At 41.8% G+C, this 106441-nt stretch overlaps 8 protein-coding genes and 1 long non-coding RNA gene across 13 annotated transcripts in view; 7 read left to right on the plus strand and 2 right to left on the minus strand.

The window, feature by feature from the left end:
- Positions 1 to 1344, plus strand: part of pax10 (paired box 10) — a 10591-nt gene extending 9247 nt beyond the window's left edge. The window contains exons 6-7 of the mRNA XM_066642214.1: positions 181 to 325; positions 1244 to 1344. Of these exons, the coding sequence (XP_066498311.1) occupies positions 181 to 325; positions 1244 to 1344 (246 nt within the window). The remainder of the gene's footprint in view (positions 1 to 180; positions 326 to 1243) is intronic.
- Positions 1345 to 9828: 8484 nt separating this feature from the next.
- On the plus strand, positions 9829 to 26958 carry bcl2l12 (BCL2 like 12). Of its 3 annotated transcripts, none has more exons than XM_066642306.1 (8): positions 9829 to 9981; positions 18910 to 19077; positions 20271 to 20517; positions 20753 to 20948; positions 22337 to 22444; positions 22575 to 22648; positions 24231 to 24491; positions 25225 to 26958. In XM_066642306.1, the coding sequence occupies exons 2-8, from the start codon at positions 18911 to 18913 to the stop codon at positions 25261 to 25263; spliced, it is 1092 nt and encodes a 363-aa protein (XP_066498403.1). In that variant the 5' UTR covers positions 9829 to 9981; position 18910; the 3' UTR covers positions 25264 to 26958. The 3 variants fall into 3 exon arrangements, with proteins under 3 accessions (XP_066498403.1, XP_066498404.1, XP_066498402.1); XM_066642307.1 differs by having other exon boundaries at positions 9837 to 9966; XM_066642305.1 differs by lacking the exon at positions 9829 to 9981 and adding an exon at positions 13527 to 13803.
- A 5895-nt stretch (positions 26959 to 32853) lies between these two features.
- On the minus strand, positions 32854 to 43119 carry tspan4b (tetraspanin 4b). Its single transcript, XM_066642215.1, has 8 exons — positions 42582 to 43119; positions 40643 to 40712; positions 38767 to 38958; positions 37841 to 37915; positions 37368 to 37463; positions 37171 to 37287; positions 36174 to 36257; positions 32854 to 34429 (listed from the first exon to the last, which is right to left on the minus strand). Exons 2-8 carry the CDS (start codon positions 40709 to 40711, stop codon positions 34361 to 34363), a joined length of 702 nt encoding a protein of 233 aa, XP_066498312.1. The 5' UTR covers position 40712; positions 42582 to 43119; the 3' UTR covers positions 32854 to 34360.
- Positions 39002 to 44911, plus strand: LOC136664803 (uncharacterized). The gene is made up of 3 exons (XR_010795182.1): positions 39002 to 39814; positions 40575 to 40672; positions 44797 to 44911. It is a non-coding gene; the product is annotated as an uncharacterized lncRNA (long non-coding RNA).
- On the minus strand, positions 43191 to 49608 carry si:ch73-248e21.7 (leukosialin). The gene is made up of 2 exons (XM_066642211.1): positions 49276 to 49608; positions 43191 to 47744 (listed from the first exon to the last, which is right to left on the minus strand). The coding sequence occupies exon 2, from the start codon at positions 47361 to 47363 to the stop codon at positions 46077 to 46079; it is 1287 nt and encodes a 428-aa protein (XP_066498308.1). The 5' UTR covers positions 47364 to 47744; positions 49276 to 49608; the 3' UTR covers positions 43191 to 46076.
- An 8164-nt stretch (positions 49609 to 57772) lies between these two features.
- unc119c (unc-119 lipid binding chaperone c) lies at positions 57773 to 67355 on the plus strand. Of its 3 annotated transcripts, none has more exons than XR_010795179.1 (6): positions 57773 to 58067; positions 59078 to 59191; positions 59346 to 59436; positions 59676 to 59848; positions 65886 to 66068; positions 66226 to 67355. XR_010795179.1 is itself a non-coding variant. In XM_066642213.1 (5 exons), exons 1-5 carry the CDS (start codon positions 57773 to 57775, stop codon positions 66005 to 66007), a joined length of 795 nt encoding a protein of 264 aa, XP_066498310.1. In that variant the 3' UTR covers positions 66008 to 67355. The 3 variants fall into 3 exon arrangements, 1 of the variants encoding a protein (XP_066498310.1); XR_010795180.1 differs by having other exon boundaries at positions 66673 to 67355; XM_066642213.1 differs by having other exon boundaries at positions 65886 to 67355.
- Positions 67139 to 77718, plus strand: mmp25a (matrix metallopeptidase 25a). Its single transcript, XM_066642212.1, has 11 exons — positions 67139 to 67152; positions 69045 to 69135; positions 70156 to 70288; positions 70531 to 70678; positions 71511 to 71803; positions 72513 to 72692; positions 72790 to 72865; positions 72975 to 73057; positions 73186 to 73335; positions 75139 to 75417; positions 77038 to 77718. Exons 2-11 carry the CDS (start codon positions 69055 to 69057, stop codon positions 77358 to 77360), a joined length of 1746 nt encoding a protein of 581 aa, XP_066498309.1. The 5' UTR covers positions 67139 to 67152; positions 69045 to 69054; the 3' UTR covers positions 77361 to 77718.
- A 1024-nt stretch (positions 77719 to 78742) lies between these two features.
- Positions 78743 to 93172, plus strand: srrm2 (serine/arginine repetitive matrix 2). The gene is made up of 14 exons (XM_066641963.1): positions 78743 to 78928; positions 80800 to 81051; positions 81328 to 81423; positions 81966 to 82151; positions 83810 to 83899; positions 84098 to 84163; positions 84494 to 84523; positions 84615 to 84725; positions 85216 to 85351; positions 86503 to 88463; positions 89581 to 90321; positions 90653 to 90730; positions 91028 to 91141; positions 91976 to 93172. The coding sequence occupies exons 2-14, from the start codon at positions 80807 to 80809 to the stop codon at positions 92517 to 92519; spliced, it is 4398 nt and encodes a 1465-aa protein (XP_066498060.1). The 5' UTR covers positions 78743 to 78928; positions 80800 to 80806; the 3' UTR covers positions 92520 to 93172.
- Positions 93173 to 94410: 1238 nt separating this feature from the next.
- On the plus strand, positions 94411 to 105675 carry thoc6 (THO complex 6). Its single transcript, XM_066642560.1, has 13 exons — positions 94411 to 94555; positions 95672 to 95763; positions 96387 to 96451; positions 97365 to 97468; positions 98226 to 98263; positions 98412 to 98460; positions 98616 to 98687; positions 100149 to 100251; positions 100842 to 100891; positions 101019 to 101081; positions 102170 to 102280; positions 104501 to 104629; positions 105049 to 105675. The coding sequence occupies exons 1-13, from the start codon at positions 94460 to 94462 to the stop codon at positions 105127 to 105129; spliced, it is 1053 nt and encodes a 350-aa protein (XP_066498657.1). The 5' UTR covers positions 94411 to 94459; the 3' UTR covers positions 105130 to 105675.
- Positions 105676 to 106441: the final 766 nt, after the last annotated feature.

Raw genomic sequence — 106441 nt, forward strand, 5'->3', positions numbered from 1 at the left:
CTTATTCCATTAACCTACAGTCAGTGTTCAAAATGGTTTTGTTTTCTTCTGCTGAAAAGATACCGATATGGAGATACAAGGTTTTTGTTCAACAGCATCGACATACTGGTAATAATGTTAAAATACGTACTTCAACATTTCTCTTCTTTTTTCTCTTTCCCTTCTTCCTGTTCCCCCCAGTCTTTGCCCCATCAGTCCACCCCCTCCTACTCCAGTATGTTGCCACCTTCCCCTTCTGCTCCTCCTCCTCTTCCTCGCAAGTTTGACACCACCTCCTACTCCTCCTCCCACCTCCCTCCGCCTCCCGCAGCCAGCACAAACACAGGTGAGTGGATGGGACTAACCCTGATAGGGTCAATAAAGAGACATTGTTTATGACAGTCATGATAATGTGGACAAATAGTCCAACCCACTCAGGAACACATTAGACTTTTTACAGTGGAATGACTGTGAAAGATTTGAAAATGAAATTGTTGTGCTACTTAAATATTGCTCCATGTTTTTAAAGAGATAAAGTGGGTATCAGCTGCAGCAATATTCTGCTGGTTATTTATTATTCCACATTATTTATTAAATTATTACTGACGGAAACAGTGTAATACCATTATGTGATGGAGACAACATGCAGTGTTTGGTTTAAACAGCAACTAAGTTTTACCACAAGAAAGTGGCAAATAATTTCTGAAAATTTCATTATTTATTATTTTAAAGTGCAGCTCACATGAGATGAAGCATTCAACCTTGGGTGACCATGTTTAGCACAGAATTAGTGATAAATCCAGGCAGGCGGAGGCAATTAATTACTCTTCGACCACCCCGCGGACCCCACACCCTCTTTGCTGGCAACTTTTTTGCGGAACCAGAACAGTGAAATTTAACAGTGCACCTCAAATAAGTTGTTCTCTGAAGAAACAGATGGTGGCAGTAATACACTCAGCTTGAATTTCAACCACCAACACAATCACATTATGTGGGTCTTCATGATGTAATTCTACATGGCACTAAATGCCTGTGTCAGTAAATTAGTAAGGGATCAAGAAACACTGCTACATCCACAGCAGCTCCTCCCCTGTGAAAACTGTCTGGCTCTGCCACTGCACCCAGGCCACCAGGTGTCAGTATAATGGCTGTTTCATAAGATGAAAGAGAATAACTGCAGCAAAATACCATTTTGTTTGACATGTTATTGTGCATTTTTACCTAAAAACCACACACAGTGATTTTTTTTCTTGCTTTTTTGCAGGATTTCTCCCTGGAGTGTCAGTGGCGGGGCCAGTAGCTGTGCAGGCTGCTGACCAGGACATGGGTCAGGGTCTGAGTCAGTATTGGACTCGGCTTCAGTGAGAAAGAGAGCAAGAGAGAGAGAGAGAGAGAGAGAGAGAGAGAGAGAGAGAGAGAGAGGCAAAGCTGTGAAGACGAGAAATACCAGCACAACTAAACACGCAATCAAGTCTGAAACGCCTAAGAATCACCGCAGCGGCAACTTCAACCCCATAATGACCAAGTCCACCTCTTCCACCTGATTAACACAACTGATAACTCATAGTACCAACCCATGACTCCTAACTTCTGCCAAAGCAGAGGAATCAGGGAAGCCGTTATTAGCCACATTCAACCACACGCTGATCAGTCAAAAACAAAGTGGACCGATATGACCCAGAATGGAACACACAAACCAGCACAAAGAGGGAGAAGTGTACCACTGTGTCAGTTTAACACTGTAGATTTGACCAGATATGGTCACAAATAATATCCAGCATAACTCACCATCCCACTGTAACTATGCCCACTTTTAGCAATGGAAACATCAGGGAAAATCTCAGTCCTCAGTCTCCACTGACGTTAAACAGTACCTCTTTAATATGTGATTCTGTACAAAAGTCAGAGACCACCCTTCAGTCTCATTTTCACCCCAAAGAGCCATTGGGTAAAAGTTAACACTCCCTTGTGAATAAAGAGAGTGAACTTAAAGTGAACTATTCTGGAATCACTACTGTGTACTAAGTCATTACTAATGTGTCATTTAATGACATTAAGTTACACTGAATACACACTGAGTGAAATGGTCGTATGTTATTTCTGCAGCTCTGTAACTACACTATAAATATATTTATATGGTAGTGTTGTATAAGTCAAATTCTTATCATTTACAGTGTTGTAATGTGTAATATATATCGGTATATTTTGTTCTACTGCATCGTTTTTATTGGTGATTATTATTTTGACACGGTCTGATTGTTTATTTATATGAGTGACTTTTATTTTATATTTCATTAATATTTTAAGCTCATTTTAATGTGTTTTAGAACTGAGGCGGCAGCTCAAAGAAATATATTTCAGTTTTATTAGAAGAGGGACAGACATAACATATGACCATTTCACTCAGTGTGTATTCAGTGTAACTTAATGTAATTTAAATTTCAAATTAGTAATGATTTAGTACACAGTAGTGGTTCAAAATGAACAAAACTAAGTAAAATTTGTGATATTTGCTCCTGCTGTAATTACTTTTTACAGAACTGTACTGAAATCAATGGGGAGGAAGATGGAGCTGATATGGTTACCTGCCCTTCTACAAAAATTACATAGTGCTGTTTCTGCAGTGCTGAGCCCAGAGTAGTGACGACAGAGCCTCTGTTGTGTTTACTACAGGTCAGTGAAGAATCACAATGATTTTGAAGCTGTAATTATATGGTAAAAATATTATATAGTGTTCCTTTAATTATACTTTCTTTTTTGACAAGGGTTTCAGGAGATATTCCTGAGCTCAGATATAAGTTTAACTTAATAAAGAAGGTTTTTCCAAATCGAGCATCAAAATGGTCCCCATATGATTAGCAGCACTTTAAAGGAGAAAATCAAACTTCAGTGGTGCTTCAGATCTGAAATATACCCACAGCTGTTTGTGTCCATCCTTCCACTGAGAGATGGCATTTTAGTGCTCTGGGTCTGTAAGGATGTGGAGCAATCAGGAAGCCCTCACTGAGAAAAGGAATTGGACAAAAGAAGCAAAACATCTGCAAATCAAAAAAGAGGGCGCTAGTGTTCTCAGAACAAGGAGCAGGCTGCAGCCCAGATCTCAGCGTCGCTGAATGGGTTTGGTTTGTTGTGGATTGTGAGAAGCAGAAAACACAAAAGATTTTTTCAAACTTAACACAGAGGGAGCTGTTTATCCCTGCAGCTCGAAAGGCAGTCTCTGACTTTTGCACCATAGTGTACACGAGCAACAGACAATCAACATGCCGGGTCTCAAGTGAGCCGTAGTAAATTTATATCTGTGAAGATACACAGAAATTCAGTATAAGCTCAACCAGTGACAATCATGCGTGGACAACAAGCAGCTACCAACTACAGACCGGCACAAATGTGAAGTGATAATGAAGCATGAAGAAAACTCAGCCAATAGGAGCACAGACATCACACAACCCATAATACTCCAGCATGGACATAAAGCAACCAGTTACAATCAAGCCTGGACACTTGTCATCCAGAGACAAACCATGGACTTCAAGTAATCGATCATTATTCAGCTGTTACATAAAGCCAGTGGTGTCCAACCAAACCAGAGCACAAGCCACCTACCAGCCTGTGGACTGGGGAGGAAACCCACGCAGACACAAGGAGAATACATCGCACTCCTCACAGACAGTGACCCTGGAGCGGTGTGGAAACAACATTTTGGAAACAGCTAAATGATGTATTCAATATTCTGTCATCACTGCTGCAACAAAAGCTTTTATCTCCTTCATTTTCCCCCTTTTTTCCTGCATAACTTTAAAAATCCTGCTGCCCTTTGAATTGTGTCAGAATTTTATGATGAACAGACCAACAGAAAAGGCCCCAAATTTACAGGAAAAAGAAAAAATCCAATTGCATTAAAGGATCAGTCTTTCATTTTCACTGTGCTGAATGAAACAGCCAATATACTGACACCTAGTGGTCTGTCAGATTGTGGGGGACCCTCTCTGTGGAGTGTAAACTTGTTCATTCATTCAGGGAAGAAAAACCAGCTGGGTTCTTCAGCTCACATGAATTGCGCGTTAAAGGGCACATCTACGATTTTGGCTAAGCACAGTTCTCAGGTTGGTTACATTCTGACACTAAGCATCTTTTAAGGTGGAATGGTGTGATATAGGAGAATAATGACTGGTGTTTATACGTGGCTGGTGTTTGGTATATTTAGTTTTTATTCACTCTTTGAATTCCCAAATAAACTCATGTATAACTCGAGTTGTTTAGTTTTGTAGCACTGTTGCTAATGCCATTAGTTGTCTCCTGAGTTTGGAGACACTTCCACCTTAAGTGATCTGAAACAGCAAAAAAAAGCCAGTGTTACCCCCCCCCCCCCCCCCCCATGGAGCAGGAATAGAGTAACATCCTCATCTTGGTTGGTGCTTTTCTAAAAACCTCCAGATGGTGTTTCTCTGCCATGAGAATAGCATGGCATAGAAAGCCTAGCATACTGGACCCAGACACTTTGTTTTTTAACCATTTACAGACACTGGGGCTTCGTAAACACATTAGAGTTTCCAGCGCAAACCGACTGCAGAGTAGCACATGGAGAGGAGACACACTCACAGCTTTATACACAGTAAAGTACACCTTTAAGAGGAAACGCAAAATAATAATAAATGATCACTTCTGTAAATATTGTTCATTTGGTAAAACGTCAGACAGCTCTTTTAATGTTTTTAAAAGTTAGGAAAAGGTCTTCGTCTGTATGGTTATGATTTTGGAGATACATGCTTTTGTTGCAGCAGTGACAAAGTGGAACCTGGATAAAGACTGAACGAGGACTAATTACTAAAAACAACACAGGCATATTTATATACAAAAATAACATGTGGATGAAGTTTATGGATCAATGTATTGGAGAAGAGATCCGGAGCCGATCTAAACGAGCCATAACGTTTTTTAAAGGGACGGACGTTAGAGTAGACACCGCCCAGTCTCTGTGGCCGTGTGTGTGTGTGTGTGTAAACTGTCTGGAATGGACTCATTAAGGAGGTGATGGTAGACGAGATGTTCAGGGTGGAGCGCGCACTGATGGGACGTTTTCCTGCCTTCAGGCACTGGGCTCAGCCAGTTGGTGTGATTTGGGTATTCTTTGCTTTATCTTTATTTATTTGTTTTACTTAGGGTCACTTTAATGGCCACACCCTGAAAAAAGTAATGTGTTTAATTTTACTTGCTTTACAAGTCTAGATACAGATCAAGGAAACTCTGAGAGCAGAACTGTGTGAGTTGTTTGGACCTGGGGCTGGGTGACAGTACATGTCCACAGCTTTATAGACACTCACAGAGAATAAATGTTCAGTTTTGCTCACACTGCCTCTACAATCTCCACAGGCACATGTTAACCAATAGAAGAGCACACTCTGGAGCAGTCACATCTGCATCTAAATTCACCATGCCCAGTGCAGAGTTCAACGCTGGACTGTGGAGCATGGTGCTTTATCCAATATATTTGGAATGTGCTGGTGTTGGTTTTGTGATCAGCACATGACCTTACTAACGCTTGTGTGGTTGACTTCAATCAAATCCTCACTGAAATGTCCTAATATTTGGAATAAAGCCTTCCCAGGAGAGCAGAAGATGCTACTGGATGATTGCAGTAAGAAATGTTGGATGTGATCAGCCATACACAGAACATAAACATACATTAAGAACAATCGCATTCGGAGAGGTGGGATTTTACAGTGATATTCAGTGATACAGAAATGCACTATTCTTTACTCACAACAACAAAGCTGCTTGAAATGTGTGGATGCAGTGGATTGGTTGTTCTGCAGTTGCTGAATATCTGAAATGGAACAGGCCTCAGGCTTGTGACAGAACTGTGAAAGAATCTGACAATCAGTGTTGTGTGGATAGGGTTACATTATTAATCAATGTGAACTGATAAAGGTTTATTCATTGTGCTTTTATTTGTCCCTCTCCTTCACCACTTCAGCGTTTTGTTTTCTGTAAAAACCCATGATGATTATCACTTTAAATTCGGTGTGTGTGTGTGTGTGTGTGGCATACCATTTGAAAAAAAAATGCATTTAATGTTCCTGATTTAAAGGTGAATCTAAAAAAATAAGACAACATTGTATTAATATATCAAAGGGAATTTCCACCAAAATTTCTAATTTGTTTGATGTGCAGTGGTTCAAGAGAGACACTCATTACTACCTCAGATGTCTTTACAATGGTTGTGATAGGAAGCAGGCGTCCCTGTACCTACAACAAAATTCTTAATTACTTATCAGTTAATCATTTAATTATTTAATTACTGTCCTCAACCTCCAGTGATTATAGGTGTAGTAAAAGCTTTCTCTTTGATGTTACTGGTTAAACAGTGTTAAAAAATATATTTAAGGCTAAAATCTAAAATAAAAAAGGTACCATATAAAAAAAATTTGACCTAATTGGATTATTTTCCTAACCATTTAATGTAAAGCTTTTATTGATTTTAAATTCTCCAGACATCTGGTTTCATTTTTTTCCACCACCAAAGTGAAAAAGTCTGTAAATTTCTCTGTAACAAAACATTTTGTGTCAGACCACTCAAAAACACATTGTTATCCATTTAAAATAGTCACTTACCTGAACATTCTGCACAATTAATACATTTTGCTTAAATACACACTCATATACACATTTAACTCAAGTACATTCAATGCCTTTGTGTGTGTGTGTGAGTGTGTGTGTGTGTGTGTATGGGTAACTGTGTGTTATTGTGTTTGACATTAGAATAGTGGACATTTTTAATGTAAACCCTTTTGTGAATCTATTAAAAACTGAAATGTGAACTGTGGCTATGGACTGATCTCTGGCTTTAGGGCCAAAAATCATCAGATTATTATCTCTGTATTATTTCATTAATGTCACTGAAGATTCTCTGAAATATATCTGTAGTCTCCACTTAGTCTCTCCTCAATATCTCAGTAAAGCTGATGTGAACTCCATCATTTCCCATCAGCGCTCAGAAGACTCATGCCCTTTATTTGTCTGATGCTGTCTTCTGAAGGGCTTTAGGAGAATTGTCATCAAGCTTACAATAACATCGGCTTCTGGAAATGTGTGATTCTCTGTAATCGCATTGCTGCAGTCTCTCTCTCTCTCTCTCTCTCTCTCTCTCTCTCACTCTCTCTATGCTCTGTTGGCCTCTGTTTACATCTTGCTGATAGTGAACAGTAGCATTTCCTGCCTATGTGCCTGTGGATTTCCTGTTTTTGTTGCTTGTGTTACCACACCCCCTGAAAATAAGGCAAAGCTGTTCTCACAGTGAGAGAGAGAGAGAGAGAGAGAGAGAGAGAGAGAGAGAGAGATTCCACTATATCAGCTATCTTGTGAATATTTTGCATATATTGACATTTTCCCTTAAAGCACTGTCTGTGCACAAATCTCATTTACCTTCCATTACATCAATGTTCAGGCCGTTTATCTCCTTTAAACTGTGGCTAAAAATAAGCTTTAATATGTTTCTACAGAAAAAGATCTAAGTACATGTTGACTTCCAGCATCAGCATCAGAGCTAAACCTTATAGAGGCTAGCATTGTGAAGTTAGCATTGTGCTAACTGCAGCAACCTAAATCACCACCGGTTTGATGATGTGGTTTCTGATGTTTTACTATACTATACTGATATTTATAAACATGACCAAACTTCAAGATAGCTAGTGCTACTGTTTGTGCTAGGCACATTTATCAACTTTGTGTGGTGATACAGGCCTTGCACAATGCTGATTATTAATGCTAAAGATTTCCAAATGCCTTCATGGAGAATTATGTTATTTTTGCTACCTTCTGTAATGTCTCTAGCTTCTGATTAATATTTCTGAAGTGTGTTTTCTCCTCAGTTTCTCATGAATATATCTGTAGTGTATTATTTCCTTACTCTTTGTTTTTCCTCAATATGTGTGTAGTGTCTCTTTGACAGCTGAGCTTGTATGTCCTGCTGCTCAGCTGTTTCTCCTGAGAAAAGGAGCACAGGAATATCCCCTGTTTGTTCAGTTGAATTTTAGTGGAGATCTTGTGGAGTAATATCTCATACTGGGCTCTGAGTTTCTGACATAAGACTAAATTAAAAACATAAATCTCTTATAAACTACAGGTTTCTCAGTTTCAGTGTTGCACCTGAGAAATTTCAAGAGAATCACATTTAAGTCTCCTGAGAAACTTTGAGTAATAATGTTTTCCACTGGGACTAAAGGTACATGGGCTCTTAGACTACATTTGGGTAGAAAGATGAAAACGTTGATTATTTTTTTCTCATATTATTGCCTCAAATTACACAATGGTTTTTATCAGGGCCTGGATCTATGCAGTGGACCGAGTGAACCATGGCCCTATCTGAGGTTTACTCTGAGAGTTTCCGGTTCTCTGGATTCAGAGTCTGAGATGTTAACAAGCCTTGGATCACGCAAACGGCCCCCTCTGTTACTGACAACCGCAGTGGTCACGTCTCCTTGATCCCCCTCGAGCCTACAGCGGGACGCTCTTATCTAGTCTGTTTGAACAAGGACCGGACCGCTCCCTTCACCCGCTCTCTTCATCTCTCCATCTTTGCCCCTCCCTCTATCTGTTCATCTCTGACCCTCTCTACCCAAATTCACCCAACCCTCTTTTTCTCAACCTGACCAGACCAGCCCTGGCCTCCCTCGCATTACTCTAACTCTCAATACACACGTGCTATGAGTCTCAGCGTTTATCGACACCTCTTTTAAAGAGTAAATGCACAGTTTGTATAATCGCTGTGTTCAAGAGCTTTCACACATGACCTTAGTCACCACCAAAGAGCCCCAGCACTGGGTTGTGTAGCAGTGATAATGTGCTGTCTTAAGTGGTGGAGCTCCATCCTTTGGGGCTGAGCTAGAGTGGTGTTTTTAATATAAATGTGATGTCTGCAATCTGTTGGTGCCTTAAGTTTCTTTATTTTTTATTTTTTTGCACTAAAGCAATAAGGTTACTAAGTAATTGAAGCTTACCATGTCCAATTATTCAATCATTCAATCATTGTCTGTAACAGCATCCCTAGAAACACACCCTGAAGAGGGCACCAGTCCTTCACAGGGCGACACACACTCACACATTCACTCACACACTCACACCTATGGACACTTTTGAGTCTCCAATCCACCTACCAACGTGTGTTTTTGGAGCGTGGCAGGAAACCGGAGCACCCGGAGAAAACCCACGTGGAGAACACACCACACTCTTCACAGACAGTCACCCGGAGCGAGACTCAAACCCACAACCGACACTACTTGCTGCTCCACTATCCTGCCCTCACCATGTCCAATTAGCATCATACTAATTATCGTACTAATTACAAAGACTGTATATTATATATCTTCTCTTTCTGTGTTTTTTTCCTCTCTCTCCCCTTCCTGTCTCTCTCGCTATATACACGCATGCTTGTGTTTCTCTCTTCCATCTATTTTTCTCTATTATTTTCATATATCTCCCTTAGAGTATGTATGTGGGTACACGTCTTATATACGTTTCTAAATTTCTTTCTGTTTCTTACTCTTTCCTACGGTTTGTGTTGTGCTTTATCACTCTTTTCTCTCTCCCCTCTCCCCTTCTAGATCTATAACAAACCCTCTCTCTCTCTCTCTCTCTCTCTCTCTCTCTGTTTTTTCTGTATGTTTCCTGTCACAGGGGAAGTGCCTCACCCAGCGGCAGTGTGTTGATGGTTGATGTCCAGAACTGCGTTCTCGAGGGGGTAGTGATTTGGGGGCAGATAGAAGGAGAGATAGAGGGATACAGAGGAGGTATAGTGTGTGTGTGTGTGTGTGAGAGAGAGTGAGGTTAAATAAAGCCGGCGCAGATGAAGAAGGTGCAGATCAAACTCTGCTGAAGAGGAAATAACGCACCCAACGAGAGGAGAACGAAGAGAATGACAGAAGAGCTTGCGTTAAAAAGTTCAGCAGAGGAATTAAGAGCGGACACGACGTAATGACAGCCTCCGGAAAGGTCTGTCCACTTCTGGTAACTATAACTCTTATATGGAACTTATTAATCTGGGCCACTTTTAGACTGATCTGACCTTCATAATGTAAGGGCTTTTCTGTGACATGTCTGGTGGTGGGGGGTAGGTCTATAGTTGGTGTTATATATAAGTCAGTCATTTCTGTGACTAAACGCTATGCATTATTCCAAAACTACTATTGACATTCTCAGCAACCGCTATGAATTATTCAGCAACTGGTCTAATTTCTTCCGTAACAGCTATGAATTATTCAGTATGTACTATGGATAATTCAGGGATGTTTATTAATTACACAGGATCCAGTATGAATTTCTGCTGTGATGAGAATTGGTTACTATTAATGAATTCATTATGAGTTATGAGTCTATTTGGTTTTAAAGGGTTAAGAGAATGTGACACAAACTCTCTATATTTTCTTCACGTTAAAAAAACGAAAAAAACATTAAATCAGAAAGTTCAGAAAACGTTTGCTGGAAAACATCTTTTCTTCATCTTTCTTTTCACTGTTGATCTGTTCTGACTCTCAGTACTAACTTTGAGTGGTGTTTTTCATGAACGTTGACCTTTTTAGTTTTTTTTCAGGTGACGGATGTTGGTTCCAAATGTGTGTGTATGTGTGTGTGTGTGTGTGCGTGTGTGGGGGCAGGGGGGTTACATTTCTCTCTTCTGTATTTTCTCACGATCAGGGTCAGTGTTTCCTCTCTTCCTCCCTCTGCTGTTACAAGAGTGCTGTGTTCCTACAGTCTGAATTTGAAGTGTGAATATGACGTGAATAGTTTAGTGTTTACTCTGATTTATGCAGAAAATACAATCATTTGTTCAGCAGCTGCTCTTCCGTATTGAGTAACCTCTACAAATTACTCAGTAACCACTCAGATTTATCCAGCAATCACTGTCTGAAGTGTTTAGTACCTACTCTAATCTTACGGTAGCCACTGTGAAGTCATCAGTCACCACTAGGATTTATTTGGTGACCACACTGTAACGGCTCTGATTTGTTCAGTTACCACTAGAGATAGTTCACCAGTGACCGACTGTGAATAAATGACTCATGAAATGACATGAATTATGCAACTACTTTTAGTTTGTGAATAACTAGTATTAATGAATGAATGAATAATGAGTATGTAATGAATATCTCTGGTGGACTGTTGTACGACTGTTAAACATCAGGGCTAGTGTTGTGTGTGGGAGTGTTGTATGTTACAAACACACTGCGATGTTTAAGGGCATGAAAGGTGTCTGTGTTCTGTGGGTGGAGGTGAGGGAGTGCATGGGGAGGATTCTGTTTTACAGAAAGTGAAATATAAAACCAAAAATTCTTCTGATGTGATGACTCCAAATCAGAAGACGACTTTTTTCACTTTCAATTATTATTTTTTGGACAAAAGCAAGCTGATACCTTGCAGCCTCCTCATACAGAGCCTTGTTTATATGTTTATGCTGCATTAAATATGTTTATATTGCTGTCAGTGTGAGATATGACTATCGTATTCTTCCTATCATCTGATTTATTACCCACACACCATCTCTCCAGTCCTTTTCCCTCTCTCTTTCTCTCCCAATCCTTGTACCAGTGTCTGGCATTAACGCGACGCTGGACGGGGTTTGGGGGGGGCAGAGTGTGGACCATAATCGAGACCATGTACAGAGCTGTGTTCACTGTTAATGTAAACATTAAATCCTTCTGTGCATTAAACAGTATTAGTGTTTATACTATCTGCCTGCCTCTTCCTTCTGCATCGTAAAATACAGCCATGTTTATAACATTCTAATTATGTGTGGATTCAGATTCTTTAGATGTCAAATATCCACACATTGGCTAAAGGTGTAAAAAGCCCCCGGCATTGCACCATGGAGCAGTGAAATCTTTTACCTGGGAGTGCCCCTGTTTTGTAGATGAACCCCTCAATTCTGACACGTGTCTTTTGTTTCCAGACACCACTGGAAATTATTTAAAATGATTGTAATCCACATAAAACTGCAGTGCCTTTTTGAACAAAACTAATGTGAAAAATCATAGTGGGATTATTGCCATCTCCTAAACTTTCTTTGATTGGTTCATACAAAGGAGATAGAAATGTTTCTCAAACATTACATCACTAAAATTTATGAAGGTCCCATTGATTTCTGTTACTTGTTTTCATGTCCATTGTCATTTCTGTTCAAATTTGTTTATAAACAGAGTCACTGGTTATAAATTGTTTATTTAGAGTCATTTTACTTCTTGTTTTCCAGTTTTGATTTTGCAGTACATAAAACAAACCATAAAATATCTCTTTGTGATTTTGAGAGGGTGTGTTCAATAAAAAATACCAAAAACTACTGACTTCCATTTTTCTTTGGTTATTTTATTTTATTATTTTTTATTTTATTATTGCCATTTCCCTTGCTTTCCCCCAACTTTGGTAAGCACTGATTTATTGTATCTGTTAAGGCTGCTACTGCAACAATGAACACACTTCATTTCTGAATAAATATTGGCTGAGAAGGTGTCTACACACACTGTGGATATCTACAGAAAATCACAACGAGAGCACTAATTTAGCACAAGACGACACATAAATATTTATAAATACTTTCAAATCAGCTTATTAATCGTTTTTAATTGTGTCGTTAGTACATTGAAAGTCATTAATAAGCAGTTATAACACAGACACAAAGGCAAACAGTGATCTGGTGTTTGTCAAATAGTAAACCCACATCCATCTACAGTTAACCCTCAGATCTCACCGAATACTGACCTCACTGTGTCGCCTCCATCAGTCGAAATTAACCATATCAGCTCCAGCACACATTTATTAATGAGTTTAACCCTTTAATAAATTAACAACAGAGAGTCTGTTTAGGCGCTAGTGATAATATGGTGCGGACATTAACTTACTTCTTTACATTGACATTTTCAGTCTGACACTAAGTATCAGACAAAAAAGAGGACACTGTCGCACTTCCCATCACTCAACTCACACACTCACACCTATGGACACTTTGAGTCTCCAATAATCCTACCAACGTGTGTTTTTTGGGAGAGGGAGCGCCCGGAGGAAACTCACGCAGACACAGGGAGAACAATGCCCTAGGTTTAGTTCCTTAATTAGGTTTATGATGTAAGAAACCCTAGCTGCCTGGATCCATGTTTCTGGGACTGTCTTTGGAATGCTAGAAGTGTAAAGCGGAAATGCTCAGCCGTGGTGTTGACTGTTTATTTTGCTCAGTATACACCCAACAAATCCTGGACTTTCCCTAGAGGTTTAGTGCCATACTGAGTGCACTATGTCAGGAGTAGGGAGCCATTTGAGTTGAGCAGGTCTTGTTTACCACAGTGAAATATTTCACGAAGAAGCATTCTGTTCACAAAGGATTTTCCTCCAAACGACGTGGAAATTTAATTTACTGTTTATGAAATATTTATTATTAGCACCTATTGCTACCTGCTACTGACCAATCAGAGCGAGGGGGGGCGGGGTCTAAAAACAATGCCACTGGCGTCACAGAAACTAGGAGGGCGTCCTCACACCAGCAAAAAACAACAGAGTTCAGCAGGAATAATCCAAAAACTGTGCTCCACAGACCGATGAAAGACACAGAAGCAAGGGGCTCTGTCTGAGAGGAAAAAGAGCAAGAAAACAGGCTTTAAATCTGTTTTAATTCAACTTGAGTTCAAAAAGTGCAGCCGTCCATTGAGTGAAGACTACCCTTGAACTTTGTCGGCTCTGAGGACTTTTGTCTTCGTTTTGTCCGCGATATCCGCGGACATAAGTCTTTGCAGCTGCTGTATGGACACTCCACAGTACTTCTGGAGCTGATTCCGACAATTACAGGTGAGATACCCAATGTCTACTGCTGTTATACGTGCTTTTTTCAGTTGGTTTAAATTTCCTTTTCCACTAAAGTCTCAGGGCAGCAGCAGAGCACACATGTAACTCCATTCTTAAAGGGGAACTACACTGAATTTTCAAAATACCTGCAGAAGTAAGTGGTTAAGGTGTGAAAAAAGTCTCCCAGATTTTTTAAATGTTAAGTGCTCAGATGCAGAGGAACAGAACGAGTCAGGATCATATATAAATATATAGATCGGGAAATATAGATTCTAATACAGTATTATACCTTGGATATTCTTTTGTGTTATTTTATCAGCTAAAATCATATTTTTAAAGCTAATTAATTGAGGGAAGTTTTCTGCAGGAACTTTAAGGCAAAATATTCTCCAAAGACATTTCCCCCACCTCCTGTTCCCCACCCCCTCAGTGTAAAGGAATCTGAGTCAGCAAGTTTATCTAGTCTGAATGACTACAGCAAATGTTTAGTGTAAAAGAGACATGCAAAATGCAAACTAGACCCCAACAGAACACAACTACCACAAAATAGAACAGTATAACAGAATACAAATATAAAACATTAAATAAAAAAATTATAGTACAATATAACAATACATATGTAAAACCACATCAGACAACAATAGACAGTCCAACAAAATATGCCTTGATATTTAATACTCCACTATTTCTATGTACAGCCTCAACAAGTGCAAACATGCCATAAAAGCCTTAATTTACTACAACAGCACAGACGTACATGTTTAAACAAATTACACTTCACTCAGGTATTCCCACATTTTCTGGTAAAAAATATCTTAAATTAGAGGAGACAGTTAGGTATTTATTATTAGTTTCATCACTGTTATTACTAGTGATTGTGGTGGTAGTGATAGTAATAGTGCTGTTATTAACAGTACTGTGTTCCTGTTACTGTCGATAATAATAATACTTCTTCTTGGTTTTGTTATGATCTGCTGAAATCCCTGACTCATAGCTAATCTCACCTGTGGGATTTCCCCGTTTTATCAACAACTCTTTACTCTGAAATGGAGATGTTCTCGTCTAATGGATTCTTTCTTAACCCATAAGAGCCCGTGGTGGATATGAGTCACAAACCCTTTACTAGATCCTAAAAGTTCCCTACACAGCTTTATAGTTTAAATCCTGACATCCCTCAGTGACTTTTACTGAATGTCCTGGATGCAGTCACATAACAGTGTGTGAGATTGTGAAATAACTGCATTAACAGAATGATGGTGTGCGTGGTGAGGACATCAAGACCAGAGAAACGCTTATTTTAAAAGTATATTTTTATATATTTATTTTCTAAAAGGTGTGTTCCAACACTTTTAACATTTCAGATGCTTTAGTCACAGTTCCTGTGTCACACACAACCCTCTCTGATCTCATTTAAAGAACAAAGAATATATTTTTGTCACTTTGGGGTTTTAACCCAAAAATAATTACAGAATACAGCAAGAAAAAACTTAACCTGAGTGACATACACCTTGTGGCCAAAAGATTGTAGACACCAGAACGTCCACCATTTCTCCTGAATCAAAGTGTATTAATAGAGAGTGTTTTTCCTTTGCCCAAGTAGCAGCCTCTACCCTGAGACAGCTTTACCACAGCTGTGGGAACATTTCTGTGAGAGCAATTGAAAAATATTCTCTATATACATCAGCATCAACCCAAAACTCTTTAATCTGTGCGTCCTTATGTTGAATTTGAAGAGGAATGTTTTGCTGCTACCATCCCATTTACGCAAAGGTCTGTGTTGGGAAATTCCAAATTTGGTTTGGAAATTCTTTCGAAAATCAGTTCAGGAGCAACTTAAAGCAGTGCTAAGGGTGATCCACCACTGTGGGGGTCTTCACCATTGAAGAACGGGTGGGTGACAAAAAGATCACAGGACTTTAGAGTGCCATTAAATAGTCAGTGGAGCTGAAAAGTGTAGAAACAAGGAGGCCACTCTAATGTTGTGGCTGATGTGTGTATGGGTTATAACTGTTAGAGAAACATACAGTCGCACTATAAACAGCCACGAGGCTTGAAAATCCACCACTTGTGTTTGTAGTTGATGGTATTTTTCAATCAATCAACCTTTATTTTCACTCGAAGGTACACCGAGGGAACCCCTCATTTACGATGTCGCTGAGCATTACAACTTTACCACAAAGGACCTGAAAACAGAAAGAAAAAAAATGTAAACAAATTTTATTATTGGAATTTAAAAATGTAAAGGAATAATGTAAACAAATTGACAATAAAATCAAGTCAAATAAATCGTAAAAGAGAACAAAGCACTTTTAAACTTAGAATAAGACAAAAATATATAAAATAAATAAGGTATAAATATAGATGTTAAACTCTGAATCTGCAAAGTTCAAGAATCTGAAACAAAAATCATAAATGAATAAATAAGAGTGGAACATTAAAACCTAAGACAAACAGGAAGTAATAACTAAAAATAGTAAAGGAAATAATAATAATAATAATAATAATAATAATAATAAAGCACTGTGGTGCAGCAGGTAGTGTCTCTGTCACAGCTTCAGGATCCTAGAGGTTGTGGGTTTGAGTCTTGCTCCGGGGTGACTGTCTGTGAGGAGTTGGTGTGTTCTCCCCGTGTCCTTGTGGGTTTCCTCCGGGTGCTCCGGTTTCCTCCCACGCTCCAAAAACACACGTTGGTAGGTGGATTGGAGACTCAAAAGTGTCCGTAGGTGTGAGTGAATGTGTGTGTGTCGCCCGATGAAGGACTGGCGCTCCCTCCAGGGTGTGTTCCCACCTTGCACCCAGTGATTTTCTCTCATTTTGAAAGCTCTCTGGGGCATAAACAATGTGGTTCAGGGACCACAGAGCTATGTGAGTCTTCATAACCTGTGAACACTGTAAGGTGATAAGCCACTTTGAGAATTTTGCTGCTTTGTGGTAGTAAAAATGAAGTAGTATCTGAGCTGCTACTTTTGTGCATCTATTCAAGCAGTCTTTATTTTATTATTTATTGATTTATTTACTTACGTACCCACACAACAAGGAATACTCTTACTTGAGTATGCGTATGTAATACTCTGGATGTAAGAGAAATCAGCTGTGTGATTTTTTTTCTGCCCTGTGTTGACTGTTGTCACTGAAAGTGTTCCTGAAGATGGAGTTGTTGCTTTGCTCCACGTCACACTCAGCCGCATCATGACTGAGGTAATCTGAGCAGGATCATGTGCTAAAACACTGAAATGTGAACATGCTGGAACTTCCAGGTTTCCCTCAGAGAGAGAGAGAGAGAGAGAGAGAGAGAGAGAGAAAGAGAGAGAGAGAGTGCGTGTGTGTGTGTGTGATACAAAAGTCGACAACAGCACTTTTACTTTCACTTCTCCCTCATTGCCCTGGAGCAGTGATGTTGATAACTCTCAGTTTCACAGATAAGATTACGCTGTATTTGTTTCTTTTTATGTAATCCCTCACTTCTCAGGAGAATGGAATGTAAATTGCTGTTATGTTTATTTAGCTTTAAGCATCAAATCACATGTATCTTCAATGTTATCAGTGAATTACAACAAATGTAAATTTTCATTAAGATTTATTCCAGTGTGTGAGTAAATGTGTGAGTGGCACCCCCTCCAGGGTGTGTTCCTGCTTTGTGTCCACCCTGTCACTCACACAAACTCACCCAGTCACTCACACACTCTCACCTGTAGACAGTTTTACACACTCACACCGTCACTCACACACTCACACCTGTGGAAAGTTTCACACACTCACCCAGTCACTCACACACTGACCCTGTCACTCACACACTCACCCTGTCACTCACACACTCACCCAGTCTCACCCAGTCACTCACACACTCACCCAGTCTCACACACTCACCCTGTCACTCACACACTCACCCAGTCTCACACACTCACCCTGTCACTCACACACTCACCCAGTCTCACACACTCACCCTGTCACTCACACACTCACCCAGTCACTCACACACTCTCTCACAGTGCATTATTTTCATTGACACTGCGAGGTGTGGAGATGATGCTGCAGCGGGAGGAAGAGGAAGTGGAATGAATGGTCTATAAGGAAGATGGCAGTGGAAGCCCTGAGGAAACGCAGACGCTGCAGTTGGGGCAGTCCAGCCACATTAATAAATACTAACACATTCCAGTATTGCACCCACAGCAGGAGGGAAGTGTGCTGTCCACTTCAGTGGAATGTTCTTTTAGGGGGAAGCCCAAGCTTGGTTTTGCTGGGGGAGGTTGTGTTTGTGAAATAAATAATGTTTTCACACGCTATAAACTAGTATGATTGTTTAGAGGGATCATTTGCATATTCCTGTGTTGTTGGCCAATCGTTCTCAGTGCTGGTGGTGGTGTGTTAGTGAGGGGTGAGTGGATCGGACACAGCAGTGCTCTGATATTATACTTAACTCTATTTAAAAAGGGACAAATCATAAACAAATCCCTTGTTCAGTGCATGCGCACATTAATGTGTGTGTCTGAAGCCCACCAACACGCATACAGTGACACAAGGCCCCCTGTCAGCTCTTTAGGGCTGGCTCTGAGTGTTCAGGTATTCCGATATTCCTACGTTGGGTAGATGTTCAGGTTTTAATTTTGAGATCCCACCCCACAGTCAGACCGGTTGATATTAAAGTCCTCAACAATCTATTTACAGTCAAATGTGGCAACACTTTTTGAAAAATTAGACCACCTCCATGAATCTTGAAGTGGTGTTCTCTTAGTGACAATGTGTGTTTTGGACGGTCACTGGCTTATTCAAAGCCCTGGATTATCCCTCAGATCTCAGCACTGTGTCATGGTTTTGGTGTGTGTGTTTGTGTGTGTGTGTGTGTGTGTGTGTTATAATGTCATTGTGCTAATACCATGAAGCAGAAGTGTGTGTGTTGTGGCGATGATGTGTTTCTATAGGATCTTACGCAACGCTGCATGAGAGTGATTCATCATGACGTGAAGATAATGAGAGCTTGCTAAAAGTGTGTGTCTATGTGTTTGTTTGAGTTTTCTCTGGAGCTGGGAAGGAGCCAAACCTCCAATGTTTTTATAGTTGTTTTCTCTCTCTCTCTCTCTCTCTCTCTCTCTCTCTCTCTCTCTCTCTCAGGATGTCTTTAGATGTAGCTGGACCTCCCTCGCCCACTCCCTCTCTCATTGAGGTGAAAACAGAGACTCGTTTGGTTCTTAAGAGTTTTTTACGGAAAGCCCTGTCACTAGCCCCTGAAGATCGTCCTGGGAGAATCGGGGGCGCATATCATGACCCCAACAAATTCAGGTAACACACACACACACACATTTTGAGAGTTCAAGCTGTTACTGAACTAAAAGCTTCTGATATGAACATGTTTTCATTTGAGTCAGAGGAATATTGTGGTGTGGTGTAGATATTGGTCGTGTGATGATTAAATGCAGATGGTTTCCTGCCCAAATTCACAAGCTGCAAATGGTCAATTTAAAAAAATATATATGTATATATATATTTTAATGTTTTAATGTAGCAGTGCTGTCAATATATCAGCTTCTTGCCATAGACATGGGCTATTAGAATGAATACTGGGGAATTGGAAAAAATAAGTTCTAGAGCTACATGTTAAAAACAGTTCAGGCTGAAATATATAACGCACATTGTTAAGTTCAGACTGTAATCAGATTGGAATATGTTTTCGGACGTGCTGGTTGTTTGAAATGAATGATACGTTTGCTTTTCAACAGGAACGGCATAACCTTTAATCATCCTCTTACATCATCAACTCCTTTAACATGGCTAGAAACTGTCTGTATGAACAAGAAAGGGGTGTTTTTGTCCTTCAGCAAAGCAACCTGTGAAGCAATGTCAAAGCATGTCAAATTCAACCTTTCCAAGTCAGATTTGAGTCACGTTCATATGTGATTGTACGCATCAGATTTGCAGACATGCGTCATGAAAGTGAACAGTCCAAACAGATCTCACACGTCTTTTTGCCTGTACTCATTCGCTAAGTGCTGTGGTCATCAGCCAGCACCGGCAGAGACCGCAGGCCGTCTTTCTAAGTGATCCATGCTTCCTAAATAGCGTACAGTGCGGGTGATGAAACCACAGCATCTCCACCAATGCGTGCAGATAAGAGCTGAATATAAATGGATTTGTTTTAGAGGAACTGTGATGTGCTTGGGTGTAGAAGCCGTTATTTAAAGATTTAAATGGTGCGCTACTCAGGATCTAGGGGCCCATTTGGGATGGTGCCATGTAAGCCATACCAGTGTGTGCTTGTGTGCCATTTCAGGTACAGATTTGTTCACATTACAGACAGAATAATGTCACTTACATTTATTAATGTGAACCGCAACTGTAACTAAATTCAGTCTGATTCAAAAACCTGAATTGATTATTGAGGCTTGTTATGTGAACCTAGGGTCCCTCATTGGCCTGACGGAGGTGTAGTCAAAGGTCTTCATGCCCCATTTTGCCTCTTTCTCTGTATTCAACAGTGCGTCAGTGAAGGAGAAGCAGAGGAAGGAAGAGAGTGGCTGGGACTCTCTGGATGAACAGATAAGTGCAGCAGAGGAGAAGAAGCATGGGATTAAAAACCTGATTAAAAGGCGACTGAGACCACATTCAGCAATACGGAATTCGAAGAAAGAGGGCAGCACAGACCAACCGCAGAATGGCACTCTGGAGAGACAGACGGAGAAGGGGCTTCCATCCAAACACGCCACGATCCGGTCGCTCCAAGAGGTGCAGGACGTGTTGCTGCTGTTGTTGTTGTTAGCTAATTTAGGGTTTGTTTTGTGAATTTACGATGGCGGGAGGCTGTGAGAGATTTGTTCTGTTTAAGTGAAGTGTATCTGTATTCATCAAACGTAGCCCTTCATAATTATACCGTTTAAATATTGAGAAATTGTAGTAAAATCAGATGACAAACATATTTTCAAAACAGCACTGTTTTTCTTGTTTTTCTGATCTCCTGCAGGATGAGAGATCCTCTGCGTCTGAAGAGGAGGGCGAGCGGAAATCGAATGAGAAAAAGAAAAAAAAGAACAAATTAAAATTATCACAAATTTTTAAGAAGAAGAGCATAAAGAAAGAAGACGAGCGTCCGGTGAGGCCAGTAAACCTTCCAATTGCTGCTGTGGATGATGAGACTGTTAAACCTGCCCTGTCTCCATGTAAGTTACACACACACACACACAGAGCAGGTTAAATGACTGAAAAATATTTTCCTCAACGTCATTGCAGGAGCCGTTCTATAAAACCCCTGAAAACTGATCTGGAGTCGTTCAGAATTTATTACTGAAACAGGCTGAAAAATGATTAAACACATTCACTCAAACACACTCTGTCCTTCACCCTCTCACTCACTCTCCTGCACTAATCAGCACCGCTCTAGAAACCATTTCTGCGCCTTCACTAAACCTTTGATAAAGTTTAAATAAACTATGCCTAATAAACTTAAATATAAAATTAAAAAGTACATGTACAAAAAAAAAGAAATGTACAAAAACTGAAGAGAAGGACTGTCCTATGAGCGCCCACGATGAAAAGATTTTGTTTTGTTTTAATTAAGGTGAAATTGAGAAGATAAAATGATCTGTTATCAATATTGGTGCATCCCTAATATATATATGAAGCATTACACTACCCATGACCTACACATGTCTTTTTGAGCTTTATGTGGAATATTGATCATAGATAAATAGTGGTAAATCTGGAAATATATCTAGAATATAATTTGTTTGTAACAAAATGTTCAAATAAATTGGGAGTCATTCTCTTGATCAGTACAAACAAACACCAACAAAGTGCCCTGAGTCAGAGAGCAAACTTGAGATTCACCCTCAAGGGACATCATCTTATCAATATAATGTGCAATTATTCGTCATTGTACAGTGTACAACGAATTGTGTCTTCCACATTTAATCCGTCTGTGGCAGTGAACACACACACTAGTGCGCTAAGGGCTGTGAACACACACCCAGACCGGGGGGCAGCCATCCCTGGTGCCCTGGGAACAGTTGTGGTGTCGGTGCCTTGCTCAAGGCCCCCTCAACCGTGCACTGAGGAGGAGGACAGCGCTGTTCCTTCACTCCCACTGCCCAATTTTCCTGCCGCTTGTGGGAATCCAGTCAGCAACCTTTCAGTCCCAAGCCCTCTTCTGTAACCATTAGTCCATGGTTGCCCACAATGCCCATCTTAGTGCACACTGAATGTTAATATGTTACAATGGAAAGTGAAAGATGTGTTTTAGACCAAAACATAAAGTTAGGTGTAATTTTCCTTATGAAGGAGCATTGATCCAGTTTTAGAGTTGTGATTTAAGACTAGACTGTGTTTGTATGCGGTAAGTGTTTGAACAAAGTTGTCCACAATGTCAGCTTTACAAGAGAAAGGTTCTGAGTGTTCGAAAGGGAGTTCAGGGTCCACAGTGTAACAACATTAAAATCAGTTCATAATTTCAGACTTCAGACAGAAATGGCGATAAAAGCTTTTGCAGCAATATGTAAAACACTGTTACAGATATGTGTATGTAGAAATATATCCACCTGATTATCTGCAGCCCACCCTCCTGAGTTCTACGATGGAGTGGCTAACACCTTGGACAGAATTGCTCAGCACAGCGTCAAGAGGCTTTCTCCTGTTAAACCTGAGCCCGTCGAGCCCAAAGGTAACTCAGCTCTGCTTTAAATCAAAGCCCAAACCTGTTTGTCTCTCTCTCCCTGAGTTGCCTTCCCTCTGGTCTCCACTGAGTGGAGCTGCTTCTCTCTTCTCACTCCACCTTCTTTTTCCCCCTGCAGCACACGACAAAGAGGCAGTAATTCAGGCGCTGGTTCAGGTGCTGATCACTGAGGGGGATGCCATCAATGAGAAGGTGATTACAAACTCTCTAATAGTCTCCAGTCTGGGTTAGGTGACATAGAAATAGCTGCTAATTCCAGTTTCAGTTCTGAGAATTTAATTTTCCATCTGAGAAACAGCATCCTATGTAGTCGTCCCCATTACCCTGAAAGAGAATCAATTTACGTTGCTGTTATGGTTTGTAGGGGACAATTTAATGCTGCATTTCAAATATATTTTTTACAACTTAAGAACAATGGTGGTGCAGCAGGTAGTGTCTCTGTCACAGATCCAGGGTCCTGGAGGTTGTGGGTTTGAGTCCCGCTCCGGGTGACTGTCTGTGAGGAGTGTGGTGTGTTCTCCCTGTGTCTGTGTGGGTTTCCTCCAGGTGCTCTGGTTTCCTCCCATGCTCCAAAAACACACACTGGTAGGTGGATTGGAGACTCAAAAGTGACCGTAGGTGTGAGTGTTTGAGTGAATGTGTGAGGAAAGCTGATACAGTAAAGTGAGGGTTTAAAAAGGCACAGAAGGAGTAGTTTAGGATCATTTTTCCTGCAGCCGCTTCTAATCCAGTCGGTCGTACGTGTCGTGATCATGACGCATGAATCAAAAGCGGCAGTGTGAAGCCAGGGCTGGACGATACGGCCAAAATATATATCACTGTCACACTCACGTCTCGTCTCGTCTCGTGTTTTCCTGTTCTCAGCACATGGCTTTGTTTTGTTGTTGTTCATAGCTCCGCCCTGGTTCCCCCCTAGCCCCACCTTAGTCCTGCCTCTGTCTCGTTATTGTCTTCAGCTGTTTCTCGTTTGTTATTGTATTTAAGTCCCCTTCCCTCACTTCCTGGTGTCGTTCATTGTTCCTAGTTTCTTGTACCTTGCTCCTTGTTTCGCGTTCGTTGTTCTTTGGATTGTTCTTTGTATGTTCGCCTTGTTCTTAGTGTCTCTTGCTCGTTTCCCTTGCCCGTTTCATGCCCCAGTCGTGTTGTGTTTGTTTCGTTTAGTTTTGTTAAATAAAGTCTGTGTTCTTAGCGTTTGCGTCCGCCCTCCGTCAGTCCGCACCCCGCACCCCTTACAGTCACAATATATTTCTTAGTTTCTGTCGATACGATATAATTCTGACATCGATATGAGCAGTATAAAATCCACTGGAAAACTTCCAAGAACAAACCAGAAACATGACATCATCATCAAACAACCACCTCTTGGCTTTGTCAATATTAATATTTTTAAACTAACTTTAAAACTGAGTGCTGAACAGATGACAGCGCCCTCTAATGACCGTCAGTCAGTGACAGATGCAGTAAATGTGTACTGAAATAATGAAAATCATTTAAAATTGCGATATATATTGACGTTGAATTTTTGTCCAGCCCTGTGTGAAGCCCCACTATGAGACGAAGAACAAGGCCTGAGGTTTGAAATTTTGCTGAGAGAAAGTTTTAACAACGGGACCTTACTGAGTTTTACTGAACGCCCCTGAAATAAACTAATCTGTTCTAATGCCAACGACAGGGCTGTTAAGTTGCTACTAGTACTCTGGTGCATTTTTAGAACAGCGAGAACGTTGTCTGGTGAACATCCTGATTGATTCCTGTGTGTGTGTGTGTGTTACAGATAAACTCCAACCCGTTGCTTCGTGCCTCTCTGAATCGCATGTCATACCCATCTTTCGCAAAGCTGCTGGACTCATGTGCGAGTGAAACTGTGGACCCGCCCCTACCAGCTCCGGTCAGCCCAACGCTGCACCGTGTCGCCATCTCCATGGAGATGAGTCGCCGTATTGTCACGGCAACTGGGGTTCGGCAACGAGCTGAGGGTTACGCTGAGAGATACATGGAGACATTCGCACCGTGGGTCAAGAACCACGGAGGATGGGTGAGCAGCACTCTATCTCTCTTGTGTTTTATTGTTTGTGTCTCTCCCTCTCTCTCTCTGTGTGTCACTCCTACCTGCTTAGGTGCTTATGAATCATAAAAGCCAGTACAACTCATTCTTAATATACTAGCTGCTCCACAGCCCAGTGCTGGGAGGCTTCACACACCTCTTGCCCACACTATAGTCACTGTGACCTGAGACTCATCACATGCTGTTAGTACTTTCTGTGGTGATTTATACAGTGTTTGTGTTTAGTCGAACACCTGCCAGCAGTGGGTGCAACTTATGTCCGGTTCAGACTAAACAAATTTAGCCCGATTTTGTTGTTTCTGACAAATACCCAGTGCCTGAACTGAATGTGAGTGTTGGACGAGGAGCGGTCGTGTAGCGCGACATAATCAAAGATCAGCAATGTGTGACACCCCACAACTCCCCGAGGAAAAGTGGAGTGTTACAATTGTTTAAATCTTTTGTTTGACATCTAAACCCAAGCAACAGCATGAATGAAGAGTTGTTCGTGTCAAACGTGTAATGCGCCCAGTCTCTCGCCCGAGACACGGCATGAACCTGGTGAAAGACAGAAATCGTGTATCGTGTAGTCTGATCCCAGCATTCAAGTGTCTCAGTGCACTAGTCTCTGCTTCATGTGCAGTGTCTGATACCACCACAATGTGGCAGCACTGAGTAAGTGGCCACATTCAGTTTCATTTTCCATGTTTCTTTTTATCCACAGGAAAGTATTCTCCAGATGGAGCCGCTAGACTACGACTGAACGCAGAGTAACACAACATCAAGAATGAAGTGCTTTACCTCATCTGAACGTGAACTTTACTGTGACCTCTGAGGAGGCGATCAGCATGAACAATAACTGGTGTTGGGTTTCTATAGATATATTTATGTTTTTTAAAGTACTGGTACAGTTTTAATGTACCCTTTTATACCAGAATATAAGTTATATAATAGAAATGCTACCAGCGTGTTTGTGTTTATTATTGGATGGCAGCAGTGCCTTAGAAGTTAGTGAAGTGGGCTTGGGACCGGAAAGAAAAATGGGGGCGGGAGTGAAGAACCTGTGGCTGCCTGCTGTTTTAGGTGTGTGTCTACACTCTGCCACAGATGGGTTAAATGCAGACATCAAAATTTGTGGTTTTGATGTAAAGTGACTGTAATGTAAAAGGATTTTGGGGGTATTTTTACATTTATATGTTAAAAAAGACAGAAAACACTGACAATAAAAATAAGCAATCGTTTAATTTATTTAATAATAGTTTATAGAAAGAAGCAGCAAATATCAAAACAGGAAAGTGTTCCAGAGAAATTGATGAAAAGAAGTGTTATGGCGCAATATTATGATGACTGCTGCACTCTGTTTATGTAAAGCTCAAATGTAGGGTCTTGTATGGCACATAAACAAGTGACAAAGGAAATGTTTTGGGCCACCATATGCATCCTGAACAGCTTCTTAACACTTCTGCATCAGAACTACTGTCTGCACCTGTACAGTACTAAATGATCACCATTTTCCAAAACACACTCCATCTGTTGGTGTTTTGATAGTAGAGAATCAAATTTCCTGTGCATGTTAAACTGAGTTAGCATTTGGTGACTATGAAGGCCACTGTATAGTTCATTAAATCATTCAGTGACTCTTCATGGCCCTGGGAGTGAAAAAAGTATCATCCTGGCATCAGGAAAAAATAATTCTTTTTAGAATAAAGCTCATAAATACTACATCCAATCCTGTAATACACACTGATCAACCATAACATTATCAGCATCTGCTTGTTTCTACACATACTGTCTATTCTCTCAGCTCCACTGATAATACAGAAGAACTCTGTAGCTCCAAAGTCACAGAGTTTAGTCCATTTGCATAGATTGTTCTCTCATTTCCCCCTGTTCTTCAGTGCTCAGGACCCCCTCAGAGCAGGTCTGATGTGGTGGTGGATCATTCTCAGTGCTGCTGTGACACTGACATGGTGGTGGTGTGTTAGTGTGTGTTGTGCTGGTGCAAGTGGATCAGACACAGCAGTGCTGCTGGAGTGTTTAAACTCCTCAGTGTCACTGCTGGACTGAGAATAGTCCACCGACCAAAAACATCCAGCTGACAGCGTCCTGTGTCACTGATGAAGGATTAGAGGACGACCGACACACACTGTACAGCAACAGATGAGCTACTGTCTCTGACTTTACAAGGTGGACCAACGATGGAGGAGTGTCTCACAGAGTGGACAGTGTGTGGACACAGGGTTTAAAAACTCCAGCAGCACAACACACCACCACTGGGTGGAGGAAAGTAACGAAGTAAATGTAATTCATTAAAATATTTATGTAATGTGATACGTGAATTTAATACTTAAGTACTTTGTTTGTGTATGTACTTTACTGAATTAGTTTTATTTTGCTTTTTTACTTTAACTCCACTACATTTACAAGTCAAATAAGCTTTTTGCTCCACTACATTATAAAAATCTTCCCTTCCTTTTGGTTTGTGTGTGAATAAAACTGTAACGTGTCTGAACAAATCGCCCTGCTGTTGCCAGGAGACGGATGGATACAGTCGGATCACTAAGACAATCGAACCTCAAGTTTCTCCACATAAAACAAAGTAATAAGAAAGGCAGACTTTTTATTTTAACTGCTGTGTGTATTTGAGACTAAGTAATAACTTATTTCTGTTCTTAGAACCATTATGGATTAGAATTAATTGAGTCAGACTATTATTCATTCATTTGACATGGTTTACAGATCTGTAAATGTCATTAATCACTCCAAACCAAGGGTGAGGATCGGTTGCACGTTTCTTTAACAATGTACAGTATAAATTAACACAAAACCAGAAATATTCCAAAACTTGAAAATCAGTACAGAGAGATAAACAAGTCCAAAAGCAAGTCCAAAAAACAAAATTGAAACATATTTAAGAAACGGACGTCTCAGAATTGCAGAAATAGCTCAAAGAATTGGCCTATGTTGTAACTATGAAGACAAATCAGAGCTTAAAGGAACTCCTTTGTTTTTACCTTAAAATAACAGCTTTAAAATGATTGTGATGCTTCACTGAGCTGTAATATAGAGAATAGAGCCTCTGTCAATGCTAATTTTGGCTCAGCACTACAGAAACTGCACTTTTGGAGTGGGTTGGCACATTTTTCTGTATTTTTTGTTTCTTTAACATTTAAAAGTTGTTTTCTGTTCACATTTTTGAGTTCATTACAACTGGAAAGTTATACAAAGGAATTATATTGCAGTGTAAATCGTCATGTGTGAGACATGGAGCTTGTGAACATAAACAAAACTGAGAAAACAGCTACAGTCATAGATACCCTTTAAAGTCCAGCAGCTTTGTGAAGGATGGGTATTGCAGACGATTCAGAGAGGTACGAAGCACTGGATTAGAGTTTATCTGAAACACACACACACACACACACAGGAATCAATCTGAATGTTCACCAGACAATGTTCTCGCTGTTCTAAAAATGCACCAGAGCCCTGTTGTTGAAATGTTAGAAAAGCTTTGTTTAGTAAAAGAGAGTTCAGTTTAAATTCAGTCCAGTTGTTAAAATTTCTAACCACGCTGTCCTCACTCGGTCTCTCTCTGTCGTAAATTGACCATGCTGTCCTCACTCTGTCTCTCTCTCTAGTGAACTGACCACGCTGTCCTCTCTCTGTCTCTCCCTATAGTGAACTGACCATGCTGTCCTCACTCTGTCTCTTTCTATAGTGAACTGACCACGCTGTTCCTCTCTGTCTCTCCCTATAGTGAACTGACCATGCTGTCCTCACTCTGTCTCTCTCTAGTGAACTGACCACGCTGTCCTCACTCTGTCTCTCTATAGTGAACTGACCACGCTGTCCTCTCTCTGTCTCTCCCTATAGTGAACTGACCACGCTGTCCTCTCTCTGTCTCTCCCTATAGTGAACTGACCACGCTGTCCTCTCTCTGTCTCTCCCTATAGTGAACTGACCATGCTGTCCTCACTCTGTCTCTCTCTAGTGAACTGACCACGCTGTCCTCACTCTGTCTCTCTCTAGTGAACTGACCACGATGTCCTCACTCTGTCTCTCTCTAGTGAACTGACCACGCTGTCCTCACTCTGTCTCTCTATAGTGAACTGACCACGCTGTCCTCTCTCTGTCTCTCCCTATAGTGAACTGACCACGCTGTCCTCTCTCTGTCTCTCCCTATAGTGAACTGACCACGCTGTCCTCTCTCTGTCTCTCCCTATAGTGAACTGACCACGCTGTCCTCACTCTGTCTCTCTCTAGTGAACTGACCACGATGTCCTCACTCTGTCTCTCTCTAGTAAACTGACCACGCTGTCCTCACTCTGTCTCGCTCTCTAGTGAACTGACCACACTGTCCTCATTCTCTGTCTCTCTCTCTAGAGAACCGACCACGCTGTCCTCACTCTCTGTCTCTCTCTCTAGTGAACTGACCATACTGTCCTCACTGTCTCTCTCTAGTGAACTGACCACACTGTCCTCACTCGCTCTGTCTCTCTCTAGTGAACTGACCACGCTGTCCTCACTCTGTCTCTCTCTAGTGAACTGACCACGCTGTCCTCATTCTTTGTCTCTCTGTCTACTGAACTGACCACACTGTCCTCTGTCTCTTTCTATAGTGAACTGATCACACTGTCCTCACTCTGTCTCTCTCTCTAGTGAACTGACCTCGCTGTCCTCACTCTGTCTCTCTCTCTAGTGAACTGACCTCGCTGTCCTCACTCTGTCTCTCTTTATAGTGAACTGACCACGCTGTCCTCACTCTGTCTCTCCCTATAGTGAACTGACCACACTGTCCTAATTCTCTGTTTCTCTCTATAGTGAACTGACCATGCTGTCTTCTCTCTGTCTCTTTCTATAGTGAACTGACCACACTGTCCTCACTCTGTCACTCTCTATAGTGAACTGACCGCACTGTCCTCACTCTCTGTCTCTCTCTATAGTGAACTGACCACGCTGTCCTCACTCTGTCTCTCTCTCTAGTGAACTGACCACACTGTCCTCACTGTGTCTCTCTATAGTGAACTGACCTCACTGTCCTCACTCTCTGTCTCTCTCTCGAAAGTGAACTGACCACGCTGTCCTCACTCTGTCTCTCTCTATAGTGAACTGACCACACTGTCCTCACTCTGTCTCTCTCTATAGTCAACTGACCACACTGTCCTCACTCTGTCTCTCTCTATAGTGAACTGAACACACTGTCCTCACTCTCTGTCTCTCTCTATAGTGAACTGACCACACTGTTCTCACTCTGTCTCTCTCTTTAATGAACTGCCCACACTGTCCTCACTCTGTCTCTCTCTATAGTGAATTGACCACGCTGTTCTCACTCTGTCTCTCTCTTTAGTGAACTGCCCACACTGTCCTCACTCTGTCTCTCTCTATAGTGAACCGACCACACTGTCCTCACTCTCTGTCTCTCTCTCCAGTGAACTGACCACACTGTCCTCACTCTCTGTCTCTCTCTATAGTGAACCGACCACACTGTCCTCACTCTCTGTCTCTCTCTCTAGTGAACTGACCACACTGTCCTCACTCTCTGTCTCTCTCTCTAGTGAACCGACCACACTGTCCTCACTCTCTGTCTCTCTCTATAGTGAACCGACCACACTGTCCTCACTCTCTGTCTCTCTCTCTAGTGAACCGACCACACTGTCCTCACTCTCTGTCTCTCTCTATAGTGAACCGACCACACTGTCCTCACTCTCTGTCTCTCTCTATAGTGAACCGACCACACTGTCCTCACTCTCTGTCTCTCTCTCTAGTGAACTGACCACACTGTCCTCACTCTCTGTCTCTCTCTCTAGTGAACCGACCACACTGTCCTCACTCTCTGTCTCTCTCTATAGTGAACCGACCACACTGTCCTCACTCTCTGTCTCTCTCTCTAGTGAACTGAACATGCTGTTCTCACTCTCTGTCTCTCTCTATAGTGAAGTGAACATGCTGTTCTCACTCTCTGTCTCTCTCTTTAGTGAACTGCCCACACTGTCCTCACTCTGTCTCTCTCTATAGTGAACTGACCATACTGTCCTCACTCTGTCTCTTTCTATAGTGAACAGACCACACTGTCCTCACTCTGTCTCTCTCTATAGTGAACTGACCACACTGTTCTCACTCTCTGTCTCTCTCTATAGTGAATTGACCACACTGTCCTCACTCTGTCACTCTCTCTAGTGAACTGACCACGCTGTCCTCACTCTCTCTCTCTCTCTCTAGTGAACTGACCATGCTGTTGTATTAACTGAATTAACTGTGCCTGTGTCAATTACAACAACTATCTGAAAAAATGCTTATTGCACATTATCATTTATTCACAATTTTTTACAAACTGGTCACAAATCCATAAAGAACTGACATTCTGTGCAGACTCCTTTGCAGGTCCAGACTAAAGTCCAGTTTTTGATTAAATGTTTCCTTTGTTCCCAAAATTAAACATTAAAATTATTTTCATACTCAAAATCGTATATGGTTTTTATGTGGAGCTGCTGTTCACACCTGCCCAAGAGCACAGCAGTGGGGATTGAGGAGCAGATTTTGCCCTTTTTCAGTGCATGTACACATTAATTTGGAGATCTGGAGCCTACAAACCTTCAGACTGTGAAACAATAATTTTCTGTGGGCTTCTGTGGACCCGCGTTGTCATGGCTTGTCATTAAAAACAGTGGTTCCTGGAGTGGGTACATCAAGGTAAATAAATACATACATAACGCATGACACTTGTAACATTCATTCATTGTCTGTAACCCTTATCCAGGTCAGGGCGGCGGTGGGTCCGGAGCCTACCCGGAATCACTGGGCACAAGGCAGGAACACACCCAGGACAGGGCACTAGTCCTTCACAGGGCGACACTAACTCACACACTCACACCTACGGACACTTTTGAGTCTCCAATCCACCTCCCAACGTGTTTTTGGAGTGTGGGAGGAAACCGGAGCACTCTGAGGAAATTCACGCAGACACAGGGAGAACACACCACACTCCTCACTGACAGTCACCCGGAGCGGGACTCAAACCCACAACCTCCAGGACCCTGGAACTGTGACTGGCAACTTGTGTTTGGGACCTGCTTTGTTTTTTCTCTCCATGTTCACCTTTCTATTAAAACTAAATCACATTTGCATTTACAAACACTGTAATTCATACAAAACTGCAACTTTATATTGAAAAGAGTGATAAATCACTGGTGCAGCAGGTAGTGTGTAACAGGAACGGATTAAAACAGAACTGTTTTTGTGACATTATTACAGCTCACAAGAAAATATGAGGGAAAACAGGAGTCAGAAAACAAGCAGTGGGTAGAAAACCACAAACAAGAACAGAGCATGACAGCACCTAAGTAAAATGGTCAAAGGAATGGTCAAAGGTTATGGCTGCACTGGGCTGAAGGAACAGTGAGTGTGCCCCCTAAAGGAGACGAGGAGTTATTGCAGGGGGGGCGTGTCAAGGCACATGAATGAGATACATGATGCATGTAGTTTGTAATCATTCCAGTGTAAAGGAATGCAAAAAGAATAGTTTTTTCCAGTTAGAAATAGCAGTTTATATTAATTGTAGCATTCAAAAGTTTGGGGACAACTGACCTAAACCATCTTGTCTGACCCCACAGAAGAGCTACAGTAGCACATATGGCTCAAAGAGTTAACACTGGCTCTGAGGGAACACTGCTTTATCTCCCCTTTCCTTATCTGTAAGACTTGGCACACAGGTCCCTGTGGGCATTCCACTGTTTTTTCTCAGAATTCTGACTTCATTATCGGAATCTTAGTATTTTTTTTTTTTCTGATGCCATGGCCCTAAAACCCTGTCGTAGGTGTCAGCGGCAATGCCGAATGATTTTTCCCCCCTATCTATTTGGCGCCAAGGGACATGCGCACAAACAAACTCCTCTGATTGGTCAGAAGGGTTCATCTCCGAACAGTGCACTTACCTTTATGTACCCTTGTATGTTAATGTATGTCAATGTACCATTATATACCAGAATATAAGTTATAACTAACCCTAGTTATATAATAGAAATGCTACCAGCGTGTTTGTCTTTATTATTAGATGACAGCAGTGCCTTAGAGGTTAGTGAAGTGGGCTTGAAGAACCAGTGCTTCCTCCTCCCTCAGCATCCATGGATAAAGTACCCTGAAGTGCCTGCCTGCCAGGAATTTGTGTTCTGTGGCTGTGTGTCCACAAATGTGTTAATTACGATGGTCAAATTTCATGGAATTGCTGTATGATCACGATAAAGCATGCCTCGTGTTTTCAAGACAACACACACACAGACAAAGCTGTGTAGAAATAAGCAATATTTTATTCATTCATAGAAAGGAGCAGCAAACATCAGAACAGGAAAGTGTTTCATTTCTGTTGTGAAGCTGACAACATTTAAATCTCAAATGAATTCTGATTTCTCTTAAAAGAAGCAAACAACACATTACAGTCTAAATTACAGCACAACAATTAAAGAAGACATGAGCTACAGGTTCAGAAAACTCAGAAGAGGAATTGATGCATAGTATATAGGTGCAAAATTATCATGATCGCTACACTCCGTTTATACAACTCAGCGTGAAGTGTAGGGGTCACGTGTATCACAAGTGACAAAGTAAAGGAAACATTTTGGGTGATCACAGGACTCCAGAACAGCTTCTCCATACTGGCATCAGATCTACTATCTCTGCAATGATGCTGTGTGGATGGAACAACAATCTGTTGCTTTTTTGATGATGGTAGAGGGTAAAATCTCCTGTGTGTGTCCAGTTGAGTAATCAGTTGGTGACTATGGCACTGTATATGACTTATAGGATAATTTTGTGTTGATAATCACACTCGACCACTTGTGAAGAAGGTGAAGGGTTCCCTGACTGGTCTTGTTCATTTTTCCACATCTCTGTAGATCAGACTCTATGGGGTTCGCATCTGTTTTTTCAGATGTCTTTATAATGAGTGTTATTACACACTGATACACTGCTATAATATCTCTGTAGTTTCATTGTAGTATCTCCTACACGAAGCTGTGGAAGGGCTGTTCTCACAGAGGAACAACTGCTTTTACATGCCACACTTAGGCTCATATACTCATGTTTTCTCTCATAGATCTTAGTGCAAATCTCACTACAGTCCCTGTTCTTATTCATTCATTCACTGTCTGTAACCCTTATCCAGTTCAGGGCTGGTCCAGAGCCTACCCGGAATCACTGGGCGCAAGGTGGGAACACACCCTGGAGGGAGCGCCAGTTTCACAGGGCGAAACACACTCACACATTCACTCACACACTCACACCTATGGACACTTTTGAGTTGCCAATCCATCTACCAACGTGTGATTTGGAGTGTAGGAGGAAACTGGAGCACCCGTAGGAAACCCACACGGACACGGAACACACCACACTCCTCACAGACAGTCACCCGGAGTGGGACTCGAACCCACAACCTCCAGGACCCTGGAGCTGTGACAGAGACACACTGCCGACCCCTGTTCTTATTGACACCAGATTTGTGACTGAAAGTCCATCTGAAACACAATAATAAACCCTCATTCAGATCTTTTTTAAGCTTGTCATTTTCTTCCAGAGTCAAGCTCAGCTTGAGCTGCTTTGTATTGTTGCGTATGCCACAGAGCCCATGAAATTGTAACATTCAGTCATTTATTATTTTTCCTTTAATTTGTCACCTCTATGTATCTGGACCCAATGTAAAGAACATCATTTACTGCGGGTGAGAACGTCCGTGTAGAAATGTGTTGCTTCACTGGTCTTGATTTATGAAGTTCAAGTCTGGTAGAGTCCTAAAAGAGAAAATCCTCTCCTTGTTATTACAACCTTCCTCTGCCATACTCCAGGTCCAAGGCAGTGCTGGGCCAGGCGCCAGGTTAGTCCATGTATTTTTCCGCACGCAGGATTTGGCAGTACATCAGCATGGAGAAGGCCAGGGCTAGAATCTGCAGAAAGAAAAGGAAAAATGCAACGTGTGCAGTTTTACTTGCTTTTCAATGTGTGTTTAAACATGCGCATGATTTATTTCTACCCAAGAGCTCACAGATACAGATGCATGGGACCTACTTACTGAATATAAACATTAAGCATTACTTATAGGGCCCTTTTAATTATAGTAATATAATCATAAGGTGCCAAGCACAGTAAAGTAAGTTCAGCATTGGAGCGATTAAAGAGCATGGTCTAAATCGGGCAATTCTTTAAAATTCATTAAGGTCCAGTTAGAAAAAGGGTCTGGAACATAATGTATAACCTACATATGATCAGTGCCATTTCCTGTACATTAAGGTGGCCTTATACAGTAGTTATAGCAACATTTTATGTCGTTAACAACTGAACTTCAAATCAAATTACATTTCAACATGTTTCAACAAGAGTTAGAAATAATTATAAATAACAAATACTCTAAATGTCCTTTTCTAATTTCAAGTAAAATTTACAAATAAAACAATGATTAAAAAAAAACACATATTTTAAATAAAGTCCCTAATGCAGTTGACTTTACTGCTTTTCCATAACCAGCAATCTGACTGGCTCTTATTGCTGGAGGGTGGGACTTCATCTATAAACATAATCCATGTTCATCTTTATTCATTCATTCATTATCTGTAACCGCTTATCCAATTCAGGGTCGCGGTGGGTCCAGAGCCTACCTGGAATCATTGGGCGCAAGGCGGGAATACACCCTGGAGGGGGCACCAGTCCTTCACAGGGCAACACAGACACACACACACACACACACAGACACACACCTACGGACACTTTTGAGTCGCCAATCCACCTGCAACGTGTGTTTTTGGACTGTGGGAGGAAACCCGGATGAAACCCACGCCGACACGGGGAGAACAAACCAACTTCTCACAGACAGTCACCCGGAGCGGTAATCGAACCCACAACATCCAGGTCCCTGGAGCTGTGTGACTGCGACACTACCTGCTGCGCCACCGTGCTGTTCCATGTTCATCTTTATGAGAATTACAATTCGTAATCGTTCCCTTATTTTTAAAGTTACTGGTTTTAACTCACATAGCACTGTCATCCCGAAAATGTCCCAAAAGTGCTTTTATCACGTCCCTTGGGTTGTTTTTGCTGGCCCCAGGACAGCGGCGTCTGGAGCCCTGCCCTGTGTGTGTCACTCATTGGAGTCACAGCGCTCATCATAATGCACAGATCTGATTGGCTGAGTAGCCTCACGTGTGATAATGCAGAAACACATGTGATTAGTCTGTGAGTTTCCTGGAGCACTAAACCTGAACCATAGCGACTAGTAGAGTCACAACGCTTCAAACATACACTCTGTTCAAATTAAAAAGCTCTACATGGTTTATCAGGTCCAGCTCCGGATGAAACAGGGTCTGGGTCCGGACCGGGACCGCACTCTGCCTGTTCCTGACCCCTGGTCTAACTGAAAGAACAGAATAATTACTCATTCATTAATTCATTCATAGATAAGGTTTCTAAGAGGACAGATCAGATTTGGGCAGACAGTGTTCTCCCCCAACTCTGTTGAGCTCCAATAACATTATGTAAGTGGCAATGCTAAAATAAACTGGTAGTCTTACAGTGTAATGTGGTATGGGTCTGGATACTTTTGGACATAGACTCAGTCAATGTACTAGTGCACTCACATTGGAAAAGAAACAATGTCTACATTTTGGGGAAAGAGAGAAAAAGTGTTAATCAGAATACCTGGACGATGCCGAGGCAGACACCAAACACCAGCACTGACGTGATGTTACTGAGGAGGAAGTTCTTGGCCTTCTCGTAGCATGGCTGAGTCAGAGAGGAAGGAGATACGTCACAACAAACAAGGACCACATCACATACAAAAGACAATGAGGCACCTAACACCACACACAACACTGTGTCAAATTATGGGCCAGTCTTGGTGTTTAAAACAACACCTCTTGACAATAAACACAGTGATATGATGCAAAAAAACGCAAACACTTTGACACCCCAGCTCTTCTATGGATGTGGGAAATAGGCTCCAAATTAAAGCAGTCAGAACAGAAACACGTATGTCCAAATCTGTCATAAAAACATCAGCCTTTATTTACAATGTCTCCAGATTTCACAACAAACCTTACCATTAGCCAAGGTCTGAAAAAACTGAACAAAGTCTTGTCACATTAACTTTCACTGTTACCTTTTCCATTATCATTACTTTTTATGAGATGAGCAGCTTTTTTTTGGACAATGACAATATTTCTAAGATATTAATTACATTAAAGGTAAAATGAAGGAATTCTCCTGGCACATTTTTCCAATTAATGTCCTATATCCATTACATTATACCTTTAAAAAATAAAGGTGCTATGAAACATTATGGCAATGCCATAGAAGAACCACTTTTGGTTTCACAAAGAACCATTTTGTTTAAGAAATGCGAGTGTAAAGAACCTTTTAAAGGTTTAAAAATCCACTCGGTTTTAAGGTTCTTTACCCATTTAAACACATCAGCAAAAATGGTTCTTTATGGAACCAAAAGTAGTTCTTCTATGGCATTGCTCAATGAACATTTTGTAGCACATTTATTTTTAAGAGTGTGTTTGTGTTTTTCTGATCATATCAGTCCTGTAAATTGTTACTGCCCAGAAACAGACCACAGTATAAAGTCAGTGTGTAATATAGGAATGTGTGGTATGCCTATCTGGTGACCCCTGGATTTTAAAACTGTTTTGACCTCTTCCCATTTGTAGCAGGGGTTAGTGCCAGGTCTGCAGCAGGAATCCGGGAGCTGATGTGCTGCTCCAGTGCTGTTGTTCCAGTCTGTGTGGTTGCTCACTCCACAGCACTTAAACTACAGGAGACAAGACATTAAACGTGAGAGTGAATATTTCTTCCCTGGGAACATGACTAGTTCCCTGTTTAAAACCTTACGATTCTCTGCATGTTGTCCCAGGAATTCTTCAGGTCGTTGTTTTTGTTGTAGTCCTTCATTCCCTTTATCAAATCATCCTTTGCTTTCTCATCCAGCTGGAAAAGAGAAAAACAAAAATCTGGATGATGTAGGCATAAAAAAGTTAATCTAGCTGAATACTCTACCAAACCAACTGGCATTTTGCTAACTGCAGCCTAAATCATCACACACAGTCTCCTCGGATATATAAAGTATTTCTTTTGTGATGTCTAATAGACATAATCCAAAGGACTGTGACACACTGCTGTCCTTCAGCATGGCTACAACTATCAGTAATTTTCCAGTTTTCTTCACATTTTGTCCATATTTTGCTGACTGATTTCATCTGTGTCAATATGTACTATGTAATTGTTTATTTTAAAAAGCAGCGATTGACAGTCAATTAACTGTAGAGTAAAAGTGTATTTTTCAGAAGTGTAGCGTAGGAACCCACCTCTTTGTGGTAGATGCTCAGAATTAGAATCAATATCACTTCAGTGAGGAACAGAAACAGAAGGATCACAAAAAACTGAGAAAAGAAGAAGCAGTGCTGTCAGTGGGGTAATCTGAGCTAAAAAGACATAGTAAACTCAACAGAATGAACAAACTAGGCCTCATTTATGAATCACCAAACAAACCCATTCAAAAATACATATTAACGTACTTCATTCATTTTATTATACTCAGAGGCGTCTGTTTCTTTAGGAGAGATGATTAAAACCAGAAGAAGCTTCTAGCTCAGACTAATATCTGTGACCTTTATCCAGTTCAGGGCGGCGGTGGGTCCGGAGCCTACACAGAATCACTGGGCACAAGGCAGGAACACACCCTGGAGTGGGTGCCAGTCCTTCACAGGGCAACACACACTCACACATTCACTCAAACACTCACACCTACGGACAATTTTGAGTCACCAATCCACCTACCAACGTGTGTTTTTGGAGTGTGTTTTTGGAGCATGGGGAGAACACACCACACTTCTCACTGACAGTCCCCCGGAGCGGGACTCGAACCCACAACCTCCAGGTCCCTGGAGCTGTGACAGAGACACTACCTAGTGCAAGTAAGTAGACTTATTTAAGCATTTTCTTTGGGTAAACCTCTCAAGTTGGTTAATCATAATTTGAGCAGCTAGGTTTATTCATATGGGCATGATAAAATGAGTGGTGCCAAGGTGAATAAATATATACACATATTTTTAAGTTTGCTGAGGTCTAATTTGATTACATTCTGGTACATTTCCATAATTATTTTCAGATTTCTTAAATAAATGTTATTGTAATTGTTATACAACTGGTGCAAATCCAGGGGGGAAGTTGTTGAAATCATAGAAAGTGTTTTAGTGTGACAGCAGTAAAACAGAGATGTTCAGTGTCTCACCGTCATCAGCAAACAGCGCTGCTCCTTTAGAGCCCCCAAACATCCCAGAAACCCAGTCACCATGGTAACGCCACCAGCCACTAGCAGCAGGTTGGCAGCAGAAAGTGAAGGGAAAGACAGTGGGAGCGAAGAAAACTGTGATTGGGTGAAAGAAAGCCACACCCCCACACCAAATAGGCCACACCCACCCAGCTGTTGAGAAACAGGTAAATTAAATACAGTAAATTAAAGACAGTTAAAAGAAATACAACTCACAGTGAGTTGATTGTGATACTTTCAGAGATTATTTAGTGTTTTATGGACTGGCATAGGATATTTTAAAGCTTATACTGTGTATAATTATTATTATTTTTGTTATTATCATTATTATGAAATCTTACAATTTACTACAACTAATTTCAATTTTAAGAAAATTCTGAATACGTCTATGCAGTAATACTTCATCAATAAACTGCATTCCTTAATTTCACTGTGGTTGTGTGTGCCACATTATACGTGCAGCGAAATATTCTGAATTATTCCGACTTTATTCTCAGAGTCTTTTTTTTTATGCCGTGGCCCTAAAACTCCGTTTTTTGCACTGCGTTAAAAATGTCGAATTCAGAGGGTGTTCACGTGGTTCCTCAACTCACTTTTCCGATAAAACCGACACCACTTGAATGCGGCATAACGCAATTCAAAGTCCGTGGATATTGGATCAGGGCGAGCTCCGTGTAACGGTCATCTGAAGGGCTTAGTTTTCAAGTCTTTGTCAGTCTAGTCTTCGTTAATTCGAAAAATGAATGTATTAAAACCTACTATCTATAAAGACAGCTAACTGGCAGGCTAACTAGCATTATTCCTTAATGAAGCAGGTTAATAATGGCGGTTATTGCACCTTTGTGTGCTTGTTTGGCCCTAACTAAACGTTAGCTATTAGCTATAGATTTAGCTAGTGTTGAGTGATTAGTGCAGGTGAAGTTAGCCTGCGCAGACCTTCACGCATGTAGCTTATAGCAGCAGAGAGACCGTTTTCGAAAGCAGAGAGAAGCTTTATCATGAAGACTGGGTAAATCTAAACACACATAAACATGAGCTTGCCTTTCCTCGCTGTCCTTTACAGTTTTAAACAACTGGAGCACCGGCAAAATATGTTTATTTACAACCGAAGCTCTCCGGGCAGCGGCGCAAGGCGCAATTCTGGTAGTAAACCATTCTGCTGTGTTGTGTACTATTTATTTCTGCTGTGGTGTTATAGAATTTGAACATGTCTGTAATGTTTCCATTAAATTAGGAACATGCAACGTAAATTTTAAACTGTAGCGCTCAACACAAGGTATATATATAGCTATATATATATATATATATAATTTCACAAAAAAAAACAGCAAAAACCTCAAGATGAGGTTTGATACTGTATTCTGTGTTTCTTTTCATTCATATTTAACAACTGTAGTCCAGAATATAACACATTCTGAATGACTGTGTGCTCTGTAGCTAACACACTCCTCATTTATTTTGTTGCTGTCCTCAGCAGTTTTCAATACAAAGTGATGCTCAGTGCACAGGCTCTTATTTCTTATTTTTTCACAGCACTAAACAGTCCAAGATGGAAAAGAAAGTTAAGACACCAGAAAAAATGGTGACATACATTTTTGATTGTCTATTTTAGATGTTGTGTGGATGCTCAATTGAATTTTAGTTACAGGTTTCACCATATACTTTGTTAATAATTTTGGGCATTTTAAGTTCATCTTAATGGGCCCATCAAAGAAAGTGGGACCTGATGTATTTCTAGAAATTTGTTTGGTGTGCCCCAAATCCTACAGGTCCCTGGTAAAAGATCTCTACATTACCGTGAGCCGTTGACAAATGAACTCAGCTCTTTTTGACTCACCCAGAAAATGAGGTTGAAGATAAACATGAGGTACTTCACACAACACAAGCAACCCCGCGACACAGCCATCCTGAGAGAAACAGGAAAGAGGAGAACGGTCAAAGCTACAACTAAAAGGCCACAAAAACATGTTGCTGTATGTGTGGAAACTGACTTGATCATACGACAGTGTGTGTGTGTGTGTTTATTGAAGCTGTACATTAGCCTAAATAATGTATTGCTCACGACGGGTATTCTGCTTATTGTACTATTGGTCTGCACTGCTGATATCTGTGCAAACACAAGCACAATCACAAAGTTATGTTTTATGTGTTGTAAAAATGGATGTTAGGATTTCACTTTTTTCAGCCCAGATAGCCTCAGTTATAATTGGTATCGTCAGATGATTAATTCTGGATTAAAGAAACAACTGGAGCTCCGTCACATCAGAAAACTTAGTTCCACTGCTCCACAAGCAAATGCCGCAGACATTGAACAATGTGAACCATGAGCATCCTGTTTAAATGTAATAAGTAGAAAAGATTATATTCCCAAAAGCACCTTTATGTTTTTAAAGTCTCCTTCGTTTTGATCCGTGTCTGTTTGGGTGCCCGTGTGTCAGCTTTCACACTCACTCCAATGGAATCCAGTGAGCCGCCAGCGGAGGGAAGTGTCCTTTCCTGGCAGGAAGGAACCACCCTGGCCTGCATCGCTGATAGCACTTATTTCACAAACACTTTTCTATACAAGCCAAGAACAAAACCTGGACCTCTCCTAAAGCCTAAACATGCAGAGGCACCACCAAACTAAGCTGAATGTTTAAACAAATAAAAATCTCCCTTTTTCTGCAAACTTCCCAAACGTCTTAAGCTTTGGCCTTATCTGAACGTCCTATATTCATTGTCCCCAGAGGCAACCGGACTGTAGCAATAGGAGCAAATACAATAGTTCATACAACAGTAGAAAAGAGTAGAAATAAAAAAATAATTTAAAGTGGAAACACATGTGTCTGTGAAACTAAATCACATCCTTCAGGTATGAGATCACACACAGAGACCCAATCTTCCCGGCCCTCGTTAAAGATTGGTCCTATTTTTATTTTACGTGTGAAACAAATTAACAGTTCAAAATGCTTTGAAAATTATGTTATCATATGTTCATCAGTTTCTGAAACAGACTTAAGTATTGAAGGGAGAGTCCCAGCCCTGGATTCGATATTTAGAGGGATTTTAGCCAGTCTCTCGTCAAAACAATATTTATACCAATCTGAAATGTTCACTAGCTCTGATCTCTAACCCCAACAGTAGATATTATGTAGTTATTTAAAACACAAAATGCCTTGAACGATAGCAAATTGGAATATATTGTATGTAGGTTTCTATATATATGAAACAATGTGTGAAGCAATGTGTGTTAAATGTTGCAAATGAAAAGATTTGTTTTATTACATGCTCTTTTATGCATTTGTTATTTACAACAGAGGAGTGTTTTTTATATCTATATAGACTTTATGAATTTCCGTTGTCCTTAATATATAAATTAACCAGATTTTATTCCTCTGCTTCTCAGATCAACACAAAATAGATTTAAAAACCCTGTGCCGACCGTGGCCTTCAGGCCCCTCAGGTTAGCAGGACTGGTGGCTTGTTGCCATCTAACACTGAGTCTGCATTCTTCCTAAGATCAGTTATATGGATGTAGTTAAAAGGATTTAGAGTCTGTGCTTTAACCCGTCATCTTTATTTCCAGAATATTCTAAATAGTAGGTCAGTATTTTGACTGTAATAACAGTGCATTTTAATTGGAATCGGACACTCTTGTGTGGTCTCAGTGGTCAGTTATATATGTGTTTACATGAGGATAAAAGACTTTTAATCTATCACACAGCAGCAGCTGGTGTCCATTCTCTGTGTCTGTAATCAGTAGCAACAAACATTAAGGGTAAGTATGTTTAATTTACCTGCTGGTGGGAAGAGTGTAGGAGCGTATCTGAGGAGTCTGAAGCTCTGCAGCGCGGTTTCTGGAACTTTGAGGAATGTTAGGATTTATTTGGCTGCGTTTCCCTCTCGTTGATGGAAACAGGTTTGTGCCGAACCCCACAGTTCTCTCTGGGACCTGCTTTTGGTGCTGCTCCCTCTTTGATCCCACTGGAGCTGAGATGAGCTCTCTTCTTCTTGTGTGGAATGGTCCCTTCGTGCTGAGGGATGCTGAATCCTTCACTTGCTGTTTCTAATTTTTGCTGGTTCTTCCCTCAGGTTTGTTTTGTTCCTTGTAAAAGGGATTCTTTGCTTGAGGATTATATGCTTTCAGCCTAAAAGAGCAAACACTTCTCCATGGTCACTTTGTTAAAGTCTCCGCATTCCCAGCTGTTGATATTTTACTCTTCTGTCCGCTGTTCCCTCGTTCTCTTTGCCTTGTTCCCAATAAGTTCCAGATGTGGTTACCAGCCCTCCCCTCATACTCCTCTCTCTCTCTCTCTCTCTCTCTCTCTCCTCCCCCTTTCCATTTGTCCCAAGAGGACCCATATTTTACAAGGCCCTCCTCCTCTTATTAAGTCTCTCTCTCTCTCTCTCTCTCTCTCTCTCTCTCTCTCTCTCTCTCTCTCTCACTCCTACTCCTCCTCCTTTGCTCATGTCTAAACTGTCTTGATGGATTGTGTTTGTTCTCAGCTAGGGGTTGTCATTCGTTAGAGTCTTCACAGTCCCCACTTTAGTTCAGTTCTTTATAAGTTTTCCACATTCTTAAGAGGTTCCTCAAACTCACAGATATACAGCACACACGTATGTGCTGACACATGTTTAGACAAAAGTGGAAAGTAAAGCCCACATAGAAATACAGGTATGTCACAGTTTGTCTTTAACAAAAGGACATAGCCCTCCCTTCTCCGCACGCTTCCTGCCAGAGTGATGATGGGTAATGAAGTCAGTAGCGCCATCTGGTGGTGTTTAGTGGCCACACATTTCTCAGTAAGTGTAATAGAAAAGAACAAATTTGTGCTTCAGACTGAAATCGATTTTATTTCGAAAATTCAATGTAACCTCTATTAGTTTAAGTTAAGCAGCTGTATGTGTTTATCAGTTTAATAATCTGCTGTTAAACTCATGATTGTCAGCATCCAGTGATCACACTCCTTAAACTCTGAAACTAAACTTTGGGTGGCACGACGGCTCTGTGGTGAGCACGTTCTCTCAACACTTGGATCTTGGGTTCGAGTCTCATCTGGGTGGAGTTTTCATGTTCTCCCTGTGTCTGCGTGAGTTTCCTCCAGGGTCTTCTGGGGCAGTGGGAGTGAAGGAACAGCACTGTCTTCCTCCTCAATCCACACCTAACCCACAACTGCTCCCTGGGTGCCAGGGATGTCTGCCCCCTGCTCTGGGTGTGTGTTCACAGCCCAAGTGCACTAGTATGTGTGTTTGTGTGTGTGTTCACTGCCACTGATAACGTGGAAGAGGTTTTGTTGTACGTTGTACAATGACAAATATTTGCACACACAAATTTTCTAATAAAAATGTGCTGTCTGACTTTTCACCGTCATACCATATCAGACTTTAAGAGAGTGGCCCAGTGTTTTCAAAGAGTTGAAAAAGATCCACTTTCTCAGCTGGCAGAAGAATAATGTTTTTATCAGAAATGTAATTCATCCTTTCATTGTCTGTAACCCTTATCCAGTTCAAGGTGGCGGTGGGTCCGGAGCCCACCTGGAATCACTGGGCACAAGGCAGGAACACACCCTGGAGGGGGCGCCAGTCCTTCACAGGGCAACACAGACACACTTTTGAGTCGCCAATCCACCTACCAGCTTGTGTTTTTGGACCGTGGGAGCACTCAGAGGAAACCCACACGGACACGGGGAGAACACACCAACTCCTCACAGACAGTCACCCGGAGTGGGAATCGAACCCACAACCTCCATGCCCTTGAGCTGTGTGACTGCGACACTACCTGCTGCACCACCGTGCCGCTCACACACCTTTGCTCCAATATTAAAATAAGAATCTATATTAACATTGAGTGCAAGGCTCTTTTTCCAGACGTATGATGTCCACAAGCATTTGAGTGAATCAGCACTTAAGTTTCATTCAAATTAAAATATACAAAATAATTAACTTTTCTTTTAGATTTTTTTTCTTTTTTCTTTTAGAATAAAATTCTTTTATTACATTTGATCTTTACAGATCTACAAATGAGTCGGCGACTGCAGAAATGTTAGACCACGCAGAAGGCTGCACAGAGCTTTAGACGACTCCTTACTGACCGGGAAAATTAAAATGAGACTAACATTCAGAAGGTGATGTGTTTGCATGTGGTCATTAGATCTCAGGCAGATAATCTGAATGTCAAGGAGCGTTATACAGAATTACAATATGTTTTCAGACTTTAAATATGTTATGGTGTTCCCCAAAACCAAGAAATTAAATAGAATATCTTGTAAGTTCTGGAATGCCAGCATTTAATAATATGACACATGATTTTTGAATGTTTTTTTTTTTTGTATATAACATACATCACAAGCTGGTCCAGCTTTGATTTTCTCCCAAAAATTTAGAATTGTCATTAACTAGACCTTACAAACACAGAACTGTATGTGATCCAGAGCAAACAAAATGTCAATTTCCTGATTTAGAGGAAACATGGCAAGAGTTTGAACATCGTAATTGTAATCGAAACTTAATAGTGTAATTGTATCACATTTATAAATTTGCCACTTAATAACATGCCTGAACATTGCATAAAGGCAAATCAATGAAATTAATTATCCCTTATAAACATGTGCACTTAAAAGCCATTTTTACAAACTCCATTTCCGTTAGAGTTGGGGGCGCTGTGCAAAATGTAAATAAAAATGGAATACAACGATGTGCAAATCATTAAGTTCATTCATTCAGTGTCTGTAACCCTTATCCAGGTCAGGGCAGCGGTGGGTCCAGAGCCTACCCGGAATCACTGGGCGCAAGGCTGGAACACACCCTGGAGGGGGTGCCAGTCCTTCACGGGGTGACACAAACTCAATGACACACTCACACCTACGGACACCTTTAAATCAACAATCCACCTACCAACGTGTGTTTTTGGAGCATGGGAGGAAACTGGAGCACCCGGAGGAAACCCACGCAGACACAGGGAGAACACACCGCACTCCTCACAGACAGTCACCCGGAGCAAGGCTCGAACCCACAACCTCCAGGACCCAAATTTCTCAGCTTCAACATTTGAATTTTTGTACTTTTTGATTTGCACATCATTGCATTTTGCTTTTCTTTTAAGTCTAGATCTTTTGTGGGAATATTTATTTGTTTGCTTTTTAAAAATTTATTTGCAATTTAGACAGTCTTTTTAAACTACGGCTATGAATTGACACCCTTACCATAAGAGTCTGCTGTGTATCCTGGTGCAGTGGATGGTAATAAACTAAAATGGACTATGGCATTAAAAAGTCAATGAGAATCAGTTCATTTCACACAGCAGTGGTTAGGCAGAATGCCTCGCCTCCATTCACACTGGGCTCCGTCGCTTCTGTCTTTTCCTTATTGTCTTTGTCCTTTTGCTCTGTTTCCTTGGCTTTCTCAGCTTCTTCCTTTGGCTTCTCCTTTACCTCACCCTTCTTGTCCTCGTCGATATAAAGCAGTGGTTCCTGCTCTTCCCATTTCTGAGCCTCCATTGATCCAGGACGCCCAACTCCAGGGTTTCCATCCAGAGCTGCGAAAGTGCTGAGCACCTCGTCTGTCCCGTCTGCTTTTTTATCATCTCCTTGTCCTCCATCCTCTGGGTCCTCACACATGCCCTTTTCATCCAGATTCACAGGCCCTGCCCATGCATCATCCTCTCCTTTCTTTTTCTTGGACCTCCGTCCGTTCATGTATCCTGTGCCAAAGCGTTGTGTACCTCTTTTCTTCCTGCGTTTGACAAAGACGACGACGCAGGGGATTGTGACTATAACGATTACCACTGCAGCTATGACCAAAATTATCAACCAGTTGGAATCTGAGGATTCAGCATCAGTTCCAATGCTTTCAACGATGCTTTCAGTCCCCATAACAGTTGGTGAAAGTAGCATGGTTGTGTCTTGTGTTTGGAAAGCAGTACTGAGGTCTTCATCACCCTCTGTGGTGAGGATGATGCTGTGGTGTGTGGTTGCCCTTGCGCTGGTTGTAGTTTCCGCAGGTTTCACAGTATTGGAAGTTGGCACTGGAATGAACATGCTTGTTATTACAGTTGTCGGAAGAGGTGTTGGAGCTACAGGAGGTGGTGTCTGTGGCCTCTCTGCCATAGTAGTAATCTCTTTGTGAACCTGAGTGGTTTTCTGCAGCTCTTCTGTGGACGCTGTAGTCTCAGAATCAGCAGATTTTGTGGTCACTTCGTTCATGGCTGTGCTGATCTCAGGGACTCCTGCAGAGGTTGTTTCATGCACTGTGGTCGTCATGACCGTTAGTAGCTGTGTGGTGGTGGAAGGTTCCTGACTGGTCGTGGTCTCGGGGTCAGTGCTTGTTGTCAGCACTCTGGGTGTGGTCACAGCCTGTGATGGTTCTGTGGCGCTGTGGGTAACATTCGTAGCTTCTGCCTCATTATTGATAGTTTTGCCGTCATCAATTGGGTCTACAGGTGACTTAGAGTATGTGCTTAAACCTGTTGACTCTGGAGGTGTTGAGGAAGTTTGATCTCCCTGAGCATGGAGAAGCATAACATGTGGTCCAAGGGTGAGCGAGAAAAACGTGACACTTAAAAGAAAACGTAGGCCGCACATCCTGTTTCAGAGATACAAAATCACTGTAGCACTTCGCTGCAAGCTGCCTCACACACACTCTGAGGTTTAGGCAGGTTCTGTGAAAGAGGAGCTTGTGTATCGCAGGAGCCTGGCAGTGGCCCTGGTGTCCAGACTTTGTCTAATGCTGATGTTAAATGTGTAATATCAATTTGTTCCTCTGTGTTGAGCACATATTAAGTCATCACTTCTCTTGTTCTCAGGCTGTCTGCATTAGGTTCCTTCTTCTGTTTTCTATTGCACTGCTGTTCTGCTGGGTTAATCTCGCATTAATCTAGGCCGGAAAGACACAACCCTTCTCTTCCTCTTTCTCCTGTCTCTCACTCTTTCTCTCGCTCTTTCTCTCACTCACACTCAGTGCAGCTGGGGTGGAGTAGAGAAGAAAACAGGCAAAAGAAATGAAATGAGTGAGGAGTTAAACAATCAGATATTAAGAAGTATTTAAAGGAACACAATACAATCTAGTGTGTAGTTTCATTTGCCCAGGATCAAGCAAAATATTTATTGTGGTTACTACTGGATGGAATGTTTTCTGGTGTTTTTCAATGAGTTAGTGTAGTAGATTGTGCCCTACAGGCTTAAGAATATGGATATCTCCAGCACTTAGTTCTGTTTAACCGGGTTCACTTATGAAAAATGCTCTGTTTGCCACTGCTTTTTTATCTGATCCAACATTTCAGACATAATAATAATAAAAATAATGATATATTAATTAAATAATAATAATAAAAAAAATAATAATAATGTCTTTTCCAGTTCTGATATTGAAACCTTGAGTACAGATCTATAGTTAAAGAATATTTTTGGATGGTATTATTAATGTCATGAGTCTAAATTAGTTCACTTCCGTTTTTATTAATGACTTTAAGCTTAGTTCCTTTAGGTTCATGTTAATGTCCTAAATTTAATGAAATTTACTTCAGTTCGGTTCAGTTTGTTATGATGCAGATCAGTTATTTATGTGTTATTAAAATGTCACTCTCTGCCTCCATAAGTGTAACTTTACAGGAGATAAACACATCAAAAGAAAGGCTTTTTTAACTGGTCCTTAATCATGACATTAGCACAAGATGCAGAGAACATTAGGCATCATTAAACCTTTTTTAAATTAGGAGGCTTTGTTCTGGCTCTAATTAAACTGTTTTAAGGTAATCTCAAGGACATTGGCTTACAGCCTGTTTGAGCCTTGTCCTGGATATCAATCAGACAAAGAGTAATAACTCGTAGGGTTTATACTTGAGCAAGTTTTCAGTGGCATAATATAGTAAACCTCTAAATGTGGCCGTGAAAACAACCATAAATACATTACTCTCCTTTCAGCGTTCAGAAATAAAGCCAGAGCTGGTCAGATCTTGCCACGCATGGACTTTAATTTATAGAAAACAATGTGATTTTGTGGTCGCAGTCGAGGTATGGGTCGAGAAACTGCAATTGTGTTATTTATTTTTCAAATTCAATATCATTCTGCCCTAGTTATAGAGGTCCACAAGTGGACACATCCGAGAACAGATGGTCTCTGAATCTCAGAGATAAATATCATGTAAACTTTAGTCTTTACTCACACTGTATAAAGAGGTTTCTGACAGCCCTGTACACGGTGTTCCTGCTAAACACGAGACGGAAAAACTCTGTTCTGAAATGGCACAAAAGCTTAGGTCTGTCACTGAAACTCAGAGGAGATGGACTGGGGTCAGTGTTCACGCTCTACACACATTATTCTTATGTTCCTCTGTTATAGAAGCTGCTGATATACTTTTGTTTGACTATAGGTTATTTCCATCCCAGTTACTGACCAGTGATCAGTGAACTTTAAAAATACTTTTAAATTAAGGTTTTCACCTCCTCAAAACTACCACAGTTACCCTCAGCAAACACACTCCAGACTGGCTCTTACCTTCATGTGTGTGGCGGTGTTTGTTGGTTCATCGCTGCTTCATCAGCCTCCAAATCCAATCTGCATGTGTCATACTAGTGTCGCGCGCATTTAGCTATGACCTCTATCCTCTTACCTCTCTCTCTTCCTCTTTCTCACTCCTACATTCACTCTCTCTGTCTCTCTCTATCTCTGTGTCTAATATTCCTCTAATATTCAGCGTGTATCACTCACTACTGCTGTTAATATCAGACAAATATGAAGTGTTTTAGTGACTTCATTCTGTTTGGTTAAATTTTGAAGCTGGTGTAAAAGGGGAACCTCGAGGGGAAGCTGTACACAGGGTGTGATGAAACCTGCGAGGCTGTCAGTATGTTTGTGTGGTTTTTGAAATGGAACACACCTAACTGCTGTGTGTGTGTGTGTGTGTGGGTACAGGGTGGAGTAGTTTAACACTGAAACATTTCACCAAAGTTAAGAAAGCTGTAAATGACAGGAACTTAGAGGAAGATGCCTCATCATGCATTCTCACATCTTTTCTGTTCCTTCTCCATTTTGAAAACGCGTGAAGGGGCCTCCTTTAAATGTTGGGCATGAGATGACACGAGGCACTCAGTTTCACTCTAAGACACAGTGTCGTTAAAGGAACAATACGTTATATTTTTTATCTTAAAATTACAGCCTCAGAATCATTGTGATGCTCCACTGAGCTGTGATCAGGAGACTGGAGCGTCTTTTGTCGCTACTTTGGGCTCTGCAGAAACTGCACCATGTAATTTTGGAGGAGGGCAGGAAAACACCAGCCTCCCTCCCCCTCCACATTGAGTGCTGTAAAAATGAATTACACTAGGGGGAGCACCAGGAGCAAAAAATCTAAATTTTACTTAGTGTTCCTTTAAATGATCGACAACATCATCCTCAACCAGTGGAACATATGTCTTTCCTTTTTCATTTTTCAAAGATGAACAACAACAGACCCTCTGCTTTTACAAGCGGATTTAATAATATAATCTACAATTAGAAAAACAAAACTGAGTTGTGAACAACTATTAACTGATTATCTATATTACGTATCTGTAAACTAACATCAGGAAAGAACATAAACATCAGCTCACCCCTAAATACTGCAGTGTTTAATGTAGAAACATTAAACTGGTTTATTCAGTTAACGCTATTTCAACTAATGGCTTTTCATTTTGGTTTATTAAAGATTGTTACAGTCCTTTAATTAACATTTTTACTTTATTTTTGTCTTGAAATGACACTCGCTTGTGTGTGTGTATTCTGTCAGGAAAGCAGTAGAGACCGATAGCCCACAGCGTCAGAGGGACATGCAGTAACAGCAGCAGCTCCACCAGGTCCTAGTTCTCCCAAGTTTCATTACATTGTTAATATGGACACAAAGAAAACCGTTGTTGAAAATGAATGAATTGCGGCGCTACAGCCCCCCTAAAACAGGTGTAAGGACATCCATGAAAACAATTCTGATTCATTCTGTAGTGTGTAGAAAAATTTAGGCCCCTGAGAGGCTTGTGCTGTAATCGAAGAAAATATCCGCGTCTTATTTACCAGTTGCTTAAATTCATTTAAAAATGTGATTTGCTTAAAATAAGAATTTCTTTGCCATCTATCTGCTACAAACCAATATTATTTTTAAGCTTGTATGTTTCAGTTTTGCTCCAAGGACCTGGAGGTTGTGGGTTTGAGTCCCGCTCTGGTGACTGTCTGTGAGTGTGGTGTGTTCTCCCTGTGTATGCGTGGGTTTCCTCCGGGTGCTCTGGTTTCCTCCCACGTTCCAAAAACACACGTTGGTGGATTGGTGACTCAAAAGTGTCCGAAGGTACAAGTGTGTGTCGTTTTTGTCAGTGTGTTGTGTGTAAACGTGTCCACGTCTGATCTTTCAGAGATTTCTTTTTGAATTTTAATGCTGCCTGCATGTGACAGGCTACTGTGTGGAGAACCTCCTGCCTTCTGCCTTCCTCCTGATTCTTCAGTGAACAAAAGAATCATTTCCTCTTTTAACACATTGTATTGTTTGTCCATTAAAACACACATATATATACACACACACATGTTTCTTTACCACATTTATATCATATTTTTTATTGGGACAAACAGAACAGGATCAGTGTTCATGAGAGATCAACCATAAAATAAAATAAAATATGAATATTAAATCTAGTCGTACCTTGAGTTACACATCAAACATCTGTACATTTTCATGGAAAATTAAGACTTTTTAACTTTAGAACTAATATTCAGTTTATTAAAAGAAAAATCTCTTTTACACTGATATACATTACATTCAGAAAGAGCAACAAAGTGCAACACCAGAGAAAATTAATGTAAATATCAGTAAAGAATTACAGCAAAAAAACACATCTTTGGATTGTTTATGTCTTTTGATGAGACTCATGTCTCTGAAAGAAGTCTCTGGCTGCCATCTGGTTGGAGTCATGTACTGTGACGTAGTAAAAGTCCTATGGCACAGCTAAGCTCTGCAAAACCTGCCTGTGTCTTGCAGTAACTCTATGTATTCATTGCTGCTCTGTCTTCGCTCTGCAGTAACTGGGTGGATCTGTAACTGTTAGTCTGCAGCCATTTAACTGTAACTGTTAATGCCCTGTCTACATTCTGCTGTGTTCGGAGCAATATTCAGCTGCCCTGCTACCATCTGCAGTCATTAACTCTTAATCACTGGTGGACAGTAAGGAAGTAAAGGTAATTTGTTACTTTATTGTGTATCTGAACTTCACTGGAGTGTTTTATTTCGGGGACTTTTTACTTTTACTCCACTACATTATGAGAAATCTGCCGTTACTTAAGACTCACATGGTGCATAAATAAATATACGTTTCTAAATAAAAGGAGTATGTAATCACACTAATCAGGTTACAGCACTGTGTTAAAGAGGCTGGGCCCAGACAGAGCTCCTCTCCAGGTCAGCGTCAGTGCAGCAGCGTCCAGCGCCAGCGGGAGACCATGTGACACAAGGACAAAGGAGAATCTGAACCTGCCATAGCAGAATCTAAAGAGGACTTTTACTTTGACTGGAGTCATGTTTGACATTCTGTACTTTAACTCAGTAGAAGAATATCAGAAGAATATCTGCGTATGCCGTTCACCACTGCTGTCTATTAGTCTGCAGGCAGTGGAGGTATATTCAGCAGTTCTGTCTGCCATCTGCAGCCTCTGTATATATCAGTAACTGCCCTGTCTCTTCATGTTTCTGTAACTGCCCCCCCAGTAATTATATTATGATAACTGGCAGAAAACTTAACACAGTCTTAAAGGAACTTTAAGAAAACAGGAGGGGCTAAAAGGCCACTGGTGTTGCTCACTGAAAATGATACTTTGTTAATACGCCTCAGGTAAGGCCACAAAAAGAACATCAGTCTAGAACACACTGCCTGTGTGTAAGAAAGTAAAAATAATAGCCACATTATCAGTGTGATTATAACGATGTGGCATATGAACTTGGAAACACTGCAGCAATAAAACATCTGATCTGAATATGAGTGTGTTTAAAAGGCATATCGTCGGTGTCCATTTAAAAACCTTTATCTCTGTGTGTGTGTAGTTTTCTGCATCATCTGAACACAGCAGCTGTCCTTCACTCTCTGTGAACATTTCATAATGAATGAACCAATAGAAACGCTCCAGAATTACTCTGAATAGCATCTAATTACATTGACTTTCACTGAAAGTTAAGAAGTATTTTTTCCCTTCTGTAAACTTACTATTTTGAGAAATACATGTTTTTGATTGGACAGTGACGATATGTTAATTATATTATTTAAACATTTTATATTGTGATATAAATCGATATTGAATTATTGTCCAGCCATAGAGTAAGCCATGTAAGAGAATAAGGATACGAAGTTTCACTGATGCCAAGCGTAACAGCGCCCCCTTGTGAAAGCTGGTTATGGCTGTGAATGTGAGAGTAAGGTACCCGCCAGTTCCATGAGGTTTTTGGGCAGATGTTTCTGTTCTAACACAACAGATGTTGTGTTTTTCTGTTCTAGAAACAGGTACCATGCTGAGCGCTGAACGATCACTGGATTGGGAACCTACCTTGTTTCTACACTCACTGTCCATTTGATGAGCTCCACTGACCACACAGGAGCACTCTGTAGTTCTACGATTACAGACTGTAGCCCACCTGTTTCTCTGCATACTTTCTTATCCCCATTTCCCCCTGTTCTTCAGCGCTCAGGACCCTGCAGAGCAGGTGTGATGTGGTGGTGGATCATTCACTGTCACTGGATCGTCAGTGTCACTGACGTGATGGTGATTTGTGTGTTGAGCTGGTATGAGTGGATCAGACACAGCAGTGATGGTTCAGAGTATATTGCTGCGTTCTGTTAATACATCTGTTTTAACAAAGTAAAAGTGAGTTTGTGAATTTTCTCCTTATTCTTCTATCCCCTGTCGATAGTCAACAGTGTTAAACACTTGTCGGTCCACTAATTTCAATGTGTCTCTCCAGTCTCTCATTTCTCTCTCGTCCGTTTGCGTACCAGAACTCACTGATGTCGTGCACTGTCACCCTGGGCTGCATCCACAAAACATCCTCCATCCCTTCTTTCTGTTTCCCAGCCCTTTTCCGTATCCTCTCCCTTCTTTCTCTGTCCTGCGGCGCCTTGTCTGCCTCCAGCGTGGATCCGTTAGCGTACCAGAATTCCACTCTTTCTTCAGGAGTCTTGTTTATGGCCCACAGACACTCTCGCTCTTTCCCTGCAGACCTCCTACCATTTCTTCTCCTTTGTCTTGCCCTCTTCTTCACCACAGACAGACGGACCCACAGGCAAATAGTGAGCCCTAGGAATATTGAAGCAAACATTGCCAGGCTCCACAGGATGAAGAAACAGACCATTTTAGAGGATCGCTGAGGAGATGATGAGGCTTTATGGAAACAGTCCGTCCACAGCGGCCGTTCGTCCACTCTGGTTCTGTTCCTCTCTATTGCGGTTTCTGTGCTATTCGATGTGAACACATTAACTGAAAATGTGCTCCAGACGGAGGCACTGTGCGTGACTGACCCTTCAGTTCCCACACTGCTGTAGCTCCTTTGAGTTGTGGTGACATTTTCTGTCCAGTACAGTCTGTCTTGATTAGTACCTGCCTTTAAGGATGTTGCTGAAACTGTGTTTGGACTTGTGCTGGACACTAGCCGTCCTTCTGTTTTTGCCATGTGTGTGGTGTTACCATCAAAAACCGTAGCTTGGGTCGCGCTCATTGTGAAATTCAAGCCTCGCGTTGTCAAATGTACAGCACGTACGTGCCCAGCTGTGCTGTTATCAGGGTTTGTCTGGTTTCTGGTGTGTGTGGTCAGCTCCCTTTGTGTTGTGTTGTAATCTGCTGTGGAGTGACTCCATTTTTCTGTTGTGAAATTGTAGCTTTCCTCACTACTCTGTGTGGACACACCAACTGTCCAGATGGCACTTTGTGTTGTGTTGATGTTTTCCTGAGTTCCGTTGTCAGGAGATACTGATGAAACTGGCTTTGAATGTGTGCTGAAGACTGAGGTTCCCTCTGTGTTGCGTGGAGGAGTGTCTTTGCTGTAGTTAGGCGTGACTTGTGTCGTGTTGACCCCTGTCTGTGTGGTGGTGGTGGCTGTTGTAACTTCACCATCAGTGCCGTATTCTGAAGAAGGATTTACTGTGATGTTACCGATGCTGGTATGGTTTTCAGTTTGTGTGTCTAGCGTGATTCGTCTTGTGTCGTAGGTTGCTGTGTTGTGTGCTGGAAGTTGTTGAGACATTGTGGAAGTGTTACTTCCTTCGCTCTGTGCTACTGCAGACTCACTTACTGATTTACTGAGTGACATTGTGGATTCACTTGTTGACCATGTTCCTTCTTTTCTTTCGTCCGTTACATTCCTCGATGAGGTTGTGTGAACAGTGTAGGCTGTGGGGGGAGGTGTTTCACTTTCCCAGTTATTTACATCCATTGCGTGTTTGGTATGAACCCTGTTTTGACTTGTAAGTCCCATGATCGAGACAGAGGATCTTGTTCTTGTTTCTGGATAGTTGCGGTTCTCTTCTGTCAGACTTAGAGGATCAGTTTGTTCAGGGTTCATTGCAGTGTGGTCAGCGGTGCTGATTGTATTCCTTACAGTCTCTGTCCCAACTAGGCTTGGAGAACTTCTCTCAGCTTCTGTTTTATTAAGCCGTGTAACTGTTGGTTGCGTGGTGGAGGTTATAGTTTGAATCCACTTTGCTGGGAGCTCTTCTGTGGAGGGTGATGATGTTATGGTTTCTGTAGTTACCGGTGGCGTCACGGTCCATGTTGTTGTTATTCGAAACTGCTGATTTGTAGTGGCTCTTTCTGTGACAAGCTGTGAATTCTGACTTCTGACTTCATCCAGGTCATCAGTGGTCATAGGATTGTCATGGAGGGCGCAAGCTGTTAGAAGCTGAGCAAACCACACCACCACAGACACTGCTCTCATCTTCATTATCTGTGAGGGACAAACATCAGAGAGATGTTGTGAGGATAAACTCAAGGCTGTCAGACTGTGTAAACTGTCATTGTGAAACTTCCTCGTACTTATTCAGCTCTCTGAGGTGCTCTTAAAATCACTTACGTTCACCCTGAAGCTTACGCCCCGACACACACGACCCGAAACTTACAAAAACACCACAGTGCCAGCCTCTTGACTGGAATAATCCTGTCCATTTCAAACCTTTGAATTAAACAAAACACACCGTACCTCGATATGTGCTTCTCAGCTCATCGTCTCTTCCTCTTTCTCCATGATTTCCTCATTTGCGCAGACGATCTCTGCCACACTGATGCTTTCTGGGATGTCACACACCACCAGTTCTTGGGCGGAAATGACAACGCGGCTGCCATGGTGACAGTGGGTCGGTGAAGAAGTAAATACTAAAGTGAGGATGTGGTGTAGCAGCTCCGCCCCTTCTTTCCATTTGCCATCGAGTTGCAAAATAAGTAAAAGATAGATTCACATCCTGTTGACTCAGATCACTCACGGACCTTTTCTAGGGTGTAGACACCTCAGGTGGGACCTTTTGGTGAAATGAGTGGTTTTCCTGGAGATATGCCATGTGTAGGGTTCAGATTTATCTTTCACAGCACGTCTGATCAAGGCCTTATGATGACCTGCATGTGGCATGTTAGATTTGGATTGAAATGAATCTCCCACCAGAACTGATATGAAGAGGAAACGGGTTGGTGACCACAGATTTACTGTTGCTGTTTATGTCGTTTAACTGCCGTGGTAACATCCTGTGAAACATATATCGCTAAATAACTCAGGGAGTCACACACATTCAGCACAGTGGTAAAGTCATTCTCATGACATCAGGCATCAGATGAACAGGAATTTATTTACAAAAGAATTTTTGTGCGTTTTCCCCATTTTTTGCAACACTTTTGGCTAATGATATTTTCCGCACACCATGCGTCACACATTTTTAATATGGTTTGTGTAACCTACAGCAGCAGCCAAATACAATCCTTGCACATTTGCTACTCCTACAATCATAGCCCACCTCATCAGCAGTGGTATACAAGGTCAAATAACAAGATTTTGTTTAGCTTGAAAATAAGTACTTCTTCTACAAAGATTAAACATTAAAGCAGCACTAGGCATTGGCGTAGGGGCCGCAGCATTTGTCCCCCTCAAAAAATATACCACAGAGGCAAAAAACATGCTTTTCTTCACAAATCTTTATCTTGAAGATGTGCCACTGAGATTAATGTGTTTTGGCAGCGAGTCAGACACAGGGTTTTCACAAGGGTTTCAAATATAAATCTGAACCAAACATTAGCTTCACCATCAGAGACTGGTTTATAAAGTTTTACCAGCCTCAGGGTCCTGGAGGTTGAGGGATCTAGTCCCGCACCGGGTGACTGTCTGTGAGGAGTGTGGTGTGTTCTCCCTGTGTCTGCATGGGTTTCCTCCGGGTGCTCCGGTTTCTTCCCACACTCCAAAAACACGTTTGTAGGTGGATTGGAGACTCAAAAGTGTCTGTAGTTGTGTGTGTGTGAGTGAATGTGTGTGTGTCACCCTGTGAAGGACTGGCGCCCCCTCCAGGGTGTTTTCCTGCCTTGCGCCCAGTGATTCCGGGTAGGCTCCGGACCCACCACCGCACTGAACTGGATAAGAGTTACAGACAATGAATGAATGAGCTAAAATCATCCATCATCACATCTTCTTGACGAATACAGTGTTACTGATCTTAGTCAGTAATCTGATTCCATGTGACTTTTGTTTCCTCTTTGTGCCTAACTGCATAGCTTTCCCCTCTATACTCTGCATCATCCCTTTTTGTCTGCGGTGTGTTGCCGTAGCTGCTGTGTCCTTGTTTAATTGGGGATTGGGTTGGATTAAGGGTGTGAGATAGCTTTAATCTATTTGAGTCACAGGGACTCTGTGTGTGAGATGAGATGAGATGAGGGTAATCAGAGAGAAAGGCAGGCTGGAGATGGGCCTATAGAGCGCACGGACAAAACAAGAAATACAAACAGAGCAGAGTGACCAGAGCAGATGGACACTGAGGGGGCCAGAGAGCAAATGAGTGAGGAGGAGAAGGAGCATGAGATGTCTTCTGAGAGAGAAGAGGAGAGCGAGGAGGAGAGGGGAGATGAGAAGATAGACAATGAATGTTACAGAAATGAAGGAGAGGGGGAGAGGGCAGAGGTGAGGGATGTGGAGGATTGGAATGGGTTTCTTTTGGAGGGAAAAACAGAGAGGGGTCAGGAGGAAGAAGTGTTGGTGGAGTGGAAACCCGGTGCCCCTGTGACCCCTCAGTATGTCCTGAGATTGAGCGGATACACCGAGGGTAAGTAGGACATTAACACAATGAGGCCTGTGATAGAGGACTGTGGAGCTGTTGTTTGTGTGTGTGAGGGTTGTGTTCATTCAGGTCCCGTAGCTGCCTGCACTAGTTTGGTGTATTTTCTGCCTGAATTCACATGATTCAGTTCAAGTAGTAATTTTTTGGTAGAAGGATTCAGATGAGTGAGAGGAACACACTGTGTAGCTGGTTTATAAAAGGTGTCCCTTTAAACCTGGGGCTCCATTAGAACCGGTGTGAGACTCACTGCTTTAGAGGATTTTGGCTTGTTGTGAACATTGATTCATTCAGTTCAGGGTCGCAGTGGTTCCAGAGCCTACCTGGAATCATTGGGCACAAGGCAGGAATACACCCTGGAGGGGGCGCCAGTCCTTCACAGGGCAACACAACCTTACACATTCACTCACACACTCACATCTACGGACACTTTTGAGTTGCCAATCCACCTACCAACGTGTGTTTTTGGACTGTGGGAGGAAACAGAAGCAACCGGAGGAAACCCACACAGACACAGGGAGAACACACCACACTCCTCACAGACAGTGACCCAGAGAGGGACTCAAACCCACAACCTCCAGGTCCCTAGAGCGGTGTGACTGCGACACTACCTGCTGCTTTATATGTGATCAGTGACCCTTTATAAGTGACTCGGTGTGTGACACAGGGAACCAGTGTAGGTCTTTGAATATGGGTGAGATGTGTGTATTCCTAGTTGAAAATATATTCATATAAAATATCAAATTATATAGAAACCAAACCACTGCTGTATCACATATTTGTGTGTTTGTGTTGTACAGTCTACTGTGCCTCATTAATCATTAGCCCCCAGTGTTGATGGTATTAAGCTCAGCAGAGGGCGCTGTCTAATGACAAACTTGAGGATTAAAGTCAACAGCACGTCTACTACTGAATGTACACACACACACGCACACACACACACACATACAGAGAGATAGAGAGGGTCTAACTGATATTCCTGACCTGGCTGTTTGCAGATTATCTGTGCTCTCCAAAAGACAACATTTATAACATCAACTTCTCCCGCTTCAAAATCAGAGACCTAGAGGGAGGATCTGTCATTCTGGATCTAAAGAGGAGCTGCCCAACAGGTGTGTGTTATGCATTATTACATATTAGAAGCACCACTTTGTCTCTATCCTCTCACTCTCTTTTTATGTTTCTGTCTCTGGTAATTTCTCTCTCTCTCTCTCTCTCTCTCTCTCTCTCTCTCTCTCTCTCTCTCTCTCTCTCACTCACTCAAAGAAATCAGAGATGTGAAGGAACAGGAGGCGGCACGATTCATCCAGTATCATTTCACCCCTGCATTTCTGAATTTGCGGGAGATTGGAGCCACGTAGGTCACACTGCTTTGTCTTTTAGTGTCCAGTGTTCTTGTAGTATCCATTTGATCTGTAATAAACATTGTGTCAGTTATGAGCCTCTCTCTCTCTCTCTCTCTCTCTCTCTCTCTCTCTCTTTAATTGCAAATCTGTGCTTTCTGTTCCAATTAAGTTTCAAGATCTTGGCGGTTTTTCACTGCACAAACCATTGCCCTGAGTGTACTATCATTTGTATATCATCTTTCTCTCTCAGGCTGGAGTTCACTGTGGGCAGTAAGGCAGTAAACAGGTTCAGGCTGATAGAGAGGCATTATTTCAGAGACATGCTGCTGAAGACTTTTGATTTTGAAATTGGTTTCTGCATCCCACACAGCAGAAACACCTGTGAGCACATCTACTGCCTCCCAGACCTGGACCCTCACACCAGTGAGTACCCTCTCAAACTCACTCACACTAGGAGTGTATCTGTTTACACGTCTCCAAACTATGCATGATGGATGTTGCTGAGGTCATGATTCAGTTTGATTTATATGCATTACAGTTTTTCTCAGTCGATTTGGTTCATTTCTCAGATCAGAATTGAAATTCTCAAAATGGTTCATTCACTCTCCACATCTCCGTGTCACTTGTGCACAACATAATGGCATTTCCCCTTGTGTTTCATGTTTTACAAATGCTTTTGTACATTCATGCAAATGGTCATGTACAATTGTCGGCTGTTTTTTTGCATTATCAATTGCTTATGTCATGTTTATCAAAATGTGTTCTTCTGATTGTCTGTTGAATTGTCTTACCCTCCAAAACATTTAGTCTTTAGGTCATTGCCTAGGTCATTACATGCAAAAGTGCTGAACATGTCATAATCTCTCAGACATAATTTGTACATTTCTATGAAACCTTTTTGGTACATTTGGGTAATTAATCCTAAATTGATTAATTTGTTCTCAGGTGAATCTTGGCTTTTAGTTAAGAAGGGGAATTTGTGAAAGTTTAGATCAAACAATGATCAAACAGATCTCAACCATAGGTCAGAGGTGCATCTCATGAACTTTCAGTTGACAAATATATATAGACACCAAACACTGCAGTGTCACAAAGTCTCAAAATGGAAAGACAAGGCAGAGAACAGGGCAAATCTATCTATCTATCTGTCTATCGTTACACTTATATAGCGCCTTTCTAGATACCCATGGACACTTTACAATCCACACTGCTTAGAACGCTCAGAACACTCAATCCACACACACACTGGCATCCAGCAGAAAGGAGCGTCTGGGTGTATAGAAAAGAAAGCAGTATAATTTCTTAAGTTGTTGTCTCAGGTTGTTTTGAATGTTTAGAGTAAGTTTCTAATTTTGCTGTTTTTCCTTTGTATTATAGGGTGCTGCCAAACAGTTGTCTGTCTTTCATGCATTTCTGATTTTTTTGTCAACAAACTGCAGTGTGAACAATACAGTAAAAGAATATTACTGTATACATTTGATTCCAGTCCAATTTCTTGCTGTCAGTCTGCCACATACAGTCAAATGTAACTTTGTTGTCACGGGGGCGTGAGGAGTAGATTTAAAGGATGCGGACACACTCGCTACAACACGGAAAGGTTTAATAATGAAATAACAAAACAAACTTTACGAGAAACACGAGATAACATTTACTTGACTGGGGAATGAAACAAACGAACTAGATTAGAAACACGAAGACTACGGAAATATTTAGGAAAACAAAATGAGCAAGAGAACAACAGAATTCACAATGAAACAAATAAACTCAAAATGACCGATAACAGGAAGTGAGGGAAGAGGGCTTAAATAAACGAACTTAACAAGAGACACCTGACACAGATAACTAAGGACAATTACAGAGAGGCGGAACAAGAGGTGGAGCGAGTGAACATAAACAAAGCCATGTGAGGAGAAGGAAAACAACAAACAGAGCCACATGGAAGGAGGAAAACAACCAGAATGTGTCAAGGTGTGACATTTGTGTTCTGTGTAAGTTTTTATTTTGTGTGTAACCATTTCAATTCATATGCCACAGAATGGGCAGCGTCCTTTAATTTCAAAAGCTTAGCTAGTTTCCATTGGAACATGCTTACAGTGTACACTTTTGCACTGAAAATATGACTAAGTATATTGACTGCCTTGTTTATAGGCAATGACACACAGACTAGACATTCTGATACATAAACAAAGCCATGTGAGGAGAAGGAAAACAACAAACAGAGCCACATGGAAGGAGGAAAACAACCAGAAAGTGTCAAGGTGTGACAGACGCCCCCCCCAAGACGCGCAACTCCTGGAGCGTGAAAAACTAGATACCCCAGGAGCTGGCACAGGAGGGGGCCAGAAGAAACAAAACAAACGTGAAACCAAAAGACTCAGGACAAGACAGGAAATGGAACTGGTGACAAGGGACTGGACTTAAATGGGCACTTGACTGAACTAGAGAGAAGAGACTGATAACGAGAGAAGACAGGAGAAAACACACGTGACAAGACTGGGAACTGGACATGGGGTTTAGATGTAGACTGGACAGGACTAAAAGGGAATTGGACATGAGACTGGACAGATGGTTTAATAGGGTACTGGACTGGGCTTACAGGATACTGGACAGGACTAGGCAGGGGAACAGGAACCAAGACATTAACAGGGATAGAGATGAATATAGTGACAGGGACTGGAACGGAGACCAAGGCTGACAAGGGTACAGGGACAAGGACAGAGACATGAACCAGAACAGGGACAGATACAGGAACAAATACAACAGCAGGGTACCCAGGACTGGCAAAAGTCCGAGGGACTGTCCAAGGTGCCAGCCTGGGTACAGTTCTGGGGATTGGCCTCGAAGTCCTTGGGGCCGGAGCCACAGTCTCAGGGGCAGAAACGGCCGGAGCCACAGTCTCAGGGACAGAAACGGCCGGAGCCACAGTCTCAGGGGCAGAAACGGCCGGAGCCACAGTCTCAGGGGCAGAAACGGCCGGAGCCACAGTCTCAGGGGCAGAAACGGCCGGAGCCACAGTCTCAGGGGCAGAAACGGCCGGAGCCACAGTCTCAGGGGCAGAAACGGCCGGAGCCACAGTCTCAGGGGCAGAAACGGCCGGAGCCACAGTCACAGGGGCAGAAACGGCCGGAGCCACAGTCACAGGGGCAGAAACGGCCGGAGCCACAGTCACAGGGGCAGAAACGGTCGGAGCCACAGTCACAGGGGCAGAAACGGCCGGAGCCACAGTCACAGGGGCAGAAACGGCCGGAGCCACAGTCACAGGGGCAGAAACGGCCGGAGCCATAGTCACAGATATAGGAGCGGCTGGGGGAGCCGTACTCACGGAGACTGGAGACCCTGCGACGACGTCCAAGGAGACAGGGGAACCTGCAGTGACGTCCACAGAGGCAGGCAGAACTGCGACGACGTCCACGGAGGCAGGCGGAACTGCGACGACGTCGTCCACGGAGGCAGGCGGAACTGCGACGACGAGGTCCACGGAGGCAGAGGGAACTGCGACGACGTCCACGGAGGCAGACGGAACTGCAACGACGACGTCCACGGAGGCAGACGGAACTGCAACGACGACGTCCACGGAGGCAGACTGAACTGCAACGACGACGTCCACGGAGGCAGACGGAACTGCAACGACGTCCACGGAGACAGGAGAACGTGCAACGACGTCCACGGAGGCAGATGAATCTGTGACGTCGTCCACAGAAACAGAAGAGGCGGGCGTCGCTCTTTCGAAGACAGGAGAGGCGGACGCCGCCTTCAAGGAGAGCTCCAGGCGTGCCATGAGGCCTGTAAGCTTCTCCTGGAGGTCAGGAGTGAGCGCAGAGCGGTGCTTAGGAACTGGGGTCCTAGCGACGACGTCCATGGAAACAGAGGAATCTGCGACGTCGTCCATGGAGAGAGGCGCGGCCGGAAGCGCCGCGCTGAAGAAGACAGGCGCGGCCGTAGGCACCGCGCTCAGGGAGACAGACGCGGCCGTAGGCGCTGCGCTCAGGGAGACAGACGCGGCCGTAGGTGCCGCGGGCACGAAGACAGGTGCGGCCGGAGGTGCCGCGGGCACGAAGAGAGGCGCGACCGGAGGTGCCGCTCTTCCAGGAACAGGAGCGGCCGGAGGTGCCGCTTTTACGGGAGCAGGAATTGAAACGCCCAGCGAGGCAGGTGCTCGTGCTGCTCTCCGAGCACGAGTTGTGGATTTAGCGGGTTTGGGCGCACTCTCGAGGGACTTCTTTGAACTTAGTTCCCCCGGAGATGCGCCCCTGTTAGCCTCATCTCCCATGTCCTGTGATCTGAGGCTAACAGCCCTTGTCCATAACGCCCCCCCAAAAATCTCCCCGGAACTGAGGGGGTAATTCTCTGGAGCTGGGGTTCCAGCCTGCTTTCTCCTCCGGCTCCGTCGATTCCCGCTGGAGCCATCACTCGATTCCTGAATCGAGTCTTCTGTTCGGGGGAGAGGAACCGCACCGGAAATGCGCTGAAGCCGTTGACTCCACTCCGAAGCCGCTCTTAACGCCTCCTCCACGGGATCTTTGGGGCCTGTGCGGAACGGAGTCCGGCGAATTACACCTCTCCTCAATGGGTAGTCCGTGCTAGCTGTGTCCATCTTTTGATCGGTCATTCTGTCACGGGGGCGTGAGGAGTAGATTTAAAGGATGCGGACACACTCGCTACAACACGGAAAGGTTTAATAATGAAATAACAAAACAAACTTTACGAGAAACACGAGATAACATTTACTTGACTGGGGAATGAAACAAACGAACTAGATTAGAAACACGAAGACTACGAAAACATTTAGGAAAACAAAACGAGCAAGAGAACAACAGAATTCACAATGAAACAAACAAACTCAAAATGACCTATAACAGGAAGTGAGGGAAGAGGGCTTAAATAAACGAACTTAACAAGAGACACCTGACACAGATAACTAAGGACAATTACAGAGAGGCGGAACAAGAGGTGGAGCGAGTGAACATAAACAAAGCCATGTGAGGAGAAGGAAAACAACAAACAGAGCCACATGGAAGGAGGAAAACAACCAGAATGTGTCAAGGTGTGACATTTGTGTTCTGTGTAAGTTTTTATTTTGTGTGTAACCATTTCAATTCATATGCCACAGAATGGGCAGCGTCCTTTAATTTCAAAAGCTTAGCTAGTTTCCATTGGAACATGCTTACAGTGTACACTTTTGCACTGAAAATATGACTAAGTATATTGACTGCCTTGTTTATAGGCAATGACACACAGACTAGACATTCTGATGGCACTGACAAGTTGACTGACATAAATATTTGCTTTTGAGCCAAAAACAAAGAATTCTGAGTGAGGTATATGCTTTTCCAGGTATTCCATTGAGTTTTGCTGTTTGCTCAAACTTTTTTGGAAATGCATTTGTTGTGATGCCAATGTAAATCATGATGTGATGGACCAAATTGACTGAGAAAAACTGTAAAATGTATCTGATTAATAAGTAAATAGTATGCAAATTGAACGTTTTTAAAACCTACTACTCTGCCCTTTAAAATAATAACCCCCTCAAACATTTCTAAATGACTCCAAAATGAGTCACAGCGCCTTCTCCTTCTCAGGTTTCTACTTTTGAACATTGTCAGTGTTTTCTATAGCAGCATATGGGAGCTGCTCAGAAAAGAGTAATGTTCTATTGTTACAGTTTTTACATACATTTTTCAAATGTTCAGTATCTATGAACTTTAAATCCAATCCTAATTTCCGGATTTTGACCTCAGTATTTTAAATTGTTGCAAATATGTTATCCTTGATTCCCTAAGAAGTCCATTTTTAAAACGAAAGAAAACAAAGCTATCAGATAAGCATCAAACACACACAAATGCCTAGAACACAAAGGAAACATCTGTGACATGAATCTTGAGTCATTTTCCACATATAGTCTCCATAAAGGAGGCGGAGATAGTTTCCAGAGTGGCCTTTTCACACATGTAATGGACGGCCGTAGATTGTCTGTGACCTACACTTTTTCACCGCAGGAAATAATCTGCGTGCTTTAGGCATGGGGCAGTGCCTGTGTGGTGTGTGCATGGGTTCAAGTAGACAAATGATCCGGGCATTTGGATCCACCGGAAAAGTTCTTGGTTACTGTGCATTATTGAAAGGGACTGTCAATGTTTAATGAAACAGGGAGGTGAACTCAGTTGTTTTGGGGCAAGAGTTAAAGACGGTTTCAGAAAGCCAAACCCCCTGTTGGAGAGATGAATCCCATACAGACATGGGGAGAACATACCTATCTCTTCACACAGCCCCACGGAGTGGGACTCAAACCCACAACCTGCAGGACCCTGGAGCTGTGAACCTGCTGCACCACCGTGCGGCCCAACATTAATACATACTTCAATTAAAGATGTTTCAATATTGTCATTGGTTACTGAAGCTGTGGTAATTGGTTGTTGTTTATAGATGAATCATCAGTCGTCTGCTCTTCTTTTTTTTCCAGTTGAGGAGATGATTGCCCACCCCTTTCAGACACGATCAGACAGTTTCTACTTCGCAAACAACAAGCTAATCATGCACCACAAAGCTGAGTACTCCTTCCATAAGGGTTTGGACACAGAATGACCAAGTCTTCACTGAGCAATGAGAAGTGATTCACTCATGCTGTGTTTGTGAGCATGTGCAGGTATGTGTTTTTGGATAGAGACAAGGGATAAGTGATAGTTCAGGCAACACACAAACTTGCACGATTTATCTTTTATGAAAAATGCAGCTGATGTACTAAGACAGTCGGTGTCTGAATTTCACTTTATTTATTTGGTTATTCATTTTCTTATGTAAAGAAGCATGAATGAGCCTCAAAGGAACGATTGTAATCATTGTACTACTTCACTGACCTGTAACAGGGAATACAGAGCCTCTGTTATTGCTACTTCAGGCTCAGCACTGCAGGAACTTCACTTTATAACTTTTGGAGGAGGGTAGGAAACAGCACTGGGAAAAAAAATCAGAGAATGAAGTTGAAATAATTCCAAGAATAAAGTCTGAATAATTCAGAGAAGAATTTTGGAATAATTCAGAGAATAAAGTCTTTTTTTTGCTGCACATATAATGGGACAAATGCACAGTGCAATTGTGGAATGCAGTGTGTTGCTGAAGTCATACTATGGTATAGATTTCAGGAATAAATAATCAGTCCTCTGCCACATCAGGACCAGAGTGTGATTAGTGTTTAAACCCTGAATTGATGATGAATCTGTTTATTCAGAAGAGGGCGTGTACTTTCACAGGATACAATTAATGATCACGAAAATGATGGATCCAGAGGGAGAGGAACTGCAGCGTGTCCACGAGGCTCCATTGTGTTACGGCTCGGACACTGACGGGGGTTAGTCGTCATGTCGTGTGAATGCATTTTCATAAATAATTCTGTTCATTTCACTGACTGCTTCTTTCACAACTCACTCGTGGTGTACAGACTGTGAGTCGGTCTGTCTACATATTATAGTAAATAATAACACAAACCGTGCTTCTCTACATATTCTGACTTTATTCTCTGAATTATACCGACCTTTTGTTCTCAGAATTATTTTGACTTTATTCTCAGAATTGTTGTTTTTTTTCAGTTTCATGGCCCTAAAACTCCTTTGTAGATTTCCGGTTTCAGGACCGTGCTGTAAAAGTGAATTACACTTCTTACTTAGTGTTCCTTTAAAGCTGGCAGACAGAACCATGCTTGTTTACGGGGTTTTAACTATAGATACAGAACCGAAGAAACAAACTTTAGACACCAGATATGTCTTGTTTGATTAAATACAAGAACTGTGTATAATATTTGTTCAGGTGAAACTGTGCTTTTCTGATCTGTGACAGCGATGGTCCAGTTCTAGACTAGTTCCTGCACAGAGTCATGTTATTATGACGTGTTCCTTTGTAAATGTGCTGGAAATATGCTACTAACACAAAAAATAAATGCTCTCCTTCAGAAATGATCTGCCTACTGTGCTGTTTTTCTCCTTTTTTCTTAACGTTCCACTTAATTTAATAACACATTGTACTTACACTCAATGGCCACTTTATTAGAAACCTCTACACTGCAGATTTAAACCCCTCTGTGGTAAAAAATATTCTCAGAGACAGCCATTAATTAGAGTGGCAATGACATGACAATATTTGGTAAATACTGAGGTTTTTATTGTTGTTGAGTTACCAGTAGCTGTTATTATGAATTTGAGTCCAAAGGGATGTTTTTTCTCAGTATTTCCCTCTTTTTATAACTCTCTCCAGCTGAGTGTCGTAAACATCCTCTATCTATTCTCGTCCCCTTTCCTCTCTTTGTGGGGCTCTTCGAAGCCCCCTCACAGCCGTCCCACAAACAAGCAGCAGTTGCCTTTTTAATGTTTGTGACCATTTCTCCTGCTGTCCACAAAAGCTCTGTGTTCTGTTCATCTCTCGCCCTCCTTCATCTCTTTTACTCACTAATTCATGCTTAGATACCAATCTCTCTCTCTTTGTCTGACTCGGGTTTGATGTGAATGCCTCTGTGTGAGTATGAATGTGTGTGAACAAGAAGGGGGTGTATTGTGTATATGTGTAAGGCAGGAACACATCCTCACACACTCACACATTCACTCACCCACTCACATCTATGGACACTTTTGAGTCACCAATCCACATACCAGCGTGTGTTTTTTGAGCGTGGGAGGAAACTGGAGCACCCGGAGGAAGCCCACACAGACACGGGGAGAACACACCACACTCCTCACAGACAGTCACCGGGATGTGGGGCTCGAATTATTATTATTATTGCCTTAATCCCCTTTACTTCACTCTTACATCAGTACTCTAATAATGGCTCTGTAGCATAATGACAGACTGATGCTGTTCATTTATATCAGTAGTTTGATCAGAGAAGGATAGCCCTGTGAGTCCCAAGGTTTCGTCCTCACGCCTCGAGGGAGTTTTTCCTGCCGCTGTCGCCTTCGGCTTACTCTCATGGGTCTTTCTGATCCACACTTTTATCTGTTCTGATACCAATTCTGTGAAGCTGCTTTGTGCCTACACAAGTTGTAAAAAGTGCTATACAAATACATATTGATTGATAGATTAATTGACTGTGAGAATTTAGCTAACTGCTAATGGAGTGGGACTGGAGAGGGTTTACCACTGGGTGAATATTCAGCAAAAAGAGTGTTAATGAATGAATGAATGGATGAATGGGAAATCCCCAAGCTGCTGAAAGGCTTATTGTCGTCTAATATTTGTGTTTCACTTATGGGAACTTTACACTGCTTTATGAATGCGGTATTTTTTTGCCCCCTGATGTGTTTAGCGAGTCCTTGTTTACACTCTGTATCCTCTAAACCTAACACACACCATCCTCCTCTCCATGCTGCACAGTTAACACTTTCTGAAGTGGGAGGAGAGCAGAGGAAGAGGGAGTAAGAGAATTGCACAGACAGAGGAGTCCACAGAGAGATGAACAGAGACTGGAGTAATGAGTAAAAGTCTAAAAGTTTCCGTGTGTGTTTTGTGCTGTGGAAGCTGATCTGAGGACACTGTGAGAACCAGTGGGACTTTTTCATTCTTCATCGTCTGGCGGATCTGTTCATCTGTGGGTGATTCTGTTTAGTTCTGAATTCAGGGTGGACTTGCTAAGCCATTTTCTGAAGATGATGGCTGTTGCCCTCTATGTTCTCTTCCTCACTGGATCCTCCTGTGCTCCAGCGCCTGAGCAGCACACACATGGACTGGTGAGTAAATGAAAACACTCCCAGCAAAAACACTTTACCTTTATGACCCCTAATTACTAAACATGATTTATAACATTATTCCCTTTACCTTTGCTTCTGCCCTCGTTGATGATGTGATTATAATGGCTCTGTTTCAGAGAGATTGTGTGGTATGACAAAGATTATATGTCTCATTATTATTATTATTATTATTATTATTATTATTATTAGTGTCAAGGTTATATTTGTAGCAGGGGGCGGCACAGAGAACACACCACACTCCTCATGAGTACCCCTTTAACCCCTAAATTGTCAATCATGACAGGGCCTTTTCCACACGCTTAAGGAGGTTTACACGAACGCTGTCTCTGTGTCACAGCCACATAGCTCCAGGGTCCTGAGGTTGTGGGCTAAAACCCCAGCTTGGGTCACTGTCTGGGAGACATGTGGTGTGTTCCCTCCATGTCAGTGTGGGGTTCCTGTGATGTTTTGTGATGGACTGGTGCTCAGGATGAAGCAGTAACAGAAAATGAATGAATCAACTAATGGCTGCTTTGAGGTGATGCCTGCTGTCAGAAGCACTGTATTAAACTCGGTTAAATATATTCCAGTTTATTGGTTTATATTGGGGCGGCACGGTGGTGCAACAAGTAGTGTCACAGTCACACAGCTCCAGGGACCTGGAGGTTGTGGGTTCGATTCCCGCTCTGGGTGACTGTCTGTGAGGAGTTGGTGTGTTCTCCCCGTGTCCACATAGGTTTGCTCCGGTTTCCGCCCACAGTCCAAAAACACACGTTGGTAGGTGGATTGTCGACTCAAAAGTGCCCGTAGGTGTGAGTGAATGTGTGTGTGTGTGTGTGTGTCTGTGTTGCCCTGTGAAGGACTAGCGCCCCCCCCCAGGGTGTATTCCCACCTTGCGCCCAATGATTCCAGGTAGGCTCTGGACCCACTGCGACCCTGAATTGGATAAGCGGTTACAGATAATGAATGAATGAATGGTTTATATTGGTGTGATCTCTCTGTTTTCCTCTCACACTATAGGACTGGTTGGTACGTTATGGTTACTTACCAGCTTCAGACTCTTCAGTTAGCCGCCTGCAGACAGAGGAGGGGATTGAAAGAGCTGTGAGAGAGATGCAGCGGTTCGCTGGGCTCAGTGAAACTGGATGGCTAGGTGAACTCCCTCATTCATTCCCTCTTCATTTCATTGCTTCATCAAAGCAATAGCACTGTTTAATGTCAGTAAATATTTTTCACCTGAGAAAACTAGGAAAAAATAGAATAGTAGGGATCTGGAAGCTTTTCTCTGTACTTATACATAATACTATGCCATATAATGTCAGAAAAGATGCTTCCACACAAGTGTGGGAAACATTATATTGTTAAACATCATGGTATATGTTTCTTGACTTTCAGACAGTGCCACTCTGGCTCTAATGAGAACCCCTCGCTGCTCTCTTCCGGACATCCTCAGTCCCGATCTGCCGAAGAAAAAGATGAACACGAGGAAGAAGAGATATAATCTATCAGGGCTGAGCTGGGATAAGTCAGATATCACCTGGAGGTGAACTTTCTCTCCCACAGTGATGTTTAAACACAGCAGCAGAACTCTTTTGAACCTATAAAGAGCTTGTAGAGTTTGTTATTCTACAATTACAGATTGTAGTCCTTCTGTGGCTTTGTTTCCACTGGTCATCAAATGATGCCCACTGGACGCTGTTGGCTGGATGTTTTGTGTCGGTGGACTATTCTCAGTCCAGCAGTGACACGAGCGGTTTATAAACTCCAGCACTCCAGCACTGAGAATGATCCACCACCACATCACACCTGCTCTGTGGGGGTCCTGAGCGCTGAAGAACGGGGCGAACGGGGCTGACAAATTATGTAGAGCAACATGTGGACTACCGTCCGTGATTGTAGAACACAATGCTCCTGTGTGCTCAGTGAAGCTGAGAGAGTGGAGGATGTAGAAACAGGGATGTTGTAGTTGTTTTTATGGATGATCTGTGTACATTAATCTAAACTCTAAAGGCCTATATGTGGGTCCACAACTCAGTTCCTTATTCTAAAAAACTAAAAAACCTAGAGATTAAAATTTGGTAGTTACTCAGTGAATGAATCCTAAAAGATGTATGTGCATCATACAACCAGTTAATAACATTTCACTGCACATAACATCACAAAAAAAGTGATCCTTCCTTATGCTTTTTATTAAATAGCATCATGGAATAGTTAAAATTTGGAATAAGGACCAAGGTTCAAATGGCTAACGCTTTTCATCTTTCATCTCTCTCTCTCTCTCTCTCTCTCTCTCTCTCTCTCTCTCTCTCTCTCTTTCTCTCTCTCTCGCTCTCACTCTCTCGCTCTCTCTGTCTCACTCTTTCTCTACCCTGTAGTGTGGACAGTTTCCCCTCTCTCTCCCACTCTCCCTCTATGTCGCCAGCCCTGGTGGAACTCGTCCTTACCTATGCTCTGAAAGTGTGGGGTGATGCTGCTCCTCTCAGTTTCACTCAGCTCCGCCCCTCACCTCGAGCCCCGCCCCCCAATGCAGACATTAAAGTCAGCTTCACCCATGGTTATCACAACGATGGATATCCCTTCGATGGCAAAGGTGGCACACTGGCTCATGCCTTCTTTCCGGAATTAGGCGACATACACTTTGATGATGAAGAAAACTGGAGCTACGGAGGTGAAGAAATGCATTTGGTCATTTACACTGAAACAAATATTAATGTACATTTACTCACAATCACTTTTTTGTGAGCACATACACAAATTCAGAGTAATATGTTGATCAATATATTAAATTGACATAGCCACAAGGGCCCTGTGAAGGACTGGCGCCCCCTCCAGGGTGTGTTCCCACCTTGCGCCCTGTGATTCCATGATTCTGAACTGGATAAGGGTTACAGACAATGAATGAATGAATAGCCACAATGTTAATGTAGTTAGCATTAAACATCCTGCATAGTAAGTGATCACAAACTCAAATTAGGAGTTGTTAAGTATTTTTGTGTGTTTCCTGACACTTTAAATGGCTTCCCTCGAAGCTGCATTGTGTTGTTCTTGTTGAAAGAAAATGAAAGAGGTAGAATGCAGTTAGAGAGTGGTGTCTTGTTGAAAAATCTACTGTAAAACATTCAGATGTTCCTTGCAATTACATATTTCCACCAGAGAGGTCTTCAAATCTCCAAACTTGGATGGTGCAGGTTTAATTGTTACCAACACTTTTCCTTTTCTTTTCTAACCCAAATCTAACACACAAAATTCAACTCATGGATTCCTAAACCCTGTTTTCAGATGGGATGAGATGGGGTTGAGCTCTGCGGGAAGGTAGTGGTCATAGTGACTCCTGCTAAAAGGTATATTCAAAGGTTACATTTTTGGTTTTCCGACAGCTGATGGCAGAAGCACAGATCTGTTCACAGTGGCTATTCATGAGTTTGGCCACGCGCTGGGCCTCATACACTCCTCCTCCAAACACTCCGTCATGAGGCCGTACTACAGTGGACCAGTGGGAGACATCCCGACTTACACGCTACCTGCAGAGGACAGACTGGGAATACAGGCACTTTATGGTACAGAGCAGAAAACATGCACACACACGTCCTCCACTAACACCAGGAATCACAGGAGTCACAGAATCAGAATCATGTTTGCTCTCCACACCTGCAGGGAGAAGAACCAACCTGACTCCACCTCCTTCTGAAGATTCACCCACAACCAGTCTGCCTCGCCCATCCACCGCTCCGTCCCCACAGCTAACAGCACAGTATGTGATGAGGAGAATGATGGTAAAAAGTGGCTTAAGATGCTTGTCTGTTTGTTAGTGACTGTGTTTACTCCATCTTCTGTTGAAGTCCAGGCCCAGCTCTTCTAGACCGATGTCAAGGGGGTTACGATGCCATCGCAAACATCAGAGGAGAAGTGTTCTTCTTTAGGCGTAAGGGATTAAAAGTCTAAATTTTTATACTGCTTATTTTCATCTGCTTAGCATGTTTTAGTTTTTTTTAAAGCCCCCCTCTCTCTCTCTCTTTCTCTCTCTCTCTCTCTCATGTATTTGTCTCCTAGGCCAATTCTTCTGGAGGGTGCATCACAGTAGCTCTTTACTGTCTTTTATTCCAGCTGTAATTCACAACTTCTGGATTGGTCTTCCTTCAGAAATAGACAGAATTGATGCGGTGTACGAGCGAAGTAATGGTCACATTGTTTTCTTTATTGGTGAGAGAAAAAGAGAAAGTGCATATTGAACATTTATTTGTAAATTTAACACTTGGAGATGTGACGGCAATAAAACACTGTGTAAAACTAAATACTATGGGGTGGTTTCCCAGCATGCGGACTACACAGCATGCCAGGACTAGGCTTAATCCCTGTCTGGGAAACCAACTCTTAGTCAAATAATTTCAATTTCAGTTTAGTTTAATAGTGGAGGGGTGCAGTAGGTAGTGTCTCTGTCACAGCTCCAGGAAACTGGAGGTTGTTGGTTCTAGTCTCGCTGTGGGTTCAAGTCTCCCTGTGACTGTGTGGGTTTCCTCCAGGTGCTCCCACAATCCCAAAACACATGTTGGGAGGTGGATTGGTAACTCAAAAGTTTCCGTAGGTGTGAGTGAATGTGTGAGTGTGTCACCCTGTGAAGGACTATTGCCCCATCCAGGGTGTGTTCCTGCCTTGCACCCAGTGATTCCGGGGAGGTTCTGGACCCACCGCCGCCCTGAACTGCAAAAGAGTTACAGACAATGAATGAATGATGAATTAATTAATTAATTAATAATTTTGACAATTAAGCCATCCAGTCCCTGTATAAACAGAGCAGGAGTCTGGTTCATATGGCAGGCATTAAGTAAACCAGTCGGAGTTGGACTCCGTCAGGGCTGCCCATTGTCACTGGTTCTGTTCATAATTTTTATGCACAGAATTTCTCTGCGTAGCCAAGTGGCGGAAGGTGTCCGGTTTGGTGGTCTTAGGATTCCATGTCTGCTTTTTGCGGATGATGTGGTCTTGTTGGCTTCATCGACTTTGCCAGTTTGCCAGTTTGCACCAGTTTGCAGCCGAGTGTGAAGCGGCAGGGATGAGAATCAGCACCTCCCAATCCGAGTCCATGGTACTCCGTCGGAAGAGGGTGGAGTGCTCTCTCCAGGTTGGAAGTGAGATCGTGCCTCAAGTGGAGGAGTTCAAATACCTCAGGGTCTTGTTCACGAGTGAGGGAAAGATGGAGCGGGAGATTGACAGGCGGATCGGTGCAGCGTCAGCAGTAATGAGGACTCTGTACCGGTCCGTTGTGGTGAAGACAGAGCTGAGCAGAAAGCAAAGCTCTTGATTCACTGTTCAATCTACGTCCCAACCCTCACCTATGGTCACAAGCTTTGAGTAGTGACCGAAAGAATGATATCACAGGTACAAGCGGCTGAAATGAGTTTCCTCTGCAGGGTGTCTGGACTCTCTCTTAGAGATAGGGTTAGAAGCTCGGACATCCAGGAGAGGCTCGGATTGGAGCTGCTGCTCCTCCATGTTGAGAGAAGCCAGTTGAGGTGGTTCGGGCATCTGGCCCGGATGCCTCCTGGACGCCTTCCTGTTGAGGTGTTCCAGGCATGTCCATCGTGGAAGAGGCCCCGGGGAAGACCAAGAACACGTTGGAGAGACTACACGTCTCGACTGGCCTGAAAACTCCTTGGTATACCCCCGGAGGAGCTGGAATCAGTGGCTGGGGTGAGGGAGGTCTGGGTTTCTTTACTCTGACTGCTTCCCCCACGACCCAGACCCGGATAAACGGTGGAAAATGGATGGATGGATGGATGGATTGTTTTGACAATTAACATTAATTGTGGAACCTTACTGGTTACATGCCTTCTCAGTGAAAATAAGGCATGGCCACTACTATTGTAGCATGGGAACATGATCCTAAAGTGTGGTCATTACTTACTAAACGAATGATGCACACACATCTGTGTGGATTTGCTTCAGACAAGTTTCTAATAGAGTGGCTGGAGACTGATTACCTGTTTATTTTGTTGTGCCACCTAGGTGACAGGTACTGGGTGTTTGAGGACAGGACGTGCCTCCCTGAATATCCTCAGCCGCTGGCGCAGTGGAAATTACAGAATTCTGCCGGAGAAGCTCCACTGCGAGTAGATGCCGTGTTTATTTGGCCCCATAATGGCAGGACCTATGTGTTCAGTGGAGGAGAATACTGGAGGTTTGACGAGACAGAGTCAGACAGGAAACCTGAGGCAGGCTACCCCAAACCTGCCTCAGTCTGGGGAGTGCCCTCTGACCCCGATGATGTCATTGGCATGCATGATGGTAAGAGCTGTACACTGTACATTGTAGTGTATTATTTTGAGCAACAAGGCATCCCTTCATTGTAACTAGAGAATTCAGCTACTTAAAGGGGACACGTACCCCTTTTCCACACGTGAACGCAGCTCTGAGGTCTTGAATGAAAGGTCAATTAGCTGCGCTAGTCAAAATACCACAAGGAACAAACCCCACAGCAGAGTTCTCCCCATCTAAACAACCCTATTCAGGATAGCTGGTTTAAGCGCCCGTTTCTTTAAATAATAATGAGTCGCTCGCTGTTCAGCCCGACCCCAAGCGCATAGCAGTGAGGCGCAAGGAGCAGAAGCTCTGGTTTTTAGCCATTTTCGCTTGGTTCTCTTTCTTCTCTGTTCTCGTTTTCTCAATTTTTTCTCAGTGCTCTTATCACTCTGTGCTCGTTGTGTCTGTTTTGCTGTGTTTAACCTTGTCTTTGCACCCTCACATAAACGCGGATCCAGTGGCCATTCTAAAGTCTCTGCACTTGACGTCCGAAGTGGAGCAGAATCATAACGGCTCGTTTTATCCTGTTTATTTTGACTTAAGAATAAAAACAAAAATATTGTGGGCGGTCTAATTTCAAACTGTGGGTTGGTGGGATTTACATCCGCAAATGAATGTGTACATTCTGCAATATTTTTAAAACCCATCCCCTTACAAAGTACACTTTGTAATTACTTTACCTTAGAATTTCAGCTTCAAAATCACTTTGATGCTCCACTGAGCTGCAATAGTGAGAATAGGGCCTCTGTCGTTGTTACTCTGGGCTCAGCACTGCAGAAAGCTCCCTATGAAACTTTTGAAGGAGGGTAGGAGACCACCCCCTCCCTCCCCTCCCTACTGATTTCAGTACAGTGCTGTAAAAATGAATTACACTAGGTGCAAAAAAAAAAAAAAACTTAGGTAGTGTTCCTTTTAAAGGTGCTCTAATTACTCTAAATGGAAAGCACTGACCAATATAATGAGACCACATGCACATGAGCCTATGGTGGGCTATAGGGATATAAAGAAGAAGAAGAAGAAACACCTTTATTGATCCCTTGGGGAAATTGCTTTTCTGCATTTGATCAATCAGTGAACACACAAAAACACACTAGTGAGCAATTCTTCACACACACTAGGGGTAGTGAACACACACACAACTGGAGCAGTTTGGGGGTTAGGCGCCTTGCTCAAGGGCACTTCAGCCATGAATTAATTTAATTTTACTCGTCCCAGGAACTGAACCAGTGACCCTCTGGCTTCACGGCTGCCCCCACATAAATTGCCCCAAGATTGCCCTGTTTTCTCTGCTGTGATGGAGCCCCATTCAATATCTTTGTTATCAGCTGGAGTGGTGGATTTGATCCAGGACTACTGACACAGTATCAGTACCTGACCTCAGTAATGTTTTCATGGCGGCCAGTAAAATCCTCACAATAATATTCAACCATCTAATCCCATCTGACCCCCTTCATTTCAGAAGTAATGTTGAATGAGCAGTTGTCCACAGACATATAGCAAACTACCCACAATAACTTACTGTACAACTTACTGTTGGCTTAACTGGTGATTTCTTGTGTTATCTTTACCTCAGATTGTCACAACTTATAGTGTAATGTCTTATAGGAAACACCTATTTCTTCAAGGGCTCATCTTACTGGGTGCTAAAGAGAGGCCGACTGGACGAAGACACTGTCCATCCACGGTCCATTGCAGCTGACTGGATGAAATGTAACGATTTCATAAGTTCCACTTACAAATCCAAGATTCCTAGTCACAGAGAGCAGGAATGTGGCTGTAAAACGAGCGGAACCGCTTTAGTTCAGGCATCACTTTGGTTAATTCTTCCATTTGTGATGATAGTTTTATTTTATGTAAATACTTATACACATTTTAGTGGTTTAATAATGTACAGTACTTCAGGTTTATTTTCAGCTGATGAAGCTTAATATCATTGGGTTCATTTAAACATTTGCAATGTGTTTTATGGGCAGAGTTTTATGGGCAGCTACACACACCTCCAGGATCTCCAGTGTTCTGAGTTCAATCCTCAGCTCGGGTCACTGTCTGTGGGGAGTGTGGTGTGTTCTCCCTGTGTTTGTATGGGTATTCTCTGCATGCTCCTGTTTCCTTCCACAGTCCAAACACATGTGTTGTTAGGGGGTTTGGTTGTGTGAAATTGTCCACAGGGTTGAGTGGGTGACTAATTGGCACTGATATGCCTGCAGACCTGTTTAGAATGAAGTGGTTGCAGAATGAATGAATGAATGAATTAATGGATGAATGGATGGATGTGTCTTATGCACTGACCTTTTATTTTTATTGTAATATATTGATTTTCTTCTCCCCACTGTACCATCGCATTTCATTGTGTTGTATTGTACATATTAAAATATATCATAAACATATACAAAAACATCTTTCTTTCAGTATACATAATATATAATATATATACTCCGGACCCACCGCCGCCCTGAACTGGATAAGGGTCACAGACAATGAATAAATGATGAATGAATAATTATGATTTTAATTGTGGTGACACTGTTTACCCTTTTATACTATTATACAATAAAACTTATAGTTTTATTGTAAATAATACTTGTAAAGAAATTTGAGCTAGATTTATATATGAAAGGTGCCTTAAAACTAAAGATTATTATTATTATTGTTATTATTAAATAATTTAAATTGCATTTATTCATGTCAAACACAGACAGTCATTATAATTGTTATACAATTTACTTGTTTATATACATTTCTGGACTGGTGCCTTGTGATGGACTGGGTTCACTGTGACCGTGATGAGGATACAACACTCTCCTGACTTTTACAATCAGTGGATTATGAGGCACTTATACAAAATATTACTGACAAGTAATAAACTGATAGTTAAAACATGACTAAATCTATCAACATCATCCGTCAGTGGATGGAAATAATGACTGTTGTTTGTTGGTGTTTGAATCAGCAAAAAACATCCTCATCTTGGTTCATGCTTTTCAATACTTAAGTTCTCTGTGTTGTGTAAAACAACTCTAGATGCCTTTGCCATTAGCAGAGAGAGAGACAAACCAGCATTCCGGGCCAAGCCTGTTTGTTTTTTCATTTGTTTATAGACACTGGGGCTTAGTAAACACATTAGACCGGTTTCAAGCGCATGGTGAGGAAACATCTTATGAATTATATAAAAATGTATTTTGATTACAATCGTGAACTACCTTTAATCCTTGTAGGACCCACGAAAATATGCTGGTTAGGTTATTGTATCTTTAATCAGCATGGCAAAAGAGAACAGGATTGTGGGAAATGTAGTCTTTGATATCGGCGCGTCTTATCGCGTGACGTTACAGTGACGCTATTCTGTTCGGTGCAGTTTTGCAGTTCGCCGTGAGTTTAGCAGATTGCTGACTTTAATCGAGTTCATATTTTTGGTTGAATCTCCTCGGGGAGTTTGTTTCCTGTCTGCGGAGAAACCGCCGTTTTCTGTTCTCTCTGTTTAACGGGGAACAAAAAGGTGCGTAACGTTAGCCGAAGTAGCTGTAGTTAGCAGGCTCACTCAAGCTTAACGCGGTTTGACCCGTTTTTTCAGTTAATCTCGAATATTAAACTAGCTGAAAAATCTGTACTGATTAATATAAGTGTTTCTCTGTTGAGACTAACGCTTAAGTGTCATTTCTTGTGTTCACAAACCCGCGGAAAATGTCGGTAGCTGATTAAACCTGGCCTTGGCCTTGCTGCTGAATTTAGGCCAAGTTTAACCACGTTTTATACATTTTCATGACATTATTCCTATACATACAGGCTTTCTGTTTAGTCCTATTTATTTTTTTAACACGGATTGCTAGGTAATTTGCTTTGTTTATGACGACCTATTTTTCAGGTTTTCTGTTCCACCTTAAATGTTCCAACAGTCCCATTGTAAATGCTGCACCATTTAAGGTGGAGGGAAAAAAATCCAAGCCAACTTTAGCTGAGCATGTGGCCCATTTTCTTGGAAAACAATGGTGTTAACTTGTTAAAATACAGCGTCATCAGCATTTATTGAGAGTATATATACACTTCTGTACATTGGAATTATTTCCTAACAATCGTCGATTTTTTTTTGTATTTCACGACCATTTTTAAACGGGTTTGTTACGCTATACCTTTAAGACTAATTTGCAGATTAACTGTATTTTCATTTTCTGTTGTGTTCAGCATCCTCATTTAAAAAGCAGGGCTGGGCTTGGCTTAATATTTTTTTCGTATAGTCAGAAGATTTTGACCTGCCTTACACGCGTTACCAGTGTACAATAAAACTGTCTAGCTTTGTTTTTTTTTTTAAGTATAAATTTGCATTAATGTGTCAAGGAGAAAACAATTGATAAAAGTCCACCTGTAAATCCTGAAATAATCACCCGCTCTGGGAAATTGAATACAGCACGACCAACGTTACAAAATATTCTTCCACACCATCCATCCATCCATTATCTGTAACCGCTTATCCAATTTAGGGTCGCGGGGGGTCCAGAGCCTACCTGGAATCATCGGGCGCAAGGCGGGAATACACCCTGGAGGGGACGCCAGTCCTTCACAGGGCAACACAGACACACACACATTGACTCACACACACGGACACTTTTGAGTCGCCAATCCACCTGCAACGTGTGTTTTTGGACTGTGGGAGGAAACCGGAGCACCCGGAGGAAACCCACATGGACACGGGGAGAACACACCAACTCCTCACAGACAGTGACCCGGAGCGGGAATCGAACCCACAACCTCCAGGCCCCTGGAGCTGTGTGACTGCGACACTACCTGCTGCGCCACCGTGCCGCCCATTCTTCCACACATTTCGTCCAATTACATTTTTTTTCCACCAGAGACGGAGCCAAGTCTTCAAACGTACATACCACAGCTTTAAAAGAGTCTTAAATGATACATTTGTAATCAAGAAGTAAACAGACATAAGATTTTAAAGCTAGAGCTCATATCCCTGAACATTTTGGGAAATGCTGCTCTGTGTCGTGTTGAAATCTGAGATTTATTTTGTCCTGTGTTAGTACTGTTAAGCATGATTTTCAGCTCTGTAGGCTGTATAAGCTGATAATGGTCACCTACCTGGCAGGTGGTGTGCTGCACCTGTTGAAAAGTGTAGGATGAGCGTAAAGTGTTGAGTTGAGTGAATGGAATATTTAAGTACAGTATTTAAACTCTTCACAGTGGCATATCTGCTAATTTTGTTGTTTTGTTTTATGGTGTACAGTGGCTCATATCTTGTTCTCAGATATGTGTAAAGCATTTTTCGAGTGGGGAAAAAGTAAAGAAAATTAATAAAATCAATCAGTTGTAACGTTTGTGTTCTCTCTCTCTCTCTCTCTCTCTCTCTCTCTCTCTCTCTCTCAGGGCAGAGATGTATAACGGTATTGGACTGACCACACCGCGAGGCAGCGGCACTAACGGCTATGTGCAGCGAAACCTCTCCAGCATCCGCTCCAAACGCAGCAGGGATGAGGGTGGAGTGAAGGATGAGAAGGACAGAGAGAGGCTGGAGAGCCAGCTGAACCGCCAGCCCAACGCCGAGATCCTGGAGCACCAAAGGAAGAGGCAGCTTGAGGTCAAGTGCGCTGAACTTCAGGATATGATGGAAGAACAGGGGTAAGGTCCTTTATACCAGGTCCATCTGTCACCCTCAAAATGCCTGGGGTTGGTTCTGTGTTGGATTGGTTGACACTACAAGGCAAACCGTATTGTTTTCTTAAGTGTGATTTTAAGGCAATGTTCCCACACCAAGATGCAGAGATCAAATCTGATTTGGCTGATTATGGCTGTTTTTAACCATCTTTTTCTGCCCCTTTACAGTATTGACTGATCTAATTCTATTGAACTCATGACTTTTTAAATATAAATTTAATGCTCAATTTTTTTTGACAGTTACTCTCCAGAGGAGATTGAAGAAAAAGTTAACAGTTTCCGTTTGATGCTGCAGGAGAAACAGGAGCCGCCTCCTCCATCTACAGAGAAACAAGTGTGAGTGTTAGACTGTGTTTAAATATAAGAAAAATCTTAGCTTTGTTCTTTTAAGGACAGCAGCTTTTTGTGATCTACAGAGGCTTTTACAATCACTCATTTGATTATTTGATTATTTATTTTTTGTTTTCCAGGAAAGCACAACTTTTATATGATGCTGGGCTACAGCACTAAACCATCTGCATTTTATTGAAAAATATTTTTGTGCATGTGTGCATAGATTTGTTTATACTATTTTAAATCTGTATGAATTTATGATTGCCCTGTGAAGGACTGGCGTCCCCTCCAGGGTGTATTCCCGCCTTGCGCCCAATGATTCCAGGTAGGCTCTGGACCCCCCGCGACCCTAAATTGGATAAGCGGTACAGATAATGGATGGATGGATGGATGAATTTATGATTTACAATTCAGCAGATTATTAATAAGATGTTTACATGCTAAGTTCTGCTTCAGTGTAAGACACACAAATTCAGTGTCAGGATTTTGATCAGATACTGGTTAGTAGTGTTGTAAAATTATCTCGCTTTCTCTCTCTTCTTCAGTGTGACAGAGACTCATGCTCTTGCAGCAGCAAATCAGCAAAAGAACGATCGATTGAGAGAAGCCTTTGGCATCGGCTCAGACTATGTGGATGGCTCCTCATTCCACCCAGAGAGAAAGGACCGGGAGAAAGAGAAAAGGGAGCAGGAGAGACTGGAGAGGGAGAAACTGCAACAGCAGAAATATAAGTGAGTGGACTTTACTGCTCAAGAGGTGTGAAAAAACCCTTCAGTTTATTAAAACATTCCCGTGATTTAATGATTTTCTTGCTTTAATAATAATAAAAAAACAAAAATGGGGCCTTTGATCTAAGAAATCTCCATTCAATTGCAAGTATACATTGTGAAACTGAGGATGGACTTTAGTAAATTGGTGGAATGATCTCTTGTAGATTATGGATTGCTGAGATTAAAGAATGCTGTATTAAAAATGTCAGGGGAAGAGTGCTGCTGTGGTTTTTGGTCCTTGTGGTAGTTTGACCAAAGCATGTCTCATTCATGTTTCATTCAAGATCCCAGAACCATGTTCACTTGTGGAAAAGGGGTAGAATATGTTGCTTTAAGCCTCTAAATCTAGTTTTCTAAATTTCTAGTTTTATTGGAGTAGGAACGTAAATGAAGCAAATATATTACATTATCAGACACACTCACTCCTGTGATCTTTACCACATACCTACACATATTTACTAGGGGTGGGACTTTAACGTGTTAGTTTTGATTAATTAAATACGAGGAAATTAACGAAATAAAAAATTTAATGCATTTTAATCGCACTTTGCACCATGGAAAGTTTCTCAGTGCATGAGTTCCAGGCATACAGGTTATAATGACGCACAATGTGATGAACATGATGGAGATGACGTAAGAGACTACGCTGGTGGATGGGAAATTTAAATACAAGAATCTTCCAGATGGAAGTACAAACAAAAACGTTATTTGCACTTTATTCAGGAAGGAGTTTGCTTATCACAGGAGCACTTCCACCGTTCGTTAACGCCTCAACGCAAAACATGTTGGGGCTAGCGCGCAGGTCAGTAATGTTAACAGTACAGTGATCCATCGTTTTTCGCAGGGGATGCGTTCCAAGACCACCCGTGAAAAACGAATTTTCCGCGAAGTAGAGGAAAGATATTTTTTTCATGTATTTAACGAGTATTTTGACTTTTAAAACCCTCCCTGTACTGTTAACAACCCACCCTTTGCATTAAACAGTCATTCTATAATGTTTTTGAGCTGGAACTACATGTGATATCCTACCAGTTTCTTTAATAGAGTAATTCCTAAGCTGGGATTTAGCGTAAGTAAATTTCACTTGGATGTGGACGTGAACAATACATGTACGTAAGAAGTACTTGTCAATGATATATTTTGTCACCTACAGGCCTAGTCTAATACATGTAAATGATAAAAAAGCCCCCTTGAAAAAACCCGTGAATCAACCAATCTCAAATCAATATTTTACATGCTAAATATTGAAATGTGATTAATTTTGATTAATTAATTACAAAGCTTTTAATTCAATTAATTTTTTTAATCATGTCCCACCTCTAATATTTACTTATTTATAAGAATTCAAATTTTAACTAAAACAATTCCCCATGCTCTGTGCAGTCATGCTTATTTTAAATTAGGTCGAGTAGAATGGATTTGGGCTTAAAGCAGGTTATTGAAGATTAAAGAGTGATGGAGATTGTGGAAAGTTTGCAGCTGAGATCGTCATAACTTTACATAGGAAGTCTTAATTTTATTGTCTGTTTACTTCCTTGATATTCAAGTAGTTCTTAAGCTGTTTAACTAGATATTCCAAACAAATCCTAAGCTTTAACTACCTGTTTCTGTCTTTACAGAATCATAGAGGTATCTGATGAGTCAGACTCGTCTTCTACTCGGAAACAGAGCCGGAAGAAGAAAAGGAAGAAAAACAAAAGCAGAGACAGGTATATGACAGATGAAGGGAGAGACTGATGGAGGGAAAGATAGACACACACAGACGGGGGGGGAGAAAGAGACAGATGTAGGAGAAAAAGAGACAGATGGAGAGAGATACAGGATGTAGATTTAAAAGAATGATAACTGGCCATAATGTTTGATCTTGATCTGACTTTTTTCCCCATTTTTTTTTCTTTATCCTTTAGCTCAGGAAGTCCGTCACCTCCCCCCCGTAGGGAGAAGAAAAAGAACAAGAAGAAGAAAAAGAAGCGGTAATTTAGTAACTCTGCACATTGATGCCGCTGGAACGAAATCTTGTATTTTCAAAATTGCAGCCTTGAAAGAGAAGCATAACCATTAGATTAATTTTGGACAGTTTGTATGAATCACTTCATTGTAAGTTTGTTGACAGTGTAGAGCAGCGGGTCAAAGTTTGTAAACAACATCAATGGAGAGATGAGATTTTGTCACGAGTAATGATATGTTTAGAATAATCACATCCTCTGTGACAAACATATGTCACATTTTCTAAAAATTCAAATGTGTTTTATTTTTTTTATTTTTTATTCCCCCCCCCCCCCCCCCCCCCCCCCCCCCCGTAGTGAGGATTCAGATCCGAGTGAGCAGGGAAGGTGAGTCTGCTGTTTGTAAATTACAGTCTGTGGGTCTCCGGGGTTCTCTGTTCACTGGATAACATTTGTGTTCTCCATCTGTTTAATTCAGTTCCTCTGAGGACAAACAGGCATCAAAGAGAAAGAGAAAAGGCAGCGAAAACGACTCTCCTCCACCTACAAAGAGCCAAAGGCGCAATGCATCGTCTAGTTCAACTCACAGGTGAGATGGGTTGTTAGACGGTGGGCTATGTTCACATTACTGGGCTGAAGTGGTAATAGATTGATTGTTTGCTTTAACGTGACACAGATCTCATATTTACTACATTGTGTGAACACAAATTTTCAAGTCAGATCTGTAAAACTTTTACATGTGTTCTTAGATCAGATATATTTTAGATAAGTGTCCATGTGACCTGAATGGCAAAAAACCCGCAGATCAGGATTGATATTTTTTATTTTATTTTTTTTAACATATCGTTACTGTTCAATTTAAAAACGCGCATTTCCTTTTCAGGAAACAAAAAACTTTTCAGGAACAGGAAAAAGCTATATTTATCTGACAGTAATGGTAAAAATAAACCACAAATAACACAGTTTATACCCAGAACAGTCCAGAAGTGTAAAAAAAATCTTAATTGGGAGCATGTCTAAAAGTTTCATTTGGGTGTAATAATTTAGCCGGCTGACACAGGCCTTTTTATTGTTTTCAGCCGGTCTCCAGCCCCATTAAAGGAGAGACAGCAGACTGCACCTGTGTCCAGAGCTGAAACAGGACGGAGGGGAAGGTCTCCTGACCGCAGGGGGCATGGCCGACAGGAAAGCCCAGAAAAGATGGAGGTCAGAGAGGTATGAAATGGGGAAGGATCATGTTGACCATATATTAATTTTTGGGATGTCTCTCCACAAAAAGGTGTCCCTATAGAAAATGTTTTTAAACTTCACTGGCTACTTACAGTTTTAGCTATAAGTTACGGTGTTGTGCATGTTTATAGACAACAGTGTTCTTTAGTGTCAGAAACCATACAAGCAAGTCTGTGACAGATTACATAATGTGGTTTGATTTTGACGTGCAGTGTGCAAAAGTCTCGGCTTCTGTTAATTATGAGCTGTTTCAGTCTTGTAGACTTGGTATGAAACTAGAAGCAAGCAGTTTTACTCAAAATTGATTTAATAAATCAAGTAGTAATGCATGATATACCGACGGCTGATATATTATTTGCGATATGTGGATTTTATATGGCCGATATTGGAATTTTAGCTGATATTACATTGATTAACCTATGCCTTTTTTGTGCTTGTGCATACACACCGACACCTGTAACTGCACAACTACCTCTACCGTCTGGGCGTTTTTCACAGTTTCTGCAGAGAACCGGCTCTGGGATTAAAGCTCTTCGTTGCTATGACAAATTTCTGTTTTATTGTCGGTTTTGAGGGTGAAAACATAAGCATACACAGATGTAAACACACACAACAGGGTAAATGACAAAGTAACCACCACAGTGCAGGAGAGCTTCGCTCAAACATTCACTTTTGCTCACTCTGAGCCGGTTTATATTGCGCTCTCCAAAACAAACCCGGTGCTGCACTAATTAGCGCTCCTCTAGAAACCATTCATGTGCAACCAGCAGTAAATCTTTGATAAAGTTTAAATGAAATACAACGAATAAACTAAAAGGATAAATGTAAAAAGTAGAGAAATATACAAATTGTGAATTTGCTTTAAAAAGCTTTTAAAAAGCTAATATTAATATCGGTAATATTTTGTGTGAAAAGAGCTATATAAAACTGTTGTTGTTCTTCTTATCGGTTACTCAAAGGTGCTATACTATTGGTTATCATATCAGCCCAAAAAATTCTAAATCGGTGCAGCCCTAAAGCAAGGCTTGCTTTCCTACTTGGTCAGTCCCTTCAGCTTTTGTGAAAAAGCCGGCTCTTTAAAGGTGTGCCTTTTTATTATGGCGCTTACATAATTACTCTTCTCTCCCCCCCCCCAGAGATCTCCAAGGCATTCCAGGTCCCCTGATCGGAACAAGAGGGATCGGAATCAAGAAAAGGAGCGAGGTAAAGAGAAACCTCAAAGAGGACGACATGATTCCTCCTCTCCGTCTCCGCCTCCAAAACAACAGCAGCGAGACCGAAGAGCACGGAGTGAAGAGAAGGAGAGAGAGAAACCGTCTCAGAGAAAAAGACATGATTCCTCCTCTCCGTCTCCCTCTCCCAAGGGGCAGAAAGACAGGAGGAAGAGGAGTGCAGAGAAGGAGCATGAGGATGAGAGAAGGAAGAGGGACATACGACAAAAACGTCACGACTCCTCTTCATCTCCATCCCCTTCGCCTCAGAGAGACAGAGCACGGAGAGGACGCAGCGGACAAAAAGAGAGAGCTCCCCTCGCACCTCCTTCAGAAAGAGCGAGAGATGGGGGAAGAGAGAGAGACCGACAGAGGGAGAGAGAGACCCTACCCAGTAGAAAAGATGACAGAATGAGAGAAAGTGATAAAGGTAGAGAAAGAGGGAGGAACCGCTCCAGTGACTCGGTCTCTCCTGCCCGACAATCACCGTTCTCAAACGGAAAGCAAAAAGAGACAGAGCGTGAAAGAGAACGAGTGAAGGAGAGGGAAAGGGAGCGAGAGGAACAGAGAGAAAAGGAGCAAGCCAGGGAGAGAGAGGCGATTAGGGAGCGAGAGGAGGCCAGGAGGCAGGAAGAGAAGAGAAAGGAACGAGAGAATGAGAGAGAGAAAGAAAGAGAGAAAGAAGTGTCCAGGCCCTCTGTCAACAAACACTCTGAAGAGAGACGCTCCGGAAGAGACGGTGAAACCGAAAGGAGGGTGGACAGAGAAAAGTCTGCAGCAGAGGTGGAAAGAAAGGAGAAAGGGATGAGAGACGAGGATGAAAGGCAGGGAAATATGAGGGAAAGGAGTCCGAAGGAGAGAGAAAAACAGCAGAAGGAGAAGGATAAAGAGAATGAAAAAGAGAAGCTGGAGAAAAGCAAACCTAAAGCTGCAAGCAGCAGTAGCAGCAGCAGCAGCAGCAGTAGTGATAGCAGTGATAGTGACAGTGACAGCTCTTCTTCATCCTCATCTTCTTCATCTTCCACCTCCTCTTCATCATCATCCTCATCTTCTGATGACGATGAGAAGGACAAAAAAGAGAATGCTCCAAACGAAAACAGTGGCTATGGCAAGCTGGTGCCTCATGCCCTCATCGCTCAGGCTGTTGCACGGAGGGAGAAGGAGAAAGAAGGAAAAGATGGAGAACCAGAGAGAGAGAAAGCTAGGTACACGCCTACGGAGAGAGAAAGAGAGAGGGGCAGTAGAGATGATGATAGGGAGAAAAGAAGCAAAGAAGTGGAGAGGGACAGAAGGATGATCCCGTCAAATTCCCCTCCAAGAGCAGCTCCCAGGGACAGAGGAACTGAGAGAGAGAAAGATCGTGGGAAGGAAAGGTACACACCCACAGAAAGCTCCAGCCCTCCTAGGTCTCCTCCTGGACGAAGCAGAGAGCGCGAGAGAGGCAGGTACGCTCCCCAAAACAAAGAACCTGAAAGGCCCAGAGAGAGCAGTAGGTACACCCCTTCAGAGCTTGACCGTGAAGCAGATCGTGACAGGAACAAACAGAGCGAGAGAAGAAGGGATTCCTCACCTCTCTCTCCGAAGGGCAGAGGGCGAGAAGACGAGGCTCAAAGTAGAAGGGCTTCCTCTCCCTCTCGTTCTCCCCCTCGCCGCACTCCTCCTCTGCAGTATCAGGAGCCCCCTCGTTCACCCAGCCCCAGACGCAGGGCCAGGAGACCCTCACCTCCTCCGCGCAGAGAGAACAGCAGAGAGCGTGTCAGAGAGAGAGAGAGAGAGAGGGACCGAGGGAGAGCAGGAGACAGGGAGAGAGAACAAGAGCGCTCCAGAGAGAGGAAGACCAGAAGCAGCAGGTCTCAGAGCCCACAAAGGAGAAGCCCACTGTACAGGTATGTAACACAAAACACGCTCTTTACACGAGTTGTTTAGACACAGTACAGTGGCTCAGAGGTGAAGGAAAGGGGAGTGGCTTCTGTCGTTTGAAGGGGGTGTGGTTACAGGATATCGGACATACAATATACCACGGTGTTATGTGAGAAATGAAAGAAGCCTGTAACAAAAGAAGGAGGAAACACAACGGATCTGTTTCATCTCCTTGAGCAGAAGCCCCCGGCTGAGGACAAGGAAAATCAAAAACGCCGTTAGGGTTCAACAGCCAATGAGTTCTGACCCCAGCAGATAACCTCCACTGACTCGACACAGACACTACTGTGAAGATTTTACATTACGTTTTGTATAATTGCTTACATTTGTTGTTTATATTCACACACATTTTCTGTGCTTTGCTTGTGTGGTACATTTGAGTTACTTTATTTTATACAGAATCTTGGTAATTTACTGTACAAAGTATAAATATAATTTATATTATTTTAAATAATTAATTTAAACACACACACTAGCTAATAAAATAAAAAGCAGCATTTGTGGGTCCATAACCATCCTGAACTCTGAATTAGATTATTGGGAATAAGAAATGTTCAGGATATGAATATGATCAGTTGAATGCCAGTATTTATAGATATATTTTTTTGCAATCTCACCTGCACCACATCCCCTGCAGTTCTTTCATGCCCCACTAGGGAGCAGGCCTCACATTTTGAAAACCGTCCTCATAGTGTTGCATAGTGGTTGTTTGACGTGAGCTATTGCTACTTGACACATTTGACACATTTAACTCTGGCAGTGAGAAATGCCACCTAGAAAGCTTTTACATAGGTGTGTTTCAGGATGAAAATTTGTGGGCTGTGCACAAGCATGTGTTTTTTTTTTTTGTTTGTTTTTTTTTTTTTTTTTGTAATTGGCCGCTAAGTTACGTTCTCAGCACGGGAACGTTTGTTGTTTTGGCACTCTTGTCAATACTGGACTTTTGGCTGCAGTATCACTTCAGACTGAATGCAGCATGTTTAGGTTTCACAGAGAGAAACATGAAATCTGACTGACAACCAAACTACTATTGGAGAAATTCGGCTTTAGCTCCCTTCCTTAAATGTTTTTCTTATCCCCCAGGTCACGTCGTTCACCTTCTCCTCCTCCTCAATGGCACAGTAGTGGGTCGCGATCCAGAGAACAGGAGAGGGAGAGGGAGAAAGAAAGGGAGAAGGAGATGGTGAAAGAAAAAGAGAGGGAGAGGATCCGTGAGCAAGAGAAGGAGCGTGAGCTGCAAAGAGAGCAGGAAAAAGAGCTTGAGAAAGAAAGGGAAAAGAAAACAGTATCACCTCCACGCTGCACTCCCTCCTCTTCCTCCACATCCTCCTCCTCCTCGAGTTCATCCTCCTCATCCTCACCCTCACCCTCGCCTCAGAGGAAGCCGAATGGAGAGGGAGGGATGAAATCTGACTCTCAGAAAGACAGAAAAGAGAGCAGCAGGGACAGAAATTGTGAGTCAGAGAAAAAATACGGGTCTCGTTCCTCTTCTCCTCCTCAAACCCGAGACACAGGCAGCCCTCAGAGCCAATCCAGACCGAGCTCTCGCTCTCGAGACCAACCGCAGAGATCCAGGTCACCAGCTCCCAGAAAGTCAGAGACACTAGAGGCATCACGTGGCAGATCAAGAGGCCAGTCACCAGCTGCTCAAATCCAGAGGCAGCCGATCAGAGGAGAGAGAGCGGTGAATGGAAAACCAGAGCAGGATACCGCATCGCCCCGGAAGAACAGCAGGAGTAGCTCCAGCTCTTCTTCTTCCTCATCCTCTTCCTCGTCATCCTCTCCTTCAGATAGCTCTGACTCTGAGACGGAGAAAGAGAAAGGGTATGTTACAGCAGAGTAAAGATGTGCTTTAAATGTATTTCTCAAGTTGAAAAGTTGGAAAAATGCACCGGAAATGGGGAAAGTGCTTGTTTGAGACCTGTTTAAACCCCCCACCCCCCACCTTGTGAGGCGGGCTTTGCTAAAACATGGATGGTGGAGCATGCAAACCCCAAGTGTTTTTTATTTATTTATTTACTTGCTCTTTACCCATTTCTTCTTCTGGCTGAAATTCTGTTTACTTGTGAGAAAAGATATATCCTTGATAAAGTGACTCCTATTCTGAATGTCTCATTTTTTGTGGATCTTTTTTTTTTTTTTTTTTTTTTTTTAGGGCAGAAAATGTAGCAGCTCCAGTAAGTCAACACTCTTCATCCTCTTCATCAGAGAGCGAGAAAGAGGAGAAGAAAAGGTAATATCTTGTATTATTATATTTTCTGTTACAGATTTATTAGATAAATATCTTTAGACTTTATGTAGTGTATTACTTTCACAGATGCAGTTCTTTTGTCAACATTTTATGATGAATATCAACCAAAATGACTTAAAGATGATTAAAAAAAACTCCTTGCAAATGAACTTACATGAAATGTTGGTTGTTTCCTTTGCTATAAAGATTCTATTACAAGGCTTATGTGTATTCCAATATATTCCTGTCTGTTAATAAGAATCTCATTTGGAATTTATTTGTTTTTTTCTTCTCTCCAAGTTCTCCTCCTTCTCGTCCGAGAGTACCTGCTGACTCTCTGAGAGACTCCAGATCTCTGAGTTATTCACCTCCAGCGAGACAGCGCAGAGCCCCCTACTCTCCTCCTGCACGAAGGTGGGTCATAAGCACATCAACAGGCTTAGGTTGTGGAAAGCTTTACAGTTTCAGGCAGGGTGTTTGTCCACTCAAAACCAGTAGTAGCAGTAGTAACATTACACACCACTGAATTAGTGCTTTCAGTCAGTTGTTCAGTCCCCATGTTAGGATTTCGGGGTCTAAGGGCATTTTCACACCTGCACTTTTGTAGTCCGGTTAAATCAGAATCTGGTTCGTTTACACTTTTGGTGCGATTCGTTTGTGCCGGTGTGAACGCAGTAATCACGCTCAAATGTGAGCCTAAACAACCGCACAGAGACCCTAGAGTGGAGGAGTTTGTTTGAAGTATTTATTTAATGTGAATGTCTAAATAATATTTGCTCTTTTGAAGTATTTATTTAATGTGAATGTCTAAATAATATTAGCTTTTTTTAATGTGAAATTTTCTTAAGGTGGTGGTTAAAATATATTGGCCAAATTCAAATTTCACAAACTTTCCCCCTCTAGTTTATAGATGCATTTCTAAGCAAAAATAACACAGGACAAAATTAATCCAAGTGTCCTGTTGATAGTGTCCTCTAGGGGGGAGCGGCTTTACATTGTTGAGTGAGTTAGGGTTAGGTTAATATAGAATTCAAGAGACAACACTGGGATTAAAAGTACAGCAATAAATATACTGGAAATACCTTTAAGAATATAGAATAACATGAGAATTTAATTTAATAAAATTATAATTCTTCCAAAAACTTCCAAAAAATTAGTAACAAAGTAGGTATTTAGATATCATGGTGTTTGTCAGTGCTGTACTGTACACTTTATTAATCTTCTCTCCCCCCTTTTTACTTTTTACAGAAGGTCCAGAAGCAGTTCTCCCAACAACAGCAGCAGCTGCAACATAAGGAGGAGGAGCAGATCTCCCAACATAAGGAGGAGGAGCAGATCTCCCAACATAAGGGGGAGGAGCAGATCTCCCAACATAAGGGGGAGGAGCAGATCTCCCAACATAAGGGGGAGGAGCAGATCTCCCAACATAAGGGGGAGGAGCAGATCTCCCAACATAAGGGGGAGGAGCAGATCTCCCAACATAAGGGGGAGGAGCAGATCTCCCAACATAAGGGGGAGGAGCAGATCTCCCAACATAAGGGGGAGGAGCAGATCTCCCAACATAAGGAGGAGGAGCAGATCTCCCAACATAAGGAGGAGGAGCAGATCTCCCAACATAAGGAGGAGGAGCAGATCTCCAGACAACAGAAGAAGAAGCAGAACTCCCAACACCAGGAGAAGAAGCAGATCTCCAGACAACAGGAGGAGGAGCAGATCTCCCAACTTCAGGAGGAGGAGCAGATCTCCCAACTTCAGGAGGAGGAGCAGATCTCCCAACAGGAGCCGGAAATAAGCATTTTACTGTGCATCACCTTCCTTTTGTAATTGTTTCTCCCCCATCTCTGCTCCTTTTTCCCTGTTCTTTGTGCGTACAATGTGAATATTGCAGGGAAGATGGTGACATTTTTAGAGAAAATAAAGCCTTATGAGTAAAATCGAGCTGTGAACTGGAGCAAGAAAACATCTCAGAAGTCCTTGCGTTTTCAGAATTCAGATTAATCACAGGGGAGACGTGTTTATTTTTACTTTTACTATGGTATAATATTCATATGCAGGGAGAGAGTGAGAAGTAGAAACACACACACACACCCCTGTCACACATACTTCTGTGCCAACAGAAGCTGAAGATTCATAGTTAACGAATCTCCCATTATAAACGTACAACAGAAGGGAGCTGTGCTTCTCTCTGCCCTGCTGCTATGTACTGGATGTAGATAAACTCCTGTAATGTAATTGCTATCTGAATGGACAGTGTCCTGCTTACACGTCTGTGAGTAGACTCCAATGTTTTTGTTTCTCTTTGTGCAAAAAAAGACAAAAAAAAAAAAACCTAAGATGAATAAAAGCGGTTGTATCTTCCCTTTTGTAGACATTTTTTTAATTATGCTTTTTAAAAAAGCATTGATTTGGAACTCGATTTAATAAATTAATTTGCCTGTCTATTTCACCTGAAGTCTTCGAGATTTGAATTTCTGTTTTGTACAATAACATTTTAATGAAAGGGGAGTTGGATTTTAATTCTTCATATAAAGTTCAGTGTAATAAATGGGTATTGTTACTAGTGTAAAAGTAAAATGTAATTATTACTTTGTGAAATCCACCCAAACATTTCATATTCCCAGTGGCTCCAAAGACTTGATTCATTCATTTGTCACTTTAAAGGGGATGTATTATGAAAAAAAAAAAATGCCTTGTGCATATTAATGTGGAGTTCTGGAGCCTACCAATGCACTGAAACAATCCACATAGTCCATTTATTGTGGGCTACCTAAGTCAGAAAATGGGATAAAATGAGTCCTGATATTGTGCTGCTTTTTACATAAATTGTCCTGTCCCGTGGTCTGAGTATCTCAAATCACATCCTTGGACCTGGGATTATGTGAGAGGGCAAACATGAGGTTAAAGTGAGAAGAACAGGCTCAAGTGTTGACGAAAAAAGGCACGGAGTAAAAATGGAGAAGAAAATAGTGGGGGGAAAAAAAGCTAAAAACCAGAGCGTGTGCTCAGGTCTGGGTGAAAAGCAACTCATCATTTAAAAGAACATGCTGAAACCTCATTCAGAACAGGGCTTTTTAGATGGGGAGAACGCTACTGTGGGGCCTGATTCAGATGGTATTTTGGCCAAAGCAGGTCACGTTTCATTAAGACCCAGAACTGTGTTAACTTGTGGAATAATATGTCTTTTTAAAAATGTTTATATTTAGCATATGCCAAACTAACAGAGGGCACACTTGTGTATGTTTTAATAACTCCTTAATAGGAGCAAATAAAATAACACCTTTAGGAAAGTTAAAACTAAAACTGTTTCTTTTTTTAAAAACAATATAAATATCAGGAATACATATGAATTCTGGTTAATTTCCATGTCACTAAAATCATATATTATGAACATTCCATGCACCATAAACCATTGAATCAAGCACTGTGAAGAGTGCGGTGTGTTCTCCTTGTGTCTGTGTGGGTTTCCTCCACTTTACTCTCACAGTCCATGAACATTGGTAGGTGGATTTGATGTTTAAATGTGGCCAAATGTGTGAGTGACTGGTGCCCTTCTCAGTGTTCCTACCTTGCACCCAATCATTCTGGGTAGGCTCTGGCCACACCATGATCCTGAGGACGATGAAGTTCCAGAATATGAAATAATGTTTTGATAAATATGACTTATTTTTGGTGGTGAAAATGACCGATTATACCTTTAAATCTGAAACTCCTCCCTCTGGCTTCTGTGATGCTATGTTCATGCGACTGTGTTTGAATGAATGCCGGATAAAGTCTAGAGATTATCCAGGGTTTTCGAGAATTTACACTGAAAATATGGGTCCTGTTGAGGTAAAATACTCAATTGTTTTGCCCGTAGATATGAAACGGACAGTTAATAATACCTACTTGTTTCAGAAAACGGTTATATTGTATGGGCTGCAGAACAAAAAGCCTAATACACGTTAGCTTAGCATAGATCAAATTGCCGTTAGAGAAGCTGCTACATTCTAAGCAGTGTTTTAATGTTTTAACCCATTTAAAAAATATTTATGATTCACTGCTGCTTATTTAAACAATTGAACACGTTTTTCTGAACATGTATATGCTTCATTAATGCTGAAGTGATCATTTGTAATTAGGTGTAGAGGCTGTGGTGCTTCTGGTAGACACCCCCTTTAAAGAGTGAATTTGTGATGAAACAAACAGTACATTGGAGCAGCTGCGTATGACTCTAAAGTCACCATACCCTATGCTAAGTTTTGGCTAGAGGGATATAAAGTCTCTCAGCATTGGGCTGTAGAGAAATACAAAGTCTAAATTGCATCTTATTGAAGTAAATTGTTACTACTTTCCTATAAAATGAGTGTGTCACAGTGTCGTAATAAATCTGCTTCTTCTTTTACCATATAATTAAGACAGCTTATTTTCTGAAAACTGCTGGTGGACACTGAAAACATTCATTCATTCATTCATTCATTCATTCATTATCTGTAACCGCTTATCCAGTTCAGGGTCACGGTGGGTCCAGAGCCTACCTGGAATCATTGGGCGCGAGGCAGGAAGACACCCTGGAGGGGGCGCCAGTTCTTTACAGGGCAACACTCACATTCACTCACACCTACGGACACTTTTGAGTCACCAATCCACCTCACAACGTGTGTTTTTGGACACCAACTCCTCACAGACAGTCACCCGGAGCAGGAATCGAACCCGCAACCTCCAGGTCCCTGGAGCTGTGTGACTGCGACAGTACCTGCACCACCATGCCGCCCACACTGAAAACACAGCTAGCTATATAATCAGGGCATTCAGTTAAACTCTGTAGATGGTAATTCATTCCTTCTAGAGCTAAAATTAAGTTTGCGTCACAAGCTCCAAAAGTTTTCAAGCTCCAAAAGAGTTATATTTGCATCATTACCTTCCTCTTTTTGGTTTTTGTTCTTTAAGGCTGTTCTCTCTCCACAGCTTCTTCACATGTCCGTGTTCTCTCAGAGTTTCTCACCTTGTGGGCGATTTTTAGCAGCTGGTAATAACTACGGAGAAATTGCCATATTTAGGTGGGTCACCAATTCCATCCTTCCAGCTACGACTCCCTGTCACACTGCATAACACCAGCTTGGGAGGGTGAGACAAGCTCATGCTTCCTCTGTCATGTGTGAAGCCTGCTGTCACTAACACAACACCACTGGAGTTTAAAGGAGAATGTTAAATGTCCAGATCTGCTCTGCCATCTCACAGATGACATTGGGAAACCTACCAACCCAGAGAGCAGGCCTACTACTGCTACTACTCAGCATACTACTTTATTGATCCAGAAGGAAATAGCAGTGTTACAGTAGTAAGCATAACGTTACACATAAACAGATGTAGATTGGTCAAAAATATAGTGATTTCGTTATTGGTGCCCATTTAGGTAAAGGTGCTGAAGACATGGATTTAATGTCCAGGTTGTAATCTACCTGGAAGCATTGCTTGATATTTGTGAGTCTCATGTAATGCAACATGTGGAAGTGTTTTCTTCTCTTAAAAAAGTTTTACCCTTTTAACTACACATTAAATGGAGGTAAAATAGGAATGATGGAAACTAAATGTATTGTATACTTATGTCTTGATGCTCTGATCACCGGATGTGAGGTTTGTTAATAAATTCCCCTCCTAATTTGCCATTTTTTCCACACAGCCTGTCAGCTGCGCTGAGTCCAGATGCAACCGACTTGAGCCGGAAACCCGTTCTTACCTTCGCAGGTGGGTTCTCTCTTGATTCTACCATAGAATGTCAAAGCATTCGTACTTTACAAGCTGTCTTTCTGCTGTCAGTGTTTTCAGTGATTATAAACCTGTCTGGCAGACAACTGAAAGTAACATTTAAAATATGCTAAACTTGTGCAACTTCAAGTTTCAGGTTATTATCAGAGGAAAAATATGATGAATGAAGGCATTAGGTGTGTTCAGAATGAGAGCAAAGCAGCAGAGGATTTTAAATTGAACCAAAGTGCTGTGTAACTATAAAATTCATGGACATTTTAGAAGCAGAGATCATATTTCAGTGCAGATACCTTAAGTGAAAATAACAAACCTAAACATATAATTTTTAATTAAGCATTATTTATGATTTAATAACTTGTTCACAAAATACCTTACAATACATTTTAGTGTATTGTGTCTTCTACAAAGTGAATAAATAACAATTGTTTTATTAAATCATATTGATTGTCTATTGATTTGTTAATAGTATATAAAACCTATTGTAATTTCTGATCCATTTTTCTGATTTTTTTCTTTCTTTGCTCCCTCTCTTTCTCTCCCTCCTTCTCTCTCGCTCGCACTCACTCACTCTCTATCTCTGTATCTCTCGTTCCCTCTCTCCCTTTCTCTCGTCCCTCTCACTCCTTCTTGCTTGTTCTCTCACTCCCTCTTTCTCTCGCTAACACTTTCTCTTTCTTATTTGCTCTCTCGCTTTCATTCTCTCTGCATCTCTCTCTCTCTCTCTCTCTGCATCTCGCTCTCTTTCTCTCTCTGCATCTCTCTCTCTTTCTCTCTCTGCATCTCGCTCTCTTTCTCTCTCTGCATCTCTCTCTCTCTCTCTGCATCTCTCTCTCTCTCTCTCTCTCTCTCTCTCTCTCTCTCTCTCTCTCTCTCTCTCTCTCTCTCTCTGCAGCACATGAAGGGCCAGTGTTTGCACTGTTGTCCACCGACACTCACCTCCTCAGTTCAGGGAATGGAGAGATCAGTGCGTGGAGCTGGGTGGAGCTCATCAAGAGAGTATGAGTTAATGTGCTTAATATTAAAACAATGTGTTGGTTGGGATTTGACTCTGACAGGAGCGTCCAGACTCGGTTCTTCTCTGTTTAGTCACCTAATTTATGCCCAAAGTCAAGCCTGTGCAATGGGAACAGAGCTGAGAGAGAACCCTCCTGGACAATCCTCAGTTTGGGCGTAAGTTAGTTGGCTAAGTGAGAAATTCTGCTTTGTGGGAGTCCCCCCCCCATTTACACTTATGACTGCTGGACACCAGCTGATGTGCTGAATGAGGTGTGATTGTGTGTGAAAATCACAGAGATGCGTTTCTTAATAAATGAATCATAGGTGAGATTAGGTGTAGACAAAAACATTTTGATGTTTATAATAGCAGTATTAGCATTATATCCCCACTCACTCCTAATATCTTCACCTTGTGAACACCGAAAATTACATTTAATTATTATTGTTTGTCAATAAAAGCTGGCCCAAATATCATTTTTACTGATAAGGTGAATTATACTGAAAAAATACAGCACTTTAACTAATACATCATTTAAAATAAGACTAAATAGCAGTAAGTTAAGCTAAACAGGCCTCATTCTGCTGTATTTTTAATGAAACCTGTAGTTCAGTGTTCATGATGTCCAGTGTACTCTGAAAAGTTTAATATATTATTAAAGTTTGAGCTGAACCCTACAGAACAAATATGTAAAAAAAAGATTTTAAAAATGAAATACAACATTTACTGTCTAAGTTATATTTGTATTTATCTCCACAGAGTACCAAAGCTGTATGGACAAGGAGGCCAAATTACAAGTAAGGCATTATAAATGCATAGTACTGAACACAGTACTACACACAGAAACGTCTTTCTCATGTCTGTATTCCAGAGGATATTTACCTCCACCATTACATGCCTCTGTTGTTTAGACAATGGCTAAAATATATTTTCAATTCCTTTTAGAACGAGTCTTGAAATCCCAGAGATCAATGCTATGATTTTCAGTCCCAAAGTAAGTTTTTTCATTTGTTTGAATAAATATACATCAGTCTAAACATTTCCATGTAAAGAGGAGGAAGTAATTTCAGTGTTCTGTTGTGCTACAGTTGGTGTAACTGACATATGTGTCCCCCATCTGTCCCTTCTTCACCTTCATTGTGTTTCCAGGAGAACAGCTTGATAGTTGGCGGAGGAGACAATAATATTCACATCATGGACATGGAAACAGGGATGTTTAAGGTTGTAACTGAATCAAATATTCCATTTATTCTCTTCTGTTAGCATTGCATATAAAGTAGCAAGCCATGAGAGGTCATGCATTACAACAATTTTCCCCTACAATGTCCTAAACGTGGAGAACAGGACCTCGAGTGTAGGGCTGTGTGATATCGTATCATTCACAATAATATCGTCATAATTTTTAAAACCATAAAAAATCTATATTGTTATAATAGTGATATTCGGACTTGTTTACATAATGATGTTATGCAGTTACCCGTCACACGCTCTTTACATGAGGCGTTTAGACACAGTGAAATACAGTGAAGAGTGGCTCTGAGGCGGAGGAATTTGCTCCAAAAGGGGTCGCGTGGAAGGGGTGTGGTTACAGAATATCAGACGTACACCACCGTGTTATGTGAGAAATGAAAGAAGCGTGTAACAACAGAAGAGGGAAACACAAATCATCTGTTCCACCTCCTCGAGCAGAAGGACGAGGAAAATCAAAAACGCTGTTAGAGTTCAACAGCCAATGAGCACCTTCTTAGCCTATAAATCAAGACGTAAATGAGCACAAATATTTTTTTAACGGCACAAACCAGCACAAACGCAGCACTAACGAATGAGACCACTTTGGAGTGATTTGGACGTTTATGAGGGGCTGAGTGACGTCACTCGTTGAAATTTTATAGCTAAATAACTCAAGAATGAAAATGGTACTAGCGTTTCTTTTAACGGCACAAACCAGCACAAACGAGGCACGAATGAATGAGACCACTTTGCCGTGATTTGGCCACTAATGAGGCCAAAAACGGTACCAGCACAAATGATGATTTTTGCGGCACAAACGCAGCACTAACGAAAGGACACATTTTAATTCCGTTTCTTATCATATGAGGGGCCAGCTTCATGGAGGTCCAATGAGCTCTGACCTCAGCCGATAACCTCGGCACAGACACTGTTCTGTGTGTTATTTACTGTGGAGATTTAACGTTACTTTTTGTATAATTGTTCACGTTTTCATTCGCACACTAAATTTTTTCCACTTTGTTTGTGTTTTTTTATGTATTTGTTTGTTTGTGTATTTTATTCGTATTGCCAAAACACCCTGAAATATTGTGATATTAGGGTCATATGGCCCACTCCTACACAGGTGGCTTATTGCCTCTATATACCAATGTCAAAATAATACAATAATAGTATATTTATACTATTTATTATGGTATAATAAACTACAGCAGGCCAATAACAATTATCACAAACCCACAGGTCACTGACACTAAACAAATCTTTGAAGCAGTTCGCTTTCTGTAACTGACTCGTAGTTGATATTCAAGCTCAAATCTTACATCTCTTCTTAATGTTACAAGGCTGTTGTAATTTTGTTACAAGCATCAATATAAGTGCCTGTATCTTCTAAATCTGAATCAGCACTCTTCTAATGCTGCATCTCATCATCATCATTTTTTTTTTTTCCTCCAGTCAGTGCTGCAGGGGCACACAGACTATGTTCACTGTCTGGCTCTGAAGGAGAGAGAGGGGGAGATTCTCTCTGGGGGAGAGGACGGTGCAGTGAGGATTTGGGGTGAGTTATAACAACAGACAGCTGTTCCAGAATAAACAAAATGAGTTTGTGTGTCATACTGTGGGTATTTTAGAGTCCAATGTTGTTTGGATCTGGCTATAGAAATGGGTAGCTGTCAATTGAGGCCAATCTTATATGTGCAACAGAGAGATATTACATTTAATTGTGCATCTTGAAGACTGTAATAGATGCAGTCGATCAGCCAAGGCATGTGTAAAGTTCTTTAAGTGTTGGAGCTTCGAGACTCATGTTTCTAACATGCAGAGTTATCCCTAAAATTTTCTTCATAATTATCAAAATAGCTCAACGCGGTTGAAACTGCACTGTTACTATTGCAGGAGGTTAGAAAAACCTCTCTGAATTTCAGGACAATGCTGAAAAAGTGAATTACGCTCTGTAATTGTAGGAGGAACCCAGGAGCAAAAATACCAGATCTTACCTAGTTTTGCTTTAATTTGGGTTTACAGTGTTCTGACTTGTGACCTAAGGACTGTATTATACAAAAAAAATTGCAGTTAGAAATAAAGCTACATAAAAATGTATAAACAATTTTTCAACAACAAAATCTGTCCCCCCCTCCTCCTCCACAGACTCCCGGACGAGTCAAGCAGTGCACTGCATTGAGGTGTTTAAGTATGAGGTTAGTCTGATAAGAAAACTGATGGGAAAAAGACACATTACAAATGCATTACAAAGATACTGATTCATCTCTCTCTCTCTCTCTCTCTCTCTCTCTCTCTCTCTCTCGCTCTCTGCTGGTGGGTTAGGAATGTGCTCGCCCCCAGTTTGGAAAGTGGATCAGCTGCCTTGTGACAGACTCTGATTGGATGGTAAGCAGGAAATAGCATGTTTAGTGGGTGAATAAAGTTCTTGTGATTGTTACAGGCTTTTACAGGCTTCACTGTCACTGTAATAATGTATGTAATTTATAATGCATCAGTCATTCGAAAACCCACATGGATGTGATTCAGATATATATATCAACTTATTTAGCACCTTTCCTAAACCCAAGGACACTTTACATAAAAGGGGAGAGAAAAAAAAACACAGCTCCAGGGGCCCACTCCAGGTGACTGTCTGTGAGGAGTGTTGTGTGTTCTCCCCGTGTCTGCGTGGGTTTCCTCCGGGTGCATTTTTCATCTTTAAAATTGTGTATATTGTCATAATTAGCATTTAAATAGGACACGCTCTACACCTTTTCCACAACAGAGCACTGTCCTGGAAAAATCTTCTTGAAAAAACTATGACCTACAAAATCAGAACAAGAAGCACTGCAAAATCTGAATGACTTCTTTTATCCCACGGTTTCACACTTTGAGTTGGTGGGCTCCTGATCAACAAATCAATGTGCACATTGAACAAGTGATTTTCTTTTTCTTAATATGTCACATTTAAACACTGTAAAACAGTTTAAGAAAGCTGACTTCTTCCTCATTTATGAAGACATGGCTCTTTCCATTTAGCTTTTTCTTCAAAATATATTCCATGGTCATTACCGAAGAGAGGGACTTCCTCTATCCAGCATACAATACATTTAATGGCTGTGGAAATAAAGGGTTTAACACGATTCATCATAAAATCTGCTATTTTTATAATCTTTAATCAGAAAGTGTATTCGATGGAGATTCTTGGCAAAAGCAAACGAGGAGGAAGTGGGTTACTGTGGCCTAATCTTGATTTAAATGAAGGTAGAGACAGTGTACTATCTTTGGGTAGATATGTATCTCTGGGTGTGTTCAGACTTGTCTGACCATGTTTTCTTTTCTTCTTTTTTAACACGATGTATGCTGGATACTTGACTCTCAGTCAGGACGTCTTCATGGCTGCTGATCTTCTGGAATGAAGCCTGTTTTTAAGAGATGTCTGTGGTGAAGTGCTTTTGATGACAATCCCTCTCTTTCTTCTATTTCCTCTTCAGCTCTGTGGTGGAGGCCCGTCCCTTTCTCTTTGGCACCTCCGCTCCATGTCTCCCACCTCAGTCTTCCCTTTGCCTGGCTGTCAAAGAGAAGCTGTCTTCCACCAGGACGCGGTAAGGCAGTCACTCTGTGTGTGTTCTGGGTGTCCTGAGTAACCGAGTAATTAAGACTTTTGCCTGTGACAGGTGAATATATGGCAAAGCATTATTATCCCACTAGGATTTGCAGGAAAAATCAGAGCTGGTTTTTAAGCCTTTTATCCAAAAGGATATTTAAGAGTTCAAATCCTGTGTTTACGGTGAGTCCGCTTAGTGATGCGAAAACCACATGGAGTACAATCTGACTGGTCAAACTAATTTATATGTTCAGAGAGCCGATTTTTATCAGATCTGAAAACATCTACAAATGTGGCTTCAATCTAGATCTGGATCATGAAGCTTAAAATCTGATTTCATGTGGCTTTTTTGCCATTCAGACAACAGAGGTCCTATCCTGCTCAGATCAAATACGACATCCCAAAATACCCCAGATTGAGCTGCCTGTCTGAACACAGTGTAAGTGGCAGTATTGTCCTTCTAATGCAATGAATTTCCCAAAAAGTGATTTACCCAGTTTCAGTTCTTACCCCAAACACAATCAACCATCCGAGACATGTTTAGTGTCTGAAGTTTGCGTCTTTAGTTTTATCCTGGAGCTATCTCACAGTTTCCTCTGAGTAAAACTGTTCTCGTGGCTCTGTAACACTGTGGTACTCTAGTCCTGAGGGAAATGTTTACTTTGTTGAAGTGACAATTAAAGCCTCTCTCTGACACTCTCTGATATACCTGAATATCATTGGTAGTTTTGTCCTTTTTAACCATTCTTTATCCCTAGTATTTGTGGAATTATTAGTCCAGTCCCAATAATCTCCACCCTTTCCCATGGCCCACCCTTTCAGTGAAGCTCAGACAGTGTTATAGGAATCAAATGGGATAGACAGTATTGGCATCTATGTTTACATTTACAACATTACTAGACGCTCTTATCCAGAGCGACTCACAAAAGTGCTTCAGACAGAGTGTGTGTCTGAAGTAAGTAGTAACAACACGTAGTAAGTGCAGTACACAATACGATCTATAGTCAGTGCTTAAACCTAGAAAGAAAGGAGTTAAAGCAGTGCAGTCTGTTACAGTGAGCACAGAGAGATGGGTCTACAGTCTGCGTGTGAAGACCATGAGAGAGTCTGCTGCTGGAAGTCAGTGGAAGCTCCACCATCTGGGCGCCAGGACGGAGAAGAGTCTTGACACTAGGCCTCCGTGTGTCTTTAGGGACGGCAGATTCGAGCTGTACTTGAAGCTGGAAGGGCTCGACGTGTGGCCCAACTCTTCACCAGTGCCATAATGGGGGGAGGGGCTGGTCCGTTCTTAGCTTTGTAGGCAGCAGTAGAGTTTTAAACCTGATGTGGCAGATACAGGAAGCCCGTGAAGTGAGCGCAGCAGTGGAGTGGCTGTCTGATGATATGATAAATCTGGGGACTTTGTGTTCTCCAATGGATTAAACTGTTCAAACACATTAAATCCATGGCAGTTCTTAAAGACTGTCTGTAAACAAAGAATAATTCTTGCAGCACCCAAAGTTGTTTCTCTCGTACAACAAATATGTACTTGCTCAGGTTTTTAAGGCTTGTGTCCAAATTTTTCCTGTTTGCTCAGGGTCCCCTATTCTCACTCAATTTTCAGCTCATTCACTGCCATAAATCCTCAGCCCTTCAGATGGTGTTACATATTTTGTCCAGTGAATATGCCACTGAATACTGCCACTGTTCTCTACATTTTCTTTGGTTGAGAAGAGCTTGGCAGACACACACACACACACCTTCAGATTCTTTCAACAGCTGTGTCTGAAACAGAAAGTAGTATCCTTGGTGCCTAGATTGTCTCATGTGTCAGTGCCTTAGAAGGCAACGTTTTGGCATGAAGTACCTGTCTCAGGAAGTCTAAGACACACTTCAAAAGCAGCAATAAATTGCTAACATTCACTAGCCATAATTTTGATGACTTTGCAGATATTGGAACAAAACACTGGCAGCATTTTTTTTACAAACATTACACTCAGACACGACTCAGCACCTTCCGTCCCCAGAGTGCTGCCTCAGTAGACAGTATTTAGGACATTTCAGACACATCCAGATTCAACAGCCTCAGGGTATGAGGAAATTGTGGTTGAGATCCTCTGGCCTAGGAACAGCCACTCGAGATTGTATTAGTAATACATCAGTCAATCAGCTCTTTACTGAAGCTTGAGGTCGTCTTGAAGGTGTACAACACATTCTTTTATTTGTCTTTCTCTCATAGATCATGGCAGTAGGTGAGGGTCCCCATGTGTCCCACTGTCTGCTGGGAGGAAGTGTGAAGGCTCAGATCCCCTGCACCTCGCCGTCACTCAACACTATTGCCCTGAACCTCAGCAGCAACGAACACAAGGTGAAGCTCTTTAATGGAGATATTTCACTTAAATTGTGCCTTTCTTTTTTTATTGGTTGGTCAGGGTGAACTTAACCAATCAGGTCGCTGATGGTTAACCATAAATTAATTTCCATAAAACAACCCTTGCTACAGTCCCTGCTATAAAAACAAATTAGATGAATATATTGTTGTGCTGCTTATGTGACATAATCATCAGCAAAGTAACAATGCCAACACTGCACTGTAGCAGATTTCTCTACTGTTTACACAGAACAGACTAGGGTTTGATTCCCAGCTTGGGCAGGCACCAATAAGAGTTCCTGTGCAAGACTCCTAACTCTAGAAAGGGATTTAGGAAACAAGCCAGATGTGACAACCTCTGTGACTCTCGTGCTTCTGACCTTCTTTTCCCCTCTTCTCCTGCTGATTTTTTGCAGGTGATGACAGTGGCAGGCAGCAGCGACAAGATTGATGTTTTTATCAACTTCTCTTACAGAGCCTTCTCCCTGTCTTTCTGAACAGTTCACACACCAACACCCACCTTTGAATATTGTAAAAGTTCAGATCACACAATGAACCTGTAAATTGGCTAAAACTAATTAAAACTGGCGTCTTTAATCCTAGGTCTACTCTGGGTTTCACCTGATCCCTGACCAGAAATTTAATACCAAATCTAAAGACACAGAAATGCCTTCAGCATTTGTTTTTTTAGTTAAGTAAAAATAAAAGTTATTTTGAGATGTTTTTCTTTTATTACTCAAAATTAATTTGTGAAAATAATTGTAGTGGAGACACCATTCCTTCATGTGTAGATACACATGTGCACACACACACACACACACTCTTCACAGCAGGATTCTGACTTGTTTGCATATATCTGCTTACTGTGAATCTTCCCTCAGTTAAAATCTAATGCAACAGTATATTTTTATAATAAAATATTTTGATACATGTTTTCATGTTTTCTTTTTTCAATGAATGCTGCTCTGTGTAAGGAACGTCAAGGCACCAGTCATACACAGTGGGAATACTAAGTGCTTTACAGAAACAGTGTAGGGAAAGTACAGAACATTTTGAAAAGAAATGAATTTATAATGTACGTTTTACAAATAATAAAATACTATAAAAAATTACACATGACTACTGGTCTTGCCTCCCCTGAGGGGATAACAGTAACAAAACTACTGATACCAGTCTGCCTCCTACAAGTAAGGATTACCTCCAGCGAAAAGGCTATGACCACAGATCACCTCAAACAAAAAATGAAATTCTATTTTAACTTGTTTTGCCTTCATTGCACAACAGTACAGTGAAATTAGGACTCTGTGATTAGTGACTAGTGATTAGGGGCAGTGAACACAACAGGGGTGCCTTCCTCAAGTGCACTTCAGATGCACATGTTGAGGGAGGAGGAAATGCTTTTCCTTAACTTCTCCTTCGCCATTTTTCCTGCCGGTCAAGGGAGCTGAACCAGTATTTCCAAGCCCACATTTCTAACCTTTAGGACACAACTATTCCATTATATATTCCTTCCAGAATTATGGTCATAATATTAAATATAATAATACAGATAATGTTTGTATATAAACTTCATCTATGAAGTTCTGTGGACTCATCCACTGTGTGGATCCACTGTGGACACTCATTCAGCTGTGCAAACACACACATGCATTTTGTATAATCTCTATAGAAAAAACATTGACCAATAGATTTGGACACATTGGAGCAGCTGCACATGAGCGTGTACGGTCAACATTCTCTTTCCCAGCTGTGGGATAGAGGTGTATTAAGACTGAAGTGACAATAAGAGAAGGCAGAACTAAATAGGGC

Source organism: Hoplias malabaricus, chromosome 13, assembly GCF_029633855.1.
Source record: "Hoplias malabaricus isolate fHopMal1 chromosome 13, fHopMal1.hap1, whole genome shotgun sequence".
Taxonomy (NCBI): Eukaryota; Metazoa; Chordata; class Actinopteri; order Characiformes; family Erythrinidae; genus Hoplias; species Hoplias malabaricus.

What these genes read in the sequence shown, in the direction of transcription:
- bcl2l12 (XM_066642306.1), top strand. Translation starts at nt 18,911, where the DNA reads ATGTCTTTAGATGTAGCTGGACCTCCCTCGCCCACTCCCTCTCTCATT. An exon ending in TGAGCCCGTCGAGCCCAAAG is followed by an intron (nt 22,445 to 22,574) that starts GTAACTCAGCTC and finishes TTCCCCCTGCAG; the next exon opens with CACACGACAAAGAGGCAGTA. An exon ending in GGGATGCCATCAATGAGAAG is followed by an intron (nt 22,649 to 24,230) that starts GTGATTACAAAC and finishes TGTGTGTTACAG; the next exon opens with ATAAACTCCAACCCGTTGCT.
- tspan4b (XM_066642215.1), bottom strand. Translation starts at nt 40,711, where the DNA reads ATGGCTGTGTCGCGGGGTTGCTTGTGTTGTGTGAAGTACCTCATGTTT. An exon ending in TCTTCAACCTCATTTTCTGG is followed by an intron (nt 38,959 to 40,642) that starts GTGAGTCAAAAA and finishes GTTTCTCAACAG; the next exon opens with CTGGGTGGGTGTGGCCTATT. An exon ending in CCTGCTACAAATGGGAAGAG is followed by an intron (nt 36,258 to 37,170) that starts GTCAAAACAGTT and finishes TCTCTGACTCAG; the next exon opens with CCATGCTACGAGAAGGCCAA.
- si:ch73-248e21.7 (XM_066642211.1), bottom strand. Translation starts at nt 47,363, where the DNA reads ATGTGCGGCCTACGTTTTCTTTTAAGTGTCACGTTTTTCTCGCTCACC.
- unc119c (XM_066642213.1), top strand. Translation starts at nt 57,773, where the DNA reads ATGGACACTGAGGGGGCCAGAGAGCAAATGAGTGAGGAGGAGAAGGAG. An exon ending in ATTGAGCGGATACACCGAGG is followed by an intron (nt 58,068 to 59,077) that starts GTAAGTAGGACA and finishes GGCTGTTTGCAG; the next exon opens with ATTATCTGTGCTCTCCAAAA. An exon ending in TTGCGGGAGATTGGAGCCAC is followed by an intron (nt 59,437 to 59,675) that starts GTAGGTCACACT and finishes TTTCTCTCTCAG; the next exon opens with GCTGGAGTTCACTGTGGGCA.
- mmp25a (XM_066642212.1), top strand. Translation starts at nt 69,055, where the DNA reads ATGATGGCTGTTGCCCTCTATGTTCTCTTCCTCACTGGATCCTCCTGT. An exon ending in AGAAAACTGGAGCTACGGAG is followed by an intron (nt 71,804 to 72,512) that starts GTGAAGAAATGC and finishes GTTTTCCGACAG; the next exon opens with CTGATGGCAGAAGCACAGAT. An exon ending in TGTCATTGGCATGCATGATG is followed by an intron (nt 75,418 to 77,037) that starts GTAAGAGCTGTA and finishes AATGTCTTATAG; the next exon opens with GAAACACCTATTTCTTCAAG.
- srrm2 (XM_066641963.1), top strand. Translation starts at nt 80,807, where the DNA reads ATGTATAACGGTATTGGACTGACCACACCGCGAGGCAGCGGCACTAAC. An exon ending in GATATGATGGAAGAACAGGG is followed by an intron (nt 81,052 to 81,327) that starts GTAAGGTCCTTT and finishes TTTTTTTGACAG; the next exon opens with TTACTCTCCAGAGGAGATTG. An exon ending in AAAAACAAAAGCAGAGACAG is followed by an intron (nt 83,900 to 84,097) that starts GTATATGACAGA and finishes TTTATCCTTTAG; the next exon opens with CTCAGGAAGTCCGTCACCTC.
- thoc6 (XM_066642560.1), top strand. Translation starts at nt 94,460, where the DNA reads ATGTTCATGCGACTGTGTTTGAATGAATGCCGGATAAAGTCTAGAGAT. An exon ending in GGGTGGAGCTCATCAAGAGA is followed by an intron (nt 97,469 to 98,225) that starts GTATGAGTTAAT and finishes TTATCTCCACAG; the next exon opens with AGTACCAAAGCTGTATGGAC. An exon ending in TTGAGGTGTTTAAGTATGAG is followed by an intron (nt 100,892 to 101,018) that starts GTTAGTCTGATA and finishes CTGGTGGGTTAG; the next exon opens with GAATGTGCTCGCCCCCAGTT.